Source organism: Euleptes europaea, chromosome 12 (assembly GCF_029931775.1).
Source record: "Euleptes europaea isolate rEulEur1 chromosome 12, rEulEur1.hap1, whole genome shotgun sequence".
In the NCBI taxonomy this organism is placed as follows: domain Eukaryota; kingdom Metazoa; phylum Chordata; class Lepidosauria; order Squamata; family Sphaerodactylidae; genus Euleptes; species Euleptes europaea.
Window position 1 is genome coordinate 59,677,079 of NC_079323.1, and position 144,179 is coordinate 59,821,257.

The 144,179-nt window shown below is 42.9% G+C and overlaps 1 protein-coding gene and 1 non-coding gene across 2 annotated transcripts; both read right to left on the reverse strand.

Moving 5' to 3' along the window:
- Window positions 1-18,695: 18,695 nt before the first annotated feature.
- RUNX1 (RUNX family transcription factor 1) lies at window positions 18,696-115,263 on the reverse strand. Its single transcript, XM_056858458.1, has 6 exons — window positions 114,988-115,263; window positions 105,334-105,490; window positions 78,929-79,033; window positions 62,351-62,542; window positions 24,745-24,906; window positions 18,696-19,397 (listed from the first exon to the last, which is right to left on the reverse strand). Exons 1-6 carry the CDS (start codon window positions 115,261-115,263, stop codon window positions 18,904-18,906), a joined length of 1,386 nt encoding a protein of 461 aa, XP_056714436.1. The 3' UTR covers window positions 18,696-18,903.
- On the reverse strand, window positions 55,800-55,868 carry TRNAV-UAC (transfer RNA valine (anticodon UAC)). The gene has a single exon. It is a non-coding gene; the product is annotated as a tRNA-Val (tRNA).
- Window positions 115,264-144,179: the final 28,916 nt, after the last annotated feature.

Genomic DNA, 144,179 nt, shown 5'->3' on the forward strand with positions numbered 1-144,179 from the left:
CTTTGGGATAAAGTAAGGGAAGGGGGAAGGTCAGCTATCGGTGACATAGAAAATAATCTCATGTTTTCTATTGTCTCCATTTTGGCTCTTAATGAGGATGCTCATTAAAAAGCGACGATTTCAAACACACTGCTGACGCCAGTGGTCGACCTAGCAAACATCCCAGGAACAAAATAAAGAACCAAAATTCAAAAGCGTACTACACACAGATTGGCACTAAAAGAAACGATTAGATAAATGTAGGACGATAAAGTCAGCTCAGAAGAACTTGTTGGAAGTCTGTCCAACTCAATAAATACCCTGTTGTATACCAAACCCAAAGTCATTCCACCTTTTCTAGTAGGTGAGGTATCTCCCTTTCCATGGTTTAAGTATTTTGAGGTCCGACAAGATTTCCTAAACTGAAATGTTCTCCCATCTGCTGAAGATAAACAATATTTTAAGAGTTAGTAGTAACCTTCTAGTCAGCCGCTGTTGTAAGACCAATTATTATACAAAGCCACTTTAAACTCTGTTTTAGAAGACAGAATATCCCCACTGTTTGCCATAGAACTTTAACAGGTTAGTTGAAGAAAATTATCTAGACCTCAGAGATAGACCCCAAAATGAATATCTATGTTGGACATGATAGTTTGGCTCAGATTTAATAGCAATGGTTTGCCTCTATCTCATTAACAAGACTTTAAGAAACCTGGGGCTCACTCACATAATACCTCCTTTCCATTCCCATCCCATCATACATTGTGACATAATTAGTTATTTTGGAGTTTACAGCAAACTAGTCTGCTATTACACCTGAACTAGCAAACTGTAGTTTGCATTTGACCCTGCACCCATGATTCTAAGTAACGGTTTGAAATTTGATGCATTGTGCCCTTAAGACTGTTATGGTATAAACCATGCAGATGGTTTTTACTTTTATTTTCAGCAGAGGATTTTCTGTGCCGCAAAAGCAGCTTCTCTACCGCTAAAACCTCACAGGTGGACTTGGAGGTGGGCGTGGAACCTTGCAAGGAGGTGCCTTCTATCTGTAAGCTCCGACGGGGGCAGAGGGGCAGAGAGGTGCAAAAGTGCAAAGTCCGGACCTCGGGGAGCTGTCCGACAGCACCTCAAGCCATGCGAGCCTTACCTGTCAGAAGTGGTGCTTGAGTAAAGTAGTGCTTATGAAGGATTTGTAGGGGGCGGGAAATGGAGATTAATCCAATCCCTTATGGGGGGCAATATCCCAGCACTCACTTGGTGCAGGATATTCCACCTGTATAAAGTAGCAGAGTTCAAAACTGCCAAAAGCTATGTGGAGGAATATGAACCGCACACGTATTAAAATTGACGAAAACTGTATTTAATAAATGATTTTAAAGTCCTTTAAACAAACAACATTTTCCTTATGTGGTTTCTGCTAGTTTTCTCATATTAACTGAACCATTGTTACATCTTCATAGAGTGTGAGGGAAAGAGAGCGAGCACAGAGGCCATTTATGCATAGAAGGTTTTGCCTTGAATTTGCCGCTCTCTGGATGCACATTTTCCCCATCCGAATTCTCAAAACTCTACATGGGGGCTTATTTTTGAGTTTTAAGAATCTGGATGGGAAAAAACGTGCATCTGGAGAGCAGCAAATCCAAGGCAAAACCTCCCATGCATAAATAGAGTGAGACTTCTGACTGAAACTGAGTGAATGACAGTTGGCCGCGTCGGTTACAAGTAACTGCCACCAGGAGGGAGGGACTGGTTCTACAGGAGCACAGAACCCTCTGTCAATCAAATTAGGCGCCAGCGTTAAACCCAACAGGATTACCTGGCAAGCCTGGGGCTGCTGCCGTGGGGGCGCGGCTGTTTCCGGGCTGGCCCAATTGGCCAGGCACTTGATCAGATTGCACAGCCCCAGGGAGCAGTGGGCAGGGCCAAAGCGAGGTGAGCAGTCTGCACAGGAGGGTGGTTGCATGGGGCTCTATGGGTTTTGATGCAAACCTTTTATGACAATCCCCTTTCAATGAAAGGAAATCCACTTATAATACTTAAGGATATTCCGCAACATTTGATGACGAAGAGAAACATCTACAAAGAATTTACTGGGACACTGAAAGAGAATGCAATAAGATTTTGCTGGATTTTCCCACAGGGTCTTATTTTCACTTATATAGAGGTCAGATTCACTATCACTTCACAGGAAGATGTCGAAAACTTTTTGGAAAACCAGGAAACAGATCTAGCTGGTCCTGAACCATGAACAACGGCAAGAACAAGAAGAGGAGAAAAAGGAGTCAGCCTTGACACTTGGACAAAAAAGACTTGATTCTAAAAATATCAGAAGTGTTGGAAAAACAAAAACTCACAGCAAGAATAAAATCAAAAGGAAGCATGCAGTCCGTGGGTGATAGACACGGAGGGCTAAATAGGGAATTAAATGATGACTAGTGAATGTAGCTGCTATTGATCTAATCCATTTATTTTAAGGATATTTTTGAGATAAAAATTTGTTACTATATATTAAACTAACAATAAACATGTAATAATTGTAATGAATTAGATAATTAAGAATTAATTTGGTAACTAAGTTTGAAGTATTTTTTTGGATTAGAATCTCTATACAAAAGAGTAGATGAATTTATAGTAAGATGGAGGAAGATGAGGGGGAAGTCTTTTAATTAATTTCTCTTTATTAATAGATGAAAATGGTTTTTGGCAACGTTGTTAAATTTTGCTTTTGTATTATCTATGAAATGAATATGTTTCTGAAAAGTTACCCAACAGTAAAAAATTGTGAAAATAATAAAAATTTTATTAAAAAAAGGAGGGTGATTGCATGGGGCTCTATGGGTTGCACTAGGTACATACCTGGCATAACTTCATGCTGCCAACGGTGGGCGTTGCTTGGCTGAAAGCCCTTAGAAACTAGACTAGCACTGGGACTGCTCCTGGGGATGCCCCCTTTGACGACGGCGTGGACCCCTGCACCGTTATGGTGCTCATGTCACAGCACCACTCCTGCGATGGCACTCGCCACTGCCTTCCCACGCTGGCCTAACTCCTCTAATGTTGGTGCCTGTGCCAATTTAGATGGCGAAACTGGCGTTTATGCCAGTGCAAGCCCTTCCCCGTTTCCTAAGCCCATTCAGCTTCCAACCTCAGGAATGAGCTGATCATGTATCAATAGCCAATATTTTCTTCCTTTCTTACATTTCCACCACATATGATAAAATGTTGCATCTGTGTTATGACATTTCCAACATTTTCCATTAAAGTCTTTGCTGGCTTTTGCTATATCTTTAGGTGTGATGCACCATCTGAAAAACATTTTATACTAGTTCTTGCTTAATACTTGACATTGTGTAAACTTGATTTCTTTAGTCCAAAGATTTTCCCATTGACTCAGGTATATACTTTTTCCAAAGTTTTGCATCCATTTTATCATAGTCTATGACTTGCTCTGTTTCAGTATCCTATTGTAGTTAACAGTTTATCAATTTTCCCAAATAAATGTCTTAAATCTCCAGAAATTAATTGTTCAAAAGTTCTCTTTTTTAAGTATTCACCTTCATTTAATGATATAATAACCACAGAATATTCTTTCCTTCATCTTTAACCGTTTGCCAAGTTTTTATTTTCCCTTGTTTATCCATTGTATTTTCATAAGTTATATAGTCCATTTTCAGCCTGTGTTGCTATCACAGTAAGCATCAACTGGAGATGTCAGTGGTGAAGTTGAGGGACTTATTCTGCTTCTACATTAAAACCATATTCTTAGCAAAGATCTCCCAAAATATTTCTGCCTTCTTTAATTTGAATTGTTCTTAATGACTTCTTACTCCATAGATAGTTATGTATTCCTTCTTTAGCACCCATTATTTCCAGTTTTACACTTCTCCTTTTTGGATTGATAATTGAATCTGTTATCCAAACCAGTGCTGTAGCTTGACTGTACAGTTTGATGTTCGGTACAGCAAGACCTCTTTTTTCATCTTGTAATACTTTAAATCTTACTCTTGGCTTTCTTCTGCTCCATATGAAATTATTTATAGTGCTCTGCCATTTTTTCAAAGTCTTTTCGTTTATATATATTGGTAACATCTGGAATTTAAAAAATCAGCCTTGGTAATATGTTCATTTTGACTGCAGAGATTCTTCCCAGCCATGACATTTTTAACTTTTAGAGGTAGCTTTCTGTTTCCTTTTCCTTAACACAGCTGGAAAGACTAAGATGGGAGAAAGTTTCACACCACTGATCAAAACATGCCCTTTCTAGCAAATAAAAATAAAATAAAAAACAAAACAAAAAACAGATCAGATTTTCTGCTGATTTCCCCCCAATTTTTAATAATATATTTTAATTTCTAATATTGTTTATTATCATTTCTATTAAAAGCTGTTTCAAACCTAGTGACCACAGAATTTCAGTATAGTCTCACCATATGCATATTTACTTGATAGTAATCCTACTGGGTTAAAGGGGCTTATTCCATGGAATGATGCATATGTCTAACCTTGAACATATGAATCTACCTTATACTGAGTCATACCACTAATCATGTAGCCCAGTCTATCAGGAAAAATGGGCAGGGATTTAAGCTAAGCATTCTACTGGCCCTTTTACAGCAAATGCATAGTATTCATACTTTATTACTCAAACACCATGCTGCATATATATTGCGGTACAAACAGAACTCCAGATGAAAAGAAGTCATGGACATGGTCCACTTCCTTCTCATTTTGTGAAATAAATGTTCTTCATCTGAAATTGTACATATTGTACAGAATTTGAGCATGTTGTAAAACATGCAATTTGTAGATGTAATTTTGAAAGGATAAATCAATCAAAATGTTGCAAAACTAATCACAGTTTGCAACTAGTCAAAATTACATGTTCATTAATTTATATAAGATTGAAGACACTGAGCACTGAAGATTACAAGTTTAATTCTTTTAGTTTAATTCGGTGTTTTTGTTTTATCAAAACAGAATGAGATCTAATTAGTCTAGGAATGATCTATCATTACAGGCAATGCTGTGGTGGGATTGGACCTGTTAACCATAACCATTTCGCCAGCCTGGCTTTCAAACAGGGCTTGTCTGTGTTAATCAAAAACTCAGAAGTCAATTGAAATACATCACACATTCTCATACTGCCACCTGTAGTTCAATTCAGATTTGCACACACTGAAGCTGTATGTGCATAAACATGTGTTCCTGTTCAGACAACATGGTAACCACACACATGACAGTATTGTACTCCTTCAATATGTGTGGTTACCAGCCTCCCAGAATACACAGAATACACAGATGTACCATCTAAAATTGGCTGATGCCAGTCATGAATCATTTAGGACGGGACCCAGGAGCTCCCAACAAGCCTCTACATCCCGACCAATTTCCAACAGCACCTGCACGGCCAGTGCTGGATGCTGACAATCTCCATATGCCAAACCTCTCAAAACAGTGCTCAAGCTGCAAAGAAATCTGATTGATCATATGTGGTATGGATGACCTAGTAGAAAACAGTCTGTGCAAGGCAGATGCATTTGATTTGCAAGCAGCCTATTGGTGAAAATAAAATCACCACAAGTTACAGCATCAACCACAGTTTCTGTTAAGAAGTGTTTGGGAAAATAGCCTGTTTACCTATATGGCGCTTCTGTTTCCATCAAATATTTCATATATTTTGTGAGATGATCTATCCCCAAATACGTATTACAGTAGTTCCCAAACTTTTCGGGCCACTGCCCCCTTGGTTCCACAAACTCAACCCCAGCGCCTCCTACCCTACCCTATAAAAAGTATTATTCAAAATAGGGGTTTGCATGACTCACTAAAGAAGTTAATAACAGCAAAATTTCAAAACATTAAAATTAATTGGACAACTGTTCAAAATCAAATTACAATGTTTTAGTTGAAATTTATTCAACGAAACTGATGGACTTGACCCAGTGGCACCAGCTCTTCAAAGTCTAGAAAAAAAATCTGATCGTTTCCACTAACTTTGCCAGCATGGTGCCATAGCTTGATCCATTGTAAGGGGCCTACCTCTAGCGCCCCCCTGCTGCCCTCTTGCCTCTTAGTGCACCTCTAGGTAATCCCACTGCCCCCCAGGGGGTGGTACTGCCCACTTTGGGAACCACTGATATATTAGGTCACCTCTCTACCACTTTTGTTTGGGTGATACACAGGCATTCTTTGTTTCACTATTTTTTGTTGCAGTGCTGGCAAAGACTGCCATCTGGTGGTAATCCACTATGAACCAAAACCGAGGCATCAACAGGGAGAAGAAACTGGGGGAAGGAGGATAATGCCAGCCTAAGCTCTACACATTCTCTTTCAGTGCTAGCAAAGTTAATAACTGTTTTAGTGCAAACTAAAAATAATAGCTTACAATGCATAAATTGCTGCTTGAGGAAAAATACGTAGGCAGCTTTGTTCCAAAAGGCTTTCATTACAACTTCCCTGTTGCCAAATTGGCATGCGTATAATTATCCTCGAAGCCTCTGCCTGAGACCCTGGAGAGCTGCTGCCAGTCTGAGCAGACACTACTGACCTTGATGGATGATCGTCTGATTCAGTATAAGGCAGTTTCATGTGTGTTCAAGTGTGTTGTTTCTGAAGCTGGTACCAGTGATGGTACCAGAAAAAATATTCGGAAGGGTCAAAGTAGTATCTGAGGAGCTAAGCGCTGTCTGTGAGCCCTGCGGCGCTCCCCTGCTTTTGCCTGGACATGCATTTTCTTAACGTTCTGAGTCTATGGGCCAAACTAGACAATACCACGTCCCTGTGTCTGTCAAAGGGACACAGCACCATTTCACAGCCTTTCAAATTGCTGCAGGGTCCTAATCCTGCTGGGGACTGTGGAACAGGGAGATGAGGGGCTCCTGTTCCCCACCACCACCGGTATCATTTTCAAGAGCCACAGCCATTTCAGCCATGGTTCTGGGAGGAGGATGCACAGGAACCCTTCATCCCCTTGCACATAGCCCCCCAGCAAGATTGGGTCCCTGCAGGTTTTTGAAAAGTAAAAAACCAGACTCTTAACCTCTAACCCTGCTGGCGGCCAGCGGGGGATCTGGCAACCCTGCTCTTAAATGGCACTGCATCCCAGTGGCAGACTTGGGGACATGGTATCATCTAGTCTGGTCCCGATTTTTCATCTTGTGATTCTATTATATTTTCTAGAGTATCCCTGGTTTCTCTATATATGGCCATTAACGCATGGCTGCTTTCTCTCTCTTTCCCCCCAGGAATGTAGTGAATTGGTGAGGTCAGCATGCACGTGCTTCACCCACGTGCGTGTTCAACCCTCCCCCTTTTGCTACATCCCCGGGAGAACCCATCCCTCTGTTGTCATGACTTAAATGGAAGGCGCGCAACAGAGGAAGGAGTTCGCCCATGCGTGCTGGGCGCATGGGTTGACTCCCCGCTGGGAGACTTCTGGGCCCCGACAGTAGCAGTGGCTGCTTCTTTCCCCGCTGGGTAGAAGGCCCTGCCCGGCCCTGGAGGGGGCAGCAGCAGCAGCGGCACCTTTTCCTCCCTCCACCCAACCCCACGCCTCTCTCTACCTAGCCAGTAGTGGCTTCCTGAGCCGACTCTGTACGCTTCCAGCTGTCTGCGGCATGGACGCAGGAAGCCACCGCTTGACGGCGGTTGGAAGCATGCAGCGTAGGCGCAGGAAGGAGCTGATGGGGCTCTGGGCTGCATGCTTCCAGCCACTGTCTGAGGTGTGCATCATTTGTTGCCAACCAAAGGAACCGCCGCTGCACCTCCACCACTGACGGTGGGGCTGCAGGTTGCAGTCAGGTGGGCTTAAAACCCTGTCTGGTGTTGGGGGGGAGGCAGAGGAGGGCACGGGCGAGCAGGCGGAGAGGCAGAGAGAGGCGCTGGGTGGGGGCGGAAAGTCACCTCCGCTACAGGGGCCGGGAAGTGGCTTCTCCTGCCGGGGAAGGCGCCCCTTCATCTTTCTTTGTCCCTGTCCATGCGTTCAACTTTTTGAACGCGCTATTAATAAGTGTGAGACAGGACAGGGACAAACAAACTGGAACCCTGCTGTTATGTATGTAGCAGAGAGCAAGGGCTATGTTGAGCATGAAGTCTGCGCCAGGCTCCTTGCCTGTGTGTTCCTATTGGACAGTGGTCTAAAGCCGCCCGATCACGGACTTGGCCTTGCTCCTGAGCTCCCATTGGACAATGAACTACTCCCGGCCAATTGCAGACTTGGGGGTGTGGCTCTGGGGGGTTGGGTGAGCATATAAGCCAGGGTGGTGTGAGGTTTCGCTCAGAGCTGCACAGTTACAGCTGAAATCACGTCTAGTTTTTAATCAAGCAGTTGTGTTGGAACTCCGTCTCTGGTCTCGTTCATCGCCCATGCGTACATAACACCTGCCATGCGTTAATGGCCTATCCTGCTTGTAGAGGCAAAGCTTTTGTCACGAATTGACTCACCTAATGTGATGCCTCGGCATGTTCAGTTGCGCAGGAAACTAAACAGTTTGTATGGAACCTTTTAGGGCTTACACCCTTCACCCAAGCTAACGATAGTGCCAGATTTTGTGCAGACAGGAGAATGGCTCACAGCTTTGGAGGAAATTAAACGCATAATACTTTTCTGGCTGTAACATCATTCCCCCCATATAATTGGACTGAAATTTTCAGAAATTTCACCTCTAGCCCAAGGGATCATCTCCATTCAATTTGAGACAGATAGGAGAAAGAATCCCTGTGTTTCTCTTCTTGGAACTCTTCCTTCTCACCGGATTGAGACTTTAATAATCCAAAACTACTCAGTTGAAAATAACGTTTGTAGAAAATCTCTATGCCTTACTTCCAAGGAAATGTGTTTACAATTACTAGGTCAGGGCCTGACCTGTAGTCCTTTATATTGCAACGGTGAATTAAAATTAGCAGCCCTTCCTGTGAATTTTGTGCATTTAGATTAGGTTTAGGAAAGCAGGATGGGGCAGTTAAAGACAACAATACATGGTAAGAATTTGTTGCGGCAGTAACCATTTTCTGTCTGTATTTTAAGTTTGGTCTTTCCTCCTTAGAACTTTTTTCTCTATGTCCGTGAAGTTCTCAGCATAAGCTGAGCTTCGGGAGACTTCTGAATTCCTTTCTGGCCTTTTCAGCCAAGTTTTTACATGTACCATGATAGGGCAAGGCTGCTGAGTGCCCCATCAGAGACTTGATGCTGGCATCTCTACCAGTACAACTATTGGTTCTTGCTGTATTTTGATGCTGTTGTAACACTTCCTTCATTAGTTATTACTAATTAGTTCATGCATGCCTATCGAAGTTGTAAGCTCTCAGGAAAATATGAGTTTATTCACAGGTCAGTTCTGAAAAATATATTTTTTAAAAAACACATTTTTTATTTCAGTGGTGTCTAATGGATGACAGCAGGGTGTCGAACATCCTTGCACTTGCCCTCCCTCCTCAAAGTCATAGCAGTTTCATTCAAGCCTATTTTGCTCATTTAATGTGCACCATACACATGTCTTCATAGATTGGTTATTATTCCTATGAATAATGGGATTGTTGATTCAAAGGCCTAGTGAAGATCCTCTTTCCATGTTACAGCAACAGGTATGTCAGTCAGCTCCCCCCAAGTCATGTGTGACATAAGTGCTCCATGCAGATGTCTGTATGTACGGACACCTCAACCAATGAATTCTTCTTTCTGAAGGGAGGGGGATCACATGATCAGAGCTATCTCTCCTATAGGCTGTTGTTTGACATGCCTGTGTCACTCATAGCATTGTGAAAGGAAACCTTGTCTGCCTGTTTCTCCATCACATGGAAGCACTAACTCTTCAATCCAGAATGAAGGGCTTTTCATTCCACAGTACTTTACCCACATAGTCTTGTTCATGAGTCAAGCTGACATGCACCAGTAGGCAAAGCTTATGCACATGAAATAATACCATTAATATCCTCTTCCTTGGGAGTCTGAAATCAAATCTCGATTTTAAAAAATTGGGGGAAAGACAAGAGATTGATTTTTATTGTGCATCTGTTCTACAATACCATGTTTCTAAAGGTTTGAGACTAAATATTATTTGTCCTATGCCGGACAGAAAGCTTCATTTTAAAGCCTGTGTATTAGATTTTCTTCCTCATTTGCTTTACCCTTCTGCTGCAAACCCAAACAATTCCTAGACAATGACTCGTGCTGACTAATGGCAGTCTGGGAAACTTTTAGACGTTCCTGCAATTTCAAACAAGAAAGCAAACTCTTGAAGTCAGTAGTTAAATATTTCTGTGAAGATCTGTCTAGCTTGGGTTGATTGTTTAAATATAGGGCATGATCCAGCCAAAGCTTTCTAATTCTCATGGACTGCAATGAGAGAGTTAAGTGTATTGAAACAGCAGGCCTTAAAATGACTTAAGTGTGGCTGGATTGTGCCCTGAAGTTGCAGATACACGTGTTGTGCTTCTCGGCGGCTTGAAAGCTACATTATGTATTTGGATAAATATATAGGGTGGCATGGGAACAGAGGCCCATAAATGTGACTACTACATTGTCAGTATCAACCTTCTAACCACCTAATAGATGTATAGCTGGGCTTCAACCTTTTTGGGCAGCCACCTGCTCCAGATTCCATGGTGAGAGATCCCTCTCCTTTCTGGAGTTTCCCATTCATCACATAAAACTTAATAGCAGGATTTTTACCATATGTGGTGGGAGTGTACTAGAGCCACAGTTTATTGGAAAAAAGTGATAAATATAATATATAAAGGTCTGGAAATAGAAATACCCATAAATCCAGAAATAATCTTGTTAAACTGTTTACCAACTATGAATAAGAAATTCCTTGATGTATTGCTCCATATGGTAACATTAGCAAGGATAAATTTTGCCAGATGCTAGAAAGGAGCAAATTCTCTAAATTTAGATAGTTGGTTCGACAAACTTACTATCAAAATAACAAAAATATAGAGGAATTAGATGGAATATGGAATCCCGCAATATCCTGAATGGAGAACGCGCTTAAAAGTCTAGATTCTGTTGGTGATGGTTCATAAAGAGAGTGTTTATTTAGAAAGTTATATAGGTTTTATAAGTTTTAGTACTGGTTGATGTTTTTTGGGAAAGAAGTTTGTTTTTAATGCTGCATTACTGTAAATCTTAATAATTTTTTAAAAAAACAATAGCAGGATGGCCTTTTTATTTAAGGCTGGGATGAGGAGACAAATCCTGCCCCTTCCCATGTGCAGGGGACTTGGGAGAATAAAGGAACCATATCCACTTGATATCAAGATAGTACAATCCTATGCAGTTACTCCATTCTAAGGGCTTTTCCACATGTGTTATTTCCTCACATGTGTGCCTGTATTGCATCATTTCCCCCCTTTTGCATATGTGATTTGCTCCCTCTAGTGGTTGTTTCAATATTTCATTGCTGTATCTCCAGCTTATTTAGGAGTGCAATTAAAATGCACCTAAAAGCCAGAGATACTGCAATGAAATATCAAAGCGACCACTAGAGGGAGCAAAACACGTGCCAAAAAGTAAAACAAATCCTGATGCAGTACCGGCACACAAGCAATGAAAATAAGATGTGTGGAAAAGCCCTAAATCCCTTGAAATTAGTGGGTTTGGACTCTGCAAAGAATTGCACTTCCGGAAGTGGCAATAAATATTCCATTCTAAGAATCTCCAAAGCCCAGTATGAGGAGAGAGACTGAACCCACCATCCTCTATGTGTGCCAGAAGAATTGGGAGGCAGGTGGGGGATCAGTTGTAGCCACCGACATGGTTGGCTACAAAGACTAGAAAAACTGTGTGTGATTGGTGGCGTTTGGGTTACAAAAAACAAATTTACAAAGTCAAATAACAAAGAAACCCAAAATCCTGCATAGTTCTCAAACTGTTTATTTGTCATTCACACTAATTATAATATTGAATTTACAGAAGAAATTGTGGTACAAAGAAAGCAAGTTTCCATTAGAACCAATGCAGCAGTCCAGCTGCTCCACATGCTAGTCACAATGAATTGTCTTGAACACACTGACCTTGCTATGTAGAGGAAGTGCCTACTCAGATGCAATGATATCTGGAGACCTGTTGGTGTTGGAGAAATAGACTCCAGTTCTCTCCCTAATTAGAGAACAGAGTTATCATTGGAAAGAAAAAGTATCAAGAAGAGGATCTGGCAATTCTTTGACACAGCATAGGTTGGTTGTAAATACGCCCAGAAAATGCTGTACTCACATATCCAAATATATGTTCCACAAAGGGCCCAACATCCATTGTGTTCATCCATCAAATTTACCGCACATCATTTCTCATAGAAACATTCCCCCCCCCAGAATTGTTTCTGTTACATCCAGAATACCACAAATAACCCACAGTTGTTTGCGCATTCATTTTCTCCTACAAAAAGTGAAGAGGTTTTGATGTGCCCACACAATGCCATGTGGTAACTGCTTACAAAGTAACTATAAGAGTTAAATCTCAAATCCTAAAATAATGAAGTCAAGAAGAAACAAGTTTCCTACAGTATTCAGCAAACACAAAGGCAAGTCCAGAATAAGATGTAACCAAAGGAAAAAGGTTGAATACTTACAAGCATTAACAATATTTTTCTATGAATTTTTTAAAAACCTATTTACAGACATAAATACAATGAAGTCTCCTGACACAAACCCTTTCACAATAAGTGAAGGAAAAATGACTGGTATTGACCAAGCAACATCAAGAAAGATGTAGTAAGGCATAAAAAGCCTTATAAAATAAAATGTCATAAACAAAAACATTGAGCAATGAATAATGCATGTTATGTGGCAAAAAGTAATGGATATCTTGAGGAAAGAAATTCAGAATTATTTATGGTTCTGGGATGTCTGTGTGAAAAAATCAGTTTAAGGGGATAAAGGATACTCTCTTTATAAAAGTCTCAGCACTCAGGAATAAAGTTTATTTATACTGCTAGAGGGTGAAGACATGTTATTTCCAGAGTTACGCTGGAGGATTTATATTCAACCTTAAACAAAGACCCTGGATTAAAAAAAAAAATTAGGCCAATGTAGCTCTATTAAAGTTTTGTAAATTAAAACTGGTTTAAACCCTACCGCTTCAGATTAATGGGGTTATAGACGGTGCTGTTCATTTAGATAAATTGCATTCCTCAGTACTCACCACTGACTAACTATTGTTATGATGTATTTTAAAAACATACTGCTTGGGTCAGCATTTTCAACTGCAGCTATAATTTTCCAAATGCAATAGTCAAACATCCTCCCAGGAGAGCAAAATTTAAAATGGAAAATTGTTGAAATTGTAATTGTAATATCTTACAGGATTTATGCATCATAAATATTTCTAATATTTGGTTAATGTGGATATACATGATGACAGAAAATGTCTGTCACATGCTGGATGTAGTGATTCCAGTTAGTTTCAGCAAAATGAGAGATCAGTTGACCTGTCTTCATCCTTTTAAACAAACAAACAAACCCTTAATCATGTGTCTGAACATGCGAGCCATTGACTAGAAGAATCAGCCCTATGGAGAATCATTGGCTTGAATCCACCAAAAGACTTCTGCATGTGCTAGAGTCCTAGATGAAGTGGGAAAAGTTAAACATGGTGCACGATGTTAAACATGGTGTATCCTGCTTTTTTTTTTGCTTGTGCAAGACATTTGCAAGCAATTACTGGGCTCTATAACATATAGGGACGAAATATCTTGCACAAACAGAACTGCACTACATTTGTTGACGTTTCTACTTGTGCACTGCTGGATCCATGCCATTGAATCTAGTAATCTATCAGTGGCTGGTTCAGAATGCTTTATATGTAATAGTCCCCCTGTGGACTCCTTAAATGAAGGAAATATGGTTAAAGATGGATCAGTTGGTAGTGTTCATATCTAGGCATAGGGAGTGTGGTTCAAGATCGAACAGGACTGCAACCTTACAAGAGTGAAACTCTTATGAACAATATGGAAGTTGCACCCCTGCTGTCTTCAGACTGCTATTGACCATATATGTGAGAGGTTGCACATGCAGAAAAAACAGAATGGGAACTGCATCTCTTAGCATCTACTCAGACATCATCAGACAGGTCCAGCGGTATTAATCTACATGATCAAGCGATTGTACCTTTTCGGGGCGGGAATCACATTCTGAAGTGGTACAGACTCAGACAGATGTGCAGATAAAGTTTCAGAACTGTGGCTTTAGAAGAAACTCCTTGTGGGATTATGTGTGTTATTAAACACAAGCAAGTGTTCCGCAAGACTAGATGGTACCTTGTAAAAATAAACATTAACAAGGTGGGATCCTTTCCAGATTTCAGAGCTGTGTTTTACACAGTATTATAGAACTAAGTGTCCAGTGAGCAAATCTCTGGCTGTTACCGCACTAGGTATTCCCAGTGATGTATCAAGAGTTTGGAAATGTTATTAAAAACATCGCTTTAAAAGGGTTTTTGGATGCCACGGCTAAAAAATGGTTGGAAGGTGTCTTCACAGCTAAAGGGTCCAAAGTGCGAACAGTATTTTTTATAACAGTTTCAAACTCTTAATACATTGGTGGGAATACATAGAAAGTGCGAACAGTATTTTTTATAACATTTTCAAACTCTTAATACATCGCTGGGAATACCTAGTGCGGTAACAGCCTCTTAATCCTAAATACAATTATTCTGAAGTTCTTAAACTAAGCCATTTACTTATGATTAATTATATTTAGGATTCCAGAACTCACTGACAAGTATTGGTGATAAGAAGTACCTTCCAAAAGGCAAATAGTTTTCTGATAAAATAGAAATGAATTGTATGCTTATGTGGCACTAAATTCAGAGTTCCTCCGCAATAATAAAGACTTCACATGAAGTGAAGGATGAGATGGGCAATATTATTTATTATTTATTTTATTCGATTTATACCCCACTCTCTTTCCCGGCCAAAAGCCGGGCTCAGAGCAGCTAACAATCATCACTGTGATCTTAATCTAGAGAGAGTTTAATCCAGGGAGAACTGTATTCCAGGAAGGCAGGCTGGTAACTTTGGAGAAGAATGGGGAATGGTAGCTAGATGCAAGTGAAGTGTTAGATGCAGTTATCTTGACTGATTAGTAGTAAGCATTCGGTCCTTTGTGAATGTAACCCCTCTGAGTTTTGAGTGTTATGATATAGCGATGGAGGAAGATGGAACGAATGTAGAATTGGCATAAGAGGATACTGGCAACTTTCAGAAACATATACCTAGTGCAATTTTCTGTATTAATATGCAGTGCCTTTTATGTGTTATGTAATATTAATTGAGCTGGACATAAAAACTGCATTTCCCAGGATCGCTTATCCTGGTCAAGTTCATTCTTTCCACACTAGCATGGCTTTATCCCAGTCCATTTGTGAAAGGTGATTCCAAACTAGATAGTCAAAGGTATGGGAGTGTGCACAGTGAATTCCTCTAATCCGGGGCACAACAGCATACAGTCTGTGATACTTCCAGTGGGGTAGCCATGTTAGAGTCCATTCCTGAAGGGGGGGAGGCGAAGCTCCTTAGGAGCTGGTGTGATCCTGCACCAGCATAGGTGCCACCTTATCACAGAATATGGTGGCACCTATGCCGGCGCGGTGGCAAACACACTGGTATTGGGGCACCGCCAGCCCCCTGCCACCAGTGCAGCCACACCAGTAGGGCAGTCCCAGAAGGGAAAGCCTGCACTGGTGCGGGGGGGGGGGTGTGTTCCCAAGGTGTTCCTGGAGGTGGCCTTTTGCCCCAGGAATGCCCCCCCCCCCGAGCGGCAATGGGGCTGTACCACCTTTTTTGGTGGTACAGAGAGCAGTGAGGCATTTCCTCCCTTTTTAAATTTTAAATGTTTAAAAAAGGTTTTTTTTTTGCCTCCACTGTGGCTGGGAAGCCTCGGAGGTGGCAGCGGCGGCATGGCTATGACGCTCCCGGCTGCTGCATATCTGCCCCCCCCTTCAGGATTGGGCTGTGTGTCTATTGTAGCTAAATAAAATAGAAATCCAGTGGCACCTTAAAGACTAACTCGGGTTCTGAGGCATAAATTCTGTAAAAATGGTGGCCTGATATTTGACATCTATAATAAATCACTATTTCTTTTGTCTAAATGGATGCCCACAGTAAGCACTTATGAAAGATAACATGTTATATTTGAAGCTGAATCTCATGGAAAAGTTATAGGACACATTTCAATGTCACTTAAAACATAAGAAACCAATACATGAAAAGTCAACAAAGTAGAGGGTCAAACTTTTTCAATTTTTTTTCCATTTTAGAAGCATAGAATTGTCTTGTATCTTCCAGATTAAAAAAAAATTAAGCTCTTCCAGTTGCAAAACCAATTCATTCAAACAGAGCATGGCATTCACCTTCAATACTGTAATAGAACAATAATATATGAAATTAAAAGGGCATGAAAATGACATTGTATAATCTCTTGAGTTTAGGATGAGATCAGGTGAAGTGTTCTGCAGAACGTTGACCTTACTGATGACATAGCGGCTTCACTCTGTAACAATTATACCAAAGTGCTACTGCATCAGACATACAAATAATGCAAAAGTGAAATCTACATACATAGAGATATATAGAAAGAAAGAAAAATACTTTAAATAAGTCCAGCTGTTTTGCCGCCTGCAGCCAAGGATCTTTCTAAACTGAATCCTTTATTCATGTTTTAAACACCCAACACTGATTTAAAGGCCTGCTTTCAAATACTCAATAGTCGACCTACAATTGTTCCACTAATTTTTAAGAAAGGTCCATTAACTAACGATCAAAGGTTATCCTGGATCTATTGACCTCAGCTGTTTTTCTTTAACAAAGAGTACATCTGCATTCAGACTAAACTCTCACATAAAATAGTGCCTTAAAATTTACAGTGATATCTTCTATGTTTCAGTTGTAATAGACCACAGTGATAGTCCCAGAACAACACTCCAGTTGAGCTATTATATTAAAAAATTACAAACCACTACCAGAATAGACTGTCCTGTGTACTAGTCCAGTATATTATTTTCCTTTCCTTTCCAATGGTGGGCTTAATTTTTCAAGATGCTGAATATCATATAATGCAACCCAATGCAAAGAGGTAAATCTTGATGAGGTCAATGAAACTTACTCCTTAGTAAGTGTGCATGGGATCAGAACCCTGCTCTGCTCAGGATCCTAGATGCACTTATGTGGAACTGGGTCCCAAACCAGATGTGACAAGCAGACACACATCTCATTCCTATTCTTTAACCAAAACCCAACCCCAACAGGCTTCTACTTTGAGAAGCTTCTTAATTATTTTCCCTCCAGTAATACAGCTACCCATATCTTGTCCCCTATGGGGAGAAAAGAACCGGGGAGGGGAGTTGAAAAATTGCTGTTCCCATGCTATTCTACCACTGAAACGCAAACCTCTCCCAGTGTTCTTAACAAACGAAAAAGGCAGAGAAAGACACGTGTGACTGTTTGCCATGTCTGTTTGGTCCTACAGTTTCAGTGGAACGTCTGTCTAAAATATTGTGCTTTGGATTAGAGCCTTAAACAAGTTCTTGCATCTTCCATTAGTTTAGGGTAGAATGTCCAGGATTTGTCAGATTCTGCCCATAATACGGAAGCTACATGTGAATGGGGTGTTACAGCATCCAGCTGTGTTTGTTTTTACTACTCAGTTCTGTTGCCCTTAGATCTTGGTGCAGTATAACATCCAGCTGTACTGGAAACTCTGAGTGCTATCAGAGACTGTTATTCAGCCACTGCCTCCCAGTATTCCTGAACCCCTGTCCAAATAAAATTGTGCCAAAATTTGGTGCAAAATTCTTTTTTTATAAAATGGAGACTCACAGACACCAATATATTTCTATTATACTAACATATAAAATAATTCTGAGGTCTCAACTGGACAAAAATGACTTCATTGGATATTGAATGATGAAAGTGAAATGGAGCTAAATGTAAACAATACTTCTAAATAATTAAAAATCACATTACCCATAATTATTCCAGCCATTTTATATGTGATAATTTTAAACTTTGGTTGCTACAAAAATGCATGTGCTTATCTTTAAGCATATTTAAATAATAAAAGTATCACACAAAATTTTTCAATGGTGAGCATAAATATCGAGTAACTCGTCATATACGTTTTCAGTAGTTGAAAAGGACTCAAGGCTGTTGCTCTTTTATATTAAAGGAAGAATTAAATTATCCCCCCGGAAGTGGGAGGATTTATACCTTCAAGATGACAAAGTACAAGAAAAGCAAGCACATTTTTTAAAAGATTACATCTTTTTGCAAATTTTAAGGTGCCAAAAAAAGGAAATAAAAAATGATATGCAAAAAAGGATGAGTTGCATCCTAAAAAAATAAAAATAAAAATATGAAGGAATTCCCATACTCTTTGGAATATACAACTTGGTTAAAAAAAATAATTCCAGGATATAAAACCTCTCATTCACAGCATTGCTAAATCAGAAGCATTCACAGTTTCTCTCTGAGAATCTTCCTATACTTCTTTTTAACTCGCATGTCAAAATGATTAAGATCATTGAGATTGTGTTAGGCTTTAAGTCTCCAATTCAAATGTCAAACAAAATACTCTTTACAAGCTTTGAGGTGCTCCAAAACTGTGTTTGGAAGTCTCAAGCTCTGGAAACATAGAGCAACTAGTTTCTCCATATCTATAGACAAAGTGAGTGAGTACTGCCATCTTAAATGCTCTCATTTTCAGAAGATCAGCCCTTGGACAAGTATACTTTTATGGAATGTTATCACCTCACTGACTATAACCTACTGGATAACATTGTGACACCATTCCTGGAAACAATGACTTCTGGATTGATTGTTTCTCAGAGAGAGATATAAACATGGCAGTGCCCACAGTCATTCATGAGGAAACCATGGACATCAGCAGATAAAACATTTTAGTCCCAGCTCATCTTTGCTAGTAATTTATTCAATATGGTCGCCATACTGCTTCTTCTAGCCTTGCTGTGGTTCCCATGTTAGTTGGGGAGTTGCTATGGCTACCTTCTGTGTCCACCACATCATTTTGATTTGGAAGATTGGGGTTGAGGAGAGTAGATCCCGTAGAAGCATTAGTGCAAGGAGGAAGAATACGTGGAGGAGACCGGTCTCCTCCAGACATCATGGAGAACTGATATGACCCTGCTGATGTTCCATAGTAGAGATGATAAGAAGGGGAGCTGGTTTGAAATGGGCCACCTTGAGCCTGAGAAGAACCTGGATATGGAGGCGGTAGATAAGTGTGGTATCTGGTGGCAGTGGTCATGGCAGACATACCAATTCCTATTCCTGAGCTGACAGGTGTGGGAGTATAGGTGAATGCTCCTGGATAGTGCATGCGAGGATCAGAAATAGAAGGAATTGCAGGGAAGGGACGATCAATTCCTACTCTCGGATCACTGAATGCTGTTAAGTCAGAAGCACCTGGTTTGGGGAAGAGAAAAGAGAACAATTCTGTAAAAACACTAACTGTAAAAACATGACACTTGGGAGGGGGAAACTTAACGTAATAGATTAAGTTAATTGCAAAATATCAAAATACAAAATGTAGCTTATCAACAACAAAGATTTTGTAACAAAGGCTGTTACCACACCAAGTATTTTAAACATTTCATTCCCTACAGTTTGCACCTGATTCCCCCTGTTTTGTGTTGAAACATGTTTGGAAGCGTTTAATCGCCGTTTTATCCCAAAAACACTTTTATGGTAAATTATTAGAATTCTCCATTGCAATGATGGCTTCTCTGGGGGTGCGAACATGCTGACAACACTTTGGCTACTGTCATCGTCAACACCCACTTTTCCCCATCTGCCCCCTGTATCTCCTTGACTCCTCCCCCTCCCCCTCCAGTTTCCTCTTTTCCAGGCAGCCATTTTTCTTCCTTCTTTCTTCCCTTTAATTTTTTTCCCCTAGATCTTCTTAGTCTAGCGTTGGGACATTGGAATGCTGGGATGAAGATCCATTTGCCCGACTATTGAATCCAGCAATTTCACCAAGCAGCAGTAGAAATTTTCACAGAGGACCAGGAGGGGGAAGGCGGGGGAGCATCCACAACGTTTCCATGATGTGGCACTCTCCCACGCACCCTTGCTCAGGTATCCGTGCTATTTTTAGAAGTGCGAACTGAAAATGAACGTTTCAGAAACAATGGATACGGCAAAGCGCAGTAAGGAAATTGGAAGATGATTCCAACACTTGGGGATCGACCATACTGATAATCAGCTCTAACTACTTGGTACAATAACGACTTATGTTGCTATTAGAGCTTCTGGCATTTCTGCTGTATCTGTATCTGTATCTGCTGTATCTGTGATATAGTCTTCTTCCCACTGTAATCTTAAAAATGTACTTCCAGAAGAAACATCAATGAACGTCTACCCCTGAGGCATCTCCACTACCCTGAAGTTGAAGCTTTTGATTGCTTTTTTTTAAAAAAACACCCAGCGTTTAACTATACAATAAATGACAAATTGGAAAATGTATAGTAATATAAATTTAGTGCTTCTGAGTAGGTAAACTCTCTCCTTTGTTCTGCAATAATTCTCCAAATGTGGACATGTTTTCATTCTGTGAAAATGGTTATGGAAATCATATTCTCCTTCCTCTCAGCTCAGACCCACAAGACCTTAAGTAGCCTGCTACTGCCAACGATGATTTGTGAAAATATTCAAAATAATGTGTTCTGTGTTTAAAATGAAAGTTGTACTTTAACTCTTCTTCTTTTGATTGAAGAACTCTCAGCTGCCATCTCCTTCCACCCTCAGAAAAAGGATTCAAGAGATAATGGCCTCTTAAAAAGAGCTTCTAGACAGAGTCCAATTAACAGAGATCGTGGCTCCCCTTTCTTGCCAGTTATTATGAGGCATAAAAAAACAACACTAAAGGAACTTTTCCTTATGGCCGCACCTCCTCAGACATGGTGTGGAGTCTGCATAAAAGGAATGTGTGTGTGTGGGAAGGAATCAGTAGGTGGGAGAAAGAAAGCAAAAACAGTCTGCACTGCGACTAGATTAAAAAGCACCCCAGACATACTGTGCAGTCAGATTCTGAAAGCTTGTCAGCCCAGAAGCCAAACCTCTTTGATATATTTCCACACATTTTCTCAGTAGGTTTCTGTGACATGCCGTAGTCGTTTAAATTTCTTGATCTGTCAGGTATTATTGTCTGCCTTTCCACTTAATGCTCCTCCTGAACACCTGGGCGTACCTCCTCTCACAGATCAGGTTTCCCTTTGAAACAGCAGCTGTAAATAGGCTAGCCGCATTTCCCACTGCACTTTTAATTCCTGCAATAGGCAAAAATTCACCAGGCCCTGTTGGGCTTCGCGTGGAGAAGCTGGAGTAGAAAAAAGCTTCATCCATCAAATATCTGTAAAAGTAGAGGCACGGAAATTCTCGTCGGAAAACACAGCAATTCTAAATTGAAATGGTTGCAATGAAGTGTTATGCTGGCTGTTCCTCAGGGTCAGGGGACAAACCAAGAATATTGCTGATTTACTGCTGGCTAATTTTTGTAGACACAATCCACCTTTTTCTAAGAAAAATAGCATATAGAAGTCACGCTATAGGTCACCTGTTATTCAGTCAATGTGTAAAAGCAATTTCTTGGATCTTTCACACTCTCTCAAAAATTGGTCTACATGTTTCAAATTTCTGTTCTCTCCACCCCTTAAAAAGGAAATTGGCTATAGAGTTTTATGTACTGTGGGAAGGTGAATTTAGTGAGGGAACATAAAGATTAGAGGCTTTTTATGTGTGTACAAAACAGTGTTTAAAGTATAAATAATTCCCCAGACACAAAAGCCTCATTATAAAACCAGTTACATTTGCTTACAGGCAAAAACCCATCCGCATAAACTTTTAAAAGTTAGGAACGGCAAGTGAAAGGATTTTAAAACAACAACGAAAAAAGATTCCCTCATGGGCAGACACCACGCCTCCACAGGAAAATCTCTTGTAAACATGTTACAGATTCATCATTCATCTGACTTGTGCTGCAATTGGCAACAATTCTGCATAAACAGGCCAAATCCTAAAACGGACAGGTTAGAAGCTATTTGCAGTAGGGCTTGTGTACAATTTCCGAATGCTGTTTACAACGTTTGTGGCTGCCTTTTTGGGGGGGAGAGCCAGGAGACTGGTGGTGTGCCAATGTGAATTGTTCTTTTACTAAAACCAATCATGCAATGCCGTATGGATTCAAATCTTAAAATTATGGACGGTCGTTTGAGGAAGGCAGAATTCCACAGTACAGGCTTCATTGTATGGCAGTACGGGCAGGTTTGCTCACTTTTTCTGCCAGATTTCTTGTGTCTTTGACATTGGAAAGCAAAAATCCAGCTTCCCCTGGCACATTTGAAATGGCTGGAAAAACGTCACCTGCTAGATTTCTGCCAGCCGTGCAGCAGAAAGCATAGGAGCCCAACAGCAGTGGCTGGTAACCCTGGGAATTGGTTACTTGTTCAAGGAAAGTGTCAGATATCCTGAGTTCTGGACTAGCTGTCCAACACATGCAAAACTCCTACCTTATATGCAAGTACAGATCAATAATTTAGAAACAAAACTTTATTCTTGTCTATGTTATCTCATACAAGATCTAATACCACAACCAAGGACTCCTTAAATTATTGAGGGAAGGACAGAAGAGAACTCCCCTTCACATTGCACATTTTTCTGTAGCCCTGTTCCTGTTACACTGAATGTATGCACAATCTGTGTACAGTATACCCTTGAGTTTTCTTTGTACTTGTGTTGAATTCTCATGTTACATTTAATGCACGTAGAGCTGTATGTGTGATTTAAACCCCACATTTATCCAGGTACTGGTCCGCGGGTTCGTTTGTAAAGTCAATAAACATTGGCTCTTTCATACACACAGACTTATACACATATATGCAAGGGGTGTGTGCATTCACTGTGACATGTGAATAGGGCTTCTGTCATTCACAAAACAATGGGGGTTACCGCACTTGTATTCCCAGCGATGTATTAAGAGTTTGAAACTGTTATAAAAAATACTGTTCGCACTTTGTTTGGCCCCTTTAGCTGTGAAGACGTCTTCCAACCATTTATAAGCCGTGGTATCCAAAAACCCTTTTAAAGCGATGTTTTTTACAACATTTTCAAACTCTTAATACATCGCTGGGAATACAAAGTGCGGTAACAATGATGTCTTATTATTTGAAATAGGGTAAGATTAGTTATGCCCTGACCTAGATGGCGCAGGCTAGCCTGATCTCATCAGATCTCAGAAGCTAAGCAGGGACAGCCCTGGTTCAAACAACAAACAAAACACTTTATTACGGCCTTGCCAGAAAAATACATATAGTGGTCAGCCCTGGTTAGTATTTGGATGGGAGACCACCAAGGAAGTCCAGGGTTGCTGTGCAGAGAAAGGCACTGGCAAACCACCTCTGTTAGTCTCTTGCCATGAAAACCCCCAAAAGTGGTCGCCATAAGTCGGCTGCAACTTGAAGGCACTTTACACACACACAAGATTAGTTATAAGATTTCATATCTTTCTCCTCCTAATAAGTCCTGTCCCAAATTCTGCCACTATCACCTGTCATACTGCCTTTTCATCATCTGAGAGTGCTGCTGAGGCAGGTATGACTGCTGCCAGCTGCATTTCTGCTATGTATATTTCTCCTCAGAAGTCAAGAGATTGATATGTGATATATGAACAAAGTCTCTTGCATGCAGGCCAGGAGGTGTAAGGTACTTGCACCCCCAGGGCAGAAACAAAGAGGTTAGATATTACACCAGAACTCCTAATATCACTCCTACTATTTAACATCAATGCAGATCAATGGGGTTTCCTTTGTTCTAGAAATGGCCAGCAGAGCTGTTATTAGGGTCGCCCAGTGCCAGGTGGCGGCGGGCAAAACCCTGCCAATCCACCTGGCTGCACGTTATATGCCAATAATAAAGGTGTTATATGCCAATAAAGGCTTGTGTTATGTTGTTGTGTTGTGCATGTATGCGCGTCTGCCCAAGGGGCCACATCACTTTCGGTTTACACTTGGAAGCGCCGCATTGCAAGGGGCCGTTTACCACTCAAACTCCCAGTTTGAATGGTAAAAGGCCCCTTGCGATGCGGTGCTTCTGGGTGTAAATGCATCACAAGGGGCCTTTTACCACTCAAACTCCCACTCAAACAGCCCCTTGCGATGCGTTTTACACCTGGAAGTGCCACATCGCAATGGGCGTTTTACTCCCAGTTTGAGTGGTAAAGGCCCAGTTGTGATGCAGCACTTCCAGGTGTAAACTGGAAGTGCCGCAATCGCGTTGGCATGGCTGCGCGCGAGCGATATCACCTCCCTCCACCCCAAAAACTTCGCACCAGAGGAGAGGAAGGACCTGGTAAGCCTAGCTGTTTTGGAGGCTTACTGCAACTAAGATCAACAACCGACTGAGCTCAGCAGAGCCCAACAAAATCTGGTCTTCAGAGCATCTTATTTAAAGCTCCTCAAAGTTAACAAGGACAACAATTTTATCTGCTGTCATTCAAAGGTTTGGGGACATGCAAGCTAGCAGGTAAAGTACTACGACCATGAAGGCCATGCAAAGTGGTACTTGAACTTCCACAAGAGAGGGAATCAAGGGGAAATGAGCAAAAGAAGGCACATACAAGAGTGGATTTGAGGGTAGTTGAGCTGGAGATTCTTCATCCTTGCCAGCTGTTGATCTCTCCTTTGATGCCCCATCTCACATCTTGAGAATACAGGGTTTAGCAAATTAAATAAATAAATAAATTCAGGGACGGACTTACCTGTCAGTCGGCTAGAAAGTTCAGCGGACAGGGATGTCATTCCACTAGCCCTTCCTGGTGAAATTGGTGTCGCTGGATGCACCGATGGAGTTGCAATTGGTCCTAGATATTGATAAGATGGATCATAAGGCCAAGGGGGGGATGGCTGAAGTTGCCTTGAATCTAAATGAAAAAGAGGGACAAGGAACGGTCATTTTTTATAATGCCACATTGTGATCAAATGTTATCCCTTAAAGCAGGAGTGGAGCATCTGTCGTTGTCTGGCGGACTTCCTGATACCTACTGGTTGCAAAAAAATGCTGGATCTCAGTCTGATCTGAGGCACTTCCTATGACAAAAAACAAGAGTGCAGACTCAGGAGTCTGTAACGGATTTGTTATATTTTTAAGAAATTCTGGAGTATGCACTTATGGTTTGTATACTGAAAACACATTGGTTCTAATAAAGACAGCAATTCTAATTTTAAGAAATAGACCTTGCAAGACTGACGTCAGCCAACCCCCAAGGTAACACATTCTTGACAGCAACTGCATTTTGTTCAGTATTCCCTTTGCCAGAAGGTTTTCAGATAGTGTTGCCAGGTGGTAAACTTCCAGTTTACACCCGGAAGCGCCGCATCCCAGTTTGAGTGGTAAAGGCCCCTTGCAATGCAGCACTTCCGGTTGTGAACCAGAAGTGACGCGATCCTGCTAGCGCGGCAGCAAGCACGCAGATGATCTTACCTCACCTCCACTCCAAAAACCTCCCACAGGAGGACAGGAGGGTCCTAGTAAGCCTATTTTCAGATGAGTTACTCATTTTAAAATAGTGTTTCCCTGTTGTTGGTTATCAATTTAAATGTTGTTGATCATTCACTTTTAGAGTTTTGAAGGGATGAAACTGTATTAATTTTTCCAAGGTGCAGATGCCCAACATTATTTTTTGCAAATGTTATCTTTATGTTGAACGGGGATTTTCTGCTCAAAATGTCCATGTGTCCAACTGGCCAAGTGCAGACTTCTGTAGGAGAGGGCTGCATTCAGTCCCTATCTATTTCACTGCATCTATTGTACATAGCATTTCACAATTACTACAAGGTTCCTATTTGAATTTCTAAGAAACATTGAAGTAGGTTTCATGTCTGAATTCCTTGACAGTTGACTTTGTAGCTAGGTGTCTCTTTTGGCATTACTGAGAGAACATGCCTGATTTAAAAGTTGCCTGTATCAGCTACAAAAAGTATGACCCCTCCTGCTTGTCCATACTGCCTCAGAGGAAACCATCCACACATAGTTTTGACAAAAAATGGTTTTGCATGTGAAAAGGAAATATCTTAAAAAACATATACTGTTTGCAGTCACAATTTAGCAGCAGCCAATAGGCCTCTGATGCACTGAGAGGTCTCTTCCAGTCAGCTTCCTCTACCTCCCCCAATATGAGTTCTCAGGACATCACTGTTGACTGAAAGCTCTAGATTCTCCCCATCCAACCCATAAAGGCATTGTCAGGCAGAGCCGTAGTTTCCACCTGCTGAACTTAAAGGCTCTAGGCTTCGGTCAGCATGTATGCATAGCTGGAAGATTCCAGATTGTCTCTCCCTTTTGGGGATCAGAATATGACACCCTCAGAATGAGTGAGGAATGATATGTGTACATTTGAAAGAGTGAGATGAATGGGAAATATACTGCAATTAATATAAAAAAGGATTTTTTTGGGTTTTTTTAAAGGCTATTCATTTCTTCATATTCCCCTGTGTCTTTGTACCTGCTAGGTTATGTGTGGATGAAATCTAAAAGCACTTAACAGTTGGTGAGCCAGAGTATTGTAAAAGATTAGAATGTTAGGTTAGGACTGGAGAGAACCAGATTCAAATCCCACCATGAAGTTCAATGGGCGACCTTTGACCAGCCACACTCTCAGTCTTACCTCCCTCACAGGGAGAGCCACGTACACCACCCTGAGGAACAGCGGGGTTAAAAATGTATGGATAAATAGATATGGGGTACACACAACTGTGGATCAGAGAAGAAATGAAACAGCATACTCTGTAGATGGGCAGAAAAACTAATGCTGGGGCAAAACATACTGACCCCGAAGACTGAGACTTGGAACCTATGAAATTGTTCCCCCTGGTGCTTCTGTTAGTCCACTGTAGAGACTGCCTGTTGCGGCAGTGCTTGCATCCTCTGCTGCTAGCAGGTCCGCAAGTGCAAGACCAACGTTTTCCAAGGAGCCCTTGTGCACACAATGGTAGAGGAAGCAAGTGCCGCAGTGGAGATCAGCCTCTGCAGTGGCCAGAGAGGAGCACAAGGGGAACAATGTTACAGGATTCAAGCCCAAATGTTTCTGTACTAAGAGGAAACAATTGCCATTAATCTGGCTGTAGTATATTGGCATGAGAAGATACATGTTCAAATCATGCCCAACTAAAACAAATTCCAAAAGGTCCCGAAGTGATGGAAGGGATGAGGGAGAATCAAACAACTGCCAGTTCCTAGCAACTGTTGGCTCTTAATCAGCAGCCACTGACAAACTTCTGAGTCCTTCAAAGCAACTGCTAGGTAGAAGCCATTTCCACCAGGCACCCTGATCTGCATGCCAAAGGACTTGAAAGTCCATGGATGCAGCTGAGCAAAATCCAGACCCAGTTAGTGAGGAGAAACAGGTGGTGACGGCCAATGTTAGTCTGACTGGGCATGGAAGCGTGAAGAAGATGGGCCATTTCAGGGCCCCTACACCTTAAAAACATTGAGGCTTTGTGTCCATCAGCGGATTTAGAAAATAGCCTGATGAAGAGCAAGGAAGGAAGGATTGGGGTCTGCTGTGCCAGCTACACACCACTTTGCTTAATGGGAAATTTGAAAATGTATTTCAGTTCTAGGAATTCAAGGACAATCCTCACAAATCACATCAAATGGAATCAAGACCGACTTGGACAGATATCAAACATTTTGGGACGTCTGGTTTGCAGAACAGCAGTGACAGCTGAACAACCACTCCGTGCTCTCAGGCCTCCACTAGTCTTTCTGCACCACTCATAGTGATGACAAATGCCGGTCCTTTGAGCAACCCAAATCAAAGGGGCTTTTCATAGCTTTGTGCTCAGTATAGTTGTAGCCAGTTGTGGCTATACCAAAAATGCCTTCAGTGAAGGGGCAGGGAAGTAGTCCAACTAGGGGGAACAAATATCATCTTATTGTCGAAGGCTTTCACGGTCAGAGTTCATTGGTTCTTGTAGGTTATCCGGGCTGTGTAACCGTGGTCTTGGTATTTTCTTTCCTGACGTTTCGCCAGCAGCTGTGGCAGGCATCTTCAGAGGAGTAACACTGAACATACCACACCCTCATTAGCACATTATCTTGATTCTTACAGGACAATGATTTGCACATTACCTTTAATACTTTGCAGGACAATGACTCAGCTCAAACCCAACCCCCTTCTGACTATATATTACTCTTCCTACACACTTGACACTGAGAGACACTGTCCTTCAGTGTTACTCCTCTGAAGATGCCTGCCACAGCTGCTGGCGAAACGTCAGGAAAGAAAACACCAAGACCACGGTTACACAGCCCGGATAACCTACAAGAACCAAATATCATCTTAATTGTCAAATATCATCCTTCAGCACAGTGGTTCTCAAACTTTTGTATCTTCTATCCCACCAATCCCTTTGTTGAAGAACCTGGGTCCCACTATGATAGAAACAAAAATCCCACTTTTTTGAGAAAGACATTGATACATTTACAAGCATTCTGTTATTATATTTATCATTAATGGTAAGATATAAGGTCATAAAATGGCAATATTGTTCAGAGTAATTTTTTTGCTATGGCTTTGATGGCTACTCCCTGGCAGGTAGAGTTGGCAAGAAGTGGCACATCAAAGACAGGTGGCAGTGGGCAGGGGAAATGGGAGAGTAGGAGAAATACTGAATGTCCAAGGTTACTACTGGCATGCCAAAAGGTCACATATGGATAACTGGTGGCAAGTAAGGTTGGCAGGAGACAGCACATCACACTTGCAGGTGGATATGGGGTTTGAGTAAGAGCTAATTCTTAGCAATTGTTATGAAAACTCTGTGTTCCACCTGTGCTACTTCTGTGTTCCACCAGTGGTACACATACCACCAGCTGAGAATCACTGCCTGTTTATTGCTTTCTCCTCTTCCCCTCATTCACCTGGAGCACTTCTTCCCCCAGGCCTGCTTCTCCAGGCCCTGTTTCTTTTGCCCCTCCTTTCTTAGTAATCACTTTATGCCCTGCCCCTTCTAGGATCAGAGCAGCTAAACCAATCGTGGCCGTAGTCCTTTTGAATATCCAGCCTATCTGTGATAGGCAGGCAGCAGAGCCATTCATGGCCAGCACTGCACAAAATTTTTACAATACAGATTTTCTGGCTGCCCAAAGCTCCTTGTAGGGTAGGATACAAATACAATGGATTGTATCTAACCAGCTTGCCCATAGGTAAAAAAGGGAGGAGGGTCCCCTTTGACCACCCAAGGCTTATGTATAATAATACACTTCTTACAAAAAAAATTACCAGTTTAAATGTGATTAAAATAATATGATATTGTAATGTGATATTGTATTCAAACAAGAGTTGAAGAATGGTTTAAAGAAGACTTAAGGCACAAAGTGCGGATCCTTGTGCTGTCCCTCAGAGTTTCTGATTTCCAACAAAGCTCTCCACGTTTTTTCACTGTGAGCAAGTTCCATCCATTTTTTGCCTTTCATAGTGTGAGAAAATATATGTAAACTGTTAATTATGGCAATAAAACACTCCAGGGTGCGAATTAAAGCACAGTAATTCACCCTGTGCTTAGTTAGAGACAAGTTCTTGGCCTCCAGCCTCATGCTGAACAAGCTATTAGATACAAAGCGCTGTACCACCATTCATGCCCCATCTTGTTTTACTGCCACAAAAATGTGGTGTTCCGCTTCTTAAAAAACCATACTTAAGCAATGCATATGCTGCATAATATTTAATAGTTTCATATCATAAGCTTTGATTTTTAAAAAAGACTCCACGTGTGGGGGACAAGAAACTGCACTACCTGTTGCCTTTGTGTCTTTGGTGTTTGCTAGAAATCACATTGCTCTGAGCATAGCAAGGCCGGAGTGGCAGCTGGAAAAAGGTGCTCTTCCAAGGAGGCTGCTGCTGCAGCCTAGTCCAACTTTCATATTGTCCAGTAGGTGGCACCAGAGAGCTTCTCGCACAATCTTCTCATACCAAACTGACCAGCCAGTGTTCACTTGACACCCAACTAATCTTTGTCTAACAAAAATCTTGTCAATACAGCAGTACACTGACCACAGTGTGCTTTGGTGCCTGACTTGCACCACATTAAGGTTTCCTCTACATCCATAAAAGCATATTTCAGACATCCCAGGACTGATCTGGCAGACTCATTCTATAGCTTGCCATCCTAAGTGCAGAGATGTTCGCTACCAAATGGTAGCTTTTTGGGCACCTGAAGATGGCACATTGTAAAAGTAAGGTTTGCTGACTGGCAGTAAAATTAGAGTTGTGATTTGTTGACTGCTGCTGTAATTGCTCCATTGGTAGTTAAGCTTTAGCCAGAATAGTCAAAGAATAAAATTGTGACCATCCAACATAATTTGAAAATGTACTTTTAGAAATGTACTTTTAGGCCCAACAGTCTCTCGCCATCATTCTTCATCATTTGGGGGTGGGGAGCTGTGGCTCAGTGGTAGATCCTCTGCTTGGCATGCAGAAGGCCCCAGGTTCAATCCCCAGCATCTCCAGTTAAAGGGACTAGGCAAGTAAGTGATGTGAAAGACCTCTGCCTGAGACCCTGGAGAGCCGCTGCCAGTCTGAGCAGACAATACTGACTTTGATGGACCAAGGGTATGATTCAGTATAAAGCAGCTCCGTGTGTTTCTTAAGAATATCTGGTCAGGTTTTCCAGATGTGTCCTGTCCATTGCATGTCCTTTTACAAGAAGTGTTGGAAGGTATGTGCAGATATGTAGGTGTGTATACTAGTTTGTTTTCAATCACTATGGCTTCAGTTTCAGCCAATGGGACGCTAAGTGAAGTTTTAAAACAGTGAGCGGTATAAAAAAACGGACTAATGAACAATACCTCTACCTTGTTCAGCTAATCATAAAACCCTCTTTCACGATTTTGTAGATATTTTTGGTGTAGCTTCTCTACTTATTACAGGTTGTATCCTAGATGTGAGCAAGAAGTGCAATTATTCCAGATATTGCTTGCACACTGCAAAAGCTCCCCCCCCCCCCCCGTTTTTGTTGTATTGTTTGCCTCCACTGGATGGTCTCCCCATGCACATTTATCATCTGTATTCAGCACTGGATGGTCAGCATTAGATACCTGATTATAAGCTTCCATGGGCTAGACCTCCCGTTCCACCAGAGGCATAGCGGACTCCCCAACTACTTGTAAAGTGGTAGCCGTGTTAGTCTGTTATAGCGGAAGTCCAGTGGAACCTTAAAAACATTTGCATCAATATAAGCTTGTGCAAGTTACAGCTCAGTTCTGCAGACATGCCCTGCTACTATCAGCAAGCGTGCGGCTGTTGGCTTTCTTTACAGGCACAGGCTGTCTTTGGAGCAAGTTACACCACATTATGGCATGAACCCTCAGTGTCTCACTGCGAGGCAGGCACTGGGCATGTGGCTTGTATGAGGGCTGAATCTTACAATGAAACACGCTGCTGGAAGTATTTCTAAAAAAGAAGCAGGAAGTGAATCAGTGGTGAAGACGATATGCCAGAAACAGGCAAGATGACAGATATCTCTTGGAAGAGACTGACGCCAACACATCTGAAACTCATCTCCCAAAAAAGCCCCACCAAGAGCACCTCTCTTCCCCTCCCTCTGAATGTCTGCTTTCCAAAAATGAAATCTACATCAAAAGGATCAGTGGGCAAAGGCAGAGCGAGTAGTAAACAATTAATTAGCCACATAGCTATGTCAGCTGGAATACCTCGATAACATGCGTCAATCACTGCCATTCTGAGAGCCAGGAAAATTGCAAAACTTTTCGGCAGATCCGAGCCATTGAACTCAGCTGAAATGTCTGCCAAACTTATTTTTCCAAGAATTGTAATTTCTTTATTATCCTGTCAATGGGTTTAACCTAGTTCAAAAAAGGGGGTAAACTTTTGTAATTTTCCTGAATTGTGGTAGTATTAACTCAATAACAGTGCAGTCCTAAACAGACTGCCGCTTTCTAAACCCACTGACTTCAATGGACTTGGAAGAGCGGACCTCTGCTTAGGACAGCACTGTAAGGCTTGTCCAATTACTTGGCCTCTTGCCATCTCCCCTTCCTCCCTCCAGCTTGAGCGGTTTAGCTTCATTTTCTGTCTCACCTACTTGGCTTTCCCTCTATTTCCTGATCAGCTAATTGACATCTGTGGTCAAGTTCTGTAAACCTAAGAACATGCTCCTGCAGGTACTAATCACAACCTTCATTCTCACCAAAGTTGTTATCTTGGTGCCAGCTCATCATATACCAATATTAGCCACAGTCCTTGAAATCCAAAATAAGTGGAAAGCGGATCCCCCACCCAGAACGTGACCTCTGAACACTTACAGGGGGGTTGACGGTGGGTTGCTCGTACACGGATTCCAAGCATCGCTTCCAGCCATTCTTCTTTTCCCACAAAATCTTTCTATTTGAATAACAACATCAAGTCTGAATCCTTGCCTAACAAAGCCTTTTGAAAACTGTCATTTTCCAGAAGCTAGATTCCTCGGTGCTTTGGAAGAAGTGAGGCTTACCAAAGGACAAGTTCGTAACTGGGAGGAGCAGATGCACAGCGCAAGTATCTGCTTATCTTAGGAGCAGGAAAGCTGGAAAAGTACAGAGCAAACTGTAAAATTCCACTCTCAGCTGTTTCAGTGCGCAGGGTGTGCTTTTCCATGGTGCAGAGGCTGCAGTGGAAATTCCTTCTATAAAGTTTAACATCACAAGCTATTTCCCAGTAAGGAGCCAGTGTGGTGTACTTGTTAAGAGTGGTGGACTAGTATCTGGGAGACCCAGGTTTGAAGAATCCCCACTCATGCCATGGAAGTTCACTGGGTGACCTCAGGCCAGTCACACTCTCTCAGCCAAACCTACCTCACAGGGCTGTTGAGAGGATAAAATGGAGGAGAGGAGAATGATGTAAACCCCCTTGGGTCCCCATTGGGGAGAAAGGCAGGGCACAAATGAATTAAATAAATAAATATAAGAATTTGAGATGTCTTGGTGGTGGACATGCTGATTTATGGTTTATTAGAATTTAACTAATGACAATGATTATTCTCTTGATGGAGAAGCATTTTCTTCCAACCCCAAGTTACAAGCACCTGACTCTCATGCAAACAAACCCACAGCTAAGATCTTGTTTACAGGCCCGACTCCATGTTTATGATTTTAAATATAATGTTTTAATCTTGTGTTTTACCTATTTATTGATTGTTTTGGTTTGTAGTTGCAAGCCCGGCATTGCCAGGAAAGGATGGGGTATAAATAAAGTAAAATAAAAGTATCCTGTCTGATTGACCCTCTTCTTTTTCTGACAACTGAGAACAGTTCTCTTCCTGCAAGTTAGTGCCCTGACTCTGTTTAACCTACAGCTGAGTGATGCTGTTGTTGAGGTATGGTTGTTGATTGGTACTATTATTATTACTATTATTATTTTCATTGTCATGATCATCAACTATATATAGAATCACAGAGTTGGAAGGGGCTATACAGGCCATCTAGTATAACCCCCTGCTTAATGCAGGATAATGCTAGAGCATCCCTGACAAGCATAGCCTATTTTTCCACTGAGACACAAGGTAAATTACAAACTATGATAAAAACAATTCAATCAAACAGCAAATATCTACAGTGAACAAAACAATGCAGTATGGCTAGGACTGAAGAACAGAGCAACAATGCAGGGGGGAAACCCTGTCTAAGGCAACAATTCAGTCAATGTATGCAAAAAACAGTCTAAGGCAAAACCAAGACAGTCTAAACTTTGACAGACCATGCTGAAGTGAGGATTGTGTGTGTAAAGTGCCATCAAGTCACAGCCAACTTATGGCAACCCAATAGGGTTTTCATGGCAAGAGACTAACAGAGGTGGTTTGCCTTTGCCTTTCTTTGAATAGGGACCCTGGTATTCCTTGGTGGTCTCCCATCCAAGTACTAAGCAGGGCTGACCCTGCTTAGCTCCTGAGATCTCACGAGATCAGATTAGCCTCCTTCTAACTCCCCCCATCCATGAGTGCCAGCAGCCCCAGCCAACTGGCACTTTACTGCTCAACGGTGCAATGTTGCTAACAAATGCACTCCGTCTGTGAGGCAGATGTGAGGAGGTTTCCAACCAACTAGATATACAGAGTTGCCTCTCTGAAGAGCAGAAGCTTTTGCTGCTGTCCCCAGATAGAGCTACGATCACAATCCTTCTCCACCCCACACCATTTTGTTTGCTGAAACACCAGTATCTTCACGTGTAGGTTTCTTATACCTTCGTATGTGCCATGTGGTATCCTGCCAGGCATTCCTCATCTGCCAGGCATCTTATCAGCCAACCCGTTCTGAAGAAGAAAGCACATGACTGCTATATGTCACCACCTCTTCTCCTTAACTGGCATGTGGCTGGCTGAGGTTTGAAATATAACTGCAATTGCTTAGTTTATACAAGGAAAAAAGGATATGCAGAAGAGAGGGCTGAAGCCATGTGGGCTGAGAGACACAGATAAGAGAATGGAGAACTGAGAGCCTTTCGTGCTCCATTTAGATGGCTGCTCTATGTTTTCTAAGACCATCTACATTCAGAAGTCTGTCCAGAGCAGTTCTGAATCATAGAATCATAGCCTCCTTTATTCCCTGTTTCAGCCAGGATTCAGCCAGGATCAAAGGCACGTTCGGCGAAACACATGCATTCGATCCTGGCTGAATCCTGGCTGAAACAGGGAATAAAGGAGGCTAAAGCGACCATGCGTTTTCACCCATAGAGTTGGAAGGGACCATCCAGGTCATCTAGTCCCCCTGCACAATGTGGAAAATTCACAACTACTTCCCCCCCCAAACCCCCAGTGACCCCTACTACATGCCCAGAAGATGGCCAAGAGGCCTTCCCTCTCATCATCTGCCTAAGGTTATAGAATCAGTATTGCTGACAGATGGCCATCTAACCTCTTCTTTAAAACCTCCATCGAAGGAGAGCTTACCACCTCCCAAGGAAGCCAGTTCCACTGAAGAACTGCTCTGTTAGAAAATTCTTCCTAATGTCTAAACAGAAACTCTTTTGATTTAATTTCAACCAGTTGTTTCTGGTACGACCTTCTGGGGCAACAGAAAACAACTCGGCACCATCCTCTACATGACAGCCCTTCAAGTACTTGGAGATGGTTATCATATCCCCTCTCAGTCTTCTCCTCTTCAGGCTAAACATACCCAGCTCCTTCAACCTTTCCTCATAGGACTTGGTCTCCAGAATCAAGGAACTTATTTGGGTTTCAACGTGTACATCTTGCCTTTACAATTCTAACATTCTGCTAAATGCTTTGGTGACGCTTCATCTCCTACCAGTTGAAGAAACCTCTACAGGTAAGCCTCTACAGGTAAGTTTATATCAATTTAAGAGGACATTATTGGTTTAAAAATATTTGACTTGTAGCCTTGTGATTACCTCATGCCATCCTTTGGCTGCATTTTCTCATATAACTGAAGAGTATACAGAGTAATGGTGCACATCATGTTTCAGTATCATTGCCAAACTTACTTAGGCTCCTTTTAAAAGCACTGGTACCTTTAAGTGGTGACCTCACGCCCCAATGTTTGCTTTTATTTAGAGCTTCTGTGGTTTTACTGAGGCATTAAAGCCATTTGAGAAGTTCTGCAGAAGCTTGGGTCTTTGAAATGACTTTCATAAGAAACTGAAATTAGTACTTTTAAAATTACATTTAGGGTTGCATCAGGCCCCAGGATCTAAAGAGTAGATCATAACTGCTGGACTGCCTCCTCCCATCATTGCACTGAAAGGCCTGTGATATTTGAAGGGTTTTCTTAATGCTTGGTGTGCATTTTTATTAATTACAAAGCTCCAGTGGCTTTATTGGAAAATAAGGTTCATTTCTAGTCATTAGGGCTACTTAAAAACATGACCCCAAAAAACCTTGTGAAGTCTTCAAGTCTTCTTGGATAATATATCTGCTCTAGACCCTTTCCAGTCTGGCTTAAGGCCAGGCTATGGGATCGTGATAGCTCTGCTACCTTTAGTTTACGGCCCCTGTCTGAGTGTAGACAAAGACCATGCCAATTTGTTGCTGTTGTTGGAATTTTGTGCAGCGTTTGATACAGTAGATCATACCATCTTGTTGAGGCGCGTGAAGGCAGAAGTAGGTATCAGGGGATGCATGCTAAACTGGTTCAACTCACTGCTCACAGATCAGAGTCAAAGAGTTGTTTTGGAGACCTGTTGTCATCAGTGTGGGGCCTATCCTGTGAAGTTCCACAGGGGGAACAGTCCTATCCCTCATGCTTTTCAATCTCTACGTAAAGCCATTAGTACAACTCATTCATAGCTTTGAGGTTGGATGTCATCAATATGCACATGATACCCAGCTCCTTATACCTTTATCCAAATCCCTGGTGATATGATAGAGGTTCACAAGAACTGCCGAGCTGCTATGGTAAATTGGCTAAGAGTGAACAAATTGAAACAAAACTCTGAAAAGACAGATGTAGCGCTGGCTGGGAAGGCAGAGATCTCGAAGGACGCTGTGCTCCCCACTTTTGATGGAATTCAGCTGAGCCCTTGCTGACTCAGTTAAGAGCCTTGAGGTTATACAGGACCCAGCTTTATTACTGGAGAAGCAAGCTAAGGCAGCTGCAAAAAAGGCTTTCTTCCAATTCATCCTAGCCTGAAAGATTGCCACTTATCTTTATATGGCTGATCTGGCTACGCGAATCCACACCACAGTAACTAGACTACTGCAATGCACTGTACATTGGTCTCCTTGCAAAATCGGTTCAGTAACTCCAGCTGGTGCAGAATGCCACAGCTCGGCTATTATCAGGAGCTAGATGGAGCATGCATATTACTGCAGGCATTCACTGGCTGTCCATCAGTTACCAGGCTCAATTTAGGTATTAGCTATCAGATACAAAGTCCTTCATGGCCTTGGACCCTCATATATGCGAGACCACCTGTCCCCCATGCTTCACCACAACAGCTTCTCTCATCAGAGCAGGGTCTTCTGTAGATGCCCATTCATGTGCCTTCTACACTGTGGTCCCCACCTTGTGGTACAGCCTGCCCGAGGAGGTCAGGAACGCTCCCGCTCTCCTGGCTTTTTGCAAACTATGCAAAACTGAATTATTCAAGAAGGCTTTTTTATGCAGGCAACAGAGTTGCACTGTACTAAATGAGTCACATAGTTACTTAGAAAAATTATGAAATACTGTGGTCTATACTACTGAGTACAGCTTGTTGAAATTATTATCCTACAATGGAATTTTGCACCATTTAATGTGTCATATTAATACTTATGTTCTGCTTCAGTTCTGTTTTTAGACTTCTGATTGGTTCTAAAACTCTGATCCTATTGCATTGCTTATTGAATGTCCCATGCATCGATTGTATTGACTCACTCTGTGTAATCTGCCTTGAGTTCAAGTGAGAAAGGCAGACTATAAATAATGTAAACAAATATGTACCTGACATATGACTTTTTTAGTGCTTTGAGCACGAAAATATGGCAGTGATAACCTTTACTCTGTGTACTCAAGTGTCAGAAACTTAGTTAAAATCAAAAGCCATTCTAGAAGCTTAACAAAGCTGAAGTTTGTTTGTTTCTTTGTAAAGAACAGTACATGAGTTATAGTGAAATTGTATTTCCCCAGCTCAGTACATGCTTCTGTTTGCAGGTCCCAATGTCAGTGCCAGGTTGGAAATAACTACAGATGATGCGTAGAGTCCTCTCAAAAGCAGTTTCTGAAACATTGTTATTTCATGGTAACATTGAAACCATTCCCTGTCCTTTGTGAGATGCTTGAATAGTGCAATCTAAGCCAAGACTGGGCCTAGGCAAATGGCTGATCTTGCTCAATTATTGTGTTAGACATGGAACACATTAAGGACTATTGGAGACTGCGATAAAGGGAAGTCAGGTGAAGACAGGAGATGCAGACCCTTCGGACACAAAGCTATGTCGCATTGGAACCACGCAAAGTTTTAAATTGTGGAGCGCATGTTTAACTTCTTAAAAACTCCTTGAACATTTATGACATATAGGAACAGAATCCTGAGAAACGGATGCAAAAGGTGAGGCAAGAACATTGAATGAACAAGCTGTAACATGATTAGCTGCCACAGTCATGACAGACTGCCTGGTTCCTTTAAAAAGGTATAATCTGTCACCTCTGCCTAGATGTGGCTTCTGGCTGACATTTTGAAGGTACTTCAGAAATGACTTTTGAATGGAAGAGTGTATAGTGTATGGCTCTGTTACTTGGCTGTTAACTTGAACAAGCCTCGGGTGTCTCATTTCTACTGAGGTAAAATAAGTAAAGGGACTAAGGAGAAAAATTAAAACTCCAATCAAACATTTTGGAAAGCAGTCTCTCTCTCTCTCTCTCCCCCCCCCCCTCTCTCTCTCTCTCTCGGTATGCAGGGATCGGGATACCTGCTAGAACAGTACATGAGTTATAGTGACATTGTATTTCCCCAGATCAGTACATGCTTCTGTTTGCAGGTCCCAATGTCAGTGCCAGGTTGGAAATAACTACAGATGATGCATTGAGTCCTCTCAAAAGCAGTTTCTGAAACATTCTTATTTCATGGTGACACTGAAACCATTCCCTGTTCTTTATGAGATGCTTGAATAGTGCAATCCTTTGCCGTACTCTGAGGCTTCATATAGTGGTTGAAAGGATATTTACTTCACTGGCCTCCTTGTCCTGCTGTCACACTTTCCCAGAAACTGAACTGGTCTGGCTCATCTTTGTTTCTTTACACGTGGTTACCGGGGACCCCTAGCACCTACTGCTCAACCTGGGCTAGTTCCCCACAATTCCTGATGGAGCCACTTGAAATAAAATGGCCTGGCTGAAAAAAGTATGTGTAGCTAGCTTGTAATCCCAAGGCAGCTGACCCATATTTATGGCCTGCAAGGACTACAGTGTGAGGTGATTATCTCAGCTGGTGTGAGGGAAAGCAGATACTCGGCCTGCCAACAAGCCCCTTCTCTGGACCACCCTGGAGAACTGGTGAAGGGGGGGGGGTGACTCAGTGCAGGTGTTCCTCTCTTCTTGCTTGCTTCCGTGAGATAAGGACCAACGGGATGAGGGATTTGTACAAAGGTTTCCAGTGGAAGACCCAATGTATTTTTCTTCTACCTTGGAGCAGGTGTTTAAAGAACTTTTAGAGTAAGGCCGGGAATGCCACAAGGTGTTCATTCCCTTCAGAAAGGCAGAGCAGCAAAGCGCCAGAAAGCTAGATGTGAACAATGTCTACCGACAAGAGAACAGCGATAACTATGGTAACATTGCCTCCAGTATCGGAAAGGTTACTCCTGAAGATATAAACCAATTACATGATATTAAAGTTCTCTCACTTACTGATAAACAAAGGATTGCGATCAACCTTGCCCTTTTCATATGTTCAGTGCTTCTCTCCCACTTGTCTTCCATAGCTTTAATGTGGGGGAAACTCGCTTTGTAGAGTTGGCTTTCAGTTCATTCCCTACAAAACACTGACCTTGATGTGAACTAATTAGGACTGAGATAGTTAAATAATACAGGTTGGCGGTGGGAAACTTTGTCGAAATAAAAGGTGCCTTTGAACATAACAGCCATTTACACTTTCATGATCTCATCCCTAGAGCTCAGAAAGAAAGAACACAAACTAATAAAGAGAAACTCCATCTAGGGGAATGCTACATACGCAGCAGATTGTCAGCCCACAAACTCTTTATCCAGAACGCTAAATGAAACGGAACTGATGATTCTTTTACATTACAATATAGATCGTGATTTTAAAAAAATCTTTTGGTAATAAGCAGACCTCTGATGATCTAAAGACATACTGGTTCACATTATTAACAGAAAAAGGTAAACGTTACATCAAATGCAACCTTCATACTTTAACAGTGGAGGTCACCTTGTGAGGAGGAGGGGAATGCTACCAAAGTAGGATGAACCTCCCTCCAGGGTTCAGCCTTGATTCACAAGGTAAAAAATAAGGTCTATCTCATAAACTTTAAAGGATATTTAAAATCTAACTACTCCAGTCCTAAAGACGAATAAAAACTTGGGCTCAGGCCTCCGACCCGAGGTAAAGTGGGAGGCTAGAAGCACCACCACATCTGCTCACTTAGGACTCATTATTAAATATTAGGCATCAGAAAAAAACGTTTCCAGGCTTTTGGTGACTAGCTAAGGATGTGGGTGTTTGTGCTGCTGATTGCTGCTTCATTGGTTGAATAGTATTTTACTGGTGTCTAATGATTTCATAAATAAATAAAAGACATTACACAGAAGTAAATTCTATAGAAATCAACGTGTTTCCAAACGGAGGTTTCTGAATGGCAGTTATTTTTAAGAATATTGCTCTGGAAGAGGTTTAAAACGAGCACCACAAAAGGAAAAGCTTCTACAATATAAAATCCTCAGTGGTGAGAACACTTTTTGAGTGGCAATAGCGCAATGGCCCACTTACAGGTAAAAGGCTGGGAAGCAATACCTCTGAAGGAAAACAGCGCTGCTCCCTTGTAAATAAAAGACCTGGCACGATAATTACCACTCTGTAGTAGGTATACAGCCCTGACCTGGATGGCCCAGGCTAGCCTGATCTCGTCAGACCTCAGAAGCTAAGCAGGGTCAGCCCTGGTTAGTATTGGGATGGGAGACCACCAAGGAATACCAGGGTTGCTATGCAGAGGAAGGCCCTGGCAAACCACCTCTGTTAGTCTCTTTCCTTAACAACCCCCCAAAAGGGGTTGCCATAAGTCGACTGCGACTTGACGGCACTTTACACACACACACACAGAGTAGGTATACAGTAGCAGAACACAAAGTCTCCAAAGAATAAAATAAAAACCATTGCAAAGGTTCATAAAAGAGTGAGGGCATAGGAGGAGAGAGAGTTTGTCATTCAGTGAAGTCCTCACTCAAGAGAATATTCAATCTACCAGACTGCAAAGACACCTAGCTGTACCTTACAATGTATAGGGTTGGCAACATCCAGGTAGTAGCAGGAGATCTCCTGCTATTACAACTGATCTCCAGCCGATACAGATCAATTTGCCTGGAGAAAATGGCAGCTTTGGCGATTGAACTCTATAGTATTGAAGTCCCTCCCTTCCCCAAACCCCACTTTTTTTCAGGCTCCACCCCAAAAGAGGGACCTGGCAACCCTACAATGTAATCAGATGAGCACCGGCCAAGAGCAGTTGGGGGGAGACAGGGCATTTCCTCAGGCCTTTTGCACTGCAAGTACTAAGAAAATATCCACACCATGAAACTATTACTGTGAAATGTACTTATTGCTCACATGAAACGGTAAGCAAATGAGACATAATATACAAAAACTGAGTGTGCATAAGGCACTAACGTTAAACTAACAATTTGTTTGAAAATAGCTTTAAGGAAGATCTGCAAAACCAACTTGGGAAAAAGTTAAGCCCAGAAATCTATAGCGAAAGCACTTCCTCCCCATCTTGCAGCTGGGCCACGCAGTCTAGAAATGCATTTAAGATACTTTGATATATTCTCCTTCTCCCGTGAAATCCTCTGGCACTTCCTGTTTTGCTCCAAACATGAATCGGCCCACTAAGAGCATGGAAGATCAGAAATTCCAGTGCAACTGATTAAAGCTCATTAGTTTGCAGAAGCAACTGTCATTCTCTCCCTTGGTTTCCAAAAAGAAAAAAAAGAAAAAAACCACAGAAGAATTTGCGTAGATGAAAGGTCATCAGAATTAAGCTAAAACGCATCTCTGCACATTTGGCAACCAGTCTAGTCCGTGTTATTATCTCACAAAATTATCTTTATGTCATGTTTTGACCCTGAGATTCCCACATATAGGCTGTGTAGAGTGACCTCATCTCAGAATACAGCTAAATCTTATGGCCACAGATATAAGCATGTTGCACTTAAGAGTTTCCAGTAGTGATGAAATTACACAGCCTAATATGTCAAAGCACTGAGATTAGTGTAAGCCAGGAACCAGCTCCGGAATGCTGCAGAGGACAGTAACAATTAACAAAATGATGGTCTCAGTGCCTGGCTTTTACAGTTGCCCTACTTTGGACTTGAAGGAAGAAGGTAGTGGAATCTGGATGTGGGAGATGCAGATGTGTATCTCTCTTGCAGATGTTAGGAGGCAAGAAAACATTATATCCTACCCAAGCCCCCCGGGGACAGGGTGGGAAGAAATGGAAAAACAATTCAGCAGTGTGAAATTGCTGTGATCTGTGTCTCCTCCTCTGCCTGTCTGGAGGAGGAGGGATGGCAGGGCAGGCTGGTCAGCAGCGAGAAGTGGTGCTGTGGGGAGTTGCCCATGGACTCATGTGTCCAGCAAGGGGGACTGGCTTTTCCATCACTCCACAGTTCTTAAAAAGATGGAAGTGCTTGCTTTTGGTACATATAAAATCTCTTGAAACTGGTGAGGCTGTAATCCTAAATATACAAACTTGGAAGGAAGTTCAGTTGAAATCAGTAGAGGACTTTAAGTAAATGTGGTCAATACCAGGTTGTGTGGGCTTAGAATAAAAAAACTTTCCTATTTTAAATAGAGTTGTATCTGTGTCAAAAGGTCAACTACAACATGGTGCCAGATGATGAACCAGCTTTACCCAACTCCAGCACCATATAGTTGGTCATACAGCAAGATGCCATCACCACTGCAGACACTGGTGCTTCTCATGCAGAGGTTTTACACATGCACATGTAGAGGTTTTACACGCTGCTTGCAGCTTATGCTGATGGTAGAGTTGCAAAAAAACAGACAGCTCATGGCACATTGCTTTGTCCATCTTTTCTCTAAGGGAATTATCATAACAACGTTTGGGTTTCTGGAAACCTGCGCTCCATATTGGGCATTGCTTGAGTATTCAAATGCAGCCAGGAAAGTATAAGTGGGGTGTGCTCACCACAAATATAGCAGTTTATACTTCTTGTAGTACTTACTATTTAAACACATAGCATACATTTAACCTCGGTACTACACTGACTCCTATTGGTTTATTGTTTGTACAACAACAAAAGCACAATACTTGTGTATATAATGTCCTAAAATGTTATAGCATTTGCACTGAACTCGCTTAATAAAATATAACTGCATGGTGCCTTTTATCACTTAAAAAACAAGCTGTAAGTTTGGATTTGTCTCCCTTTTAAGTACATGAAATATAAAAAAGGGCACCCCTTCCATTTGGGGCACTGAAATGCCTTGCTGAGACAATGAAGGCAAAATCAGACAATTACCATCCTTTGCAAGCATTTTAAAAGATTTGGGCCCTGCAGCAAAATGCTGTTTACTGAAGAATGAATGTGCCACTTACACACAACACAGCAAAATATGTCTGAACTCAAGCATCCTGGATACTGGCCAGCAGTGGACTCTGAGAAAGGTTTACAGGTATTAGATAACATCAAACTTCTGTCTGCAGTTCATTACTTCAGGGCCTTTGCTGTCTTTTAAAACAAGCAAATGCAAGTACTAACAGAGGCATATTATTATATCTGCCTTTACATTCACCTATTGCAGTATTTAATCTCTCATCGTTGGGAGCGGTATTGTCTGTGTGTGTTAGACCACCCTGTCAAGCACTGCCAGATCCTAACTTGAGGTACAGGGGCAAGGTTTTACTGGGGCTACGAGACTGTGCCCGCTGAGAACCTGGACCATTAATTTTGCCATAAAGTCTTTGCTCACTATTTTTAAAAACAAAACAAAGCCCCGGGAATAAATCCAGAACCTACCGGCACTGTAATCGTTCACCTTATGTTTGCATTTAGAGCAAGACAAACTTGATCTACTCCCCCCCACACACACATGCATCATGTCATAAGGAAGTATTTCTTCTATCTTCTTTTTATAAGTTCTCTGCCTCTTCCAAACCTATGACATTTTTGCTGGTGACGTATCTAACAAGGCCTTCATTGTCTCAGACAGGTGTGAAACTGGAACTGATTCACGGCCAACAAACCCTGGTACTAGAGCCAGCTCTTGAGCTGAAAACAGGCACCAACCATCCAGTAATACCAACATAGACAGCCAGAGACTCAACAATTTAAGGCTTAACACATACATGCATCTATGCACCATAAATCAGATGATGATGTGCCAGCCAACCATCAGGTTTTTGGGCTGATGCCTGCAGACTGTCTGTGCACATCAGACCCTGCCTGTTTGGGTGAGTGGAAACATTTCTTTCCCTCTGAAGATGAGAGGCGGGTGGAGTAACTAGTTCAAACACATCTCTGTTGGCCCTGTCTTGTCTTGGCGGTCCTCTGACACATGCCTTTTATGAGCTTCTTTTATTCAAAAGCATGACAGGGAATATTTAGTGTGCAAACACGGGGGATCATGTGTACTTGCATTCTATATGTGTGCTGCTTTCACAAATAAAGTGATCCCATTTCTGTACAAATTGTCCTAACATGACCTGCCAAAACATCAGACTCCCGTCATCTGTTCTCTTCACTTTCCCTAGAAAATGAGCTTCTCAACCTGCCTCTTTATGCTATGAGCCTCACTCCTTTTTCAAAGTTAAAAAAACAAAAACAAAACAGCTTCACAGAATGATGCAGGAGGGGAAGGGGGCTTGGGAAGGGTGATTTGGGGTGCAATAGTAGTAAATGGGAAAAGGGGTAAACTCACACATATATCACTCCTTTGCTCTGAACCACACACACCCCTTTTCCAAAGTTGCGTTTCCTCACTCTGTACTCTGTTCCAAACAATCTTTCCAAAAACCCATATGAAATATTGATCTACAAACCTTCAGAAACAATCTTTCTGAGATTCATTCTGGTTCTGTTCCTATTATTCATCTCAGTTCTCAAAAGTGAACAGGTTCTTGGTGCTGCTTCCCTTGTTGAAAGATGACTCATGTCCTCACCAGTAATAGCGCAACTTGCTCCCAGCTGTGACCCTGCCTGTTGGGGCCTGTTTTCCTGTCATGCCCACCTGTTGGGTTTTATGGTTTTGGCGGGACAGCCCAAACCACAGCTGCAACTGGCATTTGATGAGATGAGATTCATGAATGGAAGCAACAGGGCAGCCACACACAAACAGGCAGGCATGTACTGAAAATTACAAGGAAGACATAAGTGGCTTTAAAGAAGCATTTGAAGATGAATTGGACATGAAGATTTAAAAGGTTTGGGGTTTTTTTTAAATGATATGGCCAGCATGCCAATAACTGACTCCTTGAGACACCCAAGAAAATGGTATAGACTATTTGAATGTCCATTTCTCTCATTCGACATATTTGGACCAACATGTAGAATTATGTTAGCCTTTTCAAATATTATTTTTTTTCAAACCCCATTTTTTCTGTTTACAAATTAATATTCCTCACAGTAGACCTTCACAGTGATTAGTATACCATGCCACACAGTCAATTTTGTCTCTCAGCAACACTCTTCAACAATAAATATATAGCATATGGAGAACGCCTCATGAACTAGGACCTCTACAAAGACACCCACTACTCAGTGGCCATTTCTGTATCTCGGTAGCACACTTTTCTACTGTCACAATAAATGAGAGCCATCCCCCAAAGCCAGTGGATATGTCAATGGAGTGCCTGGTTCACACAAAATGTTGTCTGCATAAACCACCAGTGTAAAGAAAAGATATGATAATCAGACATGCAGAGGAAAACAGCAGTAAAGGAAGCATTATCTATAACCTTTAGTCCTTTCCCCACATGACTCTGATAAGTGAGAACAAGTAGAAACTTGGGACCAGAGCTGCCCAAGGGTATTTGACACCCTAGGGGAAATGTGGCACCTCCCATTCAATATAAAGAGAAATAAGAAATGACACAATATATTTTGAGACAGAAAAAACCCACTTCTGTCTAATTTGGCACTCCTTAAATCTTGGAGCCCTAGGTGACCACCTAATTCACGTATATGGTCAGACTGGCACTTCTTGGGACTTTCCAGTGTAACTGTGGCTGATTTGACCAAGAACTATTTCTGTGTAGAGAAATGCTGGAGGAATTGCAGCAGGCATGTTGGAAGAAACTCACAGGACTCAATATCGTTCTCCATAGATATACAGTCTGAACACGAACAGACTGCGTGCACCTCTCATATCTCCTCATTCAGCTCTCCACCTTCATTTGGTCAAGGAAATTAAGCTCATACAGAATGAATGGGAAGATTAAAGGAATAAATAGGATTCCCGTTCCCTGGAAAAGCCTAGTGTTCTGAGTGTCTGTGTTCATCCACTGAAAGGAAGAGGGAAAGGCAGAGACCCTTCTATGTGCTATGACAGGGCCTGGGGTGGACTGGACAGAGCCCATGGTTTTTACATCTTAGTGACACCCCAGCTTTGCACCATGCAACTTCAATTCATGTTTCTACATATTTGTATGAGATGCTTTGCTTTCCAAGCATTTCTACAGTGAGGGAAAAAAGTATTTGTTCCCCTGCTGAATTTGCCCGTTTGCCCTCTGACGAAGAAATGACCAGTTCATAATTTTAATGGTAGGTCTATTGTAGCTGTGAGAGACAGAATAACAACAGGAAAAACCCCAGAAACCCAGAAGACAAAAGTCAGACATTGATGTGCATTATAATGAGTGAAATAAGTATTTGATCCCTTTGCAAAAGATGACTTAGTACTTGGTGGCAAAACCCTTGTTGGCAATTACAGAGGTCAGACGTTTCTTGTAGGTGGCCACCAGGTTTGCACACATCTCAGGAGGTATTTTGTCCCACTCCTCTTTGCAGATCCTCTCCAAGTCAGTAAGATTTCGAGACTGATGTGTAGCTACTTGAACCTTCAGCTCCCTCCACAGATTTTCGATGGGATTAAGGTCTGGAGACTGGCTAGGCCACTCCAGGACCTTAATGTGCTTCTTCTTGAGCCACTCCTTTGTTGCCTTGGCCGTGTGTTTTGGGTCATTGTCATGCTGGAATACCCATCCTCGACCCATTTTCAATGCCCTGGCTGAGGGAAGGAGGTGCTCACCCAAGATTTGACGATACACGGTCCCGTCCATCGTCCCTTCGATGCGGTGAAGGTGTCCTGTCCCCTTAGCAGAAAAACAACCCCAAAGCATAATGTCCCCCCCTCCATGTTTGACGGTGGGGATGGGGTTCTTGGGGTTGTAGGCAGCATTCCTTCTCCTCCAAACACGGCGAGTTGAGTTGATGCCAAAGAGCTCGATTTTGGTCTCATCTGACCACAACACTTTCACCCAGTTCTCCTCTGGGTCATTCAGATGTGCATTGGCAAACTGCAGACAGGCCGGTACATGTGCTGTCTTGAGCAAGGGGACCTTGCGGGTTCTGCAAGATCTCAGTCCTTCACGGTGTAGTGTGTTACCAACTGTTTTCATGGTGACTATGGTCCAGGCTGCCCTGAGATCATTGACAAGTTCCCCCCGTGTAGTTCTGGGCTGCTTCATCACCGTTCTCATGATCATTGCAACTCCACGAGATGAGATCTTGCATGGAGCCCCAGACCGAGGGAGGTTGACAGTTAGGGTTAGGGTTGTCACCTTCTCACCAAGTTGCTTGGCAATAGTCTTGTAGCCCAGTCCAGCCTTACGCAGGTCTACAATCTTGTCCCTGATATCCTTGGACAGCTCTTTGGTCTTGGTCATGGTGGCTAGTTTGGAATCTGATGGATTGATTGCTTCTGTCGACAGCACAACCCTAACCCTAACCTGGCTGGTTGATAGGGGACTTCTGTAATTGCCAACAAGGGTTTTGCCACCAAGTACTAAGTCATCTTTTGCAAAGGGATCAAATACTTATTTCACTCATTATAATACACATCAGTCTCTGACTTTTGTCGTCTGGGTTTCTGGGGGTTTTCCTGTTATTCTGTCTCTCACAGCTACAATAAACCTACCATTAAAATTATGGACTGGTCATTTCTTCGTCAGAGGGCAAACGGGCAAATTTAGCAGGGGATCAAATACTGTTTTCCTTCACTGTAGATGTGGATTATTCTTAGGCAGAGCCATTGCTGAAATATATCTTGTTAAAGAGAAATTTTATATCACATTCAGATCCAAATCAAAGGGATAAAACTGACACAAATCTTAAGTTTGTTCTTTGGCCTAATTTTAAACCATATTGATTAACAAAACAAAGTTGTGCCAATATATTGGATAAATTACTGGCCAAATATTGTTACTTCATCAATTTTGTTTGACATGAAAATATAATAAGAAGGAAAATACCTGTTAATTGTGAATCCCAATCTGAACAAACCAATAGCTAAGCAGCATTTTATACATGTATTAAACCCCAAATGGCAAAATCCCCATAAAACATTGAGACTACAACCTCTGCATCTGTGAGCAAGTTTTTCATGCATGTCAGCCACAGCAAAATCAGAAATTTGGAACATTGAAAGATGTATGCTTAGAGCCAAACTAGACATGTCGGCAACATGACCCAATACTTGTCTTCCCAAAGTCCTATAAAATGTAGGGGAGGTGGGGAAAATTAAAGCAGATCATAGGCAAATGGGACAGTGTTCTGTGTTTTTCCTACCCAGACTCCCCCCTCAAACTCCCCAGCTGTTTTTCTCAACATGGGGATTACTTTTGGTCTTGGATGCCCAGTGGGAGATCAGAAGCAGTGGGAGAAGGATGGGTAGGAAAACATTCAGCATCCGTTGCTAATGATCTTTATGTAGCCCCTGCCATGCTTTATATAGTGGAAGATCCAGTTCTGACATGCATGTCTACCACCACCATTCAAGTTTGGCCCCAAGAACAATTTTTTTTGTTGCAAGTAGGTATCAACCTATCAGTAGATGGTGAGCTAGCAAATGACGGGCTGTATTGTTTTAGTGAACACAAACTTGAAGACCAGTTGAACAAAATCGGGTCCAACAAGTCCATAGATGTTGGCTTTTGACCATTTATTTGCATGTAATATAATTTAACTTGACAGTTTGGTTCTTGGCACATAGTAAAGTGCTGATTTGGAGAACCCATCACAGAGGGCTTTTCCCCCCATTTTCTCCATGTGGCACAACACATCAGTAGACTAAACACGTACCTGTTGTTCTTCAGCTCTGCATTCCTCTGTCCTAGTTATTTTTGTGATGTGGTTTGGTTTCCCTTTATTTCATACTTCAGATAGTAGTCTATTCTCTAGCCACACTCACAAACCCCTTTCCATGGTCATACCATAAGAAATGGTTGGCCTGAAAGGCTAGGCTGCTATTAAAGCTTGACAAGCGGGGGATCCACAAGGACTTGTGTAGGACATTTCATTTTCCCTCCCCCACTATTTCCTCTTTCCCTTCCCTGACAGCTGCCACACACTCTCCTCCTTTTCCTGCTTCCTTCTTTCCTTCCCACTCACCAGTCAAACTACCTTTATCTGCCCCCCCTCCCCATCTTCAGCTTTCCCTCCTTTCCTCTCCTGGCAGCCTCTTCCTGGGAAAACTCTGCACAGTGCTGCTGGCTGCTGGGCTAGGTCCAGCTGAGTGGTGGGGATCCTGCAAGGACTTGTGGGGGGGGGACCTCAATTTCCTCTGTACTCCCCCAGTTCCTTCTCCCCTACTGCAACTTCCATATTTTCCCGTCCCTGCTTCCTTCTCTCCTACCCGCTCACCAACCAACCAAAATTTTATCTGCCCCAAATCTTCAGCTATATTTAATATTTATTTCCTTAATTTATATGCCATATTGCTTCACAATGGGTACCCAAAGCAGCTTTCATTCTTCTCCCCTCCTCTATTTCATCTTCACAACAACCCTGTGAGGTAGTTTAGTCTGAAAGTGTGTTACTGTCCCAACATCACCCAGTAAGCTTCCATGGCAAAATTGAGATTTGAACCTGAGTCTCCAAGATCCTGCTCTAAAACTCTAACCACTATACCACTCTAGCTTTCATGGGGTGGCTGCTGTTAAACAGTAGCAAGAAGCTGAGACTGGGTGAGTCATGCAAGTCCTATGGTATAAAGTCTTCTGTTTTGTTGCCAGGCCTGGCCCCAATAAGTCCACCCTCAAAGGCCAAAAATAGCACTGGAAATGCCCCTGCCCTCCCATTTCCTTTTATTGAGAGAAACTAAGGCTTGAAGGTTGGACATACTGTTATGGTTGCCTAGCAAACCCCACAATGGCCACTGAGAGGTTACTTGTTTCTTAAAATTACAGGGACCGCTTCTATTAATTGGGGGGAGGCGGATGGTAACCTCTAATCTATTTTTATTTTCAATTTCAGATTTTTCTGAAAACCTGTTTTTTTTCCAGGTTGTAGAAAGAGCTGTCTTGTCTGTTCATTGCTCCAGTATCTGGATTTAAGTATGCACAGATTTGGCCATGTTGAGAATTAGATATATTGATGATGAGTGGGGCACCCACAGGGACTTGTGGGGGGCATCTCATTTTCTTCTCCCCCACTATGTCCTCTTTCCCTTTCCTGAAAGCACCCATAGCATCTTCCCTTTTCCTGATTCATTAACTACTACACCACATGGGATCTTGGGTGGGTGGGTGCATGATGCTGCTGTAGCAAGCAGCCAGTCCTGGGTGAGTTACGTAAGACGAGTGGTAGCAAGTCACCCACTGGTTGTTGTGAGGTCTGGCTCCAATGAGTCCTCCCTGAAAGACCAAAACAGTCCTGGAAAGGGTCCTGCCCCCTCCCTCCCTTTTACTGACAGAAAGCAAGGCTTGAAGGCTGGCAATAATGTTGCAGTTGCCTAACAACAGTTACTGAGGGCATTTGTTTCTACAGGCACTTCTTTTATTTCAGGTGGTTTTAAATCCTACTGCATTTTTTAAAAAAGATTTCACCTAGGGGTTTTTCAGGTTTGTAGAATGATCTGTCTTGTTTGTTTATGGTCCCCAATCTCTGGATTTCAGTATCCACAGATTTTTGCCATATTGAGAATTAGATATATTGATGATTGATTATCTGTTGCTAGGTTTATAAATTGTACAAAGATTCTTGTCCAACATTATTTCAGTTAACTGATAGCAGGAAAAAGTCAATAAAAATATTTTTTTTTTACATGTAGCCACAAAATATGAAACACTTTTTTCGGAAGAGTTTAATGATTTGTACAAGTGGCTAAGATGTTCAAAAGCAAGGAGTGTGCAGTATGAAATGTGTCAAAAAGTATTTGTTGAAAGCATACAAAACAATCCCTCTCTTTTTTAGACCTCTGGATTAAGATGAGCAAACCTCCGTAACACAGATTGAAAGAAACCACTTGACATCCATAGAACCACACCTATGGTAAAGAAATCCAGGGATACTTCTTTTATGTTTCTATGGTGTGGGATTACCTGTTTAGCTTGCTAAATTGAAATACATAGGGTTTTTTTTTTTTAACAAATCTGAATTTGGAGTCAGCCTATGAACCACCCTCCTGCCTGCTTGGATGACAGACCAAAGTTGTAACAGAGAACTGTGTGTCATGTATGGGCATGAGTCTTAAACCTATTGACATCTTTAGAGACAGTTGAATTGATTTCATCAGGATCAAGCCCTGATCACATTCTTTACACAGTTGATTTATCAGAGAATATTCAGAGATGGTAAAACTGTAAGAATAGATTTTCCTATACTCTTTCTATTACAGAAATACCATGTATTTATGAAAACACAACCTCTTCATGTACACCTGCAAGCGTATTTGTAGGGATATTAATACAGGCAAATACTTCAAGTTAATACTATAAATGAATATACTTGAACATAATTTGAGCTGATGTATAGTTCGCTAAGTATTTTGTTCTCATCTATTCTGATTTAGACTATGTATTACAGTGCTATCCTAAGAAGAGTTTCACCCTTCTAAGCCCAATGACATTCTCAGGATATCACTGGTAGAGGTTAGGAATAGGACAAACTGGAAACCTAAAGTAATTTTCAGCAATGAAAACACATTCACACAAAGACCTAAAGTTCCACATGGCTCACTTTATAAGAATGTGAAAATGTAACTGGTTGTATCTTATTCTAGTGCAATTTTTAGATCTTTTCACTACATCCTTTTGGTGATTTGGTCACTCCCACAGCAAAGCCATTCTTGTGCTTAACCAATGCAACAAAACTGTAGAATCAAATAACTAGGGATGAAACCAGACTGATCCTTCAGAAACACCCAGAAAATTATACACAGTCAGAGAGGAATAGGGACATTTTTGTATCTTTAATAGCAGTTGAGCCTTTCACATCATAAACTACTTTTGAAAGGCTGCTGCAGTTCATAGGTGACTGCCCTGCTGCCCTCTTGGTGGCTGCTTCTGGGAACCAAACCAAGTCAAGAGCACCGTGGAGTACATAGCATGGTTGTCTGGACTGAGCCCTATATGGCCCAGCCTCTGCATGCCATTGAGTGTTTGCTTTTAAGGTAAGGAGTTCTTATTTATTTATTTTGGTTGTATTTGCATTGGGAGGTAACTTGAGCTCTGGTATCAAACCATGCAGTGTTCTGCCAAGAAGGGGATTATAGGAGAAAATTCTATGGAGAGAAACTGGATTTGTTAGTGAAAGGCTAAGAGAGATTTTATTTACCAGAGTTTTGCAACCAGCACCTTTAATCTTCATAACAACCAGGTTATTCATGAGCCCATTCTGTGCTTCAAAAAGCCAATAAAAAAGAACATTAATAGCATGGGCATTAGGTCTCAACTCTGATGTGTCAATATTCCCTTGTGACTACATCCAAAGCCCTGAATAAGGAGCACACTTGGGTTTTAGCAATGTTAGAAAGTAAGATTCATTTGGTCATTTTATCTCATAGGACTAGTATATTTTATTTATTGCTCTCTCTCCTCCCATCCTTTCTCAAGGAGATGAAGGCAGAATACAAATACACCTTTCATTTTATCTTCATGACAATCCTGTGAGGCAGACAAAGTCTGTGGAAGTAATCCAATAAGAAGTGATTTGAACCTGTCTCTTCCTGTTTTAATTGCGGATAAATGCTGTAACAAGTCTGAAGGGGAATGAGCCAGGATTATTTCTTAGGCTGGAATAAGACTGATCCATAGATGATTTTCTGAATTGTCAAGGTAATCATCAGCAGATAAATGAACACTGTTTAGTTTAGCAGAATTGTTTAGTTTAGTTGAAACACTACTACTAAGGTACAATTCTTACCAAACTAAAAATGTACTTTCAGTTTGGAAAGGAGCAGGGAGGGTTCATGAACTAAATCCTAATTTCAATTTCCTCAAGAAGGCTATAAATCTAAGAATTCCTTTTAAGATTTTCATACCGATTTCAAGTAGGACTTATTTTTAGGAATCCGCGATCAATACAAATATAATTAAAATAATTTTTCTAACAATACTGTATATAGCAGGAGTTCCCAACATGGTAGGGTTGCCAACCACCAGGTACTCGCAGGATCGGTGCATTTTTTCTTGTTACAACTGATCTCCAGCCGATAGAGATCAGTTCCCCTGGAGAAAATGGCCGCTTTGCAATTGGATTCTATGGCATTGAAGTCTCCACCCCAAACCCCGCCCTCCTCAGACTCCACCCCAAAAACTTCCCACCAATGGTAAAGAGAGACCTGGCAACCCTAATTGTGACAGTGAGAGCCATGGCACCCACCAACACATTTTCTGGCACCCATCAAGTGTGTTTAGGAAGTGGGTGGGGCCAGGTAGGGCTTTTACTCATCAAGGCCTCTGATTGACTACTGAAGATGAGAAGAAGAAGAAGAAGAAGAAGAGGAGTTGGTTTTTATATGCCAACTTTCTCCACTACTTAAGGAAGAATCAAACCAGCTTACAATCACCTTCCCTTCCTCTCCCCACAACAGACACCCTGTGAGGTAGGTGAGGCTGAGAGAGTGTGACTAGCCCAAGGTCACCCAGCTGGCTTCGTGTGTAGGAGTGGGGAAACCAACCCGGTTCACCAGATTAGCCTCCGCCGCTCATGTGGAGGAGTGGGGAATCAAACCCGGTTCTCCAGATTAGAATCCACCGCACCTCACCACGGCTCTTAACCACTACACCACACTGGCTCTTCAGCATGTAGTTGGTTTTGCGGTTTTTTAATGTTAGTTTGGCAGCAGCTGCCACAACAGCATCAAAATATTATCTGTGTTACTGAAGTTAAGCTGTGGCAATCATTTTGGGGCCGTGCCCACAATGCTGTGTCAGGATTCCAAATGTGCTCACCGACTTATAAAGTTTTGGGACCCCTGAGTATATGGTATGTTGTCATTTTAAAACTCAGTAGTTTGGGCTGGTCACTCAGTGGTAACTTCACATGTTGAAAATGTAATTAATAGATTTTGGGTTCGATACACATTGGGCCTTTTTCTCAGTATAAGCCTGGGCACCACCTCAGGTCAACCCAACAGAATCTTGTTTGTGCCCTGTCTCCAACTGGTATGCTTGATATGGCAAGATTTAATGAGTTCTCAGTGGTGGCCCCAGCTTTATGAAATAACTTTCTGAAAGATGTTTGGAGTGCTTCCTCTTTACCAGTCTTTCATAAGTCATATAAGACTTTCTGTTTTAGAGTCCATTTTCACGTTGAATATGGGTTTGACTGTGTTAGGTACTGATGAGCTATTTGGATTATATTTTATATCATTATTGTATATTGTGGTTGATTGTTTTATCTATTATTGGCCATTTTAACATATGGGAAGGCTGAGGGTATTCCCCCCCGCCAAATGAATAGAGAAAGACAAGTATAGTGGTCAAGAGACTGACAGTGCAATACTAAGGAGAGTTACTCCAGTCTCTGCCCATTCATTTTAATGGGTTTAGGATGGAGTAACTCTTTGTGAGTTATGAGCCTGGATAGGCCCAATTCATTTAACTGTCTTGTCTCCCCATTTCCAGTTTAGAGTTTCTAACACTAATATTGTAATTATCAGTAAGATAAGTGTTTAAACCTTTTAGTATATATTATGATGGTTCCCACACAGAATCATGAGGGGGGAGAGGTTTAAAGAAATTAATAAATAATCTCATTTTGTTTAATGTGTTTACAGCCTCTGGCTTTTTATTTATTTTAATGCAGCTTGACTGACAATGTTCATTGAGTAGCAGCCTTTGAACATCCAGCGAGGCAGCACATTAAAAGAAGGAAGGTAGGTATCCTATCTCAGCAACACTGAGTGCCAATTATGGAGCTTTTCCAGGTACATTCTAGTTGTTTGCTTTGACAAGAGAACTGGCACAATACACAAAGGAATAAATTCCAATTTCTCTCAGATCTGTAGGAAGGTTTATACCCATGGAGTTGTCCTTCACACATTTCAGCTGGGATGCTGTATTTGGATGACAAGGTTGTAGGATACTGAAATGTTTCTCTACATTTTATTTCTTGTTTATTGGAACCAAAGAGCAATTTCAGAACCACCTCAGCCAACCCATTGTGCTCACTTTTGTATGGGGAATTGGCCTTGAGACACAATGGTACCATGGATGTCAATGTCTCTGACTGTGGACTGTGAAGATGTTCGCTCTCCTGGCAGGAAAAAATGCTATTTGCTTGATAAAGTACTGCACAGTGTTTGTAGTGATAAGATATTGTTGCTAGGTCAGAACTTGTTATATGTCTTTTTGGTCAATGGTGGCTTTTAGTAAAGGCTATAAGTCAACAATTGATTCTGATCCTAAATATGTTGACATTGGTACTTCTTAGCTCTAAATTGGACTTTTTGGTTTCAAAAGGATGTTGTTTCATACAAGTGGTACCCTGATTTGGGGCACTGGTGGTCCAGAAGAAAGCTGTGTGCATGCACTGTGCTCATGCAGCTTTGCTTCTTCATCTGCAACATATATGAACACATGAATCTTCCTTATATTGAGCCAGACCATTGGTCCATCAGTATTATCTATTCTAACTGCACTGTTTTCCAGGGTCTCAGGTCTTTCACACCACCTACTGCCTGATACTTTTAGTTGGAGATGACAGGGATTGAACCTGCAGTCTTCTGCATGTAAAGCAGATGCTTTACCACTGAGCCACTGCTCCTTCACTGCCAGCACCAATCATCTGGTGGTCAGGCAATACTTGAAAAGGAGTTGCTTTTCTCTCCCTCCCATCTAACAAGTAATCTTACCTATTACTTTTATGGCAAAAATAAGAATTGTTAAAAAGAACAACTGAAACATTTTTAGTAATTACAAGATGAACGAAAATTATCTAAAATTAATGTTCACTTTAAAAATTGTATATTTAAATATTTTTACAATGAAAAAGATAATTTAGGATCATTATTTAGCAAAGTGAGAAAACGAAATCTTCAGTGCCTAATAAATGCTTCTTTTTAACTGAATGTGGTTATACTTGTCTTGCCAAACCTTTCATGGTTGCCTAACATTCCTGAATGCACTAGAATTAACAGCTTCTCAACAGATCAAGCAGATTTCAAAAATTAAATATTAAAAAGTAACACTATGGAAACAATCTGATTGAAATTCCTTGTGGTCAACCCCACCAATGTGTTTCTTTGGTTCATGGGAACCATGATAAAGAAGGATGTTTTCCTGAAAACATGATAGTGTGGACCTTGAAAACATCTTTTAAACAAAGTTTTTTGCACCTGGGAGGAGACAAGAAAAATACTGGGGTAAACATTCTTCTTTTGTCCAGTATGCTGACTGTTGAATAATCTGCCTTGTTCTGTCAGCAAAATGGCATTCCAGTTACTTTCTTCAAAGTATTTGTAAGCATTTTTATTAACAAACATGGTCACAAGCTTTTAAAAATCATTTTAAGATACACAAGAATTTTGTTTAATATGTTTGGTGGGGGTAGTTTTATTTCTAATAGTTCTGGAAATTAATATTCACTAAAAACAGGATTAAATGTTGTATTGGTAGTATAAATTAATTTTCTTCAGTTTTTTGGTGTATGTGTGCGTAAAACTATATATCGTTAATTTTTTTTACCAATTAAGTCAGTATCCAAAGAACTGTGCAATCATTCCTGTAACCCAAAGGGGTGCTGAATTTGTCTTTTGTGAAAAGCAACTTTGTACTGATTGACAAATCACGTTGAAACTGACAAGAATTTCAAAGACAGCATTGCCAAATGACATGATGTGTGTGTGTGAGCTGCTGCTCAATGGGAAAAATATCCCACTTGGCACACCTTAAAGTAGCTCTTTGGAGCTCACCCTTGGGTTCTTCAGTCAACAGTGACAAATTTCAAGTCAGTGTTCATATGTGCAGAATATTACAACATCTTGGAAACCAAACAAACACCATTCTGAATGTGGAAGTGTTTTGTTACAGGTAAACAGAGTATTGAGCAGGGAAAGGAGGAATGGAATGTCAAGGGTGGGTGGGAGGGGGCTGCATCAATCTCTTTAGTTGCATGATGGACCTAAGAACACCCTGCCATTCATGCACTTCATGGCCTTGTGGAAATTCCTATGTAAGTGCATTTTCAAACAATAAAAAACCTTTAAGATAATGTGCAGTGACTTAATACCATAAAATTCAGCAAGTTTATGATGTTGTGTAAAACAGAATTGTTCAGGAGGGCTTTTACATGGGATGGCTAATCTCTCATGGCGCTGTTGCAATGTAGTGTGTTGCTCTATCGGTCTGCCAAAAGGGCTTGGGTTGGATTATGTTTTAATGATTTTATAGTCATTTTTAATGTAACCCACCTTGAGTCTGTTTAAGAAAGGTGGGACAAAATGTCTTGAATAAATAAATGTCTTTGTTTTGGTTGTTCCAGGGCTCTATAAAACATTCTTTCCTGCAGTTTAAGAAGAAGAGGATGGTATAAACACAAATGTTATGGGTTAACCAGGTGAGCTCTTGTGTGGTCAAACAAACATTTCGGCTGGAGCAATATGTGGCACTCCACCAGAACTACCTTCTGAAGAAGAATGTAATGCTGGCACAGGAATATGATGTGCACTTTGGCTCCTAAAAGTGCAATGCAGTGGTTACCAGATGCAATGCAGTGGTTGGTACACAAAACTGGGGGTGATAGAGAGCTGGAGGAACAAAAGGAGCCTAACAGAATGCTACAAGCATTTCTGTCACTACAGAGCCTACTGTATCAATTCAGCCGTACATGTATTATAATAAGATAGCAACCAGAAGGCAGCAAAACAAGATGGCCATCTCTCAGTTGCCTGGCAGGGGGGGGGGGCACTTTAACTGCATTGGCACAAGCCACACTGCTGCACGCGGCTCGCAGGGAATGTTGGGGCCTTTATGTCTGGTCAGTATGTTGAATAATTAAATCGCAGGTGATACTCATGCGCTGTGGGGATCCAAGCACATTTTCTCCTGCTGCACACTGGGGATCTTGCATTTTGCCATCCGCAATCCCCAATCCTTTGACACAGAGACAGCAGCACATCTATTAACAATAGAGGGTGCTGAGTAGAATGTTTCATTAGTGCCATGGACACTCCTTACATAGCACCTGTGACAGTTTCCTCTTAGCATGAACAACTTTTTTGCCTTTATTTTAAATTCTGAAGTGTTTGGAGGATGACTGTTCCCCCACCTGGACAACTTCAAATATGGAACAATTCATGATTACAATGAGGGCAGTTTTAAAAGCAAGTCTATCTTGTCCACCTGCCATTGTGTCCTGCCATTGTGTGAACTTTTTACCTTTCCTTATTTTTAGTTTTTTGAAAGATGTGAATTCCCATGAAGCACAAATATTCCAGTTTATAACAAATCATGCCATAAAACCTCTGTTCCTGCATATGCATGGGCCCCCAAGATGGGCCCACAAGAGGATGAGGTAGTAAGTCGTGAGGAAGAACTCTACTTAAAAACCTGGAGGGATTCTACCAGTCTGGAAAGACCACACTGACCTTGATGGAGCAATGAATGGTCTGACTGAAGCTGATAAAACAGCCTCATGTATTCAGGAAATGTGGAATTCAGTGTCCTAGCCTCTCTCTCCGTGGCTTTGTTTCCATTACATGTGGGTTTGATTTCATGCTATTTACTTACAGATATGACTTGGAAGATTTATTTTAAAGACATAATATAGCAAGACTGAGGCATACTTCAAGTGACCATTTATTCTGTCATTAGCGTTTCCAGGACAGCCTGGCAACCAGCAGGCGACTGGGGGGAGCCTGTCAGCAATGGCATTGATTTGAGTCTAGTAGCACCTTGTTGATGAACAAGATTTTCATGGCATATTCACCAGACTTTGACTCTTGAAAGCTTATTCTCTGAAAAGCTTGTTGGTGTCCAAGGTGCTACTGGCCCCAATCAATTCCATTGCTGACAGGTGTACGCTTTTGAGACCAGTCATAAAGACCCTTCATCAGAGCTTTGATCTCAAAACCTTATACTCAAAAAATCTTGTTGGTCTCTAAAGTGCTACTGGACTTCAATCTAACTGTTCTACTGGTGACTAACACAGCTACCGCCTGAAACAATGACATGATGTCACTTCTGGGAAACATCACAGTTCTCTAGGAATCACCAAAAACGCTATGTTAAAACCATAGCATTCTTGGCAATTCCTAGGAAATCTCATGGTATTTTTTTAAAAACATTCTCTCACCCCCAGCAGGATATGGCAACCCTCATCTGACTGGATTTATTCCAGCTCTATGACATTTCCTCTATAAAGCTTCCCAAGTCACCGCAATACACCGCAAATTATTATTTTCCCCCAGTATAAACATTGGCTTGTAAAATCATATAGACACATGCAAAAAGTAGTTTTTCAGACTTGAAAGAACAGCTACTCAGCTTATCCTTTTCTGCTCTGTGAGGGCTTAGGTTTTGAACTTTTTAAATGGACAGGTGTATTTTCCTTCTCATCTATGAAAGAAACCCAGAAGTCAATGATAGCAATTTATGAGCACTAACCTGAATGGACTTGCTTTCAACCCACAAACTGATTTCCGTTTGAAATTTAATACTTGATAAAAATAGGAACTCAGTTAAAAGAAAAAAAAAACCTTCAGCTTTTTATAAGAAATCTCTACAAGTATACAGTAGTTTAGTAGTATGACCATCTCTCCATTGCCTTCTTAATCCATAAATGTAGTAAAGGTAAGATCCTCTGCGCAAGCACCAGATCATTCCTGACCCATGGGGTGACGTCACATCCCGACGTTTCCTAGGCAGACTTTGTTTACGGGGTGGTTTGCCAGTGCCTTCCCCAGTCATCTTCCCTTTACCCCCAGCAAGTACTCATTTTACCGACCTCGGAAGGATGGAAGGCTGAGTCACCCTTGAGCTGGCTACCTGAAACCAACTTCCGTTGGGATCGAACTCAGGTCGTGAGCAGAGCTTGGACTGCAGTACTGCAGCTTACCACTCTGCGCCAAGGGGCTCTTTTAGACACCTATACAAAGATTTAGACACCTATACAAAACTCCACAAAACAAATATTTATTTTCATTCTAGCTAGAAGTAAATTTAATATAAATAATCTTTGTATAGACACCTATACAGAGATTATTTATTTAAACTTCTAGCTAGAATGAAAATAAATATTTGTTTTGTGGAGTTCTGTGGAATTTAGAATTTAGTGGTTACAGTTTTTTTGAGTCTTGTGTATTAAAATGCTTAATTAGGTTGTACACAAGTGTATAAATATTTAGACAAAAGCATAGCTATAAACCAGGAAGTTATCCCATCAGTTTCATAGGGGAGGACTTGACTGTGAAGATTATCAGTGCTATTTAAGAGACATGAATTAAGCTTTAAAGCTCTGGGCTCCAAGAGATTTGGGAGCAGAGCCTGGGGAGGGTAGAGTTTGAGCGGGGATGTGATGTCATACTGTCCACCCTCCAAAGCTACAGTTTCCTCCAGGGAACTGATCTCTGAGGCCGGGAAATCAGTTGTAATTCTGGAAGAATGCCAAGCCCCACCTGAAGGTTGATAATCCTATCAGAAATCTGAACAGAGCAATTTCTATTAAGTGCTGTTGCAAAAATTTATTATTGGATTTTATCACACTCTCCATATATCCACCAACACATAGGAAGTAATCTTGTTGTCATAACCTGTTTATCCAAACATTTAATATTTGGATTATTTGTCCAAAGCATTTGGATAGACAAGCTGTATTTTTATGAAGAACATAGAACAGTGTACAACCATCCAGAATTAAGGTTGTCAATGTATTATAATACATAGAACAGTTATTAAATAACTTTTTAGTTACACCTACCCAGGAACTTCCACACATTTCCCTGGAGCCTGAATGTGAAAGACTGTGGGGCTAATAACATATTCCAGGGAAAAGAAGGGAGGGGAACGTTAAGAGAAGGGAATATGGAGCTAAGAATCCATTGGAGGAATGCTTGCCCATCATTTCTTTGTTCCAAACCCATTGTTTTACATAACTTTTATGCAAAGGTCTTTATGGCTTATTTTTGTGCTGTTTAACTTGTGAGCTGCCTGCTTTAGGTCTCTGGACTGGCAGCATATAAATTTTCTAAACAAATAAATAAATGGACCCCCTCAGCAGCCCCCCATGCTCAGGGTTTAAAACACACACTTATCTGAGTTAAGGACCTACATTCAATTGCATTAACAGCGTGATCCTAAACAGAGTCACACCCATCTAAACCCACTTAAGCCAAATGGCTTAGAAGGGTGTACTTTGGCTTAGGATGGCACTGTAAAGCACTGTTCACTTGTCAGGTCTGTATTCTACAGTTCAAACAAATGAGAAATTGTTCTAAAATTAAAAAATTCAGTTTTAAACTACAGTCAGCCAACCTGTGGCATGATGTGTGAGCATCAACGGCAGCAGGGATTTTGTGACACACTTCTCTATGAACTCGACAGCCACAGGCCTACAGGCAGACCTGAGCTATCGCCTACCTCTGCTATATGCTGCTGTCTTCCTCTCAACGTGTACCCAAGAAGCAATATGGGACAGAGGAGCAATTTAAGTCAAAAAGCTGTCCAATAAGAATATGCATTTGTTACCACAAATGGCAGTGGTCCATGGTGTCCTTTTTAAATACTGGGTGTATGTTGACACAGCCCAATTTAAACACACTTTATACTTAACAAAGCAAGTCTTAGGACTGGGCTGTAATTCACTGAGTTATTTACTACTGCCTAAACAGATTCAGGCATTTCATCCATACCAGGATCGGTTCCTGGTTTTGAGGGTTCCTCTCCCCTCTTCGACCCACCACCAGCCACCCCATGCATGAACTCCTTCCGTTACCCCACCCACCTGCCTCCCACCGACCCGTGTGTCCTTCCCCTGTCTGCTTGTGAGCTCTCCCACTGCCCACGCTCACCCCTGCTGGAAGCCCTTTCCCCAGTGGCACTGGGCAGTGAGTGTAGCTGGGAGCACAGTGGAGAACTAGCACGTAAGTGGTGGGGTTGACTGCAGTGGGCCCTGCCAGAAGCCCTGGGCCCTTCTGCTGCCCCACCTCAGAGAACGCTGATGCTGGCCCTGATCTATGTTTTCCGTCCAGACTATCCTCACAGTTTCCTGATATTTGCTTTTATTTGGAATGGGGAACAGGTACTTACCCTGAATCTGGCTTTGAGGCTGAGGGTTAAAAGCAGTGGTGTGGTTCAAGGAAGCTCTTGGGTTAGGTGTGGGGGCTGGGTGGTGTGGGCTGGCCCTTATAGCGGTACGACGCAACTGCTCCAGTTCACTCAGACGCTCTGAAAAGGACAAACTCCCAGGCTTTGTCTGCTCATCTAGTTTCTGACGGTGTCCTATTGCGGGGGTGAGGGGAGAAGATGAGAAAATCTCTCATTGACATTCCTCAATGTATTGATAGGTACACAGCCCATTACAGAAAGTCAACAAATATTCTGTATTGACGAGGAACAGGAAATCCTCAATCCAATGAAAATACCACTTAGTTCAGTGGGAAGTACATTCTTTGTTTCTTTATTTTATTTAGAGTATTTATATCCTGCCTTCCATCCCAACCAGGGCCCCAAAGGTGGCTAACAACTAAAAACATTATAAAACAAATTAAAAACCAGTGTGAGATAGAGGTGAGTGTCATTCACATATGGAACTTTGTGGGACTCCGTAGGTCAAAGACCAAGGAGCTTAGCAACAGCCAAGGAGCTGGCAATCTCGGACTGCAAGCAGAGTCTTACCACAAACTACATGTAGCTATGTTTTGTTCACATTCTTCACTATTATAGTGTCAAGAAATAAAGACTCACTCAGGGAGTCTAACTTGGCAAAACAGATCTGAAGGCTCTTGTAAAATGAAAGTGGAAGGACCAACCATCCATGTTTGCAGCTCTTTCGCTAAATGTAATGCAGGGTTGTTGGTAACCCACGCTGAATGCGCTGCCTGTCACGTCTAGTCTCAAGTTTGGATTGTTAGCCTGCAAACTGAATTGCTACAACCATCTAAGTTGAAAGACTCCCACACTTCAGCATCCTATAGTTTAGGAGCAAAGCAAAAGGTAAAAGCACCTGAGTTTGTCTTCCTATGCTAATAAAAATTATAGTGGAGCTGGACTAGTTGCCAACCCTGAACTCTCAACCTCAGAGGGGCTACTTGCTGCCTCTGGAAGAGGTTCCTCTGTGAGTATGGTGATGTGAGGAAAACAGCTACAACAATGGATCCAACTTTTTCCTTTATACTCTGAGCAGCATATTTATTTTCATCTTTGTTTCTCAACATTTTTACTTTCCTGGTGACCCATCACTTTTTCAAGCCAGTAGAGCAATATCCTAGTAATGCTCAGGAGCTAGATCTGAGACAATCCACTACTTGTGACAATATGGTGTGAAAACACATCAGATAACACCAGAGGTGTTCTGGCTCCTGAAGGGCAGGGCATGAACATGTTCTTCTAGCCTTATTTTGTCAGTTTTCTCTCCACCAATTCCTATGACCTTCTCTTACATCAACGAAAGCTACTGTACTTCCCAGCCCAATCTTTCCTATTTCTTTTCAACACTGCTGCAGTCGCTAAGGGAACCAGCATGGTGTAGCAGTTAAGAGCAGTGGGACTCTAATCTGGAGAACTGGGTTCGATTCCCAGTCCTCCATATGAAGCCTGCTGGGTGACCTGTGCTAGTCCCAGTTCTCTCAGGCCACGTGGAGGCAGGCAATGGCAAACCACCTCTGAATGTCTCTTGCGTTGAAAACCCTACGGGGTTGCCATAAGCCAGCTGTGACTTGACGGCATACGCACACACATAGTCACTAAACTAATGGGGAGGTCTTCATTGGGGAGAAGTTCTTTTCCTACAGAACTTTTCTCCAAAGACATCACAAGACTGGAACGTCTGATGTGCAGCAAACTCACTGAAAAGCCACCACATCTCACTCTTTTTCCCCCCCTCAGGCTTTTAAATAGAATCTGAACACATAATTGCCATTTATTTTTCACCTGAGGCAGATCATCAAATGAAAAGATAATCCTGTCTGAAAAGTTAAGCATGTCCTCTTCCTCTGTAGAACATTCTTTCACACAGCCCTACACATTTTCATGAAGACAGAGGACTAAAAAACAAAACAGTCTAAGAGGAAAATGTACACTTAAAAGCCGTGCCTACTAGCTGCTAAAATTAAATTTTATAAGTTGTGTTGCAGTTCCAGATTGGAGTCTCTCGGCTTCCTGCTGCCAGGCCCTTTGGGCACAACTGAGTGCATCTCAGATTCCACACTGAGCTATAAATTATCACAGGAATGAAAGGGGGGAAAACAGGGTATCTAGAAGTGATTTTATCGTTACACCCATTAGCCCACCCTGCTTCTCTCCTGCTGCTTTTTAAAAAAGTTTCATCTGATATTTTTGGAGTTCAAATGCAAAAGTCCTTCTTTCATTTGTCAGCAATGCAAATCTGAACTTGGATTCAAGACACTTGACTTGAATGCAAACACTCTGAGTCACGCAAGCTGTGTACATATGTAAAAGGTCTTGAACATAGAGATTATTTTCATCCTCATGGCCTGGACACCATGGGGCCAGGTTCGAGGGTGATGACTGCTAAGTCTACCGTCACACCAAATAGTTGCACTCAGAAATTCAATTTGGAAAAAAAAATCATGCATTCCATTTAGCACATCTGTGCAGTGCCTTCCCTTTGGGTTCTCTGTCGGGCAATTTTCAATGTGTCCTTGAAAACTGTTCTTCTCTGCTGTGTAATTAACCTAAAATCAATTGAAATGTATAGGAGAACTGCATCCCAGGGCAAACACACTGGGAAATAGTAACTGGCTGCTGCCAGTGAGTACACAGAGCACAAGAATACGAGTGCGGGTGGCCTGGACTGTGAGCCCATTGCCACAGTGTAGTCCATTTACATCACTTCAGAAATAAAATGGCAAGGAACTGCAGGGGGGCAATTCAGAAATGCCGCATCACATAATTTCTCCCTTCAAGATTGTATAAGTGTGGGATCGTCTCTACTTTGTGATAATAAATCTGGTCACAGAGGAGAGTGTATTTACATCCAACATAAGCGCTCAGCGGGGCTTGAGTAGGCTGATTTCTCCCCCTGCCCTATCCCCCTTTAACTGACACTGCTCTCAACATACCATTTCTCCTGGAACATACTAGGCCTGCATACCTGGAAAGCTCCCCATTGTGCAGCTTTTGTGATCCATATAAGGACCGATCTGTTTAGTATTAGATACAGTGATCTTTCTTTCTTGACTCATGACACTGCATGTATGGGAGGGAATTATTTGGGGTTGGGATACACACTACAAAGTTGTACTTGTCCCAGAAAAATGAAAGCTGCTTCCGCATGGAGGGCACAAAAATGGAAGCGGCAGCAGTGAATGGTGTGGAAGCAGGTGGTAAAAACAGCAACACATCCCCATCTTCCCACACTGCTCCCTGCCCCTTTTCCTCTGTTGCATCTGTGCAGAAGTGCCAACAAGACAACCATCACTTTACGGCCCCTGTGGCATCCCCCTCCCCGCTTTCCTCTGCCCAGTTGAGCAACAGTATAAAGCTGCACTGCAATTCAGCTGTGATGGGTGGGGGGGGGGGAAGCCTGATGAAGGGCTAATGGGGGGGGATATTAACCTTAGCTTCACCATTTTAAAGGTGTAGAGTAACTCTGTCCCCCTACCAGGATGGGCTGCAGGAAGAAGGTTCAGATGCTTGTTTCTCCTGCAGCCAGCCTGAGGGTTCCTGTTTAGCTATATTTAAGGGGGGAGGTTTTGCCCTATCATCTGGTTTATCAGGAAAGAATATGGGAGCCACACATGTCGAGCCAGGATTGGGCACAACATCATGTGAATGCTCCAGAACAAAGCAGGGACTTCCCACTGTCCACTCGGAGCAAAATCCCCAGCCCTGTAAATGCAGCACAATAACAGACAATCCACATTTCATTTCCATTGTGGTAGGCATTTCTGTGTAGGAGGTTTTAAACAGGAGAATCAGCCCTTAATGGTAGATTATTTGTATAGCTATAGCCTTTTCCACATACAAAGCAAATACTTTTTCAGTTTTAATTTATTCATCCTCACCATTTTTCTACAAAGGAGGTCATTATTATCTTTCCCCCCCTAAAGAGATGTAAAACGGATGCAGGAAGAGCTGGTGGGTTAAGCAATATTTCTCACATCCATGCCCTGTATTGTGCCAACTAGACCAAACTTGCCACTTAAATAAGATAAATATTTGGGTGGATGGGGTGGAGGTATCTTACTTGCAGTGCTTTTAAATCAAAATATGCTGCATAATTACTGCTGAGATGCTTTATCATTTTAACAAGAAGCTTCATGTCGCTCTTTATGCAAAACTATCTCCTTACTGTAAGCCCCAAAGTTGGTTATGAAATTAATCTGCTCTGTAGCACTGCCCTGTCCCCATTCCCCCTGCCATCAGGCTAATGACCAGAGGCTTCTCAGAAATCAGTCGCAGTTCTGTAGTCACGCTGTTTGGGAATAGTTGGCTGCTGTACTGAGCAACACAGCTTGCGTACTTCTTGTGTACAAGGTGCTGAAGGATTCATCTCCTCTCCCATGAAGTTGTTTGTCAGTTGGGATCGATACTGGAGGCCCTTTAGTGGGGATCTCTGGTTTTGGAAGAGACAAGTGTCTCTCAGGCAGAGCGCCTTTTCTGCACCCTAGAATTCAACTTGAAGGGTACTCCAATGTGCAGCCCAATAAAGAGTTCTGGAGAATTTGAAAGCTTGCATCCTGCTTTGTGTCATGTTTGACTGGCCAAGCCCATCCCCTCACCCCAGATATCCAAGGGCTGACTAAGGTTCAACAGGGTTAAGGAGAAACACGCCTACACGCTCAGAAGTACTCTGATAATTTAAAAGGTTATAGTTTTAATGTTAATATTTATATCTTATTGTATGTGTGGTGGGGTGATGCACTGGGCATACAATAGTCATGTGGCTCTTTTGGTTGATAGTAATTGCAAATGTGGCTCTTTGCAAGCCATGGAGTGTGTACCACTGAACTAAAGATGTCACACTGTTTGATGTCTACACTTTGACTATGAGCAAAAGTTTTCTTTAAAAAATACTTTCGGTGCATTTCTCTGCACAAGCACAGAAATATTTCAGTGCACAAGCTTTCCTCATTCTATGTACGTATGCACCAAAAGACTTCTGCAGGTGGACAAAGTTCTGTGAATACATCTTGATTTTTCCCTGCACAACAATCTTGCATGAAATGCTGGTAAATAGCTGTCCCAGATGTAGAAGCTTCTCCCTACATTCAGAAGACAATCTCTGGATTGTGTCCATTGTTGCTGGTCATCATGCTGTATTTTTGGAGGGTCTATCGCTCAGAACTATTATGAGCTCTTTGGAAATGAAAACAGCCTTGGGAGAGTTGAACCCAGTCATTAACCAAACAGGCACTCCATGGCTGAAAAGGGCCTCTATTCCCCTGCTTATGCCCTGAGTCATCAAAACTTTGCTTAACAAATGGCATGGTAGAAAGAAAAATGGATTTTCCTACATTGAATATTTATCCTTAAAACATGGACCAAAATAACCCTTCTTCTTGTATTCAGACTATTATTTGATGTTGCTTTGAAAGAAACATTTTTATATTTAGAGGCTAGAGCAGCTCAGCATTTTCTCTTTTAACTCACTTAACAGTCTCTCCACTGTAAAAACACTTTGTTACGTACAAACAGGGTTCCAGTTTGCTGAGAACTCTTATGTTCCTAATGGTTCTGCTTAATCTTATGTATGTTATGCTATTTGCTTCCTCCCCCCCCCTTTGCAGCTGCAAAGAGATATAGTAAGGTACTGTACAGTATTTTGAAAGCAGATCATCAGAGAAGTTTCCAAACTGCAGACAGGCAGGTTATTCTTTGCCTTGTTTTCTTTGGCTTCACGTGAACAGCACAGAATGAGTCAAACAGTATTAACTTTCAACAGCGAAGTGGTGTGGTCAACCAAAACTGTTGGCGGCTAGATTGCAAAGATAGGTTCAGCAGGTAACAAAAAGCAGCACAGAATGCCACATGTGGGCAGGAGGAGGCAAAAATCAAACCATATGCTAATTTCTGTTAAGCTGGTATTATTGTCTGTTACCTTTTGGGTTATGTCGGTTGAGAAATATTATCTTACAGTTTCTAGCCAGTTTGTAGGGCGAAAATGCACGGTCGCTTTAGCCTCCTTTATTCCCTGTTTCAGCCAGGATTCAGCCAGGATCGAACGCACATTCGGCAAAACGCATGGGTTTGATCCTGGCTGAATCCTGGCTGAAACAGGGAATAAAGGAGGCTAAAGCGACCGTGCGTTTTCGCCCTTAAAGACCAAATTAGATTAGATCTCCTGAATTCAACTCAGGATACTGTTCAACTCACAGGGGAAATTTTCACGGAGATTTGCTGCTGTTTCGACGCTGATTTGCGTCGGAGTCAAATTTTGGTTATTCACTGCAGATCCGGCTTTTCCCTGATAGAGGTATAAAAGCGGTGTTATGTCAGTGGCAAACTAAACCACTTCTGAGCCGTACTTTCCAGTAGAACCGCATTTTGTTGCTCGGATGCCCATGAAAAAATGTTTGCTTCGGTTCCGCTGTCCCTCCCCGTGACGTCTCCTTTCTCCTCCCCCAAGAACAGTGATTGGCTGGGGGAGTTTCGTGCTCGGACAAGAATATCGTCCCTTTTGCTGCCTGCCTGCCTAGAGCCCTGGCACTTCTCTCCCTCCGTCCCGGAGGCTGGCGGGCGGGCAGGCGGCATGCCTTCCCCGCCCCTTGCCCAGGATGGGCCTTGGAGCTGGGCCCAAACCTCCAAGCCCAGGGGGACGTCGGACGGACGGCTCCAGGGGGAGACCGGCGGGGCCACGCCATGTGCTCCTCGCGCGCTGGGGGTGGTGGTGGTGGCAGCTCGGTCTAGGGCAGCTGGACCCGAGGGGGGGATGTTCACGGGAAGGGGCTGTTGGCCCCTCTACCCCAGCGGGGAGGGGGGATTTTTGAGAAATCGGATGGGAAAAATGTGCATCCTGAGAGCGGAAAACCCAAGGCAAAACTCCCTCTCATCACTCTTCTGAAGAGGGGCGGCCAGCCTGCTCTGGGTCTCCCTCCTCTCTCTCGATGCACTGTGGCCGGGTCATGGCCGGCGCGCAAGCCAGGGGCCTTCTTTCCTCTCCCCCCCGACATTCCCACTTTCAGCTAAACACTTCTCTGGGCACATGGATGCAATTCCTGCCCCCCCCCCAATCCTATCATTAAAGGGCAATGGGTTCCACACCTATAGAAAATAGAGGGAAGCTTTGAGGAAATCGCTTCCTTGACCCCCCCCCCCCAATTTGGAATCTGACTGTTCCAAAAGCAGAACAGAGCAAGGGTGGAAGAAAAATGGAGGAGACCAGAGGGACTGGTGGTTGTTTTTTGCGCTAGGGCTGGTGAACCGCACAAGGTAATCTGCTCGGCGGAGTTGGGGCAGAGCTGGGGGCAGGCATAAACAATGAGCCTGTTGGAAGGGGAGGCCTCCTGCAAAAGGGACAGACCAAACTGTTGTCTAATACAGAATTCCCATGAAAAACCAAAACTAGAAGCAAAATCTACTGTGAAAAATGCCCCACAGTGCTCAACTCAGGATACTGCTGAGAACCTTTAAAGCTTTGAGCAACCTGGGCCCATCACAGACTCAAGAGAGCACTTCTATCACCATGTACTAGCCCTGACCACTAAGATAACTGGGAATGTTCCCTTAAGCACATCAACTGTGTGTCAAACCAGCCTAGGACAGCACAGCAGACACACTTCTTTGGCAAATGCTCCACAACTTGAAATTCTCTTTTCCTAAAGACTCACCAAAGCCTGAACCTATACAGAAAGGGTGCAAGACAGGCAGCCTGGTGTAGTGGTTAAAGTGCTGGACTAGGCTCCAGGATAATCAGGGTCAAACTCTCACTCAGCCATACAGCTTGCTGGATGACCTTGGGCCAGCTGTGCTCTCAGACTATTTCACAATATTGTAAGCTATTTTGTTACCCCATTGGGGAGAGAAGTTGGATATAGATAAAAATATACACATTAACGTAATTTAAATGGGCGTTAGTTGCCTAGTTGTTGAATAATTAGCACTGAACACACGGAGACACTATTTCTGTTCTGGTCTGTGGTGCCCCTACCCACCCCTTGTCCTTAGGATGGATTGAGCTATATATCTTAAAAAACAGGATTCAAAGCCATGTCAGGCATCAGCAGGGGATTAGAGAGGCAAGAATGCCTGCATTCAAAGCATTGGCCACAAATGAATGGCAGTAGGGTTTTTATTACTACTCTTCTTCTGACAAAACAACTGTCATTTTTGTGCTCAAGCCTGCCAGTTTAGACAAAAACAGGACAAATTTTACGAAGCAAAGAATTTACTGAAAATAAATTATGCCAAGTTTATATACAATCTGGATCTTCTCATTATGTCTACTATTTGCCTTTTTGTCATCCTCAGAATGTTATTTGGGTTGTTTGCAAAAAAACAAAAAGTCTTGGGGACTGAGGAAAGCAGGTATCCACACAGTGAACAGAACCTCCAGGTCTTACACTGGAACCTTTTATAGTTGCTGCCTACATGTTTTTATACTCATTCCTTTGGCAGCAGAGACTATAAAGCTGCTTTTTTAAAAATAAATAAAGGGGGGGGGAAATAAAAACTAGGGACCTCAGGATTCTCCACTACCGTAGTTTGTCACAGCTTGCCAACTCCCCTCCGGGCCCTGAAAACTGTACTCATATGATAAACTATCAGCCCTGCCAAATTCATATTGGATTGCAGATGTGGCTTTAATTAGTACACAGATTCCAACAAGATCACAAAGAAGAATCTGGCACTATACACACAAGGAAGCTACCATGACACTTCCTTTTTGATACTTCACTATGTCCTTCACTAAGGTGGCAAACTAGCAATGCAAAAATTCTTGTGCAAACATGCCCTAATCTACAGACAGGAAAGCAAAATTTCCATTTCTGTAGCAGTGATTCCCCTCCCGCATACATAAAGTGGTGATTTTCATAAGAGTCATAAGGAAAGGATAAAGTGATAGATGCAAACTGGAGGGGAAAAAAGTTAGAAAAAGGTGACAAGATGATGTCTGCTCTCACTTCAGAGCAAGTTTTTCCCACCTACTCTTGTATCTCCACTTTTGCTATCACAAAGTTCCCTTTTCTCAAGTTCTCATCTTCAACCACTTTGCTTTTGAGTCAGGCTGTTTACTCACTGGCTGCCAGCAAGAGAGGCACTGAGCACAGGGACACAATTTCTGTTCTGATCTGTGGTGCTACACAAAGCAACCTACACATAACGGGAGGGGCAATTTCAGGGCAATTTCCACTTTCCAGAGCAGGGCCCACACTTCATGGGCGATACTTTAGAAGTTCAAACAGCTTGCTGCCGAATTTTAGAGATAATACATATGGTGGAAAATATCTGGTTTCACCCCCAAATGTCATCCATAGCCGTGCTTGCCTTTTCCTTCCTTTTCTAAACGATAGTTTAAAAGTCAAAAATCTTGTAACGAATCCCCATCCCTCCCAACACAACAGATCTTCTCATGGCAAGGGATTCATTTTCTCAGCTCTCGGCAACCAATATCAACTCATTTTCAATAACTATACACAATCTGCTGATCAACACTTTAAAAACAGGCTGATTGGTGGTTGATGACATCTTCTGCATGCTGAAAAATGAATCCAGATGCCAAGCATTGGGTAAGGATGGGCTAACTGATGCCTGTGGGGGCTTGTTCCTAGATACAAGACTATTACCATGATTTTCAGCCCATTCCTGACTTCTGAGGACAAAAGTCCCCAGGAGACCAGAAAAGGGCTGTGCCGACACTGGGGCCCCTGGCGCCCGGGCTACTTACGCCGTTGCAAGTGGCCCCAATGCCAGTGGGGAGGCCTGGATGACGGTCTCCTGGTGCTGCCGCAGCAGCGCTACCCCGAGACGCCAGCTGGGCCTTCCGCCGGTGTCCCACCAGCGTAAAGGCCCAAGCTAGCATTCCAGGGGGCGTCCCAGGGGGTGTTCTTGGGGCTTGCCGGGGGGCGGAGCTGCCTGTAGGCAGCTTCCTGTCCCTGTTCAACGGGGACAGGAAAATGAAACGCTTCCGGCTGCCGAAAGCTCAGGAATGGGCTGATAGTCTACTGTGTCATTTCAGATGTAAAATAAAAAATATTACTTCAGGACACTGAGTATATAGGATGGAATAATTTTGGGGGTCATGACAAATTTGCAAAGGGGGCAGAAAAATAATGATAGGGTTTTGAATGAAATAAGAATTCCTTGGTGGGCTCCCATTCAAAAAATAACCAGGGCCAACGCTGCTTAGCTTCTGAGATCTGATGATCTGGCTAGTCTGGGGCATCGTCAGGACATCCTTCATATACCCAACATGTAATAATTTTTAAAAGTGATTGGATGCATGTGAGAACTACTGCCCCCCTCAAGATCAGGAAATTGAACTGCTTTTGATATTTTCACCAGTGCTGTCATGTTAAAAGTTTGAACATGATCGTTTGGAGCTTGGGGTAGGATGTCATCAATATGCTGATGACACCCAACTCTGTCTTTCTTTAAGGAAAATTCCAGAGGGCACTAGGCAATTGCCTAGATATCCTGTTAAAATGGCTAAAGGGGAAAGAACTGAAACTAAATCCAGATAAAATGGGGGTTATGCTCGTTGAGAAGGCTGAAAATCTATGGGATTCACTTTACTACCTTTGGATTGGATGACACTAGGGTTGCCAGATCCCTCTTCACCACTGCCAGGAGATTTTTTAGGGTGAGCCTGAGGAGGGCGAGGGTTGGGAAGGGACTTCAATGCCATAGAGTCCAATTGCCAAAGCAGCCATTTTCTCCAGGTGAACTGAACTTTTATCGGCTGGAGATCAGTTGTAATAGCAGTACAGTGAGGGAAAAAATAGCTAGTACAGTGAGGGAAAAAAGTATTTGATCCCCTGCTAAATTTGCCCGTTTGCCCTCTGACGAAGAAATGACCAGTCCATAATTTTAATGGTAGGTTTATTGTAGCTGTGAGAGACAGAATAACAACAGGAAAAACCCCAGAAACCCAGAAGACAAAAGTCAGAGATTGATGTGCATTATAATGAGTGAAATAAGTATTTGATCCCCTATCAACCAGCCAGGTTAGGGTTAGGGTTCTGCTGTCGACAGAAGCAATCAATCCATCAGATTCCAAACTAGCTACCATGACCAAGACCAAAGAGCTGTCCAAGGATGTCAGGGACAAGATTGTAGACCTGCACAAGGCTGGACTGGGCTACAAGACTATTGCCAAGCAGCTTGGTGAGAAGGTGACAACCCTAATCCTAACCCTGTCAACCTCCCTCGGTCTGGGGCTCGATGCAAGATCTCATCTTGTGGAGTTGCAATGATCATGAGAACGGTGATGAAGCAGCCCAGAACTACATGGGGGGAACTTGTCAATGATCTCAGGGCAGCTGGGACCATAGTCACCATGAAAACAGTTGGTAGCACACTAAGCCGTGAAGGACTGAGATCTTGCAGAGCCCGCAAGGTCCCCTTGCTCAAGACAGCACATGTACAGGCCCGTCGATGTCCTTAAAGAAACCTGGAAACTAATTAGTTCAAAATATGACAGTACATGTTTTGAGTAAGATTTGTCTTTATCAGCATATCAGGTCACTTTTAGAATGGCTGTAGTGGCTGCCTTTTTGTTTCCTCGCTCAATTTAAGATGCTGTTTTATTTATTTTATTATGACCTGAAATCTTCTTACCTGAAGGGCAGCCTCTCCTTATATAAGCCTACATGCATCTACGTGGAAATAAACCACAATGATAAAAATACAATTTACTTACAAAAACTTATAAATAGGATCACAGCAGTTTACTGTGCACTCTTTGGCACCTGTTTCTACTTGTTGTTCTCTATTTTATTATTTCCTGCTCTTTGGAAAGGATGCCATGGAGTATATTAAAACTAGTGTAGTAAATACTTGCTTATTTGTACTTGGTTCAGATCACTAACTGTAGTTGTAATGGTCCCAATCCAGGGATCATTCTCCCCCCCCCCCCCCGCACATGTGCTTAAAAAGAAACAACACCAATGATGACCAATTCAGCGCACTGGCTGCAATAAACTCTTCCTGGGAATAAGCCCCACTGAATAAAATGGGACTAACTTCTGTGTAGACCTGTTAAGGATTGTGCTCTAAATGATTAATGCAAAATTTCTCTCCCCCCCCCCTCAATCCCGCCAGCAATCCTTTCCAGTCCTGATAGGGGGAAAAAATCTATGAGTGGAAACTGGTTCATGAGTCAACTTCCATGAACAAATTTAATGGGTCAAGGCAAGTAAGTTTAGAATTATAAAAACTAAAGCTATATGTAGGGAAAATCTTCAACAGGTCTACTCTGAAATAAGTTCCATTTTATTCAACAGGAATTTCTCCTAGGAAAGCGTTCTTAGGATGCAGCTTCAAACATGCAATTAGAAGAAAGAAGATGAATTTTTGTAAGAAGAGAGATACTATAAGTGATGTAGCCTTAAAGGAAATAGCTAATTTAGAAATCCTTGCTTTCCTCATCTAGGTAATGATTTTTCTCAAAGAGTATGCTCATAAAAGGTCAATTCCATTTATGAATTATAAATTCACAGCAATGGAAAATAATATTTTCAGTTATTCTAGCACTGCCTCCAGCAAAACGTATCTTATAATGAATTAATATGTACCAGTTTCAGTGAGGTTGAGAAAATAATAGATGACTAGGAGTTGACTGCCCTGACCTGGATGGCCCAGGCTAGCCCGATCTCTTCAGATCTCAGAAGCTAAGCAGGGTCAGCCCTGGCCCGTTAACGCACTAGTAACTTACCTTGCAAATTACACGCATCCAGTACACAAGTATCCACAACGCCTTTAAATTCCTGTTCCCACCGCGCCTCCTTTTCTCCGCTGCACTTGAAAATCCCCAGACCGGCACGCTCCACGCATGCCCAGTCGGCGCTCCAAGCAAGGACGGCGATTGGTCCAGCGTGAGTAAGGGAGGCGGGGGGAATGCGGGGGTTGGCTGGCAGCAGGAAGTGGGCTGGCACCAGCAAGAGGATCAAACACAGTTTGCATGTTTCCACTGTAAGGCACCGGGTGTGGAGGGCGTTTTATTTTTTTTATTTGCCATATAAGCGGATACGCTTAATGCGGCGAAATTGCGCTCTGGAGACGCCCTTGGAATCCTTCGGGTGAGTTGCAGTTGGAACATGCAAGGAAAGCCCGCGGAAGCCGGCGCCGCAAATGGCAAGTGCGGACACGGCCCTGGTTCGTATTTGGATGGGAGACCACCAAGGAATCCCAGGGTTGCCGTGCAGAGGAAGGCACTGGCAAACCACCTCTCGCCATGAAAACCCCAAAAAAGGGGTCGCATAAGTCGGCTGCGACTTGATGGCACTTTACACACACACACACACACAGGAGTTGACTGCTGGTAATTTTAGTACAAGAGTGAATTAACAATCCTCTTTTGTCCTTCCCTCTTTCCACCAGAAAAGAATACTGTAAAACACAACCATACTTTAAATTAAACTGTATCGGGAGGAATCCTACATTCAAGGCTACAGTTAAACATGAGCCAATGGATGCACCACCCCACTCAGACTGATGATTTGCCCTTCCTAAGAATCCTGCAAAAACTGGTCTTTTCATCTGTAACATGACAGCTTCCATTAAATAATAAAAGCTTATTTTTAGAGTATAAATATTTCTGCTTAAAAAGTAAAATCACCGGTGGCTAGTGGCCTGCCCCCGACTCTGTCCACCCAAGTATCCTCCCAGTTCAAGGTATACTTTTCAAGATCACCACCACTTTTATCAAGCTGAAGTGATTGTTTAAAAATACCCCCCCCCTTCAATCACTGAGATAGTGTGGTCTTTTATGCATGGGTTGGATCTCCCTGCTGGGACCTGGCTTCATCGCACATTAAAGTAACCATCCCAAAATCTTGGAGACATGCAATAGTCGTCCCAATCTTCAAAAAGGGTCAGCACTCTGACCCAAGCTGTTATCGCCCAATCAGCCTTTTGTCTTGCTTAGGCAAAATGTATTCCTCCTACTTATTTAAGAGGCTGTTGGATTGGGTTGAGAGTAATGACATCCTTGGTTGGGAACAGATTCAGAAGGGGTTGGTCTGTTACGGACCATTGTTTAGTGCTCTCTCACTTAGCCGAAAAATATTCCTCCCCCCAAAATGGCACCCTTTATGCGGGTTTTATGGATCTTAAGAGAGCCTTTGATGCCATCCTGAGGGAGAGGCTTTGGTTGAAACTATCAAATTCTACTATGGATAGGAAGTTACTATGGCTCATTCAACAATTTCATACTGACCTCACAGCTCAGGTTCGCTGTGGCGACCAAGGAGAACTAACTGAGCCCTTTGAACTGGCCAAGGGAGTTAGACAAGGTTGCCTCCTTGCTCCTCTCTTGTTTAATCTATATCTGAACGATATGGCAACCAGTTTCTCAGAGTCTTGTCATCCCCCAAAGCTTAAACGTTGTCTCACTCCAATTCTACTCTATGCCGATGATGCAGTTCTCTTGTCCTGCACAAGAATTGGTTTGAAAAGATCCTTACAAACCTTTTCTGAGTACTGCTCTAGGGAAGATCTTAAAATAAGCCATCACAAATCTAAGATTATGATCTTCTCTAAAAGGAGAAAAATGCCTCTTTTTCACTGGGTATTAGACGGCTTTGTGGTTGACCAAGTCAAGGAGTTTGTTCATCTTGGCATTCTTTTCCCCCATAACCTAAATTGGAATGCCCACCAAAAGCAGTGCCCAACAAAATTAAACCTGGGGTTGGTGCTATTGTCAACTTTTTCCATACCAAAGGTGGCAAATATATTCCAGGGGCTATGCAGGTTTTCATTCTAAATATTATTCCAATTATTCTTTTTGGTGTTGCCATTTGGATAACTGTTGTCAATGAATCTACAGATCATCCATTGCTTCAGTTTTTATGAAAACTCTTAAATGCCCCTCGATGTGTTGCTGGCGTTACCCTTCGCTCCAAGTTTGGCCAAATGTCACTCGAAGCTAGGGCATGGTTGGTAGTCTTTAAGCTACAACTTAAGCTGCGCTTTACCACTGAGGGGCTACTAGCTTCTCTGAAGCATGACCCTTTTAAATCCTCATGGTAAAAAATCTTAGATGAGAAACTGTCGTTGTTGGGCTTCTCCCAGGATATGTTATTAGATCTTGGGAAAACTGAAGCTTTCACCAAAATTAAAAAGCGCATTAAAGAGCTTGATTATAACAGCACTACTTTTCGGTATGAAGAGAAAGGCATGTTAATTTACAGCAATTGAGAACCTGGTCTAAGCTTCCAGGATTGAAAATGAAACAGTAAAATAAAAACAACAAGTACATAAAATAATAACATCAAGTTTTCTTTGTTCAATTTAAGTCGGTGGCACAGTTGCATTAAAGCTAATGATGCCAAGGTTTCACACTGAATTGATCTGGAACTTGATAATCCAAACTTCAGGCCCTTGGGTGTATCTTTGCTCTCCCCGTTTTGACTACTCTTAAGCTACTGCCTCTGCCAAATGTGTGTGTGTGTGTGTGGGGGGGGGGGGAATAAAAGAAGAAAACCGCAAACCTCAATTTGCAGGAGGACATATCAATACTAATATGAACATTCTACATAAAGGTTAATTATTGCCTTGGGTAATAATGGAACATACTGCATAAGCCCTACAACAGGGTGGCTTCCAGGGCTTTCCTTTCCTCCAGCCTCTGTGCTCAGATATATTTTCTGGAAATATCCCTGGAGATACCATTTATTATTTACTCATTCTTAATTGATAAAAATGAAGAAATTGGCAAGCATGACTGTGAACAATCTTGCCTTAGTGGAATAAATTCCATCTGTCTGCTTTAAGTGCCATCTTCAGTTATTACTGTTTTCTTAAGTTGGAAACTCACATGAGACAGGGGTTGTCCTCTTCTGGACTCCCCCCTCCCCTTCATGTTGCTGTCTGCCAACACAGGGGTGGGGGGAGTTTAAACAGGACTATTTTGTTTCTAAAATTAAAATTCCTATGAATAGTTGAAAGTCAAAGTGAGCAGAAAATGCTGAATAACATGTATGGGTATCTATTGAATAACCTGAACCCAGACTTAACCAATCGGGTAGCAGAATTCTTACAACGTGCAATAAGCATAAGGGAGCGTGTATCTTAACTGTGAAATTTTTAAATTTGATGCTGGATGTATTTAGACTGTTCTGATTATTCCTTTTTTATGCCAGTAAAGGTGATGATTGATTGATTGATTGATTGTTTGATGTATGGGTATCTTTTTATCCCACAGCCTTTGTCCAATTCTGCATATACTATACTGTCCCTTCCCTTCAGGTGGAAAGCATTTCAGCTATTTTTCCTCATCAATAGAATCTATCCATAAAAAGCATTAAGAAAGTTTTGCTCAAAGATATGCAAGTCTGGTTTAAAACTTTTAAACTTTATAATAAATTATATGCTCCCGAATCTTGATGGTGGGCCATATGTATAACGGCTCACTAAGATCCTGCACAGTTTGCACAGTGCTCAAGTAAATGCCTGAGTCAAATACAGTGGAATAGAAGGGAACATTTTTAATACGTTTCAGTGATTTTTAAAATAATTAGGATATAGTGATATCTGAATACGTACTTCTTGGCTCTCGGGGTCCATCCACTGTTATTTTGATGGCTCTGTGATATGTAGCTACTTGTGGTGGATTTGTGAAGACTGTGATGGTCAAGGTGAAGCTCTTCCCTGAAAGACAAGAGGACATTAAGTCTTACACTTACTATATTAACTCATCCCATACTATTAGTGTCTTTAAAAGCACTAAAACTACACAACACACAGCCGGCATGGCATAGTGTAGGGGTCCCATGGGCACCACGGTCCCCACAAAACACCTCTTCTGGTGCCCCCCCCCCACTGTTTATGGAAAGTGGGCAGGTTCAGGTAGGGCTTTTACCCAGCAAGGCTTCTAATTGACTATTGGGGTTTTGATTGGCTGTGCAGATTTTTAAAAATTGTTGCTTTGGCAGCAGATGCCACTACAGCACAAGGATCTGCACTGTGTTACTGAAGTTAAACTGTGGCAATCATTTTGTGGCTGGCTGTGCCTCCTGCAGCAGCCATTCTGTGGAAGTCATTTTGTTGCTGCACCCACCAACCCGTGTCAGAATTCCAAAGTGCCCGCAGGCTCAAAAAGGTTGAGGACTCCTGGCATAATGGTTAGACTGTTGTAAAAGCTGGGAGACCCAGGAGCCGGGACACCCACATTCGAATCTCCAGTTTGCTATGGAAGCTTGGTGGGTGACTTTGGAGGAAGAAAAAAAGCTGCATTTTAAAAATAAACATTTAGACATAAAATTTAGGTTGCATCCTACTATTATGCTCAGCTAAGTGTGGTTCGTTCCATCAACACAAGACAAATCTTACAAATGCAAGAGACTCCTTGCTGATACAACAGACCCCTCTGCTCATTGGACATAGTTCTCTTAATTCAGCGGAGTCTAAACCCATAAAGTTTAGAAAAATGCTTATAAAGCAATCAACTGATTATCCTGCATTGTAGAGATTTTTTTTGCTAGATTTTTATTCATCGTTTAATATCACCTTATTATTAACCAATGTTAGAGCATTCTGATGAGGCTAGCCAGCCCATTGAGAAAGAATCTGGAAATTAGGGGTGTGCATTAAAAAACTGGTAAAATTCAGATTTGGGTATATTCGACCTGAAAAATACCAAATCCCTATACTGGTGTGGGGGTTTTTCAGGGGTTTTTCTGGTCCATTATATCCTATGAAGAATCTTTCCAGGGTTCTGGGGGGTGTTTTTCCAGGTAGAGGCACCAATTTTTCAGTGTAGCTGCTGGTAACTATCCTTAGAAGAACCTTGGTAAATACTGGGTCAGGTGTCCAATTTTATGAGTTCCCAAAGAGGGTGCCCCCATCCAAAATAGGGCCCCACAAAATTGGACGCCCTGACTCAATCTGAACCAAAATGGAAGTTCCTCTAAAGGGAGTCACAAGTAGCTACACTGAAGACTTGGTGTTTCTCCTTAAAGAACAGCCCCCTCAGAGCCCCAGAAATATCCCCAATAGACTACAATGGAGTTGTGCTACTTAAACTTTAAAGAGCTGCCAGGGAACTCACCACCTGGTGTGAATTGGGTGGCAGGTTTGGCAGCTCTTTAAAATATAAATAGCATAGCTTCATTGTAGTCTATGGGGAATCTTTCTGGGGCTTGGGAGGGGGACTGTTTTTCAAGGAAACAAGGCAAAAAAAAAGGTCTTTAAAACAAAAATAAAAAATGGGGGGGGGGAAGCCCCATTGAAAAACCTGGCACAGCAATGCTGTTGCTGGAGGGGGCTGGAGGGGCTTAGGAAGCTGACTATAGTCAGTTCCACCCCTGGGAAACCTCCCCCCTACGCCGGAGCTGCATTTCTCTTCCGGGATTTAGGTCCTGGAGAGGCTGCGGCATCAGAGAAGCACCGTGCAGCTCTGTGGTGCCCAGGTGCTGACGGAACTGCCCCTGCCACCAGCATAAGTGCCTCTTATTCCATGATAAGAGGGCACTTATGCTGGTGGCGGGTCATGCTGCTTCCACTACACTTTCAGCCCAATCCTCAGGAATGGGCTGTGAGTGAAACAGTTTGCCATTGCCTGTCTCTGCACAGCAACTGTGGACTTCCTTGGTGGTGTCCCATCCAAGTACTAACCAGGAAAGGAACTGGGTAAAGAGAATCTCTGCACAGCTAAAAAAATACTTCTGCATGAAGAGATTAAAATGGAAAAAGCCATTCCTAAATGTGCATATATCAGTGGTAAAATAGTGTGAGGAGGACAAAAAATACACTTTATATAGTACTCCTGGTTCTCAAACAAAATGATACAAAAATCAACACGCAGTTGTAAATCCTGCACGGATATCAGTTGATTTGAAAATCTGATATGGGTGCATTTAAACTACATTTATGTGTCTCATACATATTGTACACTAACAACGGCAGGGAGGCTCATCAACACTTTAAGTGGTGCATGGAAGATCTTACAGCCATAGCTGTAATATCGTACTCTGCACAGCTAAAGCAAAGGTGTCAATTTAAATAGGAATTTTGTATTTTTCATATAAAATCTCCAATATTTATAAGGGTAACAGCTAGAAACACTGAGAATGTTAAACCCAAAAGAGTTTTTATGCATTCTAGTGTGTACTCTATGTAACATATTTCCCAAAAAATGTCAGGCCAGCTAAGGTTTTTTGTGAGGTCTGGAATCCTAAGCATATTTACAAAGTAGTAAGGTCCACTGACTCAATGGGAGTTCTAAGTAAACATGTTTAGGAGCGAGTTAAAAGAATTGCTTTTTAAAAGCGTACTTAAGAAATAGGATTGAAGGGTGCTTCTTTGAGGAAAGGATAAATACACCTGGGCTTTGCTGCGGTTCTCAAGTGCCCTGTCCATTTCCAAGGCTTAATTAGCAACCTCCTGGCTTGTTTCTTTTAAGCTAATTGGGGAGGGGGGGGAAGCAGCCTCAGGCTGGAACTCTTTGTACAAAATGCCTATTGTGATGTCACTGTGCAACTCTTGAGTTTCCCCACCTTGCTTCACTTGATTGGCAGCCACTTGTTAAAGGGTAGAACTCTTGGTGCACACTGATGATATCATGTCAAGAGTTGTGTGTTATTAGCTACTGTGGCAGGGTGGTGTGGAGAAACCAAACAAGGGTCTGCTAAGATTTCATTGCCTCTCTATATAAAATTATTGGGGTTTTGCAAAAGCTAAGTGGTACTTTAGAACTTTCCTGTTCCAGGAACTTCCAAGGACCATTTCTATCTGTATGTAGCCATTTTGAAATAATTTTAAATCTTGAGACTTGATAATACAACATAAGATTAGGTATTGTATCCCACCCTCTATTTTTCCCTCTCTGAAGTATACAGAAAGATAGTCTAGGTGTCTCATTTGACCAAACAAAATTAGGTATGCTCCTTTATCAGCATTACAATACTTGAGTTGATTTTTACATGGGGATATTTTCAAATAAAAACAAAAATGTTGCTATGATCAGCATTTTAATATTAGCAGTCCTTCCTAACTAGGAAAACTGTAACTGTGACCAATTATGTAAGTCTGCCTTATTGTGTGTGTGTGTGTGGGGGCTTATTCATGAGTTTGACCCAAAAGAACAAAAAACTGTAATCCCAGATCTTATTACTGCAGCGAAAATGTTGATAACTAAAAACTGGCTGTCAAATTAAATTCTGGATAACTAAAGTCTGGCCAATAGCCAAGTTGTCTAGGTAAAGTGAAATGGTTCAGATGAAGGAAGGGAGACAGCAAAAATCAATATTTATGAGTGGTTGGAAACCTTTTTTTAAAAAAATGCAGGTTTGAATATTTGAATATACTTATTATGCCTTGTATTGAATTTAAAAAATTGAAAGGAATACTCAGTATTTGGTTGTAGAATGTGACCATAATTTCTTTCTTTGATTTGACATGTTGAAGACCTAGGGTCTAGCCCCCCTCCATGATATAACCTCCATATGAACCTATGAATAATAAGAAGTAACAGCTATTTAGAAAAGTATGAGGAAGTGTAGTGTGATATAATATTGCATCATTTTGTCTACTATAGCAGGAACACCTCAAGATTGCGAGGCTTGTGTACCCGCAGAGAGAGAAAAGAATGAACATCTGTTTCCCTTCCTGTTCCTTATCCTTCATTTCCCCCCACTTCAACCTGAACAAAATCTGAAATGTACTATTGACACTTTGGATCCAGTGGTCAAATAATATGTCATTGGCTTTTGGCTCTTATATAAAGCCAAACATGCTCAGCCATAATATACACAGGGTTCTTCTTTAGTGAGGAAACATTATCAGGTAATTCTGAATAATCTGCACTTCCTCTGATTCAGTCTCAGAAATTATTATTACCAAGTATGAAACTAAGCTACAGGCTTCTACCCTTCCTCCTCTTTTTCTGGTTTGTTCCTGCAGTGTTATATTGAGAGAAGCCCCATGTGAAATCTATACATCCACATTTCCCTAAGCAGTTTTTCAGTGAAGTAGTAAAAGTATTTGTTTAACTGTATAATATCTCTGTGTTACATATTTTATAGAGCTTGGATATTAAGAAAATATATCTCCCCCAGTTTTGATATCCCCCCTAGACTCTAGTTTCTTGCCGGTAGAGTTAATGTTACAGGTAGCACAGACAATTAGAATATACTACCTGGACACCCATCTCTCTTACACACCATTTGAACAAACAATACCAAAATTTGTGTGGTGGCATCTCCTCTAAGCACCACAGTAGCCCTAGGTCCTTTCCCAATGACAGGATTGTTGTCACCACACAAACATATCCCCCCACCTTGGTATCTGCAGAGATAGCCTTGCTACAATGGGAAAGAATGCTTCCTTTACAACCAACAAAAAGAAACATGGAAGATGTGGAGGAATTTAATGTTGAAGGACAGCACATATCCCACTAAGAAAAAAAAAGTTTATTGAAATGATAGGACATGACCAAAGTCAAAGATAATAGTTTTGTTTTCCTTTTGAAAGAACTACCTGGGCGCTTACAGGGTAAAGCATTAATCTTTTACCATACTTGAAAAACTGTTCCCAAACTCTAAGAAACTGAATTTCTGAGATGCTTTCTGGCCCTAAAATCAGCAATAGCATAGACCTAATAATGCCTGCCAGAGGTGTGTACTTCCACAAATTGCTGCTTGTGCTTCTGGGTTGAGGTTAGCCTGGAAAACACTAAGAACAGTGCAACTGATAAACTTGTGAGGTGCACATAGGAAGAGGAGAATCCTTCCATATATCTGAAAATGTGTCAATTGTGCAAACTCTTCAAGGCTTACATATTTGCTTTAAGTCACTGTTAGGCAACAATCTGATGCGAGGAGGCAATAACCATGACAAATTGATCTAAGTGACAGTTCTCTGGCCGAAGTGGAATGAGTAGTCTCTGCTGAATCTGGACAGCAGGGCTTTGGTACAGTCCCATTTCTGCACTGAGGCTGTTTCACTTCTCAGAATCATGGTACCAGGTGGATGACACCATCTTCATCATCACTGCTCTGAAAGGCCCTAAAGCTGTTTTCCCCAGCCGCTCACGGAATGTAGGCGGAAGTAACCTCTATAGGGAAGCTGCTCCCATCATTTAAAGGAACTTGTTTAGTTATGAATGTTTCAGCACTGTTAATTCAACAAATATGCAGTCCATGGTTCTTTATTTCATGCCATTCTTGAATAAAAATAAAAGATATCTGTAAAAATGATTTGTGTAAGTTATGTCAGTGGTGCCTGATCACCCTACAACAGCAGTGGTTGTTTTCAGCAGATGTTAGACATGGATGTATTGGAATCTTAAAGTGATTTACAGTATCCACATCTTCCAGTTCTTTTATTTAGTTCCTATATGCTTTATTGCACTTCTCAGGGACTCTTAATGCCCCTTGTAGGGTTGCAAAGTCTCCTGAGAATTGGACTCTCAGATAAAAGGGGGGAGCCTGGCTCCAAAGAGCTGACACCTGCCAAGCCTCATGAGATGACACAGAGCTGAGTAGCGTCCAGTGCGGACAGAAGATAGACTCTGTCTGATCAAGAGAAGACCTTCACTGTGCCTGGTGCTTCAGGGTAAAGCCTTGAAGGCTGTGGTGGTGGTGGGGGGGGGTGAGTGAAAATAGCTTCTCCTGTTGATTCACATCTTAACACTTTATTTTTTCCTTTGTGGATCCTGAAAGGAAGATTAAAACCCTGCAATTGCAGGCTAAGCACTAGGATTCAGTAGGGCTAGCCAGATCCCTCTAAACAGGAGGTTGTCAGTGGTGTGCAAGATCTTCTTTGTCCCATTCTAGATCTGCATACTTTAACTGTGTCTGGAAGCAAATGCCAACCAGACCTCTTTTCCGTCACAGTTAAGATTATTATGCAAGCTGTGCTTATCCACATAGTTGCAACAGATGATAAAGTTTGGTCCCCTTTTCTTTGTAGGCTGCTTTTGTGAGATAAGAGCATCACATATCTCTTCTCCCATTAGCTATGATTATCCTAACTCTGGACCCATAATAAAAACAAGAGCTCCATTAGCAACCATCTATCCATATTTGGTCTTTCTCATCTAGGAAGGCTCAATGTGGCTATGTTTATAAATCCTCTACTCCAGTAGATCCAAAATACCTGAAGACATAGGAAGCCTGATCCTACATTGTTTATTCAATTGCCAAGTCAGTGAGCATTTTATTGCATCCGTAGTAATGTAGCAATATTCAAGAAACAACACACAGGACATGTTTTATCCTCTGTCTCTGGAGCAGGAAAAGGACTCCTCATGATTAAAAAACAAAAACAAAATAGGAAGCAGCCGGGGCCAAAGGTGGGCTTGGTTTTCAGCAACTGGATTGCCTCCAAGGCAAAGCTGGAGCTTCTGTCAGAGAGTTGGATCAGGAAGCTTGCTGATTGATCAGCAAGGATCCTACACAGGCTGAAGACTGCTCCAGGAGAAAGCAGCCCTGCAATTTCTGTGTGTCTTATTTGGGGCCTCGGGCCTGATCCTGGAAAGACCTGGGAATGCTTTGTGGCATGAGCATGGGCCACAAGATAGGTGCTTCTCTTTCTGGCAAGGCCTTCTCCAGCAATCTTGTCATGTATGAAGCTGCCTTGTACCAAGTCAGATCTTTGGTCTATCAAGGTTAATACTGTCTACTCTGACTGGCAGTGGTTCTTCAGGGTCTCAAGTGGAAGATTTTCATATCACCAGCTATTGATCCCTTTAGCAGGAAATGCCCAGGGAATTGAACCCAGGACCTTCTGCAAGCAAAGAAGATGCTCCACCACTGAACCACAACCATTTCCTTCCATGGCAGTAAGGTGGGGAGCCCAGGGAGCTACTAGTTTGGAGCCTGGCCCAATGTGACCAGTGGACATCTGGTCCAGGGGCTGAAAGGTAATCTGAAACATCTGGTGAAGTTACTGTATGAATAGGCTCCTTTGCTGAGGCCTCTGGCATCAGCATCTGCAATACTGTCACTGCTCAAACAAGATAAGGTATGATTATGCTGCATTACTTCATTGCGAAAGATATTTGGAGGTTATGGAACAAACTGGCTGGATATATCCATACAAACTGGAAGAATGGACATTAAAATGGCAAATGAGATTCAATGTGAGCAAGTGTAAAGTGATGCATATTGGGGCAAAAAAATCTCAACTTCACATATACAGTGATGGGATCTGTGCTGGCAGCAACAGATCTAGAAAGGGATCTTGGGGTAGTAGTGGATCACTTGATGAAGATGTCAACCCAGTGTGTGGCTGCTGTGAAAAAGGCAAATTTCATGCTGGCCATAATTAGACGAGGAATAGAGAATAAAACTGCTGCTATCATACTGCCCTTGTACAAATCTATGGTGAGACTAAACTTGGAATACTGTGTACAGTTCTGGTCACGATATCTAAAAAAGGATATTGCAGAGCTTGAGAAGGTGCAAAAAAGAGCATCCAAAATAATCAGGGGACTAGAGCAACTGCCCTATGAGGAGCGGTTAAAACACTTAGGGCTGTTTAGCTTGGAAAGAAGGAGGTTAAGGGGAGACATGATAGAGGTCTATAAAATTATGCATGGTTTGGAGAGAGTAGACAGGGAGAAGTTTTTCTCACTCTCTCATAATACCAAAACATGAGGTCATCTGCTGAAGCTGGAGGATGAGAGATTAAAAACTAATAAAAGGAAGTATTTCTTCACACAACACATAGTTAAATTGTGGAACTCCATGCCCCAGGATGTGGTGATGGCTGCCAACTTGGAAGGCTTGAAGAGGGGAATGGACATGTTCATGAAGGAGAGGGCTATTCATGGCTACTAGTGAAAATGGCTACTAGTCATGATGCATATCTATTATCTCCAGGATCAGAGGAGCATGGCTATTATATTAGGTGCTGTGGAACACAAGCAGGATGGTGCTGCTGCAGTTGTCTTGTTTGTGGGCTTCCTAGAGGCACCTGGTTGGCCACAGTGTGAGCAGACTGCTGGACTTGATGGGTCTTGGTCTGATTCAGCATGGCTTTTCTTATGTTCCTACTAATAGTATCTGCATGTTTATATGACCATGGTGCCCTATGGTCATCCTGGATCAACAAACATCACCTCTGGTATGTTTATTTCACTGCTTTTTCCTCAGATCCCATGACAAATTCAGAGGTTGCAGAACCAGAGGGGCTGAAGGACATGCTATTTTCACCCATTGTGCAAGACTGAAAGAACTGCAAGGCTATAGCAGTCAATCACCCCAAGATGGCAACAGAGCCATGGGTATTCTCTGTCACTGTCATTCAGTTTTTCCACTTGCTCTTTAATTATGTACCCAAATCTGAGACCGATAGCGAAACAGAAATAAACAATTATTTTACAGTAACTGTGTAAGAAGACCCAAGTGTGCCATGTTAAGGCACTTGCATGGTAAATGTGACATAGAATTCTGAATGACATTTAAAAGTAGAACACTAAATGTCACCATCCTTAATTTAATAAACAACAAACTTTTAAGAATAGCTTCTTTGGCTGAAATCCTCACATTTTTTGGAAGCAGTTGACATTAAAAATAAAACCAGCTCTTAAAGGCAAAAATGAAGCGGCTTTTAATCCGAAGCAGAGCTGCATCTGTACTGCAGCAACAACAGCATGCTTAAAATCCTAGGTGGAGCCACTTATTAAAGCACAGGGAAAATGTCATGCCATTGGGTGCGTTACACCTCAAGAACACACTGGCAGTACAAAAGGACTACAAAGCTTTATTGTTATTGTCTAATGTCTATTGTGAAAATATTATTGAGGAGTGGAAGGCATGAACATGATTCAGACATATTTGCATGATATTCACGTTTAAACAAAGAAGATGGAAAGGTTAACTGACAGAGGAGTTACTGTTTCCATGACAAGAAGCTAAATGCCAGTTACTTCCTGTTTGATGCCAGGACTGCCTGCCTCTAGAACTTAAGTGATCTTCGTATCTAAAGGCACTGACATGGTCTCACTTTAGACATTGTGCTTCTACTTTCAGCTTGGAAAGGGATGCCCAATTGGTGGTCTTCAACTTAAAGCAATCCTCCAAAATGCAACATTGAAATCTTTGCTTTATTTGTCCAAAGTATTTTTAAAGAAAAATGTGTCTTGTGGGAGGGTCATACTGGATTTTTTTGTTTTTCGTTCATGGACTGATACTATTTCTGAACTTAGTTTCCCCCTTATTTGTGCCTCTTGGTAGGGTACACCCTAGGGATGCCAGCCTCCAGGTGGGACCTGGGGACACCCTGGAATTACAGCTCATCTCCAGACTACAGAGATCAGTTGCCCTGAAGAAAATGGATGCTTTGGAGGGTGGACTCTATGGCATTGTACCCCACTGAGGTCCCTGTCCTCCCCAGGTTCCACCCCCAAATCTACAGGAGTTTCCCAACCTGGCAACCCTCTTTTCTTCAGTTTGTTGAATAAAGAAGGTAAACTAGGGCAGCTGCAGATACCCCCCCACACACACACACAAACAACTGACAAGGTATTTTTTTTAAATCACAAGGTGGTAACTCTACACAAAACATGGCCCTGCCGCAGTAACTGGTGCTATCTAGCAGCAAGAGTTTCACAGTTATATGGCACATGGAAAGGCATTCTGTATAAACTCAAAGAGCAACATCTCTCTGTGTGTGTCTCTCCCACACATACATCACAAACATGACATTTCAAAATAATTTTCTTTTCCTCGTGAATAAAACTACAAGCAAACTTAAAAAAACATTAAAAGTTGGTTGTGGAGCTATGGATTAGATAAAATGGCTTTGAAGACGATTGAATTGTATTGGCTCTTGGCCTTACATATCACAATAGTTATGTTCAGCTGATTTCAAAAGGGCCCAGTTATTTGCTGAAAAACCCATGTGATCTACTTCTCCATAGAGTCATTTTTAGTTTAAACAGTAAGGGAGCCAAAATACTAATTATGTCATCATAATAGCTTTATTTTTAACTGCAGGTCATTGGCTGCTCTTAGTGTGATATTTATTTTTCCCAAGCAGATCAGCTCTAGAAGATGACATCTATAAGCAAGCACACAAAATATGGATCAAAAGCAAAACCAAAAAACTAAATTTAAAAAGCCAACATTGCTTTTGCCCACTATGCAAGCAATTGAGACAGTGAGGTAACCGAATAGCCCTAAACAGAAGTGTGCTAAGCTGAGTTGCTTTTAGCGATAGCCCAAAATAAGGAAACAGTCCGGGGCAGGCACGTTAACTCATCCTCATAAGCCGTACTTAAAATAAAACGTGCAAGCACAGCTTGGCGCAACCAAAAAAAACAAGTAGATTTATTGTTATTGGAATTAGGGCTGTGGCTCAGCATTTGGCACACCGGCTGTTTACCACTACAATGCTCATAGAGACAGGAAGTTCTAAAAAAGCCACTTTCCCAAAACTGCTGCCTGATTAAGATTCTCACTGATGAAATCAGCAGTTCTGAGATGACAGCAAAATGTGCCTTTCCAAGAGAGTTCATGCAGTATGAACACTGTAACAGATCTTGATCATGAATTGCACTAATTCCCTTTTTATTCCAACTTTAGCACACACACACACACACACAAACTTGAACCCACACAACAGCTTTAAAATACTGGATAGAAAAACCGAACAAAAACAAAAAAGAAACTAATAGGAGGGTTAACAATTAACTCTTTGCTAGTGTTGGTGCTATCCATGAAGGTGTTTTGCTGTACAAGCAAAATCTAATCACTCCCCCATTCTTTTTCTCGTGTTGACTCATTTTTATTCTGCAGATCAAATTGAAATAACAGAATGTGGGCTGGCAAAGAGAGCATAGTTGGCCCCACATAAACCACATGATGTTTCCAATTCAAATATCCTCACTGAACTGTGTCATATAGCCCCAAGACAATCAGCAATTCATACAAAAAAATTGGTGTTGCTTTGAGAGTGTCTACAACTGTAACAGTCTAAGAATCCACTGATGCTGTGTAGGCAGACAACCAAATGCTAGGAGGAGGAGGAGGAGGAGAAGAAGAGTTGGTTTTTATATGCTGACTTTCTCTACCACTTAAGGAAGAATCAAACCGGCTTACAATCACCTTCCCTTCCCCTCCCCACAACAGACACCCTGTGAGGTAGGTGGGGCTGAGAGTGTGTGACTAGCCCAAGGTCACCCAGCTGGCTTCGCGTGTAGGAGCGGGGAATCAAACCCAGTTCTCCAGATCAGAGTCCACCGCTCCAAACCACCACGCTTAACCACTACACCACGCTGTTTACGACTATGCCACTGATTGTTTTTACCTACTACTTTTTCCTCTTAAGAATGGACTGTAGAATTCAAAGGTAAAAAACCCAGAAGTATACAAAACACAGTGATTCTGATTCCCACCCCTTTTTGCCATAAACTTGTCAATTACAATTTTGTTCCATCACGGTTCCATATGAGGTGCTTGCCAGGACTGCTTTTCTGTCAGGGCTGCTATGTCTTCAGACATTTGGATGTGCCTCTAATTTCTGTACAATCCAAAGGCATGGTAGGTAATTTTTTGGTTACAGTAATTTTTTAAAAAGATTGTACAGCTTTATTTTTGCCCTGACCTGGATAGCCCCAGGCTAGCCTGATCTTGTTAGAACTTAGAAGCTAAATAGGGTTGGCCCTGGTTAGAATTTGGATGGGCAGCCTCCAAGGAAGACCAGGGTCACTATGCAGAGGAAGGCAATGGCAATTCACCTCTTAACATCTCTTGCCTTGAAACCCTACGGGATCGCCGTAAATCAGCTGTGACTTTACGGGACACAGACAGAAAAAGCTGTAATTTATCAATCATATGTTGTTTCCCTGGCTTGGTGAGATAAAAAAACTAGCATATACATGTCTTAAGTAATAAATTTAAAAAAAACTTTCCCCATCAGTGCTCCTCTCTGGTAAGAAGGGTTGCACATGCTGTATTTCCACCAGTCATGAACTCTTAAGGGCTCAGCTGCCTTGCTAGACAATAGTTCATACCCTCAGGCCTTCAAATGCTGTTGCATGTTGGAGGTGCGTCTGCCAATACTTTACCTCCCAGTGTACACCTTAGAAAGGATCTTTAAGTCTTGCCAGCTCTTCAAGTACTGTGTGCTAAATAACAATAGTGCTTATTGTACAAGGTTTCCATTCTTTCTATTGCTGGTCTCACAAATGAAAAGATTTTCAGTATCAAACCAACACTGTTATGAACAGTTTATAAAGATGCAGAATAACTGAATAACTATTATAAGTCATGGGTGATGTGGCTGGAGCACAGCAGAGTTGTTTTAGGGCATTCAGTTAACATCCTGGTCAAAATTTCTCAGCATCTAAGAACAGCTAGACAGAGGAGAGGTCTGTTTCCTAGTTCTTCCCTAGGGTTGCCAGCTCTGGGTTGGGAAATGAGCCTTTGGCTGGGGAGGGTGGGGTAAAAATGTAATTAAATAAATAAATTCCTGGAGATTCAGGGGTGGAGCCTGGCAATGGTGGCATTCGGAGAGGGCAGGGAGCTCAGCAGGGATCATGTCATGCCCATCCTCTGAAGCTGCCATTTTCTCCAGGAGAGCTGATCCTTGTAGTCTGGAGATATTGTAATTCAAGAAGAACTCCAGGCCCTGCCTGGAGGCTGCCAACCCTATTCCCCACCGTGACAGTGAATTATATCTGTGAACTTTCTACTGCCTTAGAACTCCTAAAAGGTCTACTCACAGTCATCAATAATTGTTCCAGTGCAAATGGTGTGGAATATATACTTGGCCCTCCATGATATAGTGTGTGCTCTGCTAATATTGTCAGAGGCATTGTTAAATAGGAGTAGGATAATTTGAATATATTTTTGTAGGATAACATTTTTGCTTGAACCATGGAGAATGATGTTGCTGGTGCTGGAAGTGAAGGACCTTATGCTGTCTCTTAAACTCAGACTCCAGAGGGGGACAAGTCTAGTGAGTCAGAGAGATAAAGGGGACAAGACACTGGGGTCATCCTTTCTCTACTGCTCTGAACTTTCCCTTTGATGTGTAGATTGCTACTCTTAGGGGAAACTTCCTTCCTTCCCGCTTCTTCCCCACCTCCTCACACACACTGGCACCTCTTCTCCATCTTGCCACCATGAGGGAAGGACACACGTCCTGGATCTCCCTCCATCCTAGTTAGTTAGAATGGATAGGCAACTATATTTTACTCTACCCTATCCAGAAATGGATTTCCTACAATAAATGAATATATTAGTTAAATAGAACAAAAGGCTCCTAGCAATTTTTGTTCCTGGCACACACAGAGGTTTGGATGAGCTTCTTCTGCGCACAATAGCCTTTGTGCACTCTGCTAACTTAACAAGGATTTGGGCATAATGTCATAATCCAACAGCTGGATCAGGCCATAAATCCATCCAGCCAAACATTCTCTTTCCAGTAGTACCATCCTGAGTAGAATTATACTCTTCTTATTCCACTGTAAGTCTGCTTACAATGATACTGCAGGTGACAAACATATGCCTTTGAAAAGCTAGCAGTCAAGATGTGATGAAGACAATATCTCCTGGACTCTGCCTTCTGAACTTGGAGAATTAATTTACACAGTGCCATCCTAAGCAGAGTTATACTTTCTAAGTCAATGGTCCTTTTAATTATCTTGGCTGATTATATTATGCATTACAGACCTTTTAAAATTTATCTAATCACTACGTAAGATTTCTCATGAATTTATGGCTCCTTTATCAGCATCCTTTGTAGAATGCGCCGCTGACTTCAGTAGGCACAGGCTTCGGCTAGTATCAAGATACACCCTTGGCATGCTTGGAATAACAAGCAAAACTGGGAAGCCATAGGTTTGAAAATATAACCAATAGATGATCAGAAGTTATTTGATAATTGGCTATGTTTTCAATTTGATTTTGTCTGCTTAAAATCTACTGGCAATCCAATTGTCATGTGTATATTCTAATTATGTTTACAATTAATACTTCATAAACATAGAAACATGAACAGTGTCATCATCTACGTACTAACAGCAAAAGCCAATCTGAGGATACTAAAATTCAGTGACTGCAGCTGTGAACGGGTAAGACGGATCTTTCTACAAACCTGAAAAGGGTCCCTCTTTGGGGGGCTAAAAAAAAACCCAAAATGACAAATGGAGTGCCTGAAGCTTTAAACAACTGATTCCCTCAGTGGCTGCTGATAGACAACCATAGTATTTCCAGGCCTATTTTGGCACTTAAGGGAGGAATAATTGTGGCCAGGCCTAGATAGGGTTGCCAGATCCAAGTTGGAAAATTCCTGGAGATTTTGTGGTGGAGTCTGAGGAAGGCAGGGTTTGGGGAGGGGAGAGGCCTCAGACAAATATAATGACATAGTGTCCCACTCTTCAGAGCAACCATTTTCTCCATGGAGATCAGTTGTAATTCTGGGACATCTCCCAGTCCCACCTGGAGGTTGGCAATCCTAGGCCTGGAAGCAACCTCTGGTGACTTGATACCACCCAACTTGCATGACTCAGCTAGGCCTGGCTTCTTGCTACTGGTCAATAGCAGCCACCCTAGGTACTAGTTGGAGATCTCCTGCTATTACAACTGATCTCCAGCCAATGGAGATCAGTTCCCCCGGAGAAAATGGCCGCTTTGGCACTTGGACTCTATGGCATTGAAGTCCCTCCCCTCCCCAAACCCCGCCCTCCTCAGGCTCCACCCCAAAACCTCCTGCCGGTGGTGAAGAGGGACCTGGCAACCCTAAGCCACCCTATGAAAGCCAGTGATGTATAGTAGTTAGAGCAGGGGTGGGGAACCTTTTTTCTGCCAAGGGCCATTTGGATATTTCTAACATCATTTGCGGGCCATACAAAATTATCAACTTAAAAATTAGCCTGCTATATTTGGTCAAACATTTAGCTAAGAGGCACGATCGGAGACGGCTCCGAGTGTCTGCCATGTAGAACAACTCGCTTTTGAGTTCTGCCGTCCCCAGCTGGGCCCAAGAGATTCAGGCAGGGCAGCAAACACAAGACGGAGTGAACGACAAGCCGCACAGGGCTTGTAGGCGAAGGAGTCCGGTCCAATAATGCCCCGATCCGGCACTTTCCCACCCTATGCGTCTTTTGCAGGACTTAGAGGGGAAGGAACCAGAAGGGAGAGGGGGTACCGACCAAGCCCCAAGCAGGCAGCTGCCAAGATGACCCAGCCCCGTGGGGGCAAGCAGGCAGGTATCCACGTTTCTCCATGGCTCAGGTGGGAAAGGGTTAACACAGTTTCTTGGGCAGTCCTAGCAGCTCCATAGCGAATGACTCTTCTGCAAGGGGGAAAGGAGGTTCCTTTTCTCAGCAAAATAAACTCTTATCCGCCTTGAATAGAGGCTATTCCTGTCTGCCGGAGGGGGTGGATCGCCAATCATAGATCCTTCTGAGCTAGATCTGCCAGGACCCACGAAGGGCCAGACCAAATGACTTTGCGGGCCTTATACAGCCCCCGGGCCTGACGTTCCCCACCCCTGAGTTAGAGCTTCAGAGTAGGGTCAAATTCCCATCTTGCCACGGAGGCTCACTGGCTGATTTTGAGCCAGTCACATATTTTCAGACTAACCTTGCTCACAGGGTTGTTGCGTGGATAAAAAAGAGGAGAGGAGAATAATGTAAGCTGCTTTGGTCCCCACTGTGGAGTAAGGTAAGGTAAAAATGAAGTAAATAATACATATAGCTGAAGATCTAGGACAGATAAAAGAGGTTGGTGAGTGGCTGAGAAGGAGAGAATGAGGCCAGAGAAGCGGAGAGGATGCGGGGGTTGCCAGGAGGAAGGACAGAGGGAATAGTGTGGGGAGGAGGATACAGGGAAGAGTGAGGTACCCTCCACAAGTCCTAGAGGGCTCCCTACCATGCAAGTGGGCCTGGCCCAGTGGCTGGCACCACATAACTGGGCCACAGATTTCCTAGGAAGAGGCTGCTGGGTGGGGGAGCTGAAGACAAAGGGGCAGATAAAGGTAGGCTGGTTGTCGGGTGGGAAGGAAGAAGAAGAGTTGGTTTTGATGCACCTTCTTTCTCTGAGGATACTTAAATATGGTGACTGGAGCTGTGAACAGACAACAGATATTTCTACAAACCTGAAAAGGCCCCAGGTTTGCAGAAAAAGCTGAAATCTTAAAAAAAAATACATTGGGTTTTTAAAAAACACCAAAACAATAAAAGAAGCACCTGTAGCATTAAGAAAATGGGTGCCCCCAGTGGCCACTGCTAGGCAACCACAGCATTCTAGGCTTGCTTTCTGTATATAAATGGCACAGGGAGGGGCAGGGCTGTTTTCAGGGCTGTTTTGGCCTTTGAGGGAGGACCTATTGGGGAAAGTGATGTGCCCCCCACCCCACCAGTCCTTGAAGGTTCCCTACCATGCGAGTGGGTCAGACCCAGCAGCCAGCATCACAAAACTGGGTCATAGTTTTGCTAGATAGAGGCTGCTTGGGGATAAACTGAACACAGGGGGCAGATAAAGGTTGGTTGGCTGTTGAGTAGGAAGGAGAGAAGGAAGCAGGAAAAGAGGAAAGGCTACGGGGGGCTTTCAGGGAAGGGGAAATGGAAACCAGATGCCCCCTGCAGGACCTTGAGAATTCTTGATTATTAATTTCTAATCATCATAATAATAATTATTTATTACATTTCAACCCCACTCCCCAACCCGAAGGTCGGGCTCAGAGCGGCTTACCCAGTCTAAAAACACAATAAAACAATAACCCATTAAAATAGTTTAAAATAATTTAAAATAGCCCAATAATGCCCCTCAATGGCGCCAAAACTCCAGAGACATAAATTTGTAATAAAATTAATCTAACCACACCCTAAGGTGGTATTGAAGGGGTGGTGCTCAGCAGCGGGGAAAGGGGGGGGGAAGGACTAGGGAGGCCAGTAATTATAATGAGAACCGTCGCTGGCCTCAACCATAAGCCCGGCGGAATAGCTTATGGTTATTATAATAATAAAGAGAATAAAGAGAATGTTTGCTTTACCATTTTATTAAATTCAGAAATACATATCTCTTTTTTAGTTTGCTCCAAAATCAATTGAAAAAAACTCTGAGTGCAACAGAAGAGAAATAGAGGGGGAGCAATGCATGATACAACTTGGACCTGTGCCCTGAAAGTAACCCCAAGATCCCTGTAATCTGATTCTGGACATGTCTTTCCAAGTGTTGGGATAGTTGATACAGTTCTTTTATGAAGCATCACACTGACATAACCACAAAACCCACAGCGGTATCTACTACCACACAAAAGCAATACAAAGCCTGTCAACTGAAGTCACTTCAGTTACCTAGCTTTTCTCTAAGAGTCCCAGATCAGGGCTGAGAGCACATCTAAGATATTATCCTTTGATAAATTCATGATCAAGAACTGACCAAAAATTAATTTCCTCAGTCTCCACCCCAAAAACCTCCCACTGGTGGTGAAGAGAGACTTGGCAACCCTAACTACTGTGTATAGTTTGCTGTGGGTTTGATCCTATTGTGTAATTTTGCATCAATTAATGTGTGATGCTATCGCTTATGCCTTGTTTCAGTCCTGTTTTTAGACTTCTGATTGGTTCTACAACCTAAATCCTATTTCGCTATTTATTGGAAGTCCCATCTTGTTGATTGTATTGACCCACTCTGCATAATCCCCCTTGAGTCTAAGCGAGAAAGGCGGACTATAAAGTAAATAATAAATTAGTACATTCGTTCCTCAACACCACAATCAATGATTCATAGCATTTGAGGGCATGTGAAGCCCATGCTATTAGACAATGACCAGCATTACATGAGAGTAATGAATTGCATAAAGAATCTAAAGGCCCCTGAGAATTCAAACCTAGCCAGCCCAGTTATAGACCATGCCCTCAATACAAAAATGGTCTCATACAAATAATATTGTATTATTATTGTATACAAATAATAAAGCATCAGGGAAGGCATAAGCAGAGTCCCCTGATAGTTCAAAAGTGTACATTTCTGTTCACATCATGCAACCATGTCTACGTCATAGTACCCGCAGGCAGTGCCAAGCTACATCTGTAGAAAGTATTTGCTCTTTTCTGACTGGGGAGTAGCAGTATTCACTGCTGATTTGCTTGGGTACAGTGACTATAACTGAGTGATAGAGAATGGAGATATGCTATCCATAAACAATTAAACAAATTGTTTTCGGATCCTACTGTGTTTTTAATGGGATATATTTTTGGTTTCTATCTATCGTGGTGCAGAAAAAATATTGACCATTTAAAACAGATTTCTATTTTAAGAGATCCCTTCTCCTTTCTATATATGTATGCTGGGTTCACTTCTATTTTGCTTTTTATTGCAGACAAACCTTGGTCCTTCCAACTCTATGAACTTTTGTTGTTCGGGTCTTGTAGGTAACCGCTGGCTTGTGGCTGTGTCATCACTGATAACAAATAGCTTTGCCATTTTATACATTCAAAAAGTTTAACTTTTTTTAAAGAGGCTGAACATTCCCCTATATCACTGACACACCACAGTATTTGTGAGGAAAAGGGAGGGAAAAACTCTTTAAGGTAACTCCATTTTCCCCATTACCATGTCCCACGAATCATGACTCTTTTCTAGATTGTGTGCTCTGTATCTTCAGTGTTAAAGATTAGAGCATATCCCCATGGTTGTATTTTTTTAATGAGTACCCAGCCTGTCTATTGCTCTGCAACAGGTTTACACCCCCCCATCCATTTCTGATATTGCATTATTAGCACTAGATCAAAATTACAACTAGTATAGTGGATTAAAAAAACCATGGGAGGGCTTTGTAATTTAAAGAGGCACTGAAAGAAACCATAATCCTGGATTAATTTCAACGGGATTTAAGAGCATCTATCTAATTACACAACAACCTCATACCTGACCCTGCCCTACTCACTATCTTTTGGATAATCCCTAAACATTGATAATTAGATAATTAGACAAGATATTAATGTTCAATACAAATTTATTTTAATCAGAATAAACTGTGCCAAAAAGTGCACAAGTATTCCAATAACAAGAAATTCAAACGAAGTTTTTGGAATTTTTATTTTCCATATGTTCTTTATTTACAGTGTAGATTAGAGAAAACTGTTTGAAAATGGCCACTTAATGACATTTATGCCCATGGAAGATTACAAAATTATATAAAACTTGTTGAAGGAATTGTTGACAGTGGGCCAAGAACAGATTCCCCCTCTCTCAAAAGTGATTTTGGAAGCGATTACCATTATAGAAATATTGAAATTGGTCATTCAGTTTGCACCAAAATTTCTTCTGCACAATTATGTAAATAACTTATCATTAAAATGCTAAGAATAAATATGCTCAACACCACTAGAATGGGTTATGTCAAATACTGGAAGCTATCTAACAATCTAACATAGGGTTGCCATGAGTCGGAAGCGACTTGACGGCACTTAACACACACACACACACATCTAACTATTTAACTAAATGAAAAGGATTAGTTTGTTTGTGGGAAATATTTACTTTGATAAAGTGAAACTGCTTATTAAAATTCTAAGAAATACAAGAAAGGCTAGTGAAATTTTGTCAACTTTGATTCACTGTATATTAATGAATAATTATATATTATGAACTTTGAAATTTTCTTTTGAACACTTGTAATTCTTTTATATGCAACAATAATAATATAGCAATTTCTAAATGTCTGATATACCTTTTAATGTGTGTTCTGTTGTATCTTCACATATGGAATCTTTATGAATAGATTTCTGTTTTTAAAAAACAGCAAACTCATACAAAATATGTTCTTAAATTATGAAAATACTTGCCCCAAGTAGATTTTGCAAGCATGGTGCCAGGAAAAGAAATTAGATTCTGGATATAGACCTTCTGGCTATGAACATACTATGGAAATTTTAAATCCATGTTTCAGTCAAACCTTGAGAAACACCTAAAGATGTTCAAAATCCCATTCTATGTGTTGTCTTCAAATACGTTCACACCAGATACTTCCACGGGACCAGCAGCACAAGCTTTTCTTTCTTTTAGCTGGGCAGTGGGCATTTAATAGGAAACTGCTTCTATCAGAAATTGTTATTTTGCTTGCATTTTTTCCATGCAACACATTAGGTTTTTCACAATAGTGTTTATTTCAGCATGAATAATAGCAGTGCACTGGTAAGAAAACATTGGCTTGAGGGGGTAGAAAAACGTTTAGGTCCAAAAAACAAACTTTTCATCAATTAATCTGATGGAAGTATTAGTTTTCAAGGCTTAAGTAGAAAGAGTGAAAGAAAGCTGAAATCCTAAGCGCACTTGCTGAGAAGTAAGTTCTATTAAGAGTAATGTAGCCTACTTCCAAGTAAATGTTTATAGTCGGTGGTGCTAGAAGTACAAGGTAGGAAGGCAGGTTTTACCAGTAATAGTCTGGACAAGGTAAAAATTCCATTCCACAGCAAAGCTGTTTTGTATGGAAAATCCTGCCAATGTAATGTACAAACTACACCTTTGTTTCCGGTGATCTATTCCCATCAAGAGAATGTAAGTTTCAAAAGAACAATAGTAGCATCAAACCCACACTAGCCTGATCTCGTCAGACCTCAGAAGCTAAGCAGGGTCAGCCCTGGTTAGTACTTGGATGGGAAACCACCAAGAAATACCAGGGTAGCTATGCATAGGAAGGCGATGGCAAACTACCTCTGTTAGTCTCTTGCCTTGAAAACCCTGCTGGGTTGCCATAAGTCAGCTGTGACTTGACGGCACTTTACACACAGAGAGACACAACATCAAATGTCTCTCAACTGGGAGGAGATACAAAACAAAACACAAAAACTAATAACTTGCACCCCAGCATGCCTGGAGTACAAATAAGAGAGTGCAGGATAGTTAAAGAGAGGAGTGGATATGAATTGTCACTACTTAAATCTGTTTTAGACCGTTCCATGTAGGGCAAAGCCAAAATTATTCACCTTTTTCCATGAACATTTTCAGCAGCGATCATTTTTGGCCCTCCTTGGCAACATGTTTATTATTTTAAATTGTCCTCATATGCCCTCAGTGACATCTCTGATCCCTGTATAGCAGTGGTTCCCAACCTTTTTTTGACCAGGGACCACAAGGACTTTTTTGTTCGGTGCAAGGACCCCAAGGTTCAAAATAAAAATTCAGAGAATTTGAAAATAAACTTTAATCATAACTGTTAGTTAAACATTAAACTTAGAATAATATTTGAATATATATATTTTATAATAGAGAACTTTTAATTGAAAATATTAATTTAATATGGGTTTATAACTTTGTTTCGCGGACCTTAATTTAGTTCTCGCGGACCCCTGGGGGTCCATGGACCCCTGGTTGGGAACCAGTGCTGTATAGCATCACCACCTTGACTTATGTGATTCCTGACTGCGTATGATCATTCATGCGACTAATCCACAAACAGCAACAACTTTGCTGAACAGGACTGGAAAACAACCTCAATACTCACAGTCCAAATATTTTTAAGGAAAAACTTCTACTCCACTGAAATCACAAGCTTCACCTGACAACCAGAAGTAAAGAATATCTGGCACTGCCCTAGTTCCACAGAAGATACCTGAGGTCATTTCAGTCGCAAACCATATACACAGGCCAAACATCCAGTCACCCTTTGTATCACCTTTTGTGTATTGCTTATTGCTTAGCACTGCTTCTGAGAAGCTTCATGTGCACTGAAATATTACATAGAATTAACAGAAGTTAATGTTCCTGTACTTGTTTCATGACCTTTTATGCAAATACCTCAGTGCTCACACTTTAAGCGAATGCAATAAAAGAATACCAGAAACCATGCAATCTAATGCAAACAGCCCACACCTTTAGGAAACAGTTCAGGTTTGTATGAATAAGCAAAAGCATGTATTAGTCATTCCCTCAAAATCAGTATTGCCCATGGAGATCAAACCTTCAGATCTCAGCAGTTAGCATGCAATGTCCCCAAGATCATTTCAGTCATTACGCTTATCCTGAGAAGTACATTCAATCTTTATTTGTGTGTCTACTTCAGTATATAAATGATCAGTGCTTTATGGAATTAGCAAAGTAAATTACTAATTTTCAGGAGCTTCTGTTCTCCCAGTTCTGACCTTAAGAACTATGCAGACGCTGACTTCTGGCTTTACTTGCAGTGCCAGCTACCAAAGTGCAGACCTGTTTTTATTAGCTTCTCAAGCACATTGCCAGCTCTCCGTTTAAATCTTCAAAATGTTTTCTAAACACTCTGTATCATAATGAGAATTCCATTTACCGAAAAGGTGCAGCCTTCCATATAACAAGTGAACATGTTTAATGACTGATTCTTTTATGCATTACAGCATCACTCATGTTTTCAGTAAATGGATATAATTTTCTCGGCTTTACCCTATTATCATTCGTTAGCATCACCAAGCTACAATTCCAGCTGCAAGTATTTCTCCCTCAGCAATTATCTTCTGTGCAGAAGCAACTCAGCCAGGTTTAAAAGCCATCGAGTTCAGCATATCAGGCAAAAAAAAGTAGCAAAAGCATGTCACAAAAAAACTGTCTACTGAAGTGAACTTCCTTGGAAAAATCAAATAAAGCCTGCTATGCACAAATCAAAGGACCAATCCCAGTTCCGATAAAATCACTATGTTAGTAAGTAGCAAGAGTCAGACAGCTATGTAATCTTCCGGAATGATATTTATAGCTGGGAGTCAGTTAGTACACTGCACTTTCTCCATGTTTGCAGTTTCAACCTTCCTAAAGGAAGGGCTTGTGCGGACATGGGACAAATTCATGCATTCCGCCATTACAGTATTCACTCCAATGGAGGGGTAAGTGTACACCACCACCACACATGTGAAATTAATTGCATTCCTGGGGCTACCCACAAATATATGTCCAATTTGTAAGATACTTCACCTTAAAGTTTGACTAAATCAAAACTAGCATAGGTCTTAATGCAAGTAAAGGATCTCCAGAGTGGTAGAGTAGGGGATGAGTCTGCTTCTCCATTACACTGAAGGAATAGTGAGCCAAGTGAACATGAGGACAGGCCCCTAACATACACAGTATGCAGTCAGTGATATTGCTAGCATCAATTACCATAATCACAGAAACATTTCCCCCAGCTGTGACAGTTCAGGGGAACAGTTGCTGTCCATATTCACAACTGTCAGCACATTGACTTGCGTAGATAACCACAAACTATACATTGAAGAAGTGACCAAGACATCCAAAGCACAAACTATGGTTTGCACTCTTTCCTCCACAACAGGATTTTGAATCAGTATTAAACAAGAGTTTGGGGCCCAGGACTGGAGAGAAGAGAACAAATCATAATTTGTGATTTAAAAGTGGCAGTAATCTATGGATTGGTTCTTGTAGGTTATCCGGCCTGTGTGACCATGGTCTTGATATTTTCTTTCCTGACGTTTTGCCAGCAGCTGTGGCAGGCATCTTCAGAGGAGTAGCACTGATGGGCAGTGTCTTCAGTGTTACTCCTCTGAAGATGCCTGCCACAGCTGCTGGCAAAACGTCAGGAAAGAAAATACCAAGACCACGGTCACACAGCCCGGATAACCTACAAGGACCGATGAACTTTGACCGTGAAAGCCTTTGACAATAATCTATGGATTGCTGCAACAGTGCGTAAGTTCATGAGAGCCATGCAAAATGAGAAAGTAAGGGAGTGACCTGACCTGGATGGCCCAGGCTAGCCCAATCTCATCAGTTTTCAGAACCTAAGCAGGGTCAGCCCTGAACACATGAAGCTGCCTTATACTGAATCAGACCCTCGGTCCATCAAAGTCAGTATTGTCTACTCAGACCAGCAGTGGCTCTCCAGGGACTCAGGCAGAGGTCTTTCACATCACCTATTTGCCTAGTCCCTTTAACTGGAGATGCCGGGGATTGAACCAGGTACCTTCTGCATGCCAAGCAGGTCAAGGGTCTCAACGCAGGGTCTCAATGCAGAGGCAGACAATGGCAAACCCTTTCTGAATATCTCTTGCCTTGAACACTCTATGGGGTCAGTATAAGTTGGCTGAACTTTCCATCAAGGCATGAGCTTAAAGACTGCCCCCACCAAATTCATTCAAACAGGGACAAGCCATGATTTGATGGTACATGTGATTAATCTCATTGTGTCAGACCCCTTTGATGCACGAATGGGTACAGCTGAGATTAGTTGTGTAGAAGAACAAATGTTATAAGTTTAGACGTGTGTGTGTGTGTATAAAGTGCCGTCAAGTTGCAGCTGACTTATGAAGACCCCTTTTGGGGTTTTCATGGCAAGAGACTAACATAGGTAGTTTGCCAGTGCCTTCCTTTGCACAGCAACCCTGGTATTCCTTGGTGGTCTCCCATCCAAATGCTAACCAGGGCTGACCCTGCTTAGCTTCTGAGATCTGACGAGATCAGGCTAGCCTGGGCCATCCAGGTCAGGGCAAGTTTAGACATAGCATGGGTCAAAGATTATTATGTGGCTTTTTAAAATCTATTTACATTATTTATAGTCCACCACCTCTCACTGAGACTCAAAGTATATTACAGAGTGTAAATCCAATACAACGAGCCCCATGGCGCAGAGTGGTAAGCTGCACTACTGCAGTCCAAGCTCTGCTCACGAACTGAGTTCGATCCCAAAGGAAGCTGGTTTCAGGTATCCGGCTCAAGGTTGACTCAGCCTTCCATCCTTCCAAGGTTGGCAAAATGAGTACCCAGCTTGCTGGGGGTAAAGGGAAGAGGGCTGAGGAAGGCACTGGCAAACCACCCCGTAAAACAAAGACTGCCTAGTAAATGTCGGGATGTGACGTCACCCCATGGGTCACGAATGACCCGATGCTTGCACAGGGGACCTTTACTTTTACCTTTTTAAATCCAATACAATCACCTCATGGGGCATCCAATAAAACAGTGCAACAGAGTTTGAATGGCAAAAATCTGAAAATAAAGCAGAAATCTGAAATAGCTGAAACAACCAGTGGCATGTGAATTTTAGCAGGTACACGATCTCCCACTATTGTAGAATAAATGATGGACTAGTTGTTTGAATTCTCCCTTTGCCACAGCTATTAAAAACCCTTAAGAGACCTTGGAATTAGCAACATACAACAGTTTGGTTTGCTGTTTTAATAATCACCTACCTTTGTGCAGCTCTGCTTTTGTTTGAGACCCTAAAATGTTCATAATTTCATTTATTAGCACCCCTCTCCACAACTAGAGAGTCACAAATATAACAAATGTGAAATACTTTTAAAACTATAGTGAAAAGGATTTAATTTTGGAAAAGCAAATTAATCTTTATCAATTTTGAAACTCTCTCTACCATCACTATCTGCATTATATTATATATGATCTGTGAGCATTATTTTATTAAGTTAGCATATATTTATAGACTATAAATTGGGATAATATGTTATATTAAACCTTAGTCACTGCACGTATTGGGATCCATATGCCTATCTAATGCATATCTACATTTCCCCGGTCATAATATAATTATAAAAGCTTAGCTAATTGAACAAGTTCTGTAATTTACAGCACCATTTAAAAGTCCCCAGAACCAATGACACTATTCAAGTGGAGTTATCGTATGTAGAACTGCTCCGGTGTGCATAATGTCTCCCCAACTTACTTTGTTGCTGTTCTCTGCTGGAGTGAATGAGAATATCTGATGTCACAAGAGCTCTCTATACACAGAGATGTAATGAGCAGGTACAAATTATAATATCAAAGCTCTGATTATATTATTTAAAATCCACACTATTTCACAAGTAGTACTTAATCTGGACCACAGCATACATGTTTTATCATACACTGGAATAATGAATCATAATGTGCAGTAATCTACTGTGATAGTACCAGTATGAACTCAAGCTTCATAAATGCTCAAATTTCAAACTCATTCTTCAGACATAATTCTGAAATCAAAGGGATAATTGCAAAAGACAACAGAGAACTGTAACTAAGGATTCCTCTAGGATTGCTTTCTGAAAAAATAAGGCTAAATTAACAAACAAACAAACATACCTCTTCCACTTCTACCCACAAATCTCAAGTCATTGAATCGGGCCACTTGGTTTTTCATTGCAGCGGTAGCATTTCTGAGTTCTGCAGAATAGTTTTCATCATTTCCAGCCATTACTGTGACCAAAGTCCCATCAGGGACATCTCCTAAGGCTACCACCTAAAGATTAAATAGAAAAATCTTCAGTTTCATACATATGTAACTTAAATATACATATTATCAGTTAATTCATGTGAAACAGGATGAGTTGTATGACCCAGAACAAAACAAAAAACCCACATAGAGTTAATCCAAATGTTACTTTGATAACCAGGACACAATCACAAAGACTGATGCTGCCGTCCTAAGGACCCTTTCCTTCCAATAGTTTATATTGCTCCTGAATTTAACCACAGTATAGTAAGGAAACAATATTAAAATCCTAAATGCACCTTATGTGGATGTAAGTATAACTGGATTTCAACAGAACTGACTTCCAAGAAAGTTTAAGATTAGAATCTTATAGCTCAGTCCTTCAGCTACTACAGTGGCAAATCAGTGCTTAGTAGATGATGTAAAGACTGTTATGTGCACACAGTGTAGACTCCCGGAAAGTTGCACTAATGCAGAGACCAATCTAAAACACTGTACTGCATAATACTATGCCAACAACAGCCTCTATATGCAAAGCAGTGGCTTGTGTGTTACAATGCATATAAATTACTGAAGAGGAACATGACACAAGCAGGAGGAAATGACTTCCTCAGCATTATAAAGGCTGTGTGGGCACTATGGAGTCATAGAATCATAGAGTTGGAAGGGACCACCAGGGTCATCTAGTCCAACCCCCTGAACAATGTGGGAAACTCACAACTACCTCCCCCCACACACACACACCCAGTGACCAGAAGATGGCCAAGACGCCCTCCCTCTCATCATCTGCCTAAGGTCACAAAATCAGCATTGCTGACAGATGGCCATCTAACCTCCTCTTAAAAACCTCCAGGGAAGGAGAGCTCACCACCTCCCGAGGAAGCCTGTTCCACTGAGGAACTGCTCTAACTGTTAGAAAATTCTTCCTAATGTCTAGACGGAAACTCTTTTGATTTAATTTCAACCCATTGGTTCTGGTCTGACCCTCTGGGGCAACAGAAAACCACTCGGCACCATCCTCTATATGACAGCCCTTCAAGTACTTGAAGATGGTTATCATATCACCTCTCAGTCTTCTCCCCTTCAGGCGAATATATCCATCAACACAAGCTGTAGTGTGGTCTGACAGATGGGAAGGTGGGTATAGATCTAAGTTCCAGACCTGCCATGGAATTTCTGCAAGCAACTTAGACCACTGTGAAATGCATGCATTACTTGACTGGCTTCTGCGATGCAGACCTTCAGATGCAGGACCAGTTTGTACATTCTATTCGGGGGGGGCGGGGAGAACCAATTCCATACTAGGCATGAAACACAAGCACACTCTTTCCTACATACTTCGTCCACCTGCACTAGATATCATATGAAGCATGGCCTTGAGGAAGTTGCCCTCTGTCTTTCAGCTTCAGTTCCTCAAGTACAAAGCACAAATAATAGTGACCTGTTCCATGAGGGCCAGGACAGTAACGACTGTGAAGATCTTTGCCGATCGGAAGTGCCATGTGCCTGCTGACACTGGGTTCCCAAGCAATGAGAGTGCAACTCACAGGAAACATAACTTGCCCTAATTTCTCATGGAAGATGCTGCTGTAGCGCCATTAGCTTGATGGTGCCATCAGCTGAAAACCTTAAGAGAAAAGTATGATTCCCACTGACTGTGCTTGATATTTTCTCTGCACATAATAGGGAAAGCTTACATTTTAATTCGTCTTTAATAGCAAATAGCCCCAGTCTTGACCTTCCAACTGATCATTTATGCCTTATACTTCCTTTGTAATTTGTTCGGTAATAGGGACTCCATTTTGTGCTTTACCTTCTAATTGCATTGGCACAACTCTCCCCTCTCCTGCCCACTGTGTTTCTTTCTCACATGCTATTTCTAATAAACCATGAAACGGTCATCTCCCCTCATCACCATAAACACATGAGGTGGAATTCTGATTGAAACCACTAGCACTTCCTTCCCCATAACAAGCTAGTTACCAAGCTGTTAGAAGATCTCCATAAAGGTCTCCCAAACTCTTATAACACTTCTCATTTAAATTTGGCCCATGAGTTCCAGGTAATCTGGGTCTAAAAAAATCTTTTCACTTCCGTGGAAAACTCATGATATTGAAATTTCTGTTTTGTGCACATAGTCTACTTCCATATACTCAGCCCTCCTCAACAGGCCACGCTGTTACCTTTTGCCCTGTTCTGTACCGAGTCATACATGTGTCACACTCAGCGCACTTTTTCAAATTAACTTGCACTCTCTTTTTTTTTTTACTATATATTAATACTGAAGTTATATTTATATGGAAGAGGCAGCACCAGATGAAAACTGGAAGGAAGGGGAACAAGACCAGATGAAGCACATGGCAGCTTTCCACAGCTTTAGCAGTGTTAAAATCGCAGCTCAGTTTTCAGACCATGGAAGTTTCTAAAACTCACCAAGCCTTCTCCACCCTTCTCTCCCCCATGTCTGGAGGGCCCTATTATTTCCCCTCTTTGGTCCCTTTGTATCAATCATACATGTTCAAGGCTGTCCTTGGGCTTCTCTGGGCAGATATGCCTACAGTTGCTGGCCTTTTCTTCTCAAGTTTCCAGACACTTCCATTGCATGAGGATCTAGATAAACTAGCCATAGGGTTGCCAGGTCCCTCTTCGCCACTGGCAGGAGGTTTTTTTGGGTGGAGCCTGAGTAGGGCGGGGTTTGGGGAAAGACTTCAATGCCATAGAGTCCAATTGCCAAAGTGGCCCTTTTCTCCAGGTGAACTGATCTCTATCGGCTGGAGATCAGTTGTAATAGCGGGAGATCTCCAGCTAGTATCTGGAGGTTGGAGACCCTAACTAACCAGGTGCGGCCCAGCTTAAACTGGTTTGCTTTTAGAAAATCAGCACTCTTACTTGGGGCTAACTGTGACTGAAATGGATTGAACTTACCTTGTGTTTTGCTTGTTCTCTAAGTCTGCAGCCAGTCTATAAGGCTGCACTCATTAGGAAGCAAGCTTCAATGAACACACAGTGGGACTTTCAAGTAAATATGAATTTTTCTAGCAGTTACACCCCAACAGTAACTACATTTACTGAGAAATGTCACATTCCTCCCGAATGCCTAAGTGTTGCATTCTTATTCACAGCCTAATTTTTATATTCCAGCTGTTGAGGGATATGAACCACGATTTGGCATCACAACTCAGTAACACTGCTTCAAATGCAATGTTTCAAGTCAAATGAACTACAGAAAGAACCACATTCGAAGGGAATATTATTTGGCTCTATACATCTCTCCCTCTCTCTGTGTATTTATGTGAGGGAGGGAAAAGGAACATTTTCTGTATTTAAAATATCCCACAAAAAAGTATATTTTCAACTCTCTGCGTTTACAGTGTAGTGCAGGAAACCGTAGCAAAAGAAAGAAAGCTCTCCAGGCCCTGGAAAAAGCAACTGATATGTAAAGTTGTAAAATAGAGGCACAGAAACACAAACATTTACATTATAAAACAGACTAAACAGATAAGTAAGAACCTGCTGACTGGAGATAACTAGTATTTTGCTTGACTATTCAGCTTATAAAAATGTAACTTACGTAAGCTGAATGGAATATTAAAAATCTCAACCTGCACCACAGTGGAATCTTAACAATTTTACCCCTTAACCAAGGGGAAAGAGCCATTTTATTCAGGGTGAGCTGATTGTCTTACAGTTCACACGACAATTTTGAAGAAACGGTAGCAGTTATTACCACTGTTTTTTTCCCTCATGTTTCCTTTCATTTATGTTCATTTTGAAAGAAAACTAAGGGTTTCTGAAGACATTTTGCCATAGTCCGATGGAACTGTTTCCTGTGACATGTGCAGCCACATCTACGTGGGTCAGGTGAATCTGTACATGATTGCAGGCAGTCCTAGTCATAAATCTGGTAGATTGTTGCACAGAGATTCAAGTTCTCAAAACATGTGGAGTGCAATTCTCAGCATGTCTAGTCAGAAAATAAATCCTGAAAAGGGCAGCGTCAGTTGTAAGTTACATTGACCCTAATGAGTAAACATTCTTAGAACTAGAATACCCAACTTACTTGAAAGGAAGTTCAACACAAAACAATAGCATTTACTTCCAAGTAATCCACTACTCAGATGACAGATTTGTGTTTTGGGATTGCAAGTATGAAGTGCTATAATATATACTATTAATATATATATGTATTATATATATATATATATAAATAATATTTTAATAATAATAATATATATATAATAATACACACACACACAGAGAGAGAGAGAGAAATGTTAATGGCAGTTTGTTTAAAAAATATAACTTAGCAGATGCACTTTGGACTTTAATTAATCGATAGGATTTTTAAAATTTTTCCAGGTTAGAAAAAGTGGAGGAGTTAGTTCCTGTAGAAATAGGCATTTGTTGTACAGTTCACATGACACCAATTTCTTCCTCATATTTATTCAAACAGTTCCAAATTTGGCCCGGTAGTGTGGAAAATATTTGCTTATGTCTACAGAGCAGGGTTTATATCAGCAATTAAAACAAAGTAAGCATGCAGCCAGAATCTATGCATGTTTACTGAGAACTCCCACCGAGTTCAATGGGGCTTACTCCCAAGTAAGTGTGCAAAAGGCAGAAGGGTTACCTAAAGCTTTCTTTCTTTCTTTTTTTTGAGACTCACTTGATCTGGGGAAAAACAAATATACGCTTATTGGAAGAGTGGCAAGGGGGTGCTGACCACTTACATTAAAAACCTCTTGATTCCACTATTACCAACATTTATATATTAATACTACAAAACAAGGATCCCTTACCAGGAAGGGGAGGGAGAGGCACGAAGTGAAAATATTTCCACCCAAACTGACGCTGTTCCCTTAGGCTACCCTTGCGGTTGCCCTGGTGGGTTGTTTTCTGCAACCCTCATATGAGGGATAAAGGTTTTCTTTAGAACTTGCCAACAAAACCCCGTAGGATTTTACTGACAACTTTTCTGAAATAGCCAGACCAAGCTTGAACCCCTGCCCGTCTCTCGCGCTGGGTTTAACCGGGGATGTGACTCCTCTTGGGCCGTCTACTGATAGACCGGTCAGGTAAGTGGCCCAGCGCTCGACCCAAATGCAAAGGAGGACCTGAGCGTGCCCCCCTGGTTCCCAGCCTCCTGCAGGGCCAAGCCAGGAAGAGTGTCTTGCTTTGGAGCAGGAGGTGCTTGTGGGGCACTGGAGAGAGAACCAGCCGGCTTTCCCACTCCCTGGGGGCTGCAGCGGCTGCATCAGGGGGGCAAAAGCCCAGGGGCTTCTCCGAACTGATTGCCACCCATTTATTAATTAACAGGGCCTTGCTTGGAAGCGAAAGCAGTGACAATGAATGGTCTGAAGACCGAATCAAGGGGATGCTGATAGCGGAGTGCAATTGATGGGGAGCGAGCGCACAAATTCGCGCTTTACTCTCGAGTAGGCACTTTGAAGCGCTTTGGGTTGCGATCAGAAGACGCCCCTTGCTCAGATTAATTGTTATGGCCGAGCAAGCACTGAGGACAGTTTGCACTCGTGGCATTCAATGACTATCCGTGTATTGCAAGAAAGCAGGAAGTGGCATTTGCATGATTCAGATGTGCAGCTCAGGACGCTACAGGAGAGGCAGCACCGAGGCACCACCGGCTTGACCTCCGCGGATGCTTACTTGCAGTAAACGGAGTTCAGGATAGCCGCCACCCCCCTGCTCAGCTCAGTCGTGCCCTGATCGAAGTTCCACTTTGTTCAATGGGGCTTATTGCCAAGACAGCGTGCAGGCAGAGGGCTGAATGCAAATCTCAGTGAATTCCTTTCCCAACGTGTTTCGCTGGTGCCAGGCCAGTCCGGCCATAAATGTGGCTTCGGCGAGTTATCCTCCGGTGAGTGGGAACAGGATCGGGCTTCTGGAGAACTGGACGGGAAAGTCACTCAGACAGGGTGCCAGCTGAAGATTTTCATTGTAAATCACATCACCTGGCAAGGTAATACCCCATTAAGCCTTTATGAAAAGGACAAGGCATTTCTCTCCAGGCAGTGGGCAACCCTACCCGCTGGGAAGAAAGCTTTTTTCTGAAAACTCGGGCGGAGCTCAGGGCTGATACCAAGCCCCAGTATCAGACGCCTGGCGCTGCCTTCCCAATGTGACTCTGCAGCAGCCAGGGAAAATCAAGCAAGCCCTGAGGGGGTAGGATGAAGGGTGCCAGAGGAGGCATATTTACTCAGAAGTAGGAAGCTTGAGGTCTACGCGTGTTAAGTTTAGGACCGGCCTTTAATGTTTGGCATGTATGAGTTTTCCTGCGTGAAAGGATGAGGCCCCAGAACCAACTTTGAGCTCAGCTACTCTGGAATAGTCCAAGGGGCTCCAAGAGAAATCTTCTCAAGGAAGTAGTTGCTTGGATTTTAGCCAGGCTGTTAGATCTCCTTGTAAACTATTTCAGCCTGCGGGTGGAATTAACTATTTTTAAAACTAGTTTGCGGGTTAGTGCTTGAAATCAAAAGCTTTGCGACTCAGTCCTCTGCACCTCTACCACGAAAGAAGTCACCGAGGAGCATACGAAAATAGCCTTGGTTGGAGTTTACATGCACCATAAAATAAAAAGGCGATGCGACTTTACAGAGGAGGAAGTTATTTAAGGGCTGAATGAAGCTTCTGAAGCTATTTGCAAATGGGAATTGGGGGGGGGACATCTCAAAGAGGGGCGTTTCAGGAACCTTTCTGAGGAAGAGATCTGGAGCTGGCCCAGTCTAACAGCAAGCCAAATTCCCTCCTCCCAAGAAGAGGCGATTTTAAACCAACATGAAAAGGTGTGTATTTGTTTTCAAAGGTTACAAATGAGTTTGTCCAAAAGCTTTCTGTTCTGACTGTTGGGGGGGGGGGGGAGAAAAGCACAGCAGCCTCAAGCTTGAGGATAATCTCTAAGGGAGTTCAGCCTCCGTTACTTAAGAGGTATTTGCAGGTGCTCCAGGTGAAGCCAGCCTGCAGATGTTGGACGGGGCCGGGCGCTTTTATGCCCCGGCGACCATCACCACCCACCCCATCCAAACCTGCTGCAGAAGTGCCCTCATCGGCGGCAGAGAGATTTCTCTGCAGGCGCCTTCAGAACTCCTCTCCCTTCGGCGCCTCCCGTTAAGGCAGGAAGCGAGACCTGCACCCCCGCACGCCGGAGGGCTCCTCTGGGTGGCAGGCACCCCGCCTCGGCCTGTTCTTGCATACTGGAAAGAAGCTGGATTTAAACGGGCTGCCTCCTCACTAAGGGTGTTTAGGACTGCCAAGGAAGTGCCAGGGCTGGATGAGGGCATTTGCAGAGGGAATGCTCACTCCTCGGAGTCACTGCCAGGAGTCTGCGATATTCTAGCCATGAAACTTCGAGATGCTGGTTTTTAATGAATGACTCTATCTCTGAAGTCACATTAAAGGGGGTGGAATTTTTGAAGGCCCAAATCTCAGGGATAAACACACACAAAAAAGCCAGGGTCAGGTCATGGTGTTTGTGTTTCAAGACATTGCACCCGCTCCTAAGAGGAGTCAACCTTAGGGGAAGTTTCTTCTAAATTGGTGCCATTTTATAGTGCCTAGATCCCATCTTTTGCAATTGAACTTTATGAAGAAGTGAGCTGTGACTCGCCTAAGTTCATACCCTGCCAGAAATTTTGTTAGTCTTTAAGGTGCTACTGGACTCTTGCTCTTTTCTAATTGAACTTTAATAATTCCAGGCTTTAGAACCGGGGTTTAAATGGGCTTTAAAAAAAACGTGGAAAGTTTCCACAACGGGAAAATGCATAGCAGACTTACCACTCCATCCACAAATGAATGAGATGGAAGTATTAAGATGTAACCCTTTCAAGGCAGAAAGGATGCATTGGGTTAGACCCTTAAATTTCTACTTAACTGATCTGAGTACTGAAAGTTACGGTAGGAGTCACATGTGTCTGCATGAGGGGCTGACCGTGTCAGTACAGTACAGTACAGCTGACCGAATAAGACCGTGAGATATTCCAAAAGCTGTACTGACACGTGTGGCTTCTTGGTCTCCAGGCAGCCCAGGGCTGCCTTTGATCCCTTCTACTGTGTGCTTGTGGCTGACATCTTGCAGAGTTCAAATAAGCCTGTTTACGATAGCTGGTCTGAGGCCTTCAGGTCAGTGTGTTCAGGATGGGGGTGTAAATTCTGGGTAACCACGACAGCAACCTTCCCTTTGACGGGCTGGCAGAAGGTAGACTGCGGTCCACCACTAGCACATTTCCGGTAGACCGCTTAGCGCCTGGCATTTCTGCAAAGAATGCTCTATCTTCTGATCCAAGCAAGGCGCTTCAAATGGCCTTAAGACTATATAGGCTCGGGATCACTTAGCACAGATTAGTTTTTGGCTTTACAAGCTCTGGAGCAGCACTTTTGCTTGGTACCATATCGAACAGGTTGACAGACTCTGGGGACCTCAGTAAATTTGAAGGGGGGGGGCACCAAGCCAAACTGAAGTCAGCTCACCCTTGCATTGTTGGAACAGGGGACTTTTTAAAAAGGCACCACTGTGGGGGCACTGGGGGAGGACTAAAGCTGCAAGCCTACTTGGGAGTAAACCATTTCTTTCAATAGGCCACCTTCCGATCCTATCCGGAGACAGCTTTTCAGAAAGTCTCGTTCTGCCTTGCAGAAAAACTTCTGCCTGCACCCTAAGGATGCGTCCTGGATGCGTTTTTTAAATCAAGGGCGAAATCCCCCACTAATCCGAGCACTGGCAGGGCGGGATGCACACTTACTTGGGAAAAGGCCAGCACTCACGGAAAATTCAACAATCTTCGTGATGAATAAAATTTGGGGTGGGCGGACGGGTAGAGCTGCAGGCCCCAGAAGGAAATGCTCAGCGGGACACTCTTCTGGCCACTTATGCAGGGGAGCCAGTTTTGCTGCTCTCTGTGTGTGTGTAAAGTGCCGTCAAGTCGCAGCCGACTTATGGCGAGCCCTTTTGGGGTTTTCATGGCAAGAGACTAACAGAGGTGGTTTGCCAGTGCCTTCCTCTGCGCAGCAACCCTGGTCTTCCTTGGTGGTCTCCCATCCAAATACTAACCAGGGCCGACCCTGCTTAGCTTCTGAGATCTGACGAGATCAGGCTAGCCTGGGCCACCCAGGTCAGGGTAGATGAACAGAGGTGGTTTGCCGTTGCCTGCCTCTGCACAGCAACCCTGGACTTCCTTGGTGGTCTCCCATCCCAATACTAACCAGGGCCGACCCTGCTTAGCTTCTGAGATCTGACCAGATCAGGCTAGCCTGGGCCATCCAGGTCAGGGCTGGGTGCTCTCTAGGTGTGCATTTTCCCCATCTGAATTCCCCAAACTCTGCACGGGGGGGGGGGGTCTTATCTTTGAGTTTTGAGAATTCGGATGGGGGTGGGGGGGAAAGGTGCCTCTAGAGATGTGCAACCCCAAGACCCCACCTCCCCTGCCTACAGGGCACCCGGCACCCACCCAAGCGTCATGCAGTTCGGCGCCCCCCGCCCCAGGACCGGCGCCCCCCCCCCCCCGCCCCCGTACCTTGAAGGCGATGGGCAGCGTCTTGTTGCACCTCCAGTGGGTGGGCAGGACGGAGCAGAGGAAGTTGGGGCTGTCGGTGCGCACCAGCTCCCCGGGGTGATCGGCCAGGACCTCCACCATGCTGCGGTCGGCGCTCCTCAGCTTCCCCAGCAGGCTGCCGCCGCCGCCGCCGTCGGGCCCGGCCAGCGGCAGCGCGTCGCTCATCTCGCCCGGGCTGCGGGCGGCGGAGGGCGGCGTGAAGCGGCGGCCGGTGGCGGGATCTACGGGGATACGCATCACAACAAGCCCGTTGAGTGGGGCAGCTCCGCCCAGGGCGGCGGGCCGAGCGCGGGGGGCGCCGCATACAAGGGGAGGGGCTCGGGACCCCCGGGCGGGCGAGCCGGAGCCGAGGAGCCGCCACCGTGGACCCCCCGCCGCCGCCTCGCTCCAAAGCTATCGGCGTCCAGGAGGGCTCCCCTCGGGCATCGCCGGCGGGACTCAGCCCCGCGCCCCCCGCCGCAATCCCGCACCAGGAGGCGAGGGGGAGCAAAGGAGACCCCAGGCGTCCGTCCAAAGCCGGGGGGGGGAGGAGGAGGAGGAGGAGGGGGGGGATCTGGACTTCGCAGGAGTTCAGGTCCTCTCGTTTCCAAGAGCGCCTCCCCGTCCCGCGCCTCGATCCAGGAGCCAGACGTCCAGTCTCTTTTGGCGGCGGGGAGGAGCAGGCAACCGAGCCGGGGCGGGCGGAGATCCGCCCAGGTCCGTCGGCCGCCCCCCAATTAGCCCCGCCGGTCCATCCAGCGGCGGCCCTGGGCTCGAGGGGGAGGCTCAGCGCCCCGCGTCCTCCTTCCGAACCTGCAGCGCCCCCCGAAGGCGCGCCCGGGGCTGGGGGCCGCGGGGGGGACGGACGGCGGCTCCCCCGGGTGGGTCCCGGCCCGGTGGGGGGTGGGTGGGTGGGGGGAGCGGTCTTCCTCGGCTGCGGCTGGCCCGCCGCAGGTGGAGCCCTGCGGTCGGGGGCGCCGCTCCTCCGTGCCCCCCGGGCCGGCCCCTCCAGCGGCGCGCGACCTCCGGCCGCCAGACCCCCCCGGCTCCCTCCCGCCCGCCCGCCCGCGGTGCTGCCGGCCCTATGAATGGGGCCTGGCCGGCGTGGGGCTCGCTTTTACAGCGCGGCCGTCCGGAGGGACGCGGCTCCCGGCGCTCTTTTGCATAGGGGAGGGCGCCGGCCAATGGGAGCCCTCGCCGGGCCGGGGCAGGGCGCGGCTCCGGGCCGGCGGCTGCGGGGATTGGCCCGCGCCGCCGCCGCCGCCCGAGCGGCTGGACTCTTGGCCGGAGGAGCGGCCGCGGGTCAATGGGACAGCAGCCCGCGGCCACGGGCTGCTGGGGCGGAGGGTGGGTGGGTGGGTGCGTGGGTGGGTGGGTGCGAGCGCGCGTGCAGGGCCGGCGCCCGTCCTTTTTGCTCCCTAGGCGCAAACACAAAGTGGTGGCGGGGGGTTCCGCCGGGGCTTTGCCGCTCTCCAGCGGCCCGTTGCCCCCAGCGGAATCCCCAGAACTCTGCACGGGGGGCTTAGGGTTGAGTTTGGGGGATTCGGGTGGGGGAAATGGGCCTCGAGAGAGCGGCAAAGCCACGGCGGAAAAACCCCCCCACCACCACCTTGTGTTTTCGCCCAAGGCTAACGTCTTGTGCCCCCCCCCCCCATTGCTCACCAATTTGGGGGAAAAAAAACAGATGTCTTGTAGAAAAATTAAAAGCACAAACTGTTTTATAAGATAATTCCCAGTGGGCAGCCGTGTTAGTCTGATTGCAGTAGTCAAAAAGGGGCCAGAGTCCAGTAGCACCTTAAAGACTAACAAAAATATTTTCTGGTAGGGTGTGAGCTTTCGTGAGCCACAGCTCACAATATTTTTGTTAGTCTTTAAGGTGCTACTGGACTCTGGCCCTTTTTGACTACTGTTTTATAAGATGTTATAATTAATTAATGCGGTTCCATCGCACTGTCCTGGTGAAAGGTAAAGGTCCCCTGGGCAAGCACCGGGTCATTCCTGACCCATGGGGTGATGCCACATCCTGACATTTCCAAGGCAGACTTTGTTTGCGGGGTGGCTTGCCAGGGCCTTCCCCAGTCATCTTCCCTTTACCCCCAGCAAGCTGGGTGCTCATTTCACCGATCTCGGAAGGATGGAAGGCTGAGTCGACCTTGAGCCGGCTACCTGAAACCGACTTCCCTTGGGATCGAACTCAGGTCGTGAGCAGAGCTTGGACTGCAGTACTGCAGCTTACCACTGTGCGCCACGGGGCTCCTACTGTTCTGGTACTTCTCTTAAAATAAAAATATATATAAATTGTCAGCTGCCTTTTTTCCAAGAAGCCGCTCGGGGCCCCTCGGAGGTCTGCGCCCGAGGCGACTGCCTAGTTCGCCTAACGGTGGCACCGGCCGTGTATGTGGGTGTGGGTGTTGGGGGGGGGGAGCGTGGCCTCGCGCTGCAGCTGCCTCTGGGCCAGCATCCCCCCTAGCTCTTCCCCCCAGCTCTGCCTCTTCACTCCCTCCCCGGCCTTAAACAGCTGTACCGAAAGCCAAAGCTCCGGGCGGGCCGGGCTGTGCCCAGTCGGTAAGGTTGCCAACCTCCAGGTACTCGGTACAGGAGCGAAGTGTATACAAAGTGCAAAAAACTTGATAAGCTACCAAAATGACATAACAATACAGCTATACACACTATATACACTACTAAGCTGAAACACACAAGCTAAGACAAACAACGTGACTGTACAAGGTGGGAAAGGGTGTCAAAATGACACAGCTAATGTTCATAGAGTCTCTCTCAATTGTAGGAGAAGTGGTATCCAAAGGATTTTCAGTGAGGTTCCCAATGAGGAACTGTACCCGATATTAGTACAGTGGTGTCTATTTCTCCCCCAACCTCCAGGTACTAGCTGGAGATCTCCTGCTATTACAACCGATCTCCAGCCGATAGAGATCAGCTCACCTGGAGAAAAAGGCCACGTTGGCCATTGGACTCTATGGCACTGAAGTCCCTCCCCAAACCCCACCTTCCTCAGGCCCTGCCCCCTGGCAACCCTACCAGTCAGGCGACCTCGCAGAAAGTGGGAGAGTCACCTGTTGACAGGGGAGAGTCACCTGTTGAGTTTTGGCCTGGCAGGGGCTGCAAGACACAAAAGCCTCTTGCGGGGGGGGGGGGCGCTCAGGACCTCCAGGTGCTGGCCTTCCCCCCCCAAAAGGAAGCAAAACTGCTGGCGTGGTCCTTTCCCTTCGCCAGCCCCCCCATCTCAGCCCCTCCTGCCTCAGTAGGAGAAGGGAAGCATGAAGAGGTCTCGCTTCGTTGCTATTCCGACCTGCTCCTCATAGCTCTACCAAGTGTGCCGCCCCTGTGCTCTCTGAAAATTTAAAGCATGCTTTGGGAAAGAGTTGGCTTGGACAGACAGGATCGTTGAAGCGTTTTATAGGCAAGATAGCCAGATAATGGCGGTTTGTTCCTCTCTGGAGACGCAGAACCGGGGCCAGGCCCCCTGCCAGAAGTGGCAGCCGCCGGCCCCGGGCTCCCACCGCACCCGATTCTTGCCCCTCTTTTAGCTGGCCGGCCCTAGACTTCCAGCCCTCCATTGCTAGCATGGCTGAGGCTGAAGCATTTTTTATACTGCACCATGGGGCTGAACCCCAGCTCCCTCCATTCTGAGCCCTAGTTAAAAAGGGGAGGCCTGAAGTACTTTCTAGCTGCAAGGTGAGAAGCAAACATTAGGAAGCTGTGCAATCTCACACAGTGTCACACCAGCCTAAGTCTATTGAAATTAATGGGTAGGGGCTTGTACCTAGTGGACTCAGATGGAGCGACACCAGGTTACCCAGCAGGGCCCTGACTGGGTTGCTGGCTGAGGTGGGCTTGGGGTTTCTCAACAGGCTGGATCTGCTGTCACTTCAAGTTCCCAGGGAGGTCCTGAACCTTAAAAAACCTGCATTTACAAGGAATCTCACTGTTGTTCAGCATGAGAGCAGCTCTTTCCCTAGGCGACTCCATGGTGCTATTCTTCTAAACTTATTTTAAACTGTTTTTTAAACCATGTCTTCACACTTACTTTTCTAGTACAACAGGATGTGAAAAAGCACACATGAAAATACTGGCACTGGCTCACTTGCATGCCCTGCCGTCACACATCAGTGAGGCAGCCAGTAGTTGTGGTTGAGTAGTGGCTGACCTCATAAGCCAGAAACCTACGGTTTTCTAAAATAGTTCTTTATGATGGTTGCAAGTTTAAAAATACCCGACTCCATCTTTTCTCCTGCAACCTCACCCTGGGCACTGCATATGCACCCCCCTCCTCCAAATATGAACCTGAATCTGTCCCTTTGCCACAGTCCACAACCTCTTGGGAGCAGAATCAGAGCAGATGGTGATGTGACCCTGACCACAACCCCAAATGGGTGGTCTTTTCAGCTGGTGCTTCCTACCTTCAACAAGGTGTTGAAATTAGAGCAGATAAAATGAGTTGAAAGAAAACATGACCTTGATCTTTTCTGTCTGTGGTGGTGTCTGTAGGGCTGATCAAATGAAGGCCGACTTGTCTTAATGCAGTCACACCACAAATCTTTGTTAATTATAATATGTAGCTATGCACAATTTTTAATTTTTATAAGTGTGATGCATATTCTTTGAGGATCTTTTCTCACTAAAATAAACTGGCTATCTGTAACTAAAAGAAAATAACAAGAGAGTGCTAGTGATATTACTTACTTCCTCTAATGAAAAGGAACGGTTTATAGTCTACTGCTTCCCTTCTCGTTTTCTTTTGTGTTAAAATCTGCCGCATCTGTCGTACCCCCCCTCCCATTACCTGCTTTCATATCACAGGATATGGAACCTCTAACTTGCAACTTGATCCTTAAAGTTGGTTTGCACTAAACCGTATTTTTATTTCATGAATTTATGGAATCGAGTCTGTGACTGACTTGCTAGGAATGCCCACTTGTTGCAGAGTTTAGCAGAAGGGGAAGGTCGCGGCCAGCACACAACCCTGAAAAATTAGGAGCTCTGGGAGGAGTTATTCCTTCCCCCAACTAATCGCTTGCCTTGCAATTTACACCCAGCCTCTGTGAAATGCATACACCTGCACAAACACACACCACAGACCATTGGTTCAGGTACCCTTAACCTTTTTCATTTGCCAAGAGAGTCTGTGAAGAAGGAGCAGAGTCAAGGATGTGGCAAGGGAAATGGAAATCCCTTGGAAATCACATACAAGTCTGATTTGAGGTAAAGCTTAGTATACTGCTTAAGTGGAAACAAAATGGGCATCCCTGGGAATGTTACCTTTGTAAAAGGTTTGTTTTAATACCCTTGGTGTCAATATCTCATCTTCCTTTTTCAATGCCTTTAAAGTAATCAATCCACGAGAATGTTTGTTGTCTCTGGAAATCTTTTAACCCACTACACTCCCCCTCCCCTTTAGCTTCAAACAGTCTGATTATAAAACTATTGTCAAAGGCTTTCACGGTCAGAGTTCATTGGTTCTTGTGGGTTATCCGGGCTGTGTGAGCGTGGTCTTGGTATTTTCTTTCCTGACGTTTCGCCCACAGCTGTGGCCAGCATCTTCAGAGGAGTAACACTGAAGGACAGCGTCTCTCAGTGTCAAGTGTGTAGGAAGAGTAATATATAGTCAGAAAGGGGTTGGGTTGAGCTGAATCATTGTCCTGCAAAAAGTATCAGAGTATCAAATGATTAGCACATTACCTTTGTGCAGGACAATGATTCAGCTCAACCCAACCCCTTTCTGACTATATATTACTCTTCCTACACCCTTGACACTGAGAGACACCGTTCTGCAGTGTGACTCCTCTGAAGATGCCTGCCACAGCTGCTGGCCAAACGTCAGGAAAGAAAATGCCAAGACCCCGCTCACACAGCCCGGATAACCCACAAGAGTCTGATTATAGCTTTGGACTGGGAAGAATCTTGTTGGGGTCATGGTTGCGTTGGTAATTTTCATAGCTCCTGGCACAGATGAGTGCCACTTAGGTGGTGGGGAACAGCTGAGTGTCTTTCTGCCCTCCCGGCATCTGGGACAGGATAGAAGGGCAGAGGCGTAACTAAACCGAAGGTTAAGGGGAGAAAAAGAAAGGGAACCTTCAGCCTCTGCCTTCCTCACACTATTGGGGTGGGGTGGGGTGGGGTGGGGTGGGGGAAGCGTGCATGGAGGAGCGGGAGGAAAGGGGAAACGGTTTCCCAAGAGAGTAGAAAGCACGTTAGTTAGCAAAGTCCGTTGCATCAAGAGACAACTGGGAAGAAACCGCATCGGGGGGGGGGGGAGAAGCCAGACGTGGCGCAATCGCAAAGAGGAAGCGACTTGCATTTCAAAGAGTGCAGTTTTTTGAATCCGGAGCCCGGCCCACCGCTTGCTTGCGCAACAGACCCCGGAAACCTCTCCCGCAGTGACGCCGAGTGGACGCCAGGGGGGGCGCGAAGCCTTCCCCCCCCCCACTTCCCTTGCAGAAGCAGCCCTGCCTCCCGCCGCTCGGCTCCGCGTTCACCCAACTTGTGCGGACGCAGGAGAGCGTCCGCAGCAGCCGCTTTGCCCTGCCTTGACGCCGGCATTTCCAGCGGGCTCCCCAGAAACGCTGCCTCCCCCCCAAAAAAACCAAATCAGTGGGTTCTAGATCAAATCAAGCCTGAACTGACCCTAGAAGCTAAAATGACTAAACTGAGGCTATCGTACTTTGGTCACATTATGAGAAGAGTCACTGGAAAAGACAGTCAGGCTAGGAAAAGTGGAGGGCAGCAGGAAAAGAGGAAGACCCAACAAGAGTTGGATGGACTCAATACAAGAAGCCACAGCCTTCAATTTGCAAGACCTGAGCAAGGCTGTCAAAGAGGGGACGTTTTGGAGGACTTTCATTCGTAGGGGCAGACCCAACAAGAGATGGATGGACTCAATAAAGGAAGCCACGGCCTTCTTCAATTTGCAAGACCTGAGCAAGGCTGTCAAAGATGGGACATTTTGGAGGACTTTCATTCATAGGGTCGCCATCCTATTCCCTATTGCTGTGTATGGGTGTGAGAGCTGGACAATGAAGAAAGCTGATAGGAAGAAAGTAGATTCCTTTGAAACGTGGTGTTGGAGGAGAGGGTTACGGATACCCTGAACCACCAAAAAAACAAACAAACCAGTGGGTCTTAGATCAAATCAAGCCTGAACTGACCCTAGAAGCTAAAATGACTAAACCGAGGCTGTCATAATTTGGATATATTATGAGAAGACAAGAGTCACTGGAAAAGACAATCACGCTAGGAAAAGTTGAAGGCAGCAGGAAAAGAGGCAGACCCAACAAGAGATGGATGGACTCAGTAAAGGAAGCCACGGCCTTCTTCAATTTGCAAGACCTGAGCAAGGCTGTCAAAGATGGGACATTTTGGAGTACTTTCATTCATAGGGTCGCCATGAGTCGGAAGCGACTTGACGGCACTTAACACACACAGCCACCCACCCCAGAAACAGCAGTGCGCCCGCCAGCTGCCTCGCCTCCGCCTTTCTCCCTCCCCTGCACAACTCCCCTCTCCACCTCTGCAACCGTTACAACAAGCAAAGCGCGCCGAAGCGTGGTGATTCATTCACTCCGCAGATCGCGTTGACAGAGCAACCTAATCCGGGGGATTAGCAGGGGCATCAGACCTAGCGAGGCTCAGGGCGCAAACGCACGGGGGGGGGGGGGGTCGCCTTGGCTTCTCCGCGCTCTAGATCAGTGATTCCCAACCTGGGATCTGGGGCCCGCTGGGGTGTGCGTGTGCAGAATTATTGCAAGGGGTCCACGAAACGAGATGTGCACAAAGCAGTGTCATTTTGATCTTTTGCCCATTATGTATTTTCTCCATCAGCAGATTCTAACAGGACAGTGACTATCGTATGGGGGTCTGCAAAAGGTTCAGAAGGGGTTCTCAAACTTGAAAAGGTTGGGAACCACTGCTGTAGATGCTGCTGCACCTTTCCCCCATCGAAATCCTCAAAACTCTGCACGGGGGGCTTCTTTTCTCTCCCTGGGTGTGCGGGCGCGTTGTATACCCACGTTGCCCTCTGGGGAGGTTTCCACGACCCCCACCAAGAGCCGTCATCGGGCGCCCCCCCCCCGCCCCCAATCCAAACCCAATCCAAACCCCAGAAAGACGTTGCTGGGTCCGCGTGCAGGGGCCCGGCAGGCAGAGAGAAAGGGGGCATCCGAAAGCGGCCCGTTTCTCGCGCACCAAAAGGAAGCGCCAGGGGGGGGGGGGGAGAGAGAGAGAGAGAGAGAGAGAGAGAGAGAGAGAGAGAGAGAGAGAGAGAGAGAGAGAGAGAGAGAGAGAGAGAGAGAGAGAGAGAGAGAGAGAACGAACATGTGCATCCATAGAGTGATAAATCCAATGCAAAACCTTCCATGAATAGAGTCCAGTAGCACCTTAAAGACTAACAAAAATATTTTCTGGTAGGGTAGGAGCTTTCGTGAGCTCACCAAGGCCCTTTTCTACTACTGCAGACAGACTAACACGGCTACCCACTGTGAAATTGCTTTTAACTGATCAATTAACCCAAATGTTCAGGTTAAGGGGAAAAAATCACTTGTCCGCAGTGGCGGCCTGGGTCTAAACATATTGCTTGCCAGGAGGCGAAGAGGGCCTCCCCACAGCTATGAGGCTATCACTTAATTGGGATTCCTGCGGCACTGCAGTACTACAGCAGCAGTCCAGGAGTGCGGAAGGCAAGAGATCCAGAAACCCTATAGGGAAACACTGGAGTGAATGGGTTATTCATTGTGAAATTCATTGCAATTGACCGTCCGGACACCTTCTTCAAGCGGCCTGTTTCTTTTGAACTCTGAACTCTTGGAGCTGTTTCGGTCAGTCAACCAACAGGACTCCTCGTTTTATTGCGTGTGGGGGGGGAAACCCAGTTCCTGATCGGCTGGGTGTCCCACAACCACACTTAGGTTGGGCGCTGCTGAGTTATTGCAGACATTCACAGCTTGTTCCCCGCCCCCCCTGTCCAGGCAGGGAACACCAAGAGATAAAGGGTTGGGTGCAGACTATGTTGGCAATTTCCCACCATTTCCCCCTTCTCACTTCAGACCCCCCCTCCTTGTCATTTTATCTGCCCCCCCCCCCGCGCAGCATTTTCGGGACATCAGCGGGCAGCAAGGGGAAGGGGGGGGCAGCAAAGTTTTATTCTGCTATCGGAAAAGTTCGTCTGGGTCCAACCGAACGGACCCCGTCTCCCACAAAGCGCTCCGAAGTGTTCAAACAGCTACATAGACATCATTGGTAACAACAACCCTGCAAAGCAGATCAGTGTAACCATTTTGTTGAATAGGGGTCTGAGACTGAGAGGGTCGCTTAATTCCATATTTTATTGGGGTGGGGGAGAGAACATCCAGACCTAGTACAATGCAGAAGCTCTGCCAGAGGTGCCAGGGATTTCTCTTGCTAACTTTCATGTGAATATGCTTCAAAGCACACCAGACAGCCCAATCCTAACCGTTGGTTCTTGTAGGCTATCCGGGCTGTGTGACCATGGTCTTGGTAATTTCTTTCCTGACGTTTCACCCGCAGCTGTGGCAGGCATCTTCAGAGGAGAGACCCTGAAGGACAGTGTCTGTCCTAATGGTATTCACTCCTAACGGTATTTACTCAGAAGTAATTCCCATTCCTTGGTTCCATCATCAACCAAAAGGGAGACTGCAGCCAAGAAATCAGAAGGAGATTGAGACTGGGAAGGGCAGCCATGAAGGAGCTAGAAAAGATTTTGGGACCTTAACTGTGTGTGTGGGTTAAGTGCCGTCAAGTCGCTTCCGACTCATGGCGACCCTATGAATGAAAGTCCTCCAAAATGTCCTATCTTTGACAGCCCTGCTCAGATCTTGCAAATTGAAGGCTGTGGCTTCCTTTATTGAGTCCATCCATCTCTTGTCAGGTCTGCCTCTTTTCCTGCTGCCCACCACTTTTCCTAGCATGACTGTCTTTTCCAGTGACTCTTGTCGTCTCGTGACATGACCAAAATAGGACAGCCTCAGTTTAGACATTTTAGCTTCTAGGGCCAGTTCAGGCTTGATTTGATCTAGAACCCACTGATTTGGTTTTTTGGCCGTCCACGGAATCCGTAACCCTCTCCTCCAACACCACGTTTCAAAGGAATCTCCTTTCTTCCTATCAGCTTTCTTCACTGTCCAGCTCTCACACCCATACATAGTAATAGGGAATAGGATGGCACGAATTAATCTAGTCTTGGTGGCCAGTGACACATCCTTACACTTCAGAATCTTATCTAGCTCCTTCATGGCTGCCCTTCCCAGTCTCAATCTGCTTCTGATTTCTTGGCTGCAGTCTCCCTTTTGGTTGATGGACCTTAACTCCCCACCCCCCCCCCAAAAAAAAACCCACCGCACGGCTGTCTGCATTGCCGTTGCCAGATGCGCGTTTCCTTGCGCGCCGACTCCCGTGGCCTTGAAAGTCGGCCCGCTGCTTTCGCGGGGCTTCCTTGCAAGGAAGGACCCTGGAGGTCTCCGCCCCGACCTGGCTCCCCTTTCGAATCCTCGGCCACCGGCTGGATGACGCGGAGAACAAAAAACGACCACCTGCAATTTAAACACCCCCCCCCAACACACTCAAACACACACTCATACACACACACACACACTGGCATTGCCATTAAACCCGCAACGCAACAGACGCGCGGCTCTTTTAAACCTTCCTCTTACTTAAATCAGAAATGTACCATTGTTGACAGTCGCTGGGTTTTTTTTCCCCCTCCCTGAATGCTAATTTGTTCTAGTTCCTTGATTTCTCGAGGGGAAAAAATTAAATGGCAAAGCACAGGGGAAAGAATGAACCGGGATGCTGACTGCCTAAATCTCGGGGCAGACACAGAAGCGAGGAAGTGGGGGTGATGCTTTGCTATATTGACGCCGCGTAGCGCGATCCTCTACACGCTTACTCCGCTGTAGGAATTAAACGTACTGTCTATGCCTGGGATTGTAGCCTTAACAGGAAGGATTTTTTTAAAAAAATAAAAATAATCAGACGTCTTTGAAGCCACTGAATTTGTTTCGAGTAGGTATTCCTAGAGGTTTTTAGGATCCCTCCACTTTAAAAATGGTTGTCACGAGATAATTTCTTAGCCCGCGTCTTCTAATACTGTTTGGGGGAAAAGATCAGATCGCTTTTGCAGAAAGACCTACGTAGAGGCATGGAAAAATCTTTGGGTTTAGAAATGTGTTTCATGCATATTGGAACAGAAACAGCTTCTGTATCCTTACCCCCAAAGCATCCACATTTCAAAAGAATTCCTAAGGAAAAGAAGGATCCCAGAAAGGCAGCCGGCGGCCGCAGGGAAAACCATCGCTCGGAAACAGAACGATTCCCGCTCGTCTGGTGGAGGGGATGGAAAAGTTATCATTCAAGCGTCACACCCACAAATCTGCAAGACTGGATCGTGCGTGCCGATCCGAGGCATGCTTACTTAGAAGTAAATTCCTAAGTAATTGTGTTCAGAATAGTACGCTTACTCAGAAAAATGTCCCAGTGATGAGAACAAGGTGTACTGGAAAGCAATGCCGAATGTGGGGTGAGGGGGGAGACGCAGGTTCAAAACTTACACCTGGGGGAAGTCAGTAACTTTCAGGTTGCATTAAGGGACTTTCTTAGCTCTGCTAACCTGGACGTGAATGACATCTGGAGGAATCAATACCAGTCTCGGCTATAACAAGTTTAAGCCATATTATAGATGGAGAAGAGCTTACAAGAAAGATGTCTACCTGGAGTGTAGGCTTTTAGCCATGAATCGGATCGGTAATCCGGTTTCTCACTATTCTTTTGTTGAACAGTGCGCGGGGGGGGGGGGCTACAACCCAAACGACAGCTTTTTGCCTTGAACATCTCTAGGAAGGGGAATGCTGCGCAGAAACAGGGGAAGAAAGAGGCATGCGCGCGGGAGTCCGCAGAAAATGACAGGAGACCTTCCTGGTAACTGACCCCTTCCCAAGTAAGGGAATGGCGTGACAGGGCAGTGGTTGTAACAATTCCATAAGCTTTGATGCAAAGAACTGCCACCATCCATTGTGAAGGTGTTCCTAGGGCTGTTTTTAAAAAGAGGGAATCAGCAAATTGCAGTTTAGTGGGGAACAATGTGGATTACTGTAACTCCTTTTTTTTTTTTTTTTTTTGCAGCACATGTGGGAAAGAAACCGCAGCTGAATCTCTTAGCGATTAAAGAATGTGCCTGTCGCAGAGGATTACTGGGATGCAGAGCAGCAAGCTTTTAGGTAATACTGTTAAGCAAAATCTTTGGGAATAGGAGAGGATGGTTTTGAAAACAGTGTCTTTGCAAACAAACAAACAAACAAAATAAGTGGAAAATGCAGATGCATTTGGAGCTACTGTTATTGCATGCTAATGCTTTAAGATCCATGCTGGGCTGGATGGGGTGCTCCATGCTATTAGAAAGCACAGGTCACTGGATATATTTTACAGAAGGAGCAAAGTGATCTATCCCTTGCACATTAGAACACATGCTATTAAAGGAGAACAATGCCTGGCTAAATGTCCTTCCTTGGGGGAGCACTTGAACACTTCAGCGTTTTTGCCTCTCTAAATTTGATTTCATGGGGAAAACTTGCTGCTGGATCAGGGTCCTGAGCCTGTGGTTTTCTGACTGCCTTCTGGAGAACTCTGAGGTTTCTTGGAAACTTATCAAGGTTCTACAATGGGAGGCTGGAGAGGGGCTGTGGCTCAGTGGAAGAATTGCTGTTTTGTATGCAGAAGGTCCCAGGGTCGACCGTTGGCATATCCAGGCAGTAGGCAGTGTGAAAGACCTCCACCTGAGACCTTGGAGAGCTGCTGCCCGTCTGAGTAGACAACGCCTGCTTTCTCATCACAGGCGCTGGCTCACATATTAGCCACAGCTGTTAGTGCAAGCTTGCATGTGCGAGTGGGCCATCACATAAAAACATCACCACAGAACTTGTATACCCCTTCCCACAAATGCTTTTCAATGCAGTAAATTCACAGATCTATAGTCCCAGACCAGCTGTGGGCCCCTTATGTATCATTCCCCTGCCTTAACAAACCCCAACAACAACAGCCTTGGAGACTATCAGTTTTAAGCAGAGGGATGGCAGGGGACACATCTGGTATCCACTTCTTTCCCCCATAGATGGAAAAGAATCTGTGGATGCATGATTTGGAGCAGAAAACCGCCAGATGGTAGAAGGTTAAGCAGCCAGTCCTCCTGACATCCCACCACTCTACATTCTTTCCTTTCACAGCTATTTTCCTCTTGTTCTTTTGACAATGGCGTAAGAGTTCTGTTACACACGTTTGGGTACAGCAAGTAATCAGCCGCATTAGACATCTTCATCTGCAAAGGAGATTCTGCAACCTTTCTAGGCAGGAGGCTCCATTGGTCAGATACTCTTAGCTGTTCTGCATTTGCATCTTGTTCTTTTCTCCACAGCCTGTTGTAAATGCCTGCTCTCTTTTATTTAAAATATTTATCACCTGCACTTCCCATTAAAAACCATCTGAGGCTGCTCATAACATCTTTAAAGCCACATACAGAGAGGTGGATCCAAGTGCCAGCTGAAGCAGCTGGCTGATGGGGACCTTTCCTGCCTCCCCATTTTCCCAGCAACCACTAATAATTCTGAAAACACAATGCTGAAGGTTATGGGGCCCATGAGGACAAAAAGCCACACATCTCAGGAGGCTGCAGTGAGGAGTTTGGACTGGACAAAACTTCCTGCATCTCATGCTTGCATCCACAGAAGTACCACTGGTGGAACATGCAGGAAACTACATCTTGTTCTTCCTCATCCTCTCTGTTGCCCCCTTGCTTTTTGTTCATGCCTCTCCAATGACTTCCAACATCAACTTTTCAGAGGTCAAATAATTGCAGTGGTAGTATGGTTTCCTAGTAAAGCCGTGACAGAAAACAGTATCATTTCAGATCTTGAGTGCAAAGGGGCAGAATTAAAATACAATACAACAACAGGCCAAGAATTAAATAATAAAATAGTCAAATAGCTGCAGAGTAAACAAAAAAGATCAACAGAATGCCTGGAAAATATTAAAAGGTTTTCACCTGGTGTGTGTGTGTGTGTGTGTGTGTGTGTGTGTGTGTGTTAAGTGCCCTCAAGTCGCTTCCGACTCATGGCGACCCTATGAATGAAAGTCCTCCAAAATGTCCTATCTTTGACAGCCTTGCTCAGATCTTGCAAATTGAAGGCTGTGGCTTCCTTTATTGATTTATTCCTTTATTTCACCTGGTACCTGAACTTTAATATGCTTGGCACCAGGTGAACCCATGTGGGGAGAGAATTCCAGAGTTGAGGAGTCATCACAAAGAAGGCCCTATCTCTGGTTGCTCCTCTCCTCACCCCTGAAGGTGGGGGCACAAAGATCTTCTCCATAGAAGATCTTAGATGACAACCTTGCAAGGGAACAGGTGCCCTTTATACTGGAATGAAGCCTAAAAGGAACAGAGAAGAGAGGACAACCTGGCACTTGTTAAACAGCTACACACTCTCACATACTAGCAAAATCAGTGAATGAATCACATGTTGATCATACGGAATCATGAAAGCCCTCCTCAAGCCAGCAATGATTTGTGGAAACATTGTGGAATAAGAGATCTATCTGGAAAAATCTCTTCTGTTGCAAGAAGTATTTCATTCTGTTAACTGGAAATACTATGTGTCATGCTGTCTTGACTCCCTCCTTTGGTTGAACCTCAGTCTGAACTCTCTCAAAACACAATACTATTTATTAATATCAACTAGTTTTAGTTTCCCTATTTGTTTTTATTACAATAACAGCAATCAGAAACAGGACTTATTCATTTAGGTTTTTGTATCATTTAGGGTTTTGTTACAAATGTATATCCTGTTTGTGTATCTGATCTCTATGTCTCACAACACTGTCTCATACACACCTTAATTTTTTTATTTCTTCTTTAAAAAAACAGAAAAAAGAACAAAAAGGGGAGACCCTGAAACACAGGAAGCAATTTAAACAAAAGGAAGGGAGTATATACAGAGTGGAAATAAAAATATAACAACAGTGGTGGCAGATGTATACATAAGCTTCTATAAAAGGCATGTGAAAAGAGAATTTGAGGAACAGATTGCTGAAAGCGAACTCAAATGTGAGATTGTTGATGCACTAGAAGAAGAAGAAGAGTTGGTTTTTATGCCCCACTTTTCTCCACCTTTAAGGAGCCTCAAAGTGGCTTACAATTGCCTTCCCTTCCTCTCCCCACAACAGGCACCTTGTGAGGTAGGTGGGGCTGAGAGAGTTTGGAGAGAACTGTGATTAGCCCAAGGTCACCCAGCAGGCTTCATGTGTAGGAGCAGGGAATCGAACCTGGTTCTCCAGATTAGAGTATGCGACTCTTAACCGCTACGCAATGATGGCTCGCCAGCTAATCAGTGTATGTGACTTGTCACTAAAATCAGCCACTGTACCGGAAGACTGGATTTTTAAAAAGGGGTCCACAGGGGAACCAGGAAATTACAGGCAAGTTACCCTAATGTCTGGCCCAAGCAAATAAGTAGAAACTGTAATCAAATATAGAATTATTAGGCACACAGAGGATCAAAGGGAAATCCTGTCTCACCAGTGTTTTGGAGAAAGTAAGCAAATATGGAGATAACAGTGATCCGGTAGTCATCATGAACTTTCAAAAGGCTTTTGCTAAGGTACCACACCAAACACTCCTGGGTAAGCTTAGCAGTCATGAGATAAGAGGATGGCTCCTCTTATGGATTAAAAATTGGCTAAAAGAAAGGAAGCAGAGAGTAGGAATAAATGGACAGTTCTCGCAATGGAGGGAACTAAGCAGTGGGGTCCCAGAAGGATTAATATTGCTACTTAATTTGTTAATAAGTGATCTGGAACTAGGAATGAGCAGTGCAGTGGCAAAGTTTTCAGATGGCACAAAACTATTTAGGATGTTGAAAACCAAGAGCTCCAGGAGGATCTCTTCAGATGGAGGGAGTGGGCAGTAACGTAGCAAATGAAGTTCAGTGTTGGTAAATGTAAGGTAAATGTAAGGTGATGCACATTGGAACCAAAAATCCCAACTTCAGGTATATGCTAATAGGCTCTGAATTTGCTGAGTTAGAGGGAAAGAGATCTTGGAGTCATAGTAGATAGTTCAACAACAATGTCAACCCAGTGTGCCACAGCAGTGAAAAAGGCAAACTCTGTGTTGGGAATTATTAGGAAAGGGATTGAAAATAAAACCACCAGTATTATAGTGCCGCTGTATAGTTCTATAGATAGTGTGACCTTATTTTGAATACTGTGTGCAGTTCTGGTCACCTTATCTAAAAAAAACTCAGTGCAGAGCTGGAAAAAGTACAGAAGAGGGCAACCAAGATGATTAAGGGGTTGAAGTATCTTTCCTTATTGAAGAGTTTGGGACTTTTCAGTTTAGAAAAGAGACAACTGAAGGGGGACATGATAGAGGTATATAAAATTATACACAAGGTAGAGAGAGTGGACAGAGAGAACCTTTTATTCTTCTTCCAAAATACTAGAATTCAAGGGCATCCAATGAAGCCAATGAGTGGTAGATTCAGGTCAGAAATACTTCTTTACACAATGAGTGATTAAAATGTGAGATTTGCTGCCAGAGACTTGATGGCTACAGGCATAAACAAATTTAAAAGGGGGTTGTACAGAGGATGTTTACCAGTGGCTACTAGCAATGGGGGCTAAAGGGAACTTCCACATCTCTGAATACCAGTACCAGGAGGCAACATCAGGCCTTGGCCTCTATTCCCTATTGTTGGCCTTCCAGAGAAACTGGTTGGCAATTATGTGAGACAGGAAACTGGACTAGATTGACCAGACTGCTGGTCTGATTTAGCAGGGCTCTTCTTTTGTTCCTGTGTTCAACATGCATCAATGTCTGAGCATCCCTAACATGTACTTTTTCTGAGACATTGAGTGTCTTAATGAGCCTTATAAAAAGAAGTCTTTTGCCTGTGAGCCACTAAGACAGGGGTGGGGAACGTCAGGCCCGGGGGCCGTTTAAGGCCCACAAAATCATTTGGTCTGGCCCTTCGTGGGTCCTGGCAGATCTCTAACTCACAAGGATCTAAGACTGGTAATCCGCCCCCTCCTGTGGACAGGAATAGCCTCTATTCAAGGCGGATGTGAGTTTGTTTTGCTGAGAAAAGAAACCTTCCCCCCCCTTGCAGAAGAGTCATTAGCTATGGAGCTGCTAGGACTGCCCAAGAAACTGTGTTAATTGGTTCTTGTAGGTTATCCGGGCTGTGTAACCGTGGTCTTGGAATTTTCTTTCCTGACGTTTCGCCAGCAACTGTGGCAGGCATCTTCAGAGTAGTAACACTGAAGGACAGTGTCTCTCAGTGTCAAGGGTGTAGAAAGAGTAATATATAGTCAGAAAGGGGTTGGGTTTGAGCTGAGTATTGTCCTGCAAAAGTATTGTCCTGTAAGTATCAAGATAATGTGCTAATGAGGATATGGTATGTTAATATGGAACCATTGTATCCTGAAGTGATCTGTTAATGTGTGTAATCCAAAACTAATCTGTATGGCTATTGTTGAATGTTGTCTTTGTCTGGAGGTTTTTCAGGGCAGGAAGCCAAGCCTTATTCATTCTTAAACTCTCCTCTTTTCTGTTAAAGTTGTGCTGATGTTTGTGAATTTCAATGGCTTCTCTGTGCAATCTGACAAAATAGTTGGTAGAACTGTCCAGTCTTTCAGTGTCTTGGAATAAGACCCTGTGTCCTGTTTGTGTCAGTCCATGTTCAGCCACTGCTGATTTCTCAGGTTGGCCAAGTCTGCAGTATCTTTCATGTTCTTTTATCCTTGTTTGTATGCTGCGTTTTGTGGTCCCGATGTAAACTTCTCCACAGCTGCAAGGTATACGATATACTCCTGCAGAGGTGAGGGGGTCTCTTTTGTCTTTTGCTGATCGTAGCATTTGTTGTATTTTCTTGGTGGGTTTAAACACTGTTTGTAGGTTATGTTTTTTCAAAAGTTTCTCCATCCTATCAGTGACTCCTTTAATAAATGGCAAGAATACCTTTCCTATGGGAGACTGTTTTTCTTGAGTTTTCTGATTTTTGTTTGGTTCAATGGCCCTTCTGATTTCATTCTTGGAGTAGCCGTTTGCTAGCAAACGGCTACTCCAAGAAAAGAGGAGAGTTTAAGAATGAATAAGGCTTGGCTTCCTGCCCTGAAAAACCTCCAGACAAAGACAACATTCAACAATAGCCATACAGATTAGTTTTGGATTACACACATTAACAGATCACTTCAGGATACAATGGTTCCATATTAACATACCATATCCTCATTAGCACATTATCTTGATACTTACAGGACAATACTTTTGCAGGACAATACTCAGCTCAAACCCAACCCCTTTCTGACTATATATTACTCTTTCTACACCCTTGACACTGAGAGACACTGTCCTTCAGTGTTACTACTCTGAAGATGCCTGCCACAGTTGCTGGCGAAACGTCAGGAAAGAAAATTCCAAGACCACGGTTACACAGCCCGGATAACCTACAAGAACCAATGAACTCTGACCGTGAAAGCCTTCGACAATAAACTGTGTTAACCCTTTCCCACCCAGGCCATGGAGAAACGTATTCCCTCTGTACTACAAGAGGGCTGGGGGCAGAAGTGGTGACAATGGAGGGGTTAAAGGGGGCAGGGCCAGAATGCGCACAGGGGGTGGGGAGCGAGTTCTTAGCCAGTGTGTCCTCATTTCACCCTGGCAGGCAGAGGTAGCAGGAGCCAGCTGTAGAATCCGGGCCCCGACCATGCGGAGCAGGAGCAACTCTGGTGTGTGGCTGGATGGCTAAGCCCGACTGGTACAACAGACCATCCTGTGCCACCAGGTTGGCGAGTGCAGGTTGGATGCCTGCCTGCTTGCCCATGCTGGGGGGGGGGGCATCTGGGGCAGCTGCCTGCTTGGGGCTTGGTTGGCTAATTTTTAAGTTGATAATTTTGTATGGCCTGTGAATGATGTTATAAATATTCAAATGGCCCTTGGCGGAAAAAATGTTCCCCACCCCTGCACTAAGAGGTCATTCTCAAGATCCTTTCCGCAAAATACATCAGCCGATGGAATGAGAGATGGGGAAAGAAAGGCTAGCTGAAATAGGCACATGCCTATTAACCATGATCAACACCGCTAGTGCATTTTCACAGCCACAGTCAAAGCTGCAAGTTAATCTCATAAATTGTTTCTTTTCCACTTAACATCCTGTCTGCAGCTGACTGCTCAGAGTGCCGCTCTCATACTCTTGGTGGTTGCTAATCATACTTAACAGCCATTTCTTCTTTATAGATGAGCCTCAATATATACCACAACTTCTTGACCACAGCTTTGTATATGAAAAAAAGGATTCAGAGGAGGAAGAAGAGGTGTCAGATCCAAATGGAAAAGGTTCTAGTGATTAACTGTCAATATATTTGTTTAAAACTCCTGCATCCTGAATTGTGAAGAATTGTGAACACTTTTGAAGAAAGGTATGGGGCTACAATCCAGACAATGTTATGACCATTTGAATCTAAATGCTTATAATGTCATCTGGATTCTACCCAACATATCTGAATACCTGATATTCATCAAAGTTTAGTGGAACTGGATTATGGCCATATTTTATAGTATTATTTTTTATTTTCATAAAGCATTTTGGAAAATATTTTTTTTCCTGTCAGTGAGAGTATGTGCACATTTTAAAAGGTCAAACCCACTAACCTGTTCTACATGTCAGAAGGGCTTGCATAAGTCTCCCGTGCAAGAATGTTTGAGTAGCAGACATACCTTGCTACAGCCCTAACCCCAAACATATTTTCATTTACATGCTAGTTTCACTATGGCTTTGTTTTAGTTATTTGCTTTGGATAAGAGTGCAAGCCATCTTCCATTCCCTTTTACCTTACTGGGCTCTTATCATTTTTCTACTGCTGCCATACCTCCAGATCCCTACCTGTGTGTTACATTATGTGGAAGATGTTAAGATACATCTAAGATCATGCAGACGTATTAGCCAAATGTACACACTAGGTAAGGTGAGAAAGCAGAGGAGTTGTAAATCCTATGGGGGGATAGGAGAAGGTCCTAAGGTCGGTTTCTAGCTAGTAGGGGGATGTTTTTACACGTGGCATAACAACCCCTTAGCTATTTATTTGCAGTGAATTCATTAACTCATTACATTATGCTGCTGTCCAATGGACTGGCCAGTCATTTCTCAAAGTCATTCATGCAACCATCTAACAAGTAAACGTTGCAAAAATGTTGCCATTGAGCTTTTTGCGATCTCATCCCATGGGTTCATCCAGCAAGATGACTGTGAGAAAACAATTGAAGGCTGTTTTGTTCTTCTGTTCATGCATGTGTGTGTGTGAGGAGGATATTATAGAATTCTATAGAATAGAATGTTTGTGTGAGGAGGATATAGAATTTCATTTCCTTAAGATTCACTTGCACAGAATAGATTTTGAGCAGAGTCTAACAATATAGTAGCACTTTATCTCATACTGGTTATATGAAACAGTTCTTACAGTCCAGTGTCCCCATAAAACTTAGAAAACATATTTGTTCAAACTGCAGATTCTGCCATATGATTTTGAATGTCCCTTAAGACTTTTGGGTAAATGATGCTGTATTCTTCATGGCTTGTTATATTTAATTGCTTATTTATTCTGTAGTAATTTAGATTCCTGGAGTAATTTAGATTCCCCAGAATGGATTTCATATTGGGCACTGGCAGCTTGATTAACAAGTTAACAAATGAAGACAGAAGTAGTTGGTTCAGAGGTGGCTTTAAATCCTGAATTTACTCAAGTCCATCACAAACCTCCCTTGACTTTGATGCTGGAATTGCAACATTCATGTCTAATCTCCCACCCCATCTGTCAAAGCTGAGATCTATGCATGACTGTGACGGAAGAGATAGAGCGTCTCATGAGAGAGGGATCACCATTTCTTTGAGGAAGTGGAAACTACATCAAATCTGTTTGAGAAGCCTGGAGGAGCCTTTGCTGCCTTCTTATCATTTTGTCCTTTTGTATCCTAACATTGATAGAAACATTTAACAAGATGCTGAACTTTCAGTTGTGAATTACAACATCCTGATTCTGTGTAATTAGGCCTGCAAGTGTAAATATCTTGATCATAATCCAGAGAGCTACCTATGGGAGTGCAAATTCCAGTGGAGTAGACATGTCAGTCTGTTGTAGCAAAAAGAAAGAAAAAGAAAGAAAGCAGCAAATAGGATTCTTGTAGCAGTGTAAAGAGAAAAGATAATCTTTTGTTGGGCCAGGGAAGTTTAACATACAGTTAATTTGTGAGTCTTTATAGTCCCACAAGATTCCTTGCGATTTAAGTCTATCCAGGGGCTTGCACACCCCCCATGGATTTTCAACTTGTTTTCTTTGAATATCAAGAATTCATTTCCTATACCAAGACTATTTTTTGATACCGTTACACCATCCACTCCTCTTAGTTTTAATGCAGTTTGCCATGAAGGTTTTGGGAGACTCCTGTTGAAGGAAAGGTTGCACAGTTCTTCTAGTTGTATGGTCCTTTATATATTTTCTCCTGACTTGTACTAAAAAACAGAACAGGCAAACAAAGATGCTTACTTAGTTGACAAGGTGAAGAGCAACACTTGAACAGTCCAGCTCCACGAAGCATCTCAAAAACCTACTTGTGGATCCCTTTGCCATAAGATAATTACAAAACTTCTCTCAAGATGTAAAAAGGTGGGCATGTGACTTGGGTCTGGGTATTAGCTTGACTGACAGGATTCAAAAGACTCTCTGCAGTTCAACTACTGGGTTCAATGAGATTTGCTTCCTCAACCCTCATCATCCTTCAGCCTCTCTCCCACATGCCCTGGTTTCTCATTGCCAAGCTAATCCTCCCACTCCTTTTCCTGCTTGCTCACTCACCTCTTCACTCCTTCCTTTGTGGTGAAATTGCAAAGACACATACAGGCAATAGAAGGAAGCTGGAGCCTTACCCTTCTTAGATCACCACCTCCACATTTTTATGCAGTTCTTGGTTGGCAATGGCATCCCTAGATACTGCTGGAGCCTTACCCTTCTTAGATCACCACCTCCACATTTTTATGCAGTTCTTGGTTGGCAATGGCATCCCTAGATACTGCCCAAACTCTTTAGAGGGCAATAGCTGCACATATACAGTTTGGGAGAAGTGGTTTACTCCATGAAATTCTTTGTTTTAAACAATTTAATTTTTTTATGCAAACCTTGGGAATCCCCAGGGCCAAAATACAAGAGACTCAAACAGTCACTTGGGAAGCTCTGATGAAAGTGGGTATTATCTGGAGCAATCTCATTACTGTCTTTCTTACCATTGTTCCTATTCCTCTTTCCCCTCCCAGTGAGCTACTGGCCAACTGGAGGATTTTTCTGTACTGATTCTCCAGAAGCATAAGTATATGCCAAGATACTGTAGGTTATTTCCCATTAATCCATGTGCTGCTTAGGAACTAGGTTGTATGTGTGTGGGGCAGGAGTTAGCACAACTGTTCCTTGCTTGAGGTGACAAAATATATTGAACTGGCCCTGGCTTTCTCTAGGCATGCAGAAAATTATATCCTTGACCTGGATAACCCCACTGAGTAGATTTTTTTTTTATCTGTGTGGGTGTCACTCATACCTCTAAAATATACAGGTATGGATTACATAATAAAGGGAACAATTTTTATCATTTCTCATCCTGCTCATAAATTACAAATCCTATATTCAGAGAAATTACACAAAATAATTACTAAAGTTTTAGGGACCTCTCATGTCCACCAACTTTCCTGATAGCTTCAGGAGAAAACCAGCCCACCCTTGCTTCTGGCTGCATCAGCCTATGACAAAGTTGTTTTATGCTGTTGCCATGTGCAAGGCTAGTTTTGGTATGCCACTGCTAACTACTCTAAACATAGTCACTGGTGACATATCATGAGCTAAATTTGCCTAAATCTTGCACATGTCATCTCATGATCTCCTTACCAGGGGCTGGTACAGATGAAAGTTAGCATCATTTTTTTTATAACTACCAAGTGAAGAGAAGAGGTGATAGGAAGAGGCTCACAGTACTGTGTCCAGAAGAATATGTTCTTTAGATACTTAGTTTCTAATCCAATGCAAAATGTATTTAGGACCAGAGTGCTACACATATCAGTCATAGTATTCTGTGAAATAAAGACACGTTTGATATGGAAAAAGGATGTTTTCTATGACAGTTTTTATACATACCCAAAAATCTTACTAGTGTTTTGTTTATTCTGATCTTTTACCATGGTTTTTTAAAAAAATTGTCTCAAAAGCTACAACAATCAAGCCATTTACACTGAAGTAGCACCAACATTTCCAGAGAGACTACTTGGAGTTGGAATTCGTTTACAGCCATATTCTAACCTGTGATTACTTCCAAGTCCCACTGATTACTTACAAGCAATTTTGCTTCAGAAGGCAGCCTAGAATGGCAATTTTATTGTTACTTGTCTGAACAAGCTAAATGACTGCATATTATTAATCTGGTTTAACACTGGTTAACAAAACCCAGAATTGTTTACCTGTACTCGTGTGAGCAACTAAAATCAAACCTTTTATGCTTCCTAATGATATCAGTGGTCCCATTCCAGAGAAAAGAGAGAATTAGTCTTGGATGCAAACACGTAAAGATGGAATAAATAAAATATCTGCAATAGTGTCATAACATGAGCTTGGATGTTAGTTTAGGATCCTCAATGAAACATAATACAAAAATGATATTGACTTATGATTTTCTGTGTGAAGTTAAGTACTGAACAGCATGGATATATGCTACAGTGACAGAAAAATAAGGAATTTTGGTATGTTTAAATGCGGGTTTTGTTACATGTTTTCACTATGGGTAATATTAAAAGAAAAATTTAAGCACCAAATTCAGCATTCCCCCTTTTTAGTTCCTTATATGAAGTACAAAGACAATTCTTTCAGCACAGCCATGAAAATAACAGAACAAATATTTTCAGCCATGGAACTGTCAAACATCTAAAAAATTTGATTGAATAGACCTGGTTTACCTGTGGGAATTTTTTTTTTTTACTGTATCTGAAAACCGTAAAGAGAAATTGACTTTCTGCCCTGTTAACTAAATTATCTTAAATAATTAAATCAGTAATTTATGTTCTACATTGTATGACGGCATATATTTAAAAAATCCTATTAATTAATGTTTAGTTTAGAATTGGGTAGCACAATATCATTTTATTATTTAAAGCAAAGCACAAAGTGTCATATGCAAATATCTCAGTCTTAAATATGGGGAAAGCCCCACTAGTTTCACAGGAACCTAATGCCAAGTTATCCTTGTCATTATCACAAACAGTAAGAAATGATAGGAAATCAATGGAATGTATTTCTAAGTAAGTGTATTAAGATTGGTATACCCAAATTGCAATCCATCTTGTATTAAAAGAGGAAGCAAAATTCTCATTCATTTGAATGGGACCCTAATCTTTAATTTCTTTACAATTACAGCAGAAACAATAATTATGGATTTTCCCAAAGACAAATGATCTGAACTCTTTTAAGTTAAAACACTTCCTAAACAGCCTAGTCGTTAATAAATACATATCTATCTTTAGCAATCCTGTTACTTATAAGTCTTTCCCAAAACCAGACAATTCACAATATTATAGTGAAACAGAGACATTTCTACCACCAACCCTCTTCCTTTAGAACAGAGAAACAAACTTTTACCAAAGATGCCAGTCACTGCTCTGTTTTTTCTCATCAAGTACACGGTCCAAGATAGGGGAGGTGAGAGGCCAAACGGTCCATGATTCATGGTTAAGGTCTATATGACACAACCAAGCAGTAGCCAGACCCGGCAAAAAGACTGGCAAAAACTAAAGAAGAGGATAGCTCTTTTCCACTCTCTTCACTCTTGGGCTGCCCCAGAGATCTTTATTTAACACAAGGAAATTGAAAGATGACATGCAGTCATGCTTAGTGTGTTGTTTTTCACTAACCAAACTCACAAGAGACTTCACTTCTTTTTTGCCTCAGGCATTTATAGACTAGTAATTTTTATTTAGCTACTTAAATGATTTTTTCATATTGCCCAATTAGGGTGGGAAGGGTTGATGGTTCACTTTTGTTGGTAAAAGAAAGCTAGACACTGTGTAGGAAAATCTGTTTGAGTTATTTTCTTCAGAAAACAAACCTTACACTTATAGAAATTAGAATATCTATGTCCCAATCTTCCTTCATACTCTGGAAATCATGATGCAATGTACACCTGAATGATATAATTTAGGCTGATCAGAAGAGCCTCATATAGAAATGAGATAGTGAATTTATGTGGCCATTATTATTCAAGAGGTAAAATCAAGTTTAATAGTGGACTCTTCCTACTCTGAAATCTTTGACTATGATCTTGAATATGTTTCTGAACATGTAAGCTGGTTAAGAGCCACCAAGGTGGGGGACTAGGGAGAGGAAATGTTCTTCACACTGTGTTCAGCTTGGCAGATTTCATATTATGTTAGAGTCGTGTCTGGTAGTGTGACAGTTGCCTATAGATAACCTTTAGGTTCTATCCAACCAACAATGTATGGAGCTCCTGTTGCAAACTTGAACTTACACTACTTCCCTTCCTGCCAGGGGCAATCCTAGCCGATGGGCAACTGTGGCAGCTGATCTGGGATCCACTTTGGAGGTGCATTGGCGGCGCCTCAGCCACGCCGTCCCCAGCCACCAAAAGGCTCAGGAATGGGCTGCCCAATAAGTAGATCAGAAATAGAGACAAAGAGTTTATGATTATTTTGACATGCCACGTGGAAACGAATAGATGGATCTCATGAACACTAGTTTATCAAATATATAGTGAACAACTTTATGTGGGAATTACAATGTAGCTAATGTTACTTTTGTTATTGCTATGACATGTTGCACAGCCATGTCCTAATAAATAGAATAATCCAAGTCCTAATTTCAAATGGAATAAACTGATTTACATGCAATTAGTTCGGTTTAAGAGGGTTGTGGATTGGCTTGTGGCTACTTCAGGCTATGTAAGACTTGTGTGAACTCAGGTTTTTTCTTTATTTGAATAGGACCAATATTATATCTCGCTTAACTCTTGAGCTTTCCTTGAGATTTAAAGGGGTGTTGCAGGGTGGAGGTAGATATGTATGCATCTAGGTGAAGTCCTTTCCTAGAGGCATATGTCCACACCTCTCTTGGACTAGCAGAACTAGCTGTATGTATTGGATCCTGGAATGTGTGCTTCACAGGTAGGCTATGAATTTTTCTGACATCTCAACAAATATGACTGAACATGTATAGTGGAAAACAATCTCCTAAGAAAATCTGATAATCCCAGTTATCTATTCTTGCCATCCTGCCTGGTAAAGCAAGGGTAGCTTTATCTTCCCTCCTAGATGTTATTTTTAAGCATTGTCTGTGTTAAGATGAGAGAGAAAGTGAGGGAGAGAGATCTTTACAAGAATGATGCTTCACTTCCCCAGGAAAAATATGGAAGGAGAGAGGGAGGAAGGTGACATGCATGATACCACATATCCTTCACTCACTGTTGCACAATCTTATGTTGTAACGTTATTTAACTGAAACAGAAGGGTTGTTGAAGCCTTAAGCAAAAGTTTCAGCAACTATATAGCAAGATGTTTCCTGGGCTTTTTAACCAGTGGTTCAGTGAAAGTGCAGTAATGACCCATCTGGTGAAAGCTAGATAAAGCCACCTTTATCCTAATAGTCTTATACTTGTGATATCTAGGCAGGCAATGCTCTTGAATGAGGAATTTGGAATTTAGAGATATTTAACATAAGATTATTCATGCCTTTGTTCCCCTGTTGCAGACTCTCAGACTGCAATGCAGGTACATAGACAGCTAGAAAATATCTAAGAAACCACATCACAAGCCATTGGTTAAATGAGGTTTGCGGCCTACAAATAAATACAACTTAGAAGGGGATTTAAAATGTTTTAACAGTGTTCTAGTAAAATGTTCTAGCAACACATGGGAAGAGAACTCCATAGAAGATAACAGCGTATTAGTAAATGTATTTTGCACCTGACAATGGTATAATACCAATAAGAAATTTGACCACTGTGCAACGGGAGAAAGTCCCATTGAACACACAAATTTAATTTTGAGATAATGCACATGTGATTGGGATACATAATAGATTGTTAGCCTTTTGTTGGTAAACAGAACCTGATATTTTCCAAATTCTGATAGCATTTTAATTTTGTTTAATGGTGCACATTTTGCAAATTCTCATCCATAGAACATATTTGTATAATCAAGAGGAAAGATCAACATTTATTTTCACGCTCTTTATTAAATGCATCCTGCTGGAATGTGAAATGAAAAAAGGTTACATCTAAATTCACTTAATTTAGTTTTCATCTTCAAAATATTTCACTTAGGTAAACTGCAGTGCAAACCAAAGGAGAGTCATACCCTTCAAAGTCCATTGACGTCAATGGACTTAGAAGGGTGTGACTCTACTTAAGCTCTACTGCTACCATCTTTGGGCATACCTTATTGGTAAAAAGAATGAATGGAATCTCCAACATTAGTTAAATAGTTTTATATTGTAAATTAAAATGTGTTTTATAATGTAGATAGAAAAAAAGCATAGGATTAAATAACCAGGTAAATTGAATGGTGTTTTTTAAAATTTCACAAGTGGCATATTCAACTTCATTTGAAGAGATAAATTCTTGGGGAAAGCAACTCTTGAGGTACTTATTTCCCCCCTGTGGGCCAGATATTTCAGCTTATATCTGGGCCCCAGTGAGGTAATTTATAATCAAGATGTAACACCTGTGTAATCAATGGTAAGGAAATATATTAGGTATATTTATCAGTCATCTAGAAGTCCCAATTGATGCCACACAGATAGCGGCATGTGTCCAGTGCTGAAGACTGAATCTTTGAAAATCTTTGAAAAAGAAGGCAGTAATTTGTGCCAATTTCACCTCCCACCAAACTCCACTTGCTCCCTGCTGTTCTGGCCACCAGGCTGGCCCCAGCCCCGTTGTCGGTAGGGAGCCTGCAATGACTTGTGGGGGGCACCCCACTTCCCCTACATCTCACACCTCACACTATTTCCTCTTTTCTTCTTCCAGGCAGCTCCTTATCACCTTTGCCTGCTTCCTTTTCTCCGTCCCACCCACCCACCTTTTATCTGTCCCCCATCTTCAGCTATATTTACTTTTTGTTTACTTCATTTATACCTCACCTTTTTCTACAATGGGGACTTAAAGTGTTCCAGCCTTTCAGGAATGCTTGTGACACTACACTAATATCCTAATGGTAATGTATCTGCACAGATTGCACTCTACCCAGCTGACTTTTCCTCTGTGTCAAAACATCAACTTTGTACAACTTTGCTGACAGGCTGATGTCAACGTTGCAATGTCAAGCTGTTTTTTTTTTTAAAGAGTTGTGATTAACTGCCCGAAAACTGTAGCTGAATTATGAAACATAACATGCCATTGTTTCTTGTAGCTATTAAAGTAAGGTGAACTTAATATGAGAGTAAAAGTTTATGAAGCAGAATTAGACCAAGTTGGACCATTGATCTCTCTAGCTCAGTAATTTAGACCAAAGTGGACCATTGATATCTCTAGCTCAGAATTGTCTACTTCATAGGAACTTAGGCAGAAAGAGGCCTTTTCTAATCTGCTACCAAAAATCCTTTAGGCCACAGATGGATAGGGTTGCCAGCCTCCAGGTACTAGCTGGAGATCTTCTGCAATTACAAGTGATCTCCAACCGATAGGATCAGTTCACCTGGAGAAAATGGCTGCTTTGGACTCTATGGCATTGAAGTCCCTCCACTCCCCAAACCCCACCCTCCTCAGGCTCCACCCCAAAAACCTCCCATCGGTGGCAAAGAGGGACCTGGCAATCCTACAGATGGATCCTGGGACTTTCTGTATACAAAGCATGGGTCTACCACTAAGTCATGACCTCTTCCTGGTTGCTTTATAAAGCTGTTTCACATCTTAACAAATTCATGGGAAATCTTCATGAAGATTATAAGACCTGATGATTCTACATAGGCTACTGGTTGAGTGCACATGAGCTTCAAAGACACAATTTACTGTACACTCTGAGAAATTCTTATGTAGGGTTGCCACATATTACAAGATGCAC

Excerpts from the sequence above, each read along its gene's own strand:
- RUNX1 (XM_056858458.1), bottom strand. The coding sequence starts at position 115,263 with ATGCGTATCCCCGTAGATCCCGCCACCGGCCGCCGCTTCACGCCGCCC. Across the intron at positions 105,491-114,987 it reads CGCTGCCCATCGCCTTCAAG|GTGGTAGCCTTAGGAGATGT; the intron begins GTACGGGGGCGG and ends TTTAATCTTTAG. Across the intron at positions 62,543-78,928 it reads TGGACCCCGAGAGCCAAGAA|GACACCGTCAGAAACTAGAT; the intron begins GTACGTATTCAG and ends CCCCCGCAATAG.